The sequence below is a fragment of the Parus major genome, chromosome 2 (assembly GCF_001522545.3).
Source record: "Parus major isolate Abel chromosome 2, Parus_major1.1, whole genome shotgun sequence".
Taxonomy (NCBI): Eukaryota; Metazoa; Chordata; class Aves; order Passeriformes; family Paridae; genus Parus; species Parus major.
The window spans coordinates 136600459-136744637 of NC_031769.1; the positions used below are offsets into that span (position 1 = coordinate 136600459).

General features: G+C 39.6%; 2 protein-coding genes across 2 annotated transcripts; one reads left to right on the plus strand and one right to left on the minus strand.

Moving 5' to 3' along the window:
- Nucleotides 1-31271: 31271 nt before the first annotated feature.
- EIF3H (eukaryotic translation initiation factor 3 subunit H) lies at nucleotides 31272-116905 on the minus strand. Its single transcript, XM_015618294.3, has 8 exons — nucleotides 116756-116905; nucleotides 99420-99576; nucleotides 48323-48490; nucleotides 46721-46820; nucleotides 45185-45334; nucleotides 36932-37052; nucleotides 33521-33653; nucleotides 31272-31535 (listed from the first exon to the last, which is right to left on the minus strand). The coding sequence occupies exons 1-8, from the start codon at nucleotides 116873-116875 to the stop codon at nucleotides 31438-31440; spliced, it is 1047 nt and encodes a 348-aa protein (XP_015473780.1). The 5' UTR covers nucleotides 116876-116905; the 3' UTR covers nucleotides 31272-31437.
- Nucleotides 116906-131073: 14168 nt separating this feature from the next.
- UTP23 (UTP23 small subunit processome component) lies at nucleotides 131074-135173 on the plus strand. The gene is made up of 3 exons (XM_015620261.3): nucleotides 131074-131321; nucleotides 133321-133495; nucleotides 134394-135173. Exons 1-3 carry the CDS (start codon nucleotides 131134-131136, stop codon nucleotides 134778-134780), a joined length of 750 nt encoding a protein of 249 aa, XP_015475747.1. The 5' UTR covers nucleotides 131074-131133; the 3' UTR covers nucleotides 134781-135173.
- Nucleotides 135174-144179: the final 9006 nt, after the last annotated feature.

Below are 144179 nucleotides of genomic sequence, written 5' to 3' on the forward strand. Positions count from 1 at the left end.
GAGCTGTGGGTTGGAGAGGAAGGAGGGGAGGTTTGGGGAGACAAACACTGCATGGCAAGGAAGGAAGGCACTGGGACAAGCCTGCACATACATAAGCATCCCCCAGGGTGGGTGGCAAAGGCTGCCAGCAGGGCAGAACAACAAGTGGCCCTGGAGAAGCAGAGGTGGGTACGTGAGTGAGCAAGGAGGATGAACACAGGCCTTGCCAGGGAGCCAGCCCCATAAAGTATCCACAGCCCCAGGCCCACAATGCCTCCCTACATCAGTCCTCAAATAAACTGGGACACCACACCTTCAAGAAAAGATACAGCTATTTATAAGCATTCCAACTATGCCTTTGATGCTATTTCAAAACCTAAGATATAATTTAGGGTTGCCTTTTTTTCTCTCTTAAAAAAAAAAAAAAAAGAGAGAGAGAGAAAGAGAGAGAGAGAGAGAAAGAGAGAGAGAGAGAGAATCAGAAAATAGAGAAAAGAAATTTAAACCAAACATAACAGTCCTACCATCACATCTCACCACCAGTTTACAGGCCTACAGGTCAGCCCACTCAGTCCCTCAGCCCCTGCCTTCCTGGCAATCAGACTTTTTAATTCAATGATTTATTATGGAAATTTTACACAAATAAGTGTGCACTTTTTCCAAATAGGAATTTTGCATTTAACAGTTGCTAGGTGTACATCACCCATGCCACTTCAGGAAACCTAATAGATATCACCATTTTACAGATGGTAAAATTAAGACATCAACACACTAGACAACATATCAAGTTTGCCAAAGCAAGCCTATGTCAGAGATAAGGTGAGAGCATGACTGCTTCATTTTCTGTTCTGATGCTAAATGCCACACTTAACTTTTTTAATCTCTCTTACTTCAACCTGGCAACAGTTTTAAGTCTGACGGGAGAAATAAGATCTTCAAATTGAATGTCTCTCAGTGATCTCACTGTGACTCTTATTTTTTTTTACACCAAAATCCTGCCATAGATGGAGTTTTTTGTTTGTTCTTGACAACAGTGTAGCTTGTACAATGTCTTAATATTATCCAATGGGATATACCCATCTTTTTGGATACCTCTCTGTTGTATTACAAAGGTCATTAAGTACTTGCAAGATCCTAGCTTTAGAAGTGTCATTGATCAGGTCCATGCAATATTAGCCATGACAGAAGGTTTCTTTGGATAAAATAAGCAGGATTAATGCTGTTGCAAATGGGTCACCTCATCAGGACATCTTTTGCCTGCCCATATTTTGCACAGCTTGCAGTCAGACATGGTTGTGAAAATTCTCTGATGAGGTTTTGAAGGGGGAACAATCAGCTTGTAGGGGCTTCTTCTGGCCTGGCCTCCTCAAATGAGATGAGTTCAGCAATTCATTATCCTGAACACGCACATCAAATCTGATAAATTTTAGAAGGCGGCATTTTAACCATGGCTGTGACCTTTTTTGGTCCTGGCCTTGTGCCCATGATATCAGTCACATGCTATGAGAACAGCAGCTGGGTTTATCACAGCATACATTTTCTTCTATCTAATTACAGTCCTGAAGTCTAAATTATCTGCACAGCTTTGTTTGAAGTCTACAATGCCTGCTTTGAACATCCCTTAAACTTCCTGTTGGTCTTGCAAAATCTTTCTCTGATTGCTCTGTAAGGTTTCTCAAGGACCCACCATTCTGAGCAGGAACCAACAAAGGCAGTGTCTTCAGCTTCTGCAAGAGGCAGAGTCTATTCAGCAACAGTATGCCATGAGTATATTACAATATATTTATATCCTTTCACTCCAGAAGTGTAGTTTCAATTCCTCTCCTCCTTTAAGGCTACTTTATGCTGCTCAGGTGATAAAAAAAAAATGTTTTAAGGCATTAAAGCCCTTCTGCTAGGAAACATCATCCTTATAAAACAACTCGCCCATTGGCTTGGGAATGGTGTAATGACTCTGGCCCTCTCAAGCCAGTGACCCTGGAGGAAAGGAGGGAGATCAGTGGGAAGGACAGAGCAAGGACAGGGAAGGGGAAAGGCATGCATGGAAAGAACAGCACGCAGAGTATGAGGATGCCCTGACACAGCTCAAAGGATGCTGCTCCAGGGCATCCATCAGAGTGTGTTGATTTGGCACAGCCTGGTTTTTGGTAGCAGGGGAGGGCCACAAAAGTGGTTTCAAGAAGCTGCTAGAATCTTCCATCATATCCAACAGAGCCAATCTCTGATGGTTCTGAATATAGACATGCCAGTTAGAGAGGCAGGTAACGCCTCTGTGATGATGCATTTAAGAGGAAAATCAAAACTGTGAGCACAGGTTTTTTCCAGGGCCAGCCTGTGGCGATGTGCTGTGGCTGCCACCATCTCAACAAGGCCCACAGTGACCCTTGCCTGCCTGGCCCTTCCCAGTGCCCCAAGTGAAGAGGCATTAAATAACCCCAGGGCCACGGCAGCCACTGCCAGGGGGACGCCTGGCCAGCAGTGAAAACACGGCAAGTGACTCTTCAGTGAGGAACCTAAACAAGATCAGCCTCTGGGCACTGCAGGATCCCACAGGAATCTTTAAATTAGTGGAACTTGTTGGCATTGGTACTTACGAACAGCAGCTTTTCTTCTGGTCAGAGAAAAAAGAGGAAGTGGAGACATGAGAGGAAAAACAACATGGCAGCACCAAGGTCAGTGGAAAGAAAGAGGAGGAGGAGGAGGTGCTGCAAGTGTCAGAGCTGAGATTCCCCTGGTGATGACTATGGTGAAACAAACTGTCCCCTGTAATGCAGGAAGTCCGTGGGGGAAGCAGAAATCCACTCACAGCCTGTGGGAAAAATACACCAGAGCAGGTGGATGTCAGACAAAACTGTGATCCAGTAGGAGACCTGAACAGAGAGAGAGGGCCCTTGCTTCCAAACCAGAGCAGCCTATCCTTAAAAGACTGCACCCTATGGAAGAGTGACGCACACCACAGCAGTTCTAGGAAGGCTGTTTGCCCATGGAGGGACCCCACAGCATAGCAGAGAAAAGACTCTGAGCAAACAGAAGATCTCAAGTGATGAACTGGCCAAAACCCCCAAGATCTGTCTTCCTGCACTGTTGGTAGGAAGGAGGGAAGGCATGAGAGGGAAAAAAGGTGTTTTAAAGGCTCATTATACCTCTCATATCCTCCTTTGACTCTGTTAATAAGTTTACTTTATACCTTTAAATTTGAACCTTTTTTTCCCTTAGAGTGTTCTCTCCCAGTCCTCCTCTCAACTCTTGAGCCCTTTGTTAATTTTTTTTTTTCTTTTCCTTTCCTGTGCCCAGCTGAGAGCAAGAAAGGGGTGAGCAAATGACTTTTGTGAGTGTCTGGCATTTGGCCAGTGTCAAACCATGACACAGTGCAAGGGGAAATCCTGAAACCCTTGGAAATGCAGCCTTGCCTCCTGGCCTCACAGAGGGTATTTTATCTGTACCATACTCTTGGTTGGAACTCCATAAATACCTGTTGAGTTTAACATTTGTGATAGCCCAAGTGCATCACTGAAGACGTTATACTTAGCTGTGCAATATGGGGGTAGTTAAAAAAATATGCTGTGAACAGACTTTTCTTACACACCATTTTCAAAATGCCATAAGATTATTCACTTCATTTTAAATACATACTGTATTTGAAACCTGCTTAAATATATCTTTAACTGAAGACTGGACAAGTTCCAATAAAGTCATCTATATAGTTGAGTAAATTATACTCAATCTATGACCATATGTTATTTTATTAAATAAAAAACAACAAAAATTGTCATTGCCAAAGAGAAAAAGAAAATAGCTTCCCAGAAAACATGTATTTACTTAGTATTATGGCTGCAATACAAGTTAAGAGAAGCCAAGAGATTCAAAATCAAGGCTATCCTTTATGCTTTTACCCAGCAGCTATATGAGGTAAGAGTCAAGTGCCAGCCATAACTTGCATTTCTTGTCCAGCACTGGTTGATGTACCAATTTGTATATTATGGCAACAGGCTTCATCTGTTCTTTCAAACCCTTTCCTGCTTTTGCAGTGCCTACAATAAGCATCCAGAATTATCCTCTTCCTGACTTATCTTCCACCTTTTTTTAAGCCAGAGCTGCTGCAGCCCAGCTGTCCCTGAGAGGGTGCCATTGCAGAGTTGTGGGGCTTGGCCCTCCCGAGCCCTTTGGTGGTGGGGGCAGTACCTGACAGCCTGGCCCCAAACCCAAGGACTGACCCTCCTGGGAGAGGCAAAATCCCAGAGGCCTGAGGGATGGGGGGGTGGGATGGGGGCCAGTGGCTGGCTGAACCAAGGGGTCAGTGTGTCCTGGCACAGGGAGTGCCTCGAGCTCCTGAGTTCTGCAGGAACATGGTGCATATTTGTCCTGCAGCTTTGGCCAGCTCCAGACACCAGCTGCCTCCACCCAACCTCTCTGGACTCAGATCCCTGGACCCATCTGCCCTCTCAGGGTACACTCCAGGCCCTACAGGCACTAGTGTGAAGCTGATCCCTGCCCTGAGCAATGGTCAGATGGGCTTGTCCATACTCAGGGCAAGATCCAGCAGGAAAGAGAGCAATGTACCCTCCATAATTCAGAATCACCCAGGCGAAGCTCAGGATTTCACAGGTCCTGCCCAACCTTGTGATAAGGTGTCTAGAACCAAGAAGAGCTGAGTATCAGCCACAGAAGAAGTAGATGGTGAGCCTCAGTCCACAAACTCCACTACTATTTACTGTACAGGTTGCATTAAACTAAACACCTGAGCCACAGAAAAAGTCACCATCACATCAAGTTCGGTGCAGTCTCAGAACTGAGGGATGATCCCTTCTCTGACAAGCATATTGGAAGGATAACCTGACATTGTTCTTGCAGATGAGCTCTGTTCATTTCTCTGAACCAGTATCACAACACCCAAGCAAATAATTTCCTGATATATTTTCCAGAGTTCCCTTATCCTCAGTATTTGTCGTCACAGCAGCACACGGAGAGGAGAGAAGGATATGTGCAGAGGTGGGTGTGGGAGAGGGGTCCCCCACCAAGGGTTTGTAGGGTGATTGGCTTGCACTTGAATTCAGTGCATGCTGGCTGACAGGCTAGAAGACTAAAGGGTTGCATACCAAGTGGAATTAAGATGTGCTAGTTTTTCTAGCTCCCATAATTTTTAAAGAATGGAAAGAAAAAAAAAATTTCTCGTGGAATTAATCTATTTCTTATGCTCATTCCAGCTGTGATTAATTTACCCTCTGCTATTTCTTCCCTCTGATCGAGGAATGCTGTATCCTTACATTCATATTTCCCCTTAAAAACCCTGCGTTGAGCAGAGCTTTTCTTAATTGCTTTAATATGCAGCATTCTGGGATGGGAGAAGCTGATCCAGCGTGACACTTCTCCTTGTCCCCCAGCATCCCCACAGCCCTGCTCCTCACTGGGGTCCATCACCCACCCAGCAGCCCCTGCTCACTGCCTGCTGCCCACCAGGCTCTGCTGCAAACAGGCTCTGGCTGCAGCCCGCACTGCCCCATTTGACCCAACTCTGCACGTGCAGATAAGCAGCCACGTTATGTGCTTGACACAGTGACACCAAGCACCCTGCAGCAAAGCCAGAATATTTCCCTCCACCTGACTCACTTTCATTCATAGATTCAAAGGTGAGAGAGAGGCCTTTGGGTGGTCAGATGGAACCCGGCATCCTGGCAGGACTGCGCAGCCCTGATTTAGCAACCAACATGCCAGATGGACCAAGGGAACAGGGATGGGGCAACACCAAGCCAACAAGGCAAGGGGAGCACAAAAGGGAGAAACCAGGGAACAAGAGGGAGATTCAGAGGAGTTTGAGGTTTTGTGCATGTGTGTTTGTCTCGACCTGGCTGCAGCCGGTTTCCGTCTGAAGCGCCTCAGATAACCTGGGCTCTGCATTAGCTCTTGCATATCAGACAGGCTGATGACAGAGCATCCATGCTGCAGGCAGCCTAACACTTGCCACAAGCTCTAATGTCACAGAAAGACCTCTCTGCAGGCAGAACAAGAGCCTTTCACCATCAAGTATCCTTGGCTGGACCACTGACACCTGTACCTTAGCCCAGACCCAGAGCAGGAATGCATCTTCCACCACCTTCAGCTGCCGGCTCCTACTGACCCACCCTGCAGATGGGGTTGCAAGACTGTGAGAGTAGTGGCTACTTGAACCACAGCTTTGTATGTTCTTCAAGTGATTTTCCATGAGTTGTCCCAGTGGTTTCATTTTTCTTGTCCTTGAAACAGTATCCCATACCCCAGCCAAGGTGTTATTCTGTTCAGCAGGACAGGAGTGTCCAGGAGGGAGCTACAGACCTCTCCTGAGGATGAGCCACAGAGGGGTAATGTATCTAGATCCCTGAATATGATGACCAGACTGAATATAACGCAGCTCTTTGCCAAAATAACCACCCCATGTAGGCCACTCTCAAGTGTACAAGTCATTAGGTCTAACATATGTGGCAGAACTGCTCAGCAAACTAGGAATTACATAACAATTTATGGGGAATAGAATGCATATTCTATGCCAGAACTTCCTCCTCATGGAAATTTCTCTGTAGGTATTTCTCCCCAGCTCTGTCCCCCTGCTGAAGATGCCCTGACCATTATTCAGTCTTATGTGATGCCTCTTACTAAAAAAAATATTTTGTTTAAAAAAAGGCTGGATGTGGCACTCCGTGGTTTACTTGAGGTGTTACAGCTGAGTTGGACTTAATGATCTTGAAGGTCTCTTTCAACCCTGTGATTCTGTGATTCTGTGACTCTGTGATTACTAGGAGTCTGTGGAGACAGCTCCCTCTCTGAGGTGTTTAGGATTCATTGCTCCCCTCTTTGAAAGCCACTCCAGAAAAGCTTGGGACAGATCATGTAGCAGGAATTGTTTTTTCTTCTATTTTCCTATTTTGGCCTTTCCAGAGTCAGCTAAGCAACCATAAACAGACCAAACTCTTGGAAGGAAGGAAAAATAAAAGAGGCAGGCAAAATGATGATGTGAAGTTTTGCAGTGGGACTGGGAAGGTGACAAAGAGGTAAATTATCTGGCCTTTTACAGAGATGGTCAATGGTGATGTGTACATAACGCCCTGCCTTTGGCTTTGGAATGGCCAACAAGCAGCAGCCCAGTGTCTAAAGAAGGTGGCTGAATCCCCTGGATGCCAGGGAACACTGGCACCACCATGCCCACTAACAGGCCAACCTGGGGTTTCCTCCTCTTGTGGCCACAGGTATGCTTCACCACCGTCTGGCTGGCTGCTGCTATTTATTCCATGATTTTTCTAAAAATGTGATGTCCAGACTGTTGCCAACCTCCTTCTTTAATAAAAGTAACAACAGCAAGGTATTGAAAATCACGAGGCATTTAGAAATATACAGACTCCTTTATGGGTGAAATAATCTAATAGACAAGCTGTTGTTAATTTACAGCCTCAATTTTCAGACACACTTCTTGAGTCAAAAGTACTTCCTGCTCCATAATTCCTACAGGGACACAGGTGGCCCAAATTGCAGTATACATCTACTGTACATTAAAATGTATTTCGGACTTAGCTTAAACATTTTTGAAATCTCAAGTTTATGTCTAGACTATTTTAATCAGCTAAATGTCATAATAAGCCATATGTTGGGCTTGATAGGTTACATATACCAGCCCTGCTCATAAAGTATCAAAAGGTGTTTTTAAAAAGGAGTCTGTGTTTGTTTTACCAGGAAAATGGTGCTTTTAGTCAGTCGTATCAGACCTACTGGCAAAGTGCACAGGCTCTGACGTAACTACTGGGAAAGAGGGAGGCCAGGGTGGCCGCAGTGTGGGGAACAGAGATGGCTCAGTCCACCCCAGCAGCCCACGCCAGCTCTGCTGGCAGGGAGCCGCTCTCCTCCTGCCCGACGGCTTCACCCCGCGGAATGGCTGCAGGCACAGTCACCACGCACCCCGTGCCGGCTTCTCTTCCAGAACCATTCCTGGGCTGAAGGGGATGAATATTTTTTGCCAGACCCTTCCATGCAAGAGCAAAGAGTACCAGCCATATCCTGAGCTCCACTTTGCATCAGGTCTTACCTGTGTAGGGGGTGACTTGCCAGAGCAGAGCAGTGCTGGCAGGTTCTTTGGGTTACACTAGAGAAAGAGGGCTTTCACCAATAAAACTTTGCCATTACCAAATTAAATTAATTAAGCATAACTGCACAAAATCAACCATTCTTTCTCCAGAGATTTCAGTAGTATAAACCAGCAAAAATCAAAGTCTCTTTCCTGAGCATTGTTAAGCCAAAACACCCAGCTCGGGAAATGACCCGTGACCAAGGGATGCCTCATGCCAGAAGGATGGTTCCCCACCACGTAGGCTGAAAGGGATCCTCTGTTTGCTCTGAGCCACAGAGGGCCTATGGAACACAGACACGTAGCTTGGACTGGCTCCAGCAGCCAAGGATATACATGCACACAAATTCATCACACTGTCGTATGAGATTATTTCCTTATGAAAAGCTGGCTCCCTTCTGGATGCAGAAATTCCCCTTCAGCTTCCAGCCACTGCCACAGGGAGGTCTTGCAGCCCCAACTCAGGAACCCTGACCACCAGAAAGACTTGGTGGCTATGGGCCATGCCATGCTCAGTGTCCCCCCAGGGCAGTATGTCCATCCCCCTCATTCTACTCTCCTGACAGCCCTGGAACAGAAGACTTTTATTGGAAAAACCACATATGGCCCTAGGAGACATATTTGTGTGTGTCCCAGTGGATGAAATCCCAAGAGTTCTACATCTGGGCACTTGCTTCTGGAGGTTCCTCAGGGACTGAATATACATACAGGAGAGCTTAAAGAGTATTTTAATTATAGTCTTTCCTCAGGAAAAATAGTCCATTCAGTGCACAGAGATCCCCAGGGACAACACCTGAATTGTGACTAAAAGTAGAGTAACCCTTTGGTTACCCCATCATAGTTTTCCAGGGAATGAGCCATTTGAGATAATAGCTAGAGTGACCCACAAACTGTACATCAACCCCCCTCACACTAGCCCAATTCTTTGGTTCCTGGGTAATTTAGCCAGTCACTTTCCAGATGCAGTTATTCTTCCTCCTTTAAACAAGCCTCCAGGGCAGAGGATGAGAGAGAAGTTGTCACGCTCTCATTCTGCAAAGAAAGTGTACTTCCTCTGCAGAGTGTGAAATACAGTCCAGTGGGGTGAAACCATGAAGAAGCAGAGTGTGCCCAAGGTACCAGGTAAGAATACTGGCTTCTTTAAAAATATATTTTACTGTCAGTTTCTCCACCACAAAACATAAATCCTTACGTGATCCCTTTTTTCAGAGTCCCCCTGTTTGCCAGCAGTAAACATCTGAGAGCTGTTTTTATTCCCACAACAGTTTATTGCCATGCAAATACCATAATTTTCAGTCTCTACAAACAGAGAGAGATCGTCATCCACCCAGTTTGTTACTATACTTGCTGGGCAGAAGGATGTAGTAAAAGTCATGATTGCCCTTGATGTCCAAACTGGAATTCCAGTTTTTAACTCTTTCCCTGCCTCTGCAAGCTTAGGGTTTCACTGTGAAACATGGAAGGTTTCACAGGTTTTGCTGCAGTGTAGGTCTGCCCAGCATCTTCCAGTCTGTCTACGCCTGGACACGAGGAGTGAGCTTACTTGCTGCAGCAAGCAACCTTGGCACGTAGCACTGCAGGAAGGGACAAGGCCAGCTGGACTTAGGTGGCCTCTCAGGGTGTTATTGGTATAGAAGGATCAGCCCCTGTAAGAGAGGGCATGTGAGAAAATGTTGTAATTCTGCAACTTCTGGATGACTGATTCCTAATACGGGTGAACAGGAACCAAGAAAAGAAAGCAGGAAGCGACTAGGAATAAAATGGAAAGAGTAGACAGTATCAGCTGAGTCTTTTTTTCTCAGACATGTAGTTCAGCTAGGCTGGGGACATCTAGTTTTCTGTAGAAGGGAATGGTGATACCAGAGCACACATAAGGAATGGGATCTGCACTCATCAATAGAGAGGGTAAATTCTGTTGTTAAATCAGAGACACACTGAGTCTTGCTGTCACAGCTGCCAGGATTATGCATGAGCTTTCAGTCCCTCTACCTGATAATGCTCTTTCTTGCTTTAACAGTGTCACTGAGGCGATAGCTGATCCACGTAGGATCAATCCACTTAATTAAAGCTCCTCTAATGCTTAATACAATGGTTCTTCTAATTCCTTATATATTCATTATGGAAATGACATGCCTCCAGAGACTTCCAAAATGTCAGTCCTGGCTATATCCTTAATAAGGGCCTAGAAAGAGCTTCCCTGGGTCCAGACATGTAACTCACCCAGGCTTTTCTTTCTGTGGGAAGCAAATCTGGCTGTGTTGGAAGGGGACAAGCAGTGTCTCCTCTCACCTGGCTGAAGGGAAAACCAGGGCTATGAGGCACCTGCTCTTCCTGCCTAAAATCAACTCTACAGGGAAATCAAGCACTTGTTAAGGAGACCCAGATCCCATTAACAAGTACATCCATCTTTCCTGTCAATTTGATGCACCACTTTGTTCCCAGATGAAGGGACTTGAACACAGCTGTTACCTTGAAGGTCAAGCTCTGAGTTCAGTCTTGCACCTGAACAGGCAAAGGACACTTCTTGATGTGATCCTGCAATTATACTGAGACATCTCATCTAAACACTTTAGCACACTTTCTTGACATAAAACATTTTCATAAACACGTACATTTCTTTTATCATTGAAATGCTCTGTGTGGCTTGTTTGGGTTTTTTAAATCAAATCCTTTTGTAAGGTGTTCAAATTTTTAATCTATTTCTCATTAAAAGTTGTTGTTTTTTTTCCTAGAAGTAGCTTTGCTTTTATTTTTGAGGGTCTGTTGAGATTTCCTTTTTTAAACTTTCAACGAAGATGATATTTTTAACAAGCAGTAATTATAAAACACAATACCTGATATCTTCACAGACAGATGGATCACAAGAGAGTGTAACTGGAGGTGGGTAGGAAATTACACCCCTACTATTCACAGATGCCTCTGTTCCTTAGACAGAGACACTTCTTCTGATCCTTGAGAGCTCTTTAATCTAACAAGCACACAGGGAACAAAATATCCTCTTCTACACTGAATGTTGTTGACTACAGCTCTGTCAATCAGCACAACATTTCAATTAGGTTTCAGACAGTGGATTTTGACAAATCACTGTCTATTAGACCAAAGTTGCTGTTGGTACAAGTTGCTAAATGGTGTGATGCATTTTTCATTATTTATCCAGCCCCGAATCAAAGTATCTATCTTTCTAAAATATATGCCACAGTTTCACCATAAATTGTTGTGCTGGGAGCAGTTTTCATAGTACAAAATCTATGGCTTGTGCAACACTAGTCAAAATAGGAGTAAATTCGAAAGCAGCTTGGGACCACAAACAACAACAATTTTTTTGCTGAGTTTTATGTTTTTAAGTACCAAGGAAGGATACAAGGTTGCTAAGTCACTCAGGCATTTCTGAACATGCCTAAGTCTTGAGTAACCTCCAGTGTTTCTGTACCATTTCTATTTCCAGAAATAACCTGTTCAGTGCTATGATGAAAGGCTCACACCCACACAGAAGAGCACAGAGACACCAGGGGAGCCTCAGTCAGAGACATGAAACCCTGTCCCAGCTGCTCCAAGGCTGTCCCAGGAGAGCATCAGCCCAGGGGCAAGGAAAGAGCCAGGACCACGAGCCCACCGGGGCAAATCTCTGGGGTACTGCGTAGGACAGGACTGTCAGGAGGACAGGATTAGGTCATTTGTGCTCTGTTTGTGTATTTCTATCTGCTTTACTTGGTGTTACTTGCAGGCTGTGCACACAGGTGTGTGTCTGTGTGTGTGCACTCAGGAACCTGCTGGGAGCATGGGCTCAGTGTCACTGCTGGCTGGGCCTGAGGCTGTGGAGCTGCAGCAGCTTCCCCTCTACGGGGCTACTGGTTTTGGCAACTTGTAATACAAATCTTGTGGATATTTTCAGACAAAGCGTGAAATTAAGCATCCATAACTCTTCAATGAATTGTTAAATGTCAGATTGAAATAAAGCATGAGCTGCAATGGTCATTAATGGAAGAACCATGGGGAAAGTAAATAACAATATCAGATCCTCTTAATAAAGCCACAGTATCTCCATTCCATCTTATCATCCAGTTCTATCTTAAGCTCCTCTAGCACTGAAAAAGATAGACATGATATGGAACATGATGGAGGGAAAGCCACAAGGCAGGGAAGGGCACATCCTGGGAGGTCTGCTGGCTGTCAGCTGTCAGGGCAGAGGACAATTAGATCAATGTAATGTACATTTGTAAAAGTGTCCTGTCCAAGCAGATAAGCCTTACCAGGACCTGATGCCCTCCCAGGCTGCTGAACCCACTGACCCAGAGGCAATCAGGGAGGCAGCAGCATGGCCAGCAAGCAAGAAACATGCACGGAAAAACACAGCCACGCCCAGAGCAAATCAGATGCTGGTGTTTCTCCTGGTGTCTCCCCTATACCAACACCAAACACATCCAAGAAGAAGCAGTTATAAAAATATCATTCACAAAATTAGAAGACAAGGGGGAGGAGGAGGAGGAACAGAGGGAATTATTGACAACATCAGTCAGTCCAACAGACAGACACCCACACCACTGCCATCCCCCACCAGAAACTGGTTCCAGGTCTTTATTTGTTGGGTTGGTTAGTTGGTTGGCTTGCTTGTTTGTCTTGATAATAATACCCTGTGGGTTTCTTCTTTTTCACCTTTTGGTTTTCAGCTTTGAAGTTGAAAAACTCTCAAGCTTTTCTTCAATAAACTTAGAGCATTAGTTAGAAAATTGCCTTCTTCTAACACAAAAAGAAACCCAAGATTCTTCTCTGCTCACAGAAAATGATACTTAAAGAAAATCATCAAGAGCCACACAAGAAAATTGCTGCACCATTGTTTTTTCAATTGACTGCGGAAAGGAATATATTCCTACAGGGCAGGTGAGGAGGGCTCCCCTCTCATATGCTCCTTTGACCAAAAAATCCCAATTGCTCATCTGTGAGGGATGATTTAATTTTCCTTAGCTACGGGACAGGCAGGGTATGAGAAGAGTACAGAGGTCCAATGCTGTCTCTACCAAGTGCTGCAAGTCCTGCACTTGGCAGGGCAGAAAGATTTGCTCTTTGAGTAGATTTGCTGTTACTATTATGAGGAATGGGCTGCAAAGTGCCTGAGGCAAAACAGCAGGATGCCTCTATTTTAAGGAATGTGTGTGTACACTGAGTATATAAACCAGATCTGACATCCAAAGCGGCACCAAAATTAAAAGAAAATGAAAAGAATGCTATTTATGACTGAAAAGAAAAATCACTTTAAGATTAGGAACAAGCAAAAGAGAGCCGGCAAACTATATAATCCTGTTGCCTTGTCTCTTCCAGTGCTTTGAAACAGGAACAAAAACAGCCATGACATCGATGTTTAAAATGCAGCACATGCCCCAAATGTTTTTACAGTGGTTGCTCACAAGCAGGGTTAAGCTCTACTGCAGCACAGCTGATTTATCACTCAGCCAGTTGCCCACAGAACAGGATGTAAGTACTGGAGAGATCAAGTACTACAGACCATCAGCCACTCCTAAAAAACTGGCCTGAACAAACAGCTACTAAGTGGTAACCTGCTCAATAATTACCCCTTTAATATGCAGCAGGATTGATTTACCTTTTCTTTTTGGTAATCATATAATCACTCACCTTTCCTAGGTGGGAACCTTCAGCTCTGTTGCCCTGGGAACTGGGCAGGTGGGTACAGGAAGTGGGAACCTGTCCCTGCTACAGGATCAGCAGTGGTCACAGCCTGAAGCCATGAGCTGTGCATTAAATATTGGCACATGACATCTTCTTGAGGTGAAAGAAGCTTTTTCTTAGCATTTGCCCAAGACCTTGATTACAGGAATTAAGAAAGGGCAATGAGTAATGCCAGTCACTTCCCGTGCTGTGTCCCAGCCCTGCACTCTCCTGTCAGACACACAGTGCATCTGCCAACTCCTCCTCAGGGCAGGTTGGGATTTCCAGTTTAAGCTGTGACCACCAACTGCTGACCCCAGTGTGCATGGGCTGCCATTGATTTGACACAAGAGAAAACAAAAATCCCTAGAGAGACCCCAGAGCTGGGGTACAGGGCACAGCACACAGTCCCCTGCAGGGCAGTCATGCTGACCCGTCTCCTGACAGTTTCAACCATCCCTAGGAAGGAGCTTGGGTTCCCCGTGAAGCAGCAAGCTCAGCAAACTAAGACTTCACTGAACAGGCCTTGAAGTCCAGCTCCTGTGAAACTTTTTCTTCCAGTGGGCCAGAAGAGACCATTCAATTTCCAATTTCCTGCCTGCAGCTACTTTGAAGCTGGCCCATACAACTAAAGTGTATTTTTTTAATGTTAAATTAAAAAATTCCTACATTTAATACAGAAAAATTATTACAGATGCTGAAAGGTTTCTAACGTTTCATCTGAAATGCATACATTGGATTAAGCCCTTGGATGCAATGTCTGAATTAATGGACATCGTTGTAAAGAAATAATTGCTAAAGTTAAGTCTATATGAGAAAACCAGTGAAGGTGGATAATTGCAAAACAAGGCATGTAGGACGAGATAGGAACACAAATTCTACCTCAGCCACTTATCAATATCAAAGTACTTCAGACAGAAGTGATTATTTCAGGGAATATATGTAACAGCACATAAATCCTTCATCCATAGTGCCGCTGGTGCAGCCAAGTTCTTAACAGTCATCCAGCTCAGCACTGCTCTGTGGGGCCCATGGGCAATCCACAATCCATAAGGCACCAGAAGGTGGTCCGGGAACTGATTGCAGAAAAATAATTAAGAAACTAAACCAAAACACACACACAGCATCCCACACAGTTGGCAGGCGCTTATGTCAGTGCCTGCCTACAGGCACCGCTCACTCCCTGGCTGCTGGTGCTCAGATCAAAAAACCTTGTAGTTCCTTTGATTTTAAAAGGTTGAGAAATGCTCATGTAGCTCCTGTGAAATAGGGCAGAGCTCTGACTTGGGCTCCCAAAGCCTGAGTCTTCTCCCATTGAATCAGGAATGTGCCACCTCCTCCCCACTGCTCCTCCATCCCACAGAAACATCCAGCAGCATGTTCCCTGGCCAGTAACATGCACAATATGCCTCCCAAATTTACTCAAAGGTCTTACCCTGGTCCCAGCCCCGTGGTCCCAACCCCCTGTTGGTAGCATTGCAGGGGCAGGACCGGACCCACTGTGCCCAGGTGCTGGGTGGGCAGTGCCACCACTCCAGAAGTGATGTTGTTTCATCTGCCCTTGAGGAACCACCCCACCCATGATCCCCTGCCCGGGAGCATGACAAGGAATGCCTGACCCTGAAGAGTCTACAGAGCAATGGAGTCAAACCATAGCTACAACTGAGAGATGCAGTTCATCCAGTAGCTAAATAAAAGGTGAAAGGATCCCATTATTCATAAATTTGGCATTCCAACATCACCAAATGAAAACAAAGCTTGAAAAATAATAACATCCAGAAATATTTTCAGGTATGACAGACCCTGCAGTTTTTCATGACCCTGGAGGAATTATTGGGTATGTATATTTAGCTGGTTGATAGATTTTATTAGTAAAGCAGATTTCTCTGTTACAGAGTCTGTTCCAGTCTCCAACTATGAGTAAAAGAACATTGTTTCTCTCCAGTAAAGAAACAAGCATCTTATAACTGCCCAGATATAAGAAAAATGTAGTTCAGGGATTTTATTTTTTTTAATTACCCTGTATTTAAAGAATTACCAGCAAGCACCCTGTTTCTCTTGTTGGGAGCTAACATCAAAAAGTTGCCTGACAATTTTTCTAAGAGCCAAGAAAGTCAGCTAGTAAACATGTGGAGTTGTGTGGCCAAAGGTACATAAACTGGCTTCACATGGGACCAGCAGTAGATCAGATTGCATTGGGCAGAATGAAATAAAAAATCCCAGAAGTCTAGTTTCTTTGGAAATGTACCAAAACTGTCTAAGCATACCAACCTGGCACATCATATGTAAAAAAGTGACTATTTCCTAGTACAGTATATGGGGTGTTTTATAGAAGTCAAAAAATCAGAATGGCCTTAGTCTGACATCGTAAACACAATATACTGTAATGTCATTGAGAGACTACGTGTTACCTACTTGTCCCAAGATTAATGCTGAAATTGAGCACACAGATCTACCTACAGTTTCCCTCTGAGCACAGACATGCCTGAAAAATCTCTTTGACATACAACTTGGAAATAGTTACAATAACTATGTAATAGTAGAAACCACTTCTGTTTAATTCATATATATTATTTACATTGGCCCAGGGAGTTTACAGCACTGGGAAGCAACACTAAGGGAATGACACCTTCTTGTGCAGCAAATCTTCTTCTTATCTGCATCACAGCTACCCTCCTGCTTGCTGTGAGAGCGAGACTGTGTTTGGAGATACAGGTTGTTCTTTCTCCCCGGGTCCCTCCCAACCTGGGGCAGCACAGCAGGGACAGAGCCCACAGCCCCCGGAGCAGGGAAAGCAGGTCTGCAGTGAGGCAGCTCTCCAGCTTGGGCTGGCTTATCTGGTGCCATCCAAGAGGTAATTTTTTTCCCTTTTGTTCAAGACCAGGCCTGCAATGGCAAGTCTGTGTGTAAATGGGTTGCAGAAGATTAGCAGGTGTCTCTATGCAGTTGATAAGGTTTAGGTTTTCATGATAGTAACAGATGCAATTCTGCTGTGCTTCAGGTGCAGATGTAGGCTTGACAACAGGGAGGGAGTTATCATTGAAGCCCATGAGCCCAGTCACAAACTGCAATTCTGGAAGTTACTACATCCTTAATCTATTCATACTTAGCATTTAGATTAGATTATCTCTTTTAACAGACTGCACTGTGTCTTGGAGTCAGTGCTTCGTTCTTGCTGAATTAGAGATATTGTCTCCAATGTAACTTGGAGATCACCAGCAGCCTGGAGGCACAAATCACTTAGTTTTCAATAATGAGAAAAAATGGTAATTAAAAGATGTTGCAGAAAAAAAAATCTAACATAATTTTATGCAAATCAAGGTTTCTTTAAATGCAAACCAATATTTGTTAAGATTATTTTCTCAAATATAGCTTGTGAACCCCTAAAGGAAAGCACAATGACTTAATCTCTCATGTGAGATGCCAAGAGTGCTAGAGACATAAAATGTAAAATGAAACAACAGTTAGATTTGATGACATTTGCTCTAACTGCAGATACTAATCACCAGGTGTCCATAGGCATGCAGGAAATATAGCAAAAAAACGTGAGAAAGCACTAGGAAACCGATATGATCAACTGACTTGTAAACAGCACAGGACCTAAAGCTGGAAGTTTCTGCCCACAGTTCCTGCATGCCAGCTTTCAACACAACTTTATGTACCTCCATCCTAGTGAGGGCAAATCAGTCATGCTTGTAGCAAGACTGTCTCCCATACTTAATGGTTAATAGATTTGTGTGGTTACCCTTTTGGGTCCCTTCCAACCCAAAATATTCTGTGATTTTGAATCTAACAAAGGTGGCCTTCCTTGCAAAAGTAATGCATGCAATGAAGAGTCTAAATTCTATTTCTGATACTTGCTCCTAAAGTGCGAAGGTACTTCTGAAAATGGAGTCAGACACAAAGATTTACATGCTCTTCTTTTTGCCTTGTATGGTTATTAACTTGTAGCAATTAACTCGGCTGCGTTCCTGCCGGTGCCTCTCTTCTCAGCGAGCGTCAGTGGGTCTCACAGTTTGCTCTCCTCACTGCATTCCTCAGCTGCACCAGATGTCAGTCCCTTCCCTTCAGGAGGGTTAAAAGCTCATGCTCAGAAGGTCCACAGCCCTTTCTAGCCTCTCCATGTCTGTCTTGGCGTTTTTCTCCTTCTTCTGCCATGAACGGACAGAGCACAGAGGAGCTGAACCAAGTACAAGGTTTTTCAAGTTATCTGCTTGCTATTAGGTATCACTGTACAGCACTGAATTATTTATTCCAGCTTCCTAGGCAGGTGTGTGGCAAATTTCCATACAGCTTTAATGGGAATCAGATTGCCAACTTCAAACCCAAATTCTTCATCTGCACCACAGCATGACTGTGAAGTGTTGCTGAGCAAGGGCGGGGTAACAGCTATGTAGGAACAGACCGCAGTCACAGCTGGGAGAAGTATGTGGGTCTCACTTAATAAAACATGATAGAAAATATTTGTAGCTATTAAAAAATATCGACAAAGGCACGATACACTTCATGTAACCAACACGATTGTCTCACTAGGATGGGCACGTTCTGGATTTCAGAGTTTGATCATCAGTGGGGACTCACTCCACTTTCAGAGCACACGGGAGCAGACACACACCTGCTGGCAGACACAGGGGAGGGTGGCACAGCACAGCAAGGGCACTCCTTGCATGCAGACTTGCTTTATTCCCATTTCCAGGTGCAAATTCAGGGTTTTCAGAGTATCACATGCCCAGCATGAAGAGGCAGATCTCATCCATGTACAAAAAATATTGGACGAGCTGGGAAAAACAAGGTGGGGCCCTCACCCCCAGTGTGATCTCAGTGGAGGTACCAGGGGGATGTGCATTTGACTGACAGTGCGTGTGCACCTGAGCAGGTAACCCTGTGCCTCCACTGCAGCTGGCAGAGCTCAGGCCACAAACATCCCATCCAAAAGTGGGTGCCTTCATCTGGTCCCCTGACCATCACACACTTCACAGGGAAGCACCAGAGGACCAGGTCCAACACAGGCAGCAGAAGACAGCCGAGATGAACCACTCTGGGGCCAAGTGATACACAAGAGCTCTTGGTAGGTGGCAGCCTCTAGATCAAAGCCAGCTTGTGTGGTCTCATCAAAGGGCTTGTGCAGGCCAGCAAGCAGCAATCCAGGCGGCATTGCAGCCAGGATCTCAGTGGTACCAGTATTGCTGGATCTGCTCTGGGAATAGGTAGTGGGATGCTCCCTGGGTGGTGGCTCCCAGCAGTGCTTCCCCTGCCAAGTTGATTGCTAAATTTTTATCCTACCAACCTGCAATCAGGAGAGTTTCCTGAGGAACTATGGGATGCACTTTCTGCACAGCACTCTACAGACCTAGATGACCAAAAAAAACTCTAACCAAAGGCAAGAAACACCCCTTTCCCCAAAAGAACCAACAACATCCCCCCTCATTTCACAGGGAAAAAACAGAATGCCTTTATTTGTTCCCTGACAATGTCAAACATGATTCACTGTCAGATGTTACATTTTTACTGTCACTATTACATTGTGCTGATTTGGTCAAAAATAAAACCTCTTAAAAATTACAAAAAACTGCACAGCTTCTGGAACAAAAAAACAGATCTGAGCGGAAGAAGAAAAAGTTGGTACAAACTGATAATGTCTGAATTTGTTTCTTTTAATAGATAAATGTCTGTGATTATCACAAAAGGGGTAGAGCCAGCAGTTTGACTGAAGAGTCCTTGAGTGAAGGGTCCTCATGGTCTCCCTAGGCTTGCACAAATTGAATGACTGCACTGCTGGCATAGCTGCTTGCCTTGCCAGCAGGGTACCGAGGGATGGTTGGGAAATTATGGTCTCAGTTGTGGATGGGGAGAGGGAGAGCTGTGCCTGGATACTGGCCATGTTTGCAGTGCTAGCTTGAAACTGTGCCAAGGGTAGGCATGCCTTTATCACAGTGGAGCAGACAGAAGCATTCAGTACACCTGAAATCTAAGAGTTTTCATTTGAAACATCTCTAAGGGGGATTCAGTTGCTCAGGGCATCACACAGCCTTGGGTGAAGCACATACTTGGGAGCAACTTCTATCCTAATTATTCACTTAAATGAGTAAGAAAATAAAATGGAAATGGAAATGAATGTGTAAAAGAGTTCCATTTTGGTCATTGTTTTGAGTCACAACATGGAGTTCAATACTGCTGCTGTCTCATCTGGATCCACCTCCAAATAAGATGTTTCAAACCAGGAAAATTACACTTTCAAATTGACTCAGTGAGCTGAATATTGCAAATAGTGTGCAGCAGTGAAGGGGAAGCTCTGCAATGCTAGTAAAGCGAATTCTGAAAGAGACTCACAAACAGAAATGGCAGTCACTGGACAAGAGCAAGATGGTGCTGGGGGATGTGATGGGTTCAGGAGCCTTGGTGAAGCAGCTGAGCTCTGGTTTGCAGAATTAAGTGATGAGGACACATTCCAGTTCTTCAGAATGAAGTGTCATCTGTGAACTATATACCTGAGAAAAAATTTCCTGTTCTACCAAGTCCATTTCCACATAGCACTGGCCCACACTGACACCTACTCTCTCTTCCCAGGTCACCAGCATAGTCTCACCACTTGCAGAAAATTGCTCATCACTGGCTTCGGTCCACTCACGTTCATATTTATACCTAGTTTGAGCTGCCTCCAGGCAGAAATCTCCCCACTCAGTAATATGAAAACCCACCTTTGCATCTGCCCTAATGTCTCCCTTACACGTGGGCATTTGATCAAGTCAGTTGATTTGTTAAGGCAGGTAAATAGCTCTGTGTCTTCCTAGTTCCTTCCCTTTCCTCTCCCCCACCAAGACATTCCAAAATGATCCCCCCTTTGCTTACCTCTTAATGATCACCTTCCTACCTGTGTTTTTGAAACACATCCTGTTTTAAATCTGGCCCCAGATCCACTGCCCTCTGACATGCCAGGCTGGACAAAGAACAGGCACCCCATCCTCCCTGTAACCTCAGTGTCCTCCTGCCAAAACCACAACACTCATACAAATCCAAACCAAGAAACATGGACCTAAAGCAGGTTTTTCAACCCTTCCATGTCAGAAACAATGCATAGTCTTAATAGCCATTACTCTTGTTATATCCCCTTTGGAGAGTTCAGGTTTCACTCCATGTCCTTGGCAAACCAGTTGTGACAGGGCAACCTGTGATGTGCACTCAGATGATGAACTAGTCTTTCTCTGGTGACTGCTAGAGAAAGTCTTGGAGATGACAAAGCTTTTCATGACCAATGTGAATAAAATCATTCTTGCAAAAAAAATTTAGAAGTTAAAAGCAAAGGCTATTAGAACATAACTTTTTTTTTGCTATCCACAAATTGTGACGAGTCAGAAAAGGCCCTGTTATTCCTGAATATCTCACCCTTCAGTGATGAACAGGATTCAAAAAGACCACAAGAAAGCAGCAGACTAAGGTGGTACCTGCTTATCACAAGTGTCTCCTCCTGTGGGATTAGAGAAAACATCTCTGCCCAGCAGCCCAGGTGCCAAAAGCACAAGCCATCTGTTCACAAACCACCACACTTTAGTACATGGTCACACCTGAGCCTGCTCTTGTCATTTGGGGAAATCCATATTTTTATCCCACTAGTTGTGGACACTTGTTCTTCACTGAAGTTAGCCCTCCTTCTTCACCACAAGCTGCCCCTACTTTCACTGTCCCCTGCTCTCACCACCTGCAGGGAAGTATTGAGTAGTTTTATCACCAAAAGCAGTGGGTAACTGCACTGGGAAATGGCATAGCCTAGCAGCGTCTCCCAGCACTCATAAAGAGAAACAATGCAGGAATTGGTGAGGCCTAAAAGATTTTTAAAAAATAAATAGTTTCTCAGTAGCAGGGTCTCACAGGAGGTGGGTCTGGGCTTTTTTTTGCCATGTTGAGCAATAGCGATGGAGAAAAGTGAGTGGTCATGTCAGGGCATGGCGCAGAACAGGCAGTTATGATCTTGAGATGAGAAGATTTCATTCAAAGGGACAAATAAAGCAATGAATTAAGGTATCCTGGTGGCAAAAGGGCTATTACATGTGAAATAAACAACTTTAATGAGGTTGCAACCCTGGATTTATAGTCCCATCTTCATGTGCAGGACTTCAGGTGCACAGCTCCATTAGCACTAATGGGATGTGCACAATTAAAACCCCATACAACAAGATGAGACTGCTGCTTATCATGGCTATTAAAGTCAGCCACGAACAAGCTTCAAAGAGGTTCTCCCGTGTAGTTCAGCAGAGTGATCCAAAAGAGAGAAGCTCATTTGTAGCTGAGATGATCACTTTGCCAGGTGGGCAAGAATGAGCACTTACTGTGAATTCTCTGTATGGTGGATAGAATGGGCTGGATGCTACTTCTGCCCCTGGACATTTCAGATCTCCTCTGCCAGGAATAGGCTTCTGCTCTCCATAAATTGTCAGTAAAATGTTGGCTTCAGTCACCATCAACTCCTTCTTTCAAACTGGGGAGGAATTGGCACGGAGGATAACCTGGAACTTGGGGATAACCTGATTCCTTGGCACACTGCATGGCCACAGGCTGAGTGGCTCAGGTCACAGAAACAGGGTGTTCCTGAGGCTCCCAGCCTGAAGCACACAGAAAGGACTCCAGGCAGCTGGGCTACCACAGTCCAGTGAGGTGACTTATCTCAGGCAATGATTCATCCCTCTGAACTACTTGCTCCCAAAGATAGCTCTGGCACAGCAGATATTTAGCTCTGAAAAAAAAAGCTTCTGGGGATTCAAAATCAACATGACACAGCATTGAAGATACTCTAGATTTTCATGGGGACAAAAAAATTGCCTAACACATACAAAATACAGGACAAAATAGCTCAGTATTTTAAATCTGCAATTGTCTCACCTGTTCTCAGGAGCATTGCACATATTATACACCCGAGTGGCAATATGCCAGCTGAGACCCTGCTTGTTTACCTATTAAATAGTGCCACCACGCAGCCATCTCCAGTTTGAAAGGGCAGCAGTTTATATTATCAGTTTCTTAAAAAAAAACAAGGCAGATAATACACTCAGAATTGTTTTCTTACCAGAGAGAGGTAAAAGCTATTTCAATCTGAATAATGCCAAAGCATATCTGAGGGTAATGGAATAAGAGGCTGAAAGCAGAACTACAATGACAAAACATTAAATACCAATATGATTTTAGATACTATATTATGATCTCCCAAGAGTTGTAACTCTGCAGATATATGAAGCATTCAGAAAAATTGAATTGAACCCATCATCACACCATTATTTTTCTACAATATTAAAAATGTAATTTTACCAGAAGCCATGGGGAGTCCTATGATCTTAATACATTTAAGAGATTTTTACAAGCTAAAGTTGAAACTGACTGAATTTTCATACACATTCTTGTTCACACTTAAGTCTGGTCTGAAAGCTATTCTCCTTAGTTTTGGTCTGTAATGCCTATATTCTTACATTCTTAATACTCACAGATTTCAACAGTACAAAATTTTGACATCACCCCTGAAAAGTCCATGTTCACACAGAATCCAACAGTTTCACCATCAGCTTTAGTGGCAGCAGGCTTAAGCCTAGAAGTCTCAAATCTGATAGACATTAAAGAATGAGCAAATTTCCTGGTTAATCTAATTTAGCTAGCACAAGAACATTCTCTACAAGGCCAAGGATATTACTGGCAGCACAAGTAGCCACACTTATGAGGAAGCTACTTAACATTTTCCATTGTAATACTCTGCTTCAGGATAATTTTGAACAATTCAGGCTAAACATTCCTGATGTTAGCTGTCTGACTAATAGGATCTTTTTTGGGAAGTTTTAGCTCAAGGGATTCAGCTATTTCCAAGGCTGAGGTTACAGAAAAGGAAAAAAAAATTAAAAAGAGAAGGAAAACTAGAGTTTCATATAAAAGCTCTGGCACTTTCATAAGGGAAAAAAAAAGAGTTTTGATCTTAAAATTCAAAGAATGACCAAGGATGAAGGCTGACAAAGAGCACAGAGTATGGCTGAAAATAAGTAACATGATGATCTAATTACAGAATTAAGAAACACAAGAAATTAAAATCAGGTGCTAAGAAGAGGGGAGGCAGAACAACCTTATCTGACTGGTAGCATTACAAGACCAGGAAGGTTCATCACATCTATGCATTTTGGCCACACCAGGGCTTTGCTGTTCAGCAGGTAGCAAAGCAGCTCATTAACACCTCTCTGCTGTCAGGTACACACAGCAGGTGTGTATTGCATTGTGCTGCTGCTTTCCATTCTCTTGGCTCTCACAGAGAGTAACTGTGTTTCCAATACAGCCTCAAACACAGCTGGCATGGCAGTCTACACAAATTCATGCAGTAATTTCTGCTTTACTAGACTAAGGAAATCTGAGCCCTCAAGAGACAGGAAAAACCTGAATTGTCAGTGCAATCTTCATCCTGTTACTCAGTACACAACCTTTTAATAGCCTAATCATGTACTATTTTCTCCATAAGATGTAATAATCAGGCAATTATACTTAGATTCTCCAAATGATATCAAGGGCCTGCTGAGCATGGGCTGGATTGAGCACATGAAGTACTTTAAATGCATATGACAGACCACAGCATTTGCCTTAAGGAGCTTACACTCAGAAAATACAAAAGAGAGAATTGCTACTTATTGTACTGGAGGAATGCAGCACTGGGATTGAAGGACCTTCTCAGGGTGGTTATCTGGATCTACTGTATCCTGGTTTAGATAGGATTCTTGGGCTCACGCCTACAGTTGTGAATGAAGAAGCAGCTCATATGTTTCAAATCAAGAAGGGCTGCCCTCTACATAAATAAATTATTCACCCACGTCTATCAACAGCACTCCTGACACTCCAGCACCTTGAGTGGCACATTCACAGCTATGGCCTGGTGAGCCACAAGACATGGACATGCTTCTCTCCAGGAATCAGGGTTTCCTCCTTTGGGACTGATAAGCCCATGGCCCAGGTCCTCTTTCACTTCCTTCACTGAGTAATGTCCTTCTGTATTTTGTAGGAGAAAAGCAAAGTTTGGTTGTCCCAAGAGAGGAAGAAGCAGCAACTGCCTATGAATGGGATGAGAAATTTCAGATAGATGCCTGATTTGTACCACTTCTTTAAGATAGATGAAAAATACCATATATATACAAACATATACATATACATTCCTCTTCTAGAAATGCTATGATCTAATGAAAATTCTTATGATTTAAGAAATATTCACACCCACAAATTCTGAATTTTCTGCCAGCATATGTAATTTGTAGAAAAACACAAATAAGTCACTTGGCAACTGTGGAAGTGGTTTGGTCCTTGATTCAGAAACATCTTATGAATTACCTGATTTCCCTTCTACAGATAGAGAAAATTAAAATATCTGGGTATCCCCTCTAAGCAGAAATTTTTCCTTGCAGAGTGGGGATTAATTAAATACTCACAGAAGTCTTAAAAAAGAATCAATTTGCACATGGGAGCTCTATACTTCCAAATAGCTTGTTTGACCACACTCCATGTTAGCCAGCCCAGGGTGGATGCTGGTGGTCCCTGCGAACACAGGTCTGCACAGCCATCCCCCCCACACTCACTGCACTATGCACAGCTGGTGGTGCCAGCATTAATGAAGGATGATGCTGAGCTTTTCTAACGAGGCAGAGTTAACGCAGTCATGCAGTCTCTTAGCTCATCTGACACTTTCAAAACTCATTGGCCAAGTGCAGTGAAAAGAGAGAGCAGTGAGCTGAGCTGCCAAGGTCCTGATCAGACCTGCAGGACGCGCGGCCCCGAGGGCTGGACTCGCTCCGAAGTGAGAAACTCCTGGAGAGAGAACTGAACATCTAATGTGGCAGTTGTGTGTAGGAGTCATTGTGAACAGCTATTTGTGGCTGAACTAAGAAGACCAAAAAGCCACAAGAAACCAAGCCCATGACTGCTTCTGCTCACATATATAACTGTAGAAAATGCTCTTCTATGAACTGAAAGGGCTTTTCCCCCCCAATAGTACTAGAAACTTAGATGTCTTGGAGCATGACTTCAGGAGTCACGTTAAAAATTATTAACTTTAATATGACCTTGAAGTCCATGTAAAGAAGTTGTTAACATTGCTGAAACTTGTAATTGCTAATAATTTTGGAAACTATTTTCTTCGTAGCCAGTAACAACGGATTTGCCAGACTTCTGTGTTATGTTAAATGCTACAGCAATTAATATGATTATGTCTTTTTGCTTTTTTTTTTCTCAATGAAAAAATAAATAACTGTCTGTGTGGAAATCACACATTTGGTCCAAACCAGAAACTGTTCATGTGTTAAAATTCTTGCAAGACAGATTAGCCTTGATCTACTTACTTCTAAAATACATAAATTCGTCATTATTAGTCAAGATTTCCCTTTTAAGCACATTTATTACCACATCTTGAAAAAGGCAAGTCTATTGCAATTGGTGAGTTCCAGTTATATAATATGCTTTCCTGCCTTAGATGCAATCTGTGACCTAATAATTAAATTTGCTAACGTTAAAGAAGAAAAATGAAAGATTTGGGAACAAAAAAAAAAAAAAACTTAATCAGTTCTGTGACAGAGAAAACCTACTTAAGTGCTTTGTTTTCAAACATCAGGATACACAATCAAGCAAACACTGCACATGCTATGAAACCCCTCAATCTTTCAACCACATTTCAGCTTTCTAACCTGAGGGATATGGTTCTCCATCAGTTTCACCAAGAGATAAGGGATGAAATCACACACTGAATAATGAAAACATGACACATTTTTTTCATATAAAACTATATTTGTATTGGTCAAATCCAGGAGAGGAAAAAAAAAATCAAATTATTAATGTATCATATGACATTTAAGCAACATCACCCTCAGTAATGGAGAGAGACTGAATAAATCGATCGTTCAAACCAGAATGACAATCTTTGCTGCACATATTCCTTCATCTTACAAAGTTTGGAAGGCTTCAGCTGTGTTTCTGATGGATGACTACATTGCTACTCTTCCTTGTTTATTTTACTGACACTCTAATGCCTTTTAATATCATTGTAAAATGGATCTGGCCATTTTTCCTCACATATAAATGCTTGCTTTAATTGAATAAGACATTAACTTTTCTTTTATTAAGGAGCCTTTTGCTTTTCTCTCAGTAAGGAGCCTTTTGCAAAGCTGTTGTTTTTAGAGACATCCTCCACAGTTCTGCACTGTTCACTACTGCTCAGCATATGACAAGTTGCGTCAACAGCAATCTGTTCTGTCAATAAAAGATCAAAAATAAAACACAAGCCCAACTTTGTATAAACCTCCTTCCAGTAGTGAAGTCGACAGGAAAAGCTTCTGAACGAGTCCCTCTGGACTAGTCCAAAGAGCAGCACCACCAGCTCCTGAGCAGCACCAAGGCTTTAAGACCCCGAGCAGCTGAAGGGCAGGGGCATGAGAAAGTTGAATTTGGGACCATACCTCACACCTGAGCAACTCAAACCTCCACCATAAATGGAATGTTCAGATCACAGAATTTAAAGCATCATTCCAACTGCAGACAAAGCTTTCCAGAAGAATTCATGGAAAAGTAAATATAATGACAGAAGGCATGGGTTTTAGAGCAGCATGCTGGTTTTGCTTAAAAATCAACAAGCTGTGGGCAAAATCTGAAGAAAATTAAAAGGCAGCATAAAATTCAAGGGAAGAAATGCACATGGATGGAAAATCATGAGGGACGTATGTCTCACCCCAGGGCTGTCAAGCCGGATGAGAAGCAGTTCTACAAAGAGCAATTCAATTCCTCCTGCTGCACACAGTGCACATATTTTGACTGGGATATTATTTGCATCACCAGCTCCTAATGACATCTAACAGAGCACTCGGAGTCCTTTGGCTGCCAAGAGAGAGCCATTAAATAGTGCCAGCTTCTTGAAGATGTCTCAGATTGTCACCAGTGATTTGTTGTATCAGAGATCTGTCAGAAGGCAAAAACTTGAGCAATACAGACCAACAAGATGAATGCATGGGATCAGAAATTTGCAAAGGGTGAAGAGCATAAACACAAAGATGTCAAATGCTCTTTACAAGCGTTATTGGCTGCCAATGCCAATCCCATCGAGCATCCTTGCTAGCACCAAAGAGGACATCTGCAACCTCACTCGGACCTTCTCTACTCTGCCCCTTTGTGCACATGTTTACACCTGCATAAACACTACCCATCCTTACATGGCAGTTCCTTATACCCACACTGGTCAGCTATGCACACATGCCCAGACTTTGACAGGAAACACAGGAGTAGAATTATGCCTCCTAAATGTTTAAGTATTTGGGAAAACATCATGCAGAGCTGAAAAGAAAAAAAAGTACAAGATAACCTGTGAAGAAGCGGGGGACAACCCTGTGTTTCCTCCATGTGGGCAGTCAGCAGCAGAATGCTTTAGTTTAGATGGAGTCTGGTCCAACTTTGAGAACACCAAACATGTAAACAGTGATGTCACACTTGACATCAGTGATGTCAAGGCATGGCCACACCAAGTATGTTCAGATTACAGAAAAGCTCTCCCATTTAGTTTCATTTTCCTTAAATATTAATGTTAAGGACTAGATTCTGACAACAATTGTGGCAGTTAACCATATCTAAAGAATTATTTGTTTTTTTAGTTAAACCTATAGATGGTCCAAAGTTTAGCACCTTTTCCTATGGCCTGTCCTAAGGATAACTAATGTGCCAGTTCAACCAGACACATTTCAGACTGTTAGAAATGCTGAGATTGATCTGTTCCACTTTGCCTTGAGACCGAGTGGGAGCATGCAGCATTCATTGCTGTGACTACCTCAAATGACCAAAGCACAGACTTCCTGACTGCAATACCAAGTCACATCCACCCCACCCTTCACCAGCAAAGCCTTTTTGTCTACACATGACAAAGGCACTGGGAGATGGGCACAGCCCAAGTGCCAGTCATGGCACTGGGATCTGAGCTAGTGCTGCAGTTAAGGGAGATGGTGTTTCACATCCACCTGGGCTCAAATCATCAGTATAATTAGACATTTCACAAGTAGCAGTGGAACAGAGACAGTAAATCACAGCAACATCTCACCAGCTATACTGGTAAAGATCCTAATTATTAAACAACTAGAAGAAATGCTGTTCTTCTCCAGCATCAAAACCAAGTTAATTGTCCCCTTTTTTGTCCTTTCAGATGTCACTTTTGAAAGACTTGCACATCTATCTTGGAGAGCCTGTAAGATTCACACCAATTAGAGATGGATACCATAGTAACACTTTCTCTTACAAGGATTATAGTTCTGCAGAAATAATAATAATAAAAAAAAACTATTACAAGCCAGTAATCCCAACACAAACCTTCACAGTTAGAAACCTGACAGAAGAGACAACAGCTTGATGCAGACTGTGAGTGTAACTAGCAACCACAGAGCAGTTTTTCCCTTGTGTGCCATTTGGTCACCTGTGTGTGTTACCTGTGGACATGTAATTGAGAGAGAACCATACAGAGGCTATGCCTGCCTCTGCAATGGCTTGCTGACCAAAAAGAAGTTCTAACTTTTTTATATGCATTTCTTAAAGACACTATGTCACTACATACTCATCAGTACACAGAAAAGCCTTTCAGACAAGCAAGCATAAAAAACAGGTACTGCCACAATAATCAGAAACAGAAAAGACGTATCTCATGGTGAATGAGCTTACATCTCACATTAGGTAAAGAACAAGTAAAAACAAAGTTCTAGAAATACAGAGATCGTGGGTCAAGTCCACACTGATTCCAGTGTGAAGATACAGCTCCATCCCTATTAATCTCTAATTTCCACAGATGTCAACTCTCTTTTATTGACCAATAGCTTCAAGTGACTCCACCTCTTTTGCTTCCCAGAGAAGCTTCCTCTGATTATTTCCACCATGACAGAAGACCAAAGTGTAATTCAAAACAGAACACTTAAATCATCTCCCAAATCTACTTACACCCCACCTACTTTTTGTATCTTATTTCCCTGACACAGGTCTATGTCTTTAGAAGCCACAAATCTCTACTGAAGTCTTCCTTATTTCTTAATGGGCTTTAATTGACATTTAGCACATTCAATCTGGCTAAATTAAATCCAGTGAGCTTGTTAAACTTCAGCACAGAATATTACTGCCTTCTTTCTCCATTTACATCCTCAATCTCAAAGAACTAATTCAAAACACACAGGTTGTTTTTAACCTGTTCCAAGTATTTGTTTTGCTAACTTTGCAGACCTCCTAGTATGTATAATGTTACTGCTTCTTCCTTCCATACACAGGAAGTTAGAGTCAGTCTTCTAGTCTCAGTTATGCAGAAGATCATTTATTCTCTCTCAAATGTCTCAGCTTAATTATCTGCTCCTACTTCTGTTCTCTGGTGGTGCTACAGAAAAAAAGAAAATTTAAAGCAGTTTGAACATTTTTTGTATAGGAAATGAAACTCAAATCATGTGACACTAGCAGGATATTTCAGTGATCTTTGACTTCAGAGTTCACTGTATGAAAACTAACACAAAAAAAGGTGCCTAAGGTTTCCAAAGCAAAAGATCAGCCTGGCAATTTGACAGATATATGAGGGCTGAACAAAATTTGCATGCATATGTACATAAATATTGCAATCACTATGGTTTAGATTGGAAATAAGTACTCAGTATAAACCCTAGGTTTCACACACTTAGGACTTCCCAAAATATTCACCTTAGAGGCTGACATATTCCATGCTAGGTCCATATTTAGAGGATGTTATTTAAAAAGACCAAACCACACTCCTTCAGCCATTTTAGGCTCCTGGAATTCAAGACACAACGACGTGCAAGAGGAAAAAGACAAAATCACAACAGCAACACGTGTGAGCTGCCATGAACTAAATCTAAAACTTTCTTGTTAAAAGGATAAGTAGACCAAGTTCAGGAATAAAGACTCATCCACAAGACAAAGCTCGTGCAGAGAGGGATGCTGCTGTTTTGCACCGCACTGGCTGCTCCAGCTACTTCTGGGTTTTCTGTCATGAACAATTCAGTAGCATCACTGGATTGCACAGAATTGCTTAGATTGAAAAAGACCTTTAAGATCTCTTAAATCCAACCATTAACTGGTTTTCATTCCAGTTCTTGATTCCAGATTCTGATTTCAACCCAGTTGGTGGCAGCAAGGGGAAATGGGAACACAGCAAAATATGGTGGGGATCAGTCTCCACATCGCATTGGTTTTGTATGTTCTGAATGTGAACTCAAAGAAACATCTGGGATACAAAAGGACCACTGCACCAGACCTTCCAAACAGATTAAAGTAAAAATGAGCAACTGCCCCGAGTGTCTAGAGCATTGCAGTTGTAACTTCTCAACCAAAACTGGGAAATCTTGAATTTCTTTTCCAAGTCAGTTATACTGAATATTTGTAATATTTGTTTTTATTTCCAACTCCAAGTTAAATAAAACTTGTATTATTTGCTATGACTAAACATGAATAACTGCCAAACATTTATAAAACCTGAGTGACCACAGAAAATTCCAGTTCAATAGGGCCAACAAGCAAGAAAATACTAAAATATCATTAAAATGTGCCTTTATTTTTCTATTATAAGAGAATTCTACATAAACCAAGCTGATCTGTTTTACAAGACTTTCCTCCCAATATAATAAATTTTCAAGATGATCATGAACAGCGTAAAGCTGTAAATAACTCTTCTTGTTGAGGGCTACAGCAAAGTTTCTTCAGTTGTTGTAATCCTGGAGAGCCTGAGCCATGAAAAGCTTGCCCAGGTTCTGTGCATTGAACTCCTTAATATTCTGGCAGTAGGTATTAATTTGACCTGTCAAAAGGAAAGAGTAAACCCTTGTCAGTTTTGAAATTCAAGACACCCCAGAACATAATTTTTCAAAAACCAAATTTGTGTGAACCACTGAGGATTTATAGAGAAGCCACTAACTCTGCTCAACTACTCTACACTTAGGAATTTCACATTTTCAGGATGTCCAAATATATTTGGGAAGAAGAAGAAACTAAATTAGAAGAACAGGTAAACTGGTATGCTCAAAAAACCCCTTAATTTTCCAGCAATTCTACATACAATTTCTGAAAATACATATGACAATAATAAGAATAAGCAGTTATTCCTGCTGAACTGAAAGCTCAATGACATTAATTCTTCAACTGAGCTACTCTAAAAATTCTACAAAACTGAATTTCAGTTCTGTTCTTATGAATATTTCTCTACTAAAATATGTGTAAGAAATATTTTTCAGCAGCACACTGGAAATTGTACCATTCCTCTCTGACATTCTGCTAGCCTTTTTTTCTATCTAACATTTCACTTTATTTGCTATTTCAAAAGTCATCAGGGTATGAAGACTTGTCGGTGCTTTACAAATCAAACGTGCCCATCAAAACATTTTTATACTCTTACAGCTACAAGTTATTTCCCTTGTTAGCTAGGAATAGCAAAACATGAAGCCAGTTTAATCAAAATTAAGGCTGTTTAGAAGGCAAATAAACTCTTGATTTAATGCTCTACTTGAAAAGTTTTTAAATGCCTCAGAGACAAAGAGCTAAGTCTTATTCTTTATCCACAAACTTTACTTCATCTAAGTTGAAGTGGATGCTTTCAATTCTTCCCCCAACCATGGTAAAAGAATAAACAAAGTGCTTTGGCTGAAAACTGTCTTTTCTTTAAGTATAAGAGTTTTCAATTCCTTCTCTCCTAAGGGGTGATTCATCCTAAGCTTTCACTTTCACACACACACTCTTCCGTTGCATTTATAAGCTCTGCTAGAGCTGAATATTAAAATACTTTAATGCAGCTAGGAATCAGTAACTGCTAAAAACTATTAAAACAATAGGGTTTTCTAAAAGCCTCTGTAAAAAGTAATAAGTCAAGAACATTATTTCTTCTAAATAAAGCACGTATCAGTGTGAAGCTATTAAATATTAAAATAATCTCTTGGTCACTTCAAAATTCAGGTAATTCAAATCCACTTTTTTTTTTTTTTCATGTCAAAGCAATCTTTGATGTACAGTACATTACTAGGATTTTTAATTTTCTCTCAGTACAAAACATGGAAAAAGCCTGCTACAGTTAAACAATTTGCTTTCTCATGACATTTTCCAAACTTTTTTTACCTAGCAGGGCACTTAGGTTCTCTGTTGACACTGTGAGGTCCCAGGTGTTTTTACCCTCCCACGAGGCACAGGACAGGCACTGACAGTGGCTTTGCCAGCAGCCCACCCGTGAACTGAAGAAACTGGGGGTGGTATCTCTACCTATCTATGCCTTGTTCCCATTTTTATTTTCCTTTGCCTGGCAGTGCAAGAATATGGAGATAGTTTCCCTAAATCTTTGGACACATAAAACAAAGAAATTATCCCCACTCTATTTGAAATTAAAACTGTCTTAGCTGCTGCAACAACCAGTTCAAACCTAAAAATGCTATCAGTAACTTGGGGCTGCTGTCAACTGTTCTGAATCAGAAATTCCAGTCCAAACAGCTTATTCCTGAGTCCTGTCTGTACAGCTCCTGATCTTCTGGAGCTGAGGGAGGGGCTGGGGCATGAGTGAAGGGAGCAGTTACACCCATTGATACAGAAACCCTCCCCCATGGAGCATTTCTCCATCTCTGCATTAAAATCTCAAATTTAAAATATCAAGGATAGGTTTTGGAATGCTACCAAGCCAAAATATCACACCATAATGGCAAAGGCAATGAAAACTTAAAATGTTTTCAAAGGATACAACTGTACTTTTTCCCAAGCAGACATTCTTATGTTAAAAGGAAAGTCAAAAACACTGCTAAACATTACCTGCAATAAGGAGTGACTCCATTCTTGGAGGTGGTTGTGGTGGTTTAAAAAGCTTATTGATGTCCTCCTCAGGGAGAGGGGGCTCTCCTCGGCTTTGACGCTGTATATTTTCTTGCTGACGTCTTTGCTGATACTGAAAATAAAACAACAGAATCAAAATGCAGCAGGACTTACAAAGCTAAAAAAAAAATTCTTTTCAGATGTTTTCAACAAACCAGCAAGTATGTTTTAAAAACTACATTATTTAATGCAATTTGGGTTACTACAAACAATATAATACAATTCCCAGTTTAGTTCAATTCACTGGAAACAATGCATTCCCCATCCCACACACTGGCAACTTATTAAAGTGAGATAATGGAAAATCATATAGTACTGAGGTAGTGGGACTACCTTCTAAAATTTTTCAGAGATAAATACTGTATCTGATGGAAAGAATAGAGCATGGTTGATAAAGACCTCCAGTGCCCCACACAGTAGAGAAAAGCAAGGTTGGAATATGTAGGTATGAGAAGCCACCACCCTCAGATAGTTGCACAAACCAGAAATTCTCCCATTTTATGCAAGCTAAAGGTCAAAACAATATTAATGTGAAAGGGGAAGAGAACTTAATCAAATAAGGTATTTTAAGCCAAAAAATATTAACTCTTAACTGAGAACAAAGTGGTGGCTGAAACCAAGCACAATGGTTCATTTCTCCATTAATATGTTAGAACAGCAGCCTGTAAAAGTTTTTCTGCTATATGTTTAAAAAAACCCATTTGTTTTCCATACTGCTCTTTGCCACAGAGATTACTCAAATTTTAAAAAAAAATAAGACAAACACTTCTGCAGCTATCAGATAAATATTTGTTCTTGAGATGCTCATAAATTCAGAAACCATGTGAGATTTCATACTGTATGTAGCAGTGAGGATTTAGTAATAAAGTTTGTCTTCAAAGCCCTCCTATTCAACACAACAAAAAAGTCTTTAAAATGAGGAGACAAAGAGTACAGAGTGTTTTCTCTCACTTAAATGTATCTGTGATCCAATGAGTCTGAAAACAGTTCTTACTTGGTGGCACAATCTAATGAAGTAATTTTTTTCCAGTAGTAGTGACAAATACATGTTTTGGACAATGTTAAAAATAAAATCTGAAATGCCCATATTTGTATGTGAATTGCACGTAGTTTCTTCTTTCTTTGCATTACCCCATTCGCTTCTCAGCAGTCTGCCTATTATTCTTTATTGAAATGGCTTGCTCTTAATCACAATTGCTCCATTTTCAAAATGAAGTTACGACCACTAAGTATGCTGCAATGAGCCACTACTAAAGCAGCTATAGTTAGTAAAGAAATTAAGTGAGACACCATGGAACCTACTTTGCTCTGCTTTTCAAAATAAATAGATACCCTTGTTGTTAACAAAAACCTTTGAAGCAGATGCCATCTTTCTATTCAAATTAGGCAATAAAGGAAAAAAGAAAATTCTGAAGATATGCATGAAGCTTCTATGTCCTTGGGAATTCTACAGCCAGGACAGACCACTGATTCCCTAAAATGTTCCCTTTTCCAAGCTACTCTTTACATATGTGAAAAAAAAAATGCAATTTTGATTTTAAAACAGTGATGAAGCCTTTTACCTGAACGACAGATGCACTTTTCCATAATCGCTTTGTGTGGCAATACCTGCAACATTTTTTCTTAAATCTACCTGGCCCATTTTTCAGATGGCCAATACTGAATCTTACCATATCTCTCTCTGCTAGATAAAAGAGTTAAAATTTATTTTTCATGCAGGTTTCTCTTGAGTAAGTAAGTGATTTATAAACTTAGCACATTATGTGAATTCTGTTCACCAAAATCTCTCCAGGCTTTCAAATAGTTCTCACAGTGCTTTTTTCCAATTTACCACCATCCTCCTACAGTCAGATGGAGCACTGCTTTATCTGTGCAGGAAGAGCAAGGAAAGTAATACTGCCTCCAAATACCAGAATAGTTAAAGCTGGACGAGACCTCTGGAGGTCACCTTGTCCCACCCTTCTGCTGAAGCAGGGTCACCTAGTGCTGCTCGTCATACTCAAGATTCTCTAATTAAATGGATTTTAATTCTAATTCTCTAATGCTTTGGATTTTTAAGAGGCCATTTGGCACCAGAAATTGAAAGTCAGCATCACCCAATCAGCATCACTATTTATTGATACTAAGCAAGACTAAAATATCCTTTCCAATTAGAGAACAGTCCAACTTGTTCACAGTCCACTGGACTGTTTCTTTATTTCTAAATGCATGACTACATATGATGGTACTAAGACATGATTTGGAGCAAAACTTGTAGATTCACCTCTTTAATTTACTGAATCTCTTATTCCAGTGTCCATGGTGTATTTATAAATTATTTTGGTTTATCATAAATCACAAATTAATATGTAAAATAGCAAAGAAAGCTAAATCCATACCACATATCACTGAGTTCATTTGGTAGTTGCCCACTGACTAACCTATTTTATAAATCTTCTCATATTGGATTTGTGTGGCAAGATTTTGGTAGCAGAGGGGCTAAAGGGGAGGACTCTGTGAAAAGCTGCAAGAAGCTGCCCTCAAGTCCAATATGCCCAACAGCAGCAGACTCAGAGACCAACCCACCACTGGCCAAAGCCAAGCCCAGCAGTGGGAGTGGCAGCACCTCTGGGATAAAACATTTCAGATGGGGGGGGGGGAAAAGGGAAAAAATGCCAGCCAAGAGAGAGGAATGAGAGTATGTGAGAGAAACAGCCCTGCAGACACCAAGGTCAGTGAGAAGGAAGATTTCCCTGCAGCCTGTGGTGCAGAACATGGCGAGGGCAGCTGTGCTCCTGCAGCCCACAGAGCAGGGGAGGAATGTGAAGGGACCTATGTGTGAGGAGGAAGGAACAGCACAGATGTATGATGAACTGACCACAGCCCCTATTCCCCGTCCCCCTGCACTACTGAGGGGAAGAAGGAGACAACACTGGGACTGAAATTGAACTCAAAAAATAGGGATGGGTAAAGGGAAGGTGTTTTAAGATTTGGGTTCATTTCTCATCACTCTACCCTGATGTGATTGGTAATAAACTAATTGTCCTATGTCAAGCCTGTTTTGCTTGAGATGGTAATTGGTGAGTGATCCTGGCTTTAGATCAACCCATGAGACTTCCACATTTTTTTCTCCCACACCCAGCTGTGGAGAAGAGTGATAAACTGGCTTTCTGGGGCATTTGACACCCAGCCAAGGTCAACCTACCACACTGCTTAATTTTGTATTTTTGAAAGATCTTGCTTAGATCCCAATTCATCTGTCTTGGATAGCATAACCCCAAAAAAAAAAAAATTTTTGGAAAAAAAACTTTTGGTGGAAAAAGAAGTTTGTGGGGAAAAAAGTGCTCATCTAGCTTTCTCCATGTTACCTACCTGATGCTTCTGCTGCTGCTGCTTGCTTACATTCCTCAGGTAGGTATTGTATTTAACAATGTCTTGGCTCATCTCATCCACTCTGTCCATCAGCAGCTGCAGACTCTTCCCAAGGTGATTACTGAAAGAGGAAAAACATCCATGGAAGATTAAATTTACTACCAAAAACAAAGATTTAAAATTAAAAATTCATTCTGTCGCTTGACCTGTATTTCTGCACTAATGGCATCATTTGCAAATTTTTAAGTTCCTCAATACCTTTGTACATATATTTATTTGATGATATTTTACATGGAATCTTCTCCTCTAGCATCTTTGCCTCACTGCAAACATCAAGTGTTTTGGTCTTTCCAGGAACCTCACAGTAATGAAAAAACAATGGCTTGCATTAATTTACAGTTATTAGAGATGCTGGTAATACATCTAAAAGAAAAGGTCTGATGCTTTTGTGACATGAAACTCAAGCAACATTCCAGGAGATGTGCTCAAAGTGTTTGGCTTCAAATTATTTTTTAGAATTCACTGCCTGAATTTGGTTCTTCACAAATTTTTAATTATACCTCTGATAAATATTATTCTGAATAAGCACAGTTAAATATTCTTCAGATCTCCATCTCATTAACTAGTCTATCAAACCATGCCTGGAAGTTCAGCAGACATGGTTTGATCCTGGTTTGTTGAGAGGGAGTGCTGCATCCTGTCCAGCCAGCTCCACATTCCATACCATAGGCAACATGGAAGCAGCAGGCTGGGCGCGTCCAGTTCCAGTTATGCGATCTACTGCCTTGGCCAGACAAATGCAGTCTGTTAAACAACTTTTATTGTTACCATTTTTAGCAATGGAATCAGTATTTTGCAGGAATGTTCAACTTAAGGTATACCTTCCAAGTCAAAGTTTTGGAAGTTTTAAGGTCAGTGCTCATGAAGACATCCTCCTAAATTGTGTTTATAGAATAGAGCAGTGAAAGAAGAACACTTTCTGCTCTCTCTTGATCCCTTTGATCAGAAGCTGGTTTGTTGGTTCTGTTGTCCTACTTGGCTGAAGACCAAAGAAGAGAAAGAAACTCCATCTTTCTCTTCCTCAACTGAGGTTCACTAAATTCATGAGAGTTTCTTTCCATTTAGAAGTTTGTTGCACTTCAGTGTCAGAATCTCATCCTTCAATCACTGTTTCACCATGTTATCAGAGATTCTCCTTTCACAATGCTTTCCTATCATCCTACAGCCTATGGACTGGAGAAACAGGCAAAAAGTCAAAAGGGAGCCACACATGTAACACTATGCACATTCCTCTCTAAGTGTAAATTATTCCCCAAATCCATAGAACTCATAGCTGGAGACAGAAGCTGGTCATGCACTTAGGAATACCTGCAGTGAACAGAGCTGGAGGCACCCTTATCTCTGAGTGCAAGAACAGCTGTTTCTCTCACTGAGCTGCTCGCTGAACAAAGGTCTGCATCAGGAACTTCAGACCACAATTTATTTACAAGCCAGAGTGTTAAATCTCAGTTGCGTAAAGAGGCAGATGGTGAGGATTTCAGCTCTACAGCAGCAAGAAAGGCGCCACTATTATAATTATTTTTAAATTTCTTGGGGTTTTTTTTGGTTGAACATTTCAAGCACATGATATTTAGAACTATGGAATATTGCCATGGCCAGGGGCATATATGTTTTCAGTTTTTTATAGAGTTTATATTGTATGGAGTTAGTGTTAGAACTGGATATTATCAGAAATGCCTGTGTAGGTACACACTAATGGCTTTGTAAGGTATGTGCACAACAGAAAGAAATAATTATTTTACAGATAGTGTCCATGTGAAATATAGCTGGTTACAAAGAACAATTTTATGTGAATCTCTTTGGGACCAGCTTAGTACAACAGAGTACAGAAACAGAGAGTTATTGTCAGAAGTTGCAGTAACACAGTGTTTGCTCTCATTGCCAGGGCAACAAAAAACAGATAACTTAAACAGATGTGAACTGAGACATGAAGTGATAAGTATGCTGCAAATACAGGACCAGGCTTTTCCTCACTTCTCATATGGCTGATACCCTTTTTCACTCCATCTCTTTAAAAGATAGACAAACAGGAAGCAGTTAATAAAAATGTGTATGTATGATCTCTAAGCAAGTTTTATTCAGCTGAAGTTTATTCTGCTGATACTTAGAAACGTAGTTATTGCTCCAGCCCATAACACTCATCATACACTTAACTTTCCCAAGCGGTGCTTTAGACACCTCCATATGTTGTGCATTCCCTACAGGAGACCTCCAAGACCACACTGCCAGGTACCTAAATGCCCACTATGCATCAATACAATTAAAAAAAAATAAATATTTTTTTCTAAAAAATATATGTATATCTTTTAAAAAGTGGTGACAGTAAATGCTGCTTGCATCCTTATCCACACTCACTTCCCTGCAGGGCTCTGTGACTGTCAAGTGTAGACAATGTGGAGCTCAGCACTTGCATTTGTTGTTCTGAGGGGATCAGTAATAAAGAAACTGCAATTTCAATGGCTGCATTTCAGTCAGCAGATTCAGCAAAAGAGTCAATTAAATTGAGTTTAAATTCAAATTAGTGAGTAATGTAGACCAACAGAAACAGATCTATAAAGCAAAACAGCTGGTGCTGAGAAACCAATAGCCATGCTACATGTGTTTGGGGGGAATTCTTATCACTACTGACATGGTCCAGTGATCTGAAAGTGGCTGAGGCACAGTAATTATCCTCCCAAAGCCTCTTTTCAGTTTAGTTTCATCTGAAACAAATCAGGTCTGAGATCACACCATGGTGATGATCTGAGAGCACCCTTGAATTGAGCTAGAAGACAGCACCACATTAAGATAGCATCAGGAGACCACCACTCCTCTAGTACAGTGAATCTTCATGTAAGAAAACTATCAGCTTTCCTGCTAAGCATCACAAAGCCCCCCTCTCACATGGGGACTGTGTTCTTTTTTGTGAAGAAATATAAATAAAAGAGGGGGAAAAAACTAAAAATCAGAAAAAGTACCTGCTACGTGGATTCTTACACATCTAATTAAGACCAATGTGAGAGCACTCCTTCACCACACCTGTTACCAGAATCATGGACCAGTAAGGAGTGACCCATAGAACTTTTAGAAAATTATCATTTGAAACTTATTTGTGTAGCTTAGGTAGCATAATCAAAAAAGCCCCAAAATGACGAACACATACAAACTGCCAAAGTAAAACTGTCAAAGCCTCTTAACCTCATAAAACACACTAGAAACTGTAGTCTGGAAAGCAGTTTCTTTAGCTGTGCATTTTTTCTGTAACAGCCTTACATGTGATGGGGTATAATTGTTTACCCACAAGGGCAGGTATAAGATCAGTCAATTGCCAGATGGTTTAATTCTGATTCCTTGTTTAAAAATTAAAAAATCAAATACAAGGGTCAATTAATTCTGATGTTTCTGAGAAGTAGAAACTTGTGAGTAGAATAGCCTAATCTGCAGATAACACTGAGGGTCTTTCCTGTCTTGTTCTTTGTGCTGGCGAGCCTGCCTTTGGCAGTGATGCACACCAGCATCCACAGCAGAAAGCAACAACTATACCTTAACTGAACTCACAGCTCACTCACTGCACAAGGACATCCTCGTAGGGTACAGATCTGCCTATGAGACCTGAATGCAAACCTTCCTCTTCCCAAGGAAGTGCTCATACCACCAGAGCCTCCCTTTGCAGATTTATTTTATAAGGAGAGCAAAGGTCCAGTCCACTGTTGCCATCAAAGGCAGTTTAAGAGGTTCCAGCAGCAGCATCTCTCTGCCTCTCCCTCTCTGCCCAAAGGTTACAGCACTCTGAGCTGTATGGATTCAGCTGTTTGTGTGGGCACACTTCAAACACTTTCAGTGAAACAGTCTACTGTAAATGCAAAAACACCCCCTGTTGGGGTTTCCATATTTTATTTTTTTTTTCTTCTTTTGGGGAGGCAAAGGCTGGAAGGGAGGAGTGGGAGTCTGACTTCTTCCATCAGACTATTCCACAAAAGCTATTTGTACAGTCATGTTCTAAAACAGATGAGGAAATAAAAATCTTTGAGGGTAGGAGGGATGTAGAGACGAAATGAGGGTAGTGGGGAGAAACAAAGCAAGCAGCTGGGACTGGAACCTCCAACTGGCTCCAATTCTGTAGCATTCATAATGGGGAACTACACATGAAGCCCATATTTACTTCAGCATTTTTAATCAGCAAAGGACTCCAGACACACTTGCTAAAGGTCTGAAACACCCAAAATGAAGCTTCAAGTCAGACATCCAAGCTTTAAAGAGAAGCAGCAATTCCCATAGCTCACAGTGCCCATGTCCTGCTCACTAGTTTTGCCTTCTCTAGGCACAACTCCCAGGCCTCAGCTGGCACAGCCCGTGGACCCGTGTCCCTCTGTTCCTCTGAGACCCGAGTCACAGTGCTGAACCCAGGCACTGAATTTTGGGCTAGAACAATTCTGAAAGCTGGAGATGTGCAAAAAAGACAGCCCCCCTAAACTTGCCTACAATTGCCATAATTGGACCCCCTCACTTATTTAATTTTATTTTGCTTGTACCATGGCTAAGAAAGATGAGAACAAGAAACAGCAAGTGGAAGCATTAGAAAATGCTATATCTGCTGCTCATTTTTTCCACTTTCCATCAGCTCCACTGAGGCCCCTCTCAGCCACTGTTTTTTGGGAAAGGTGCCATCCTGTACAGAACTTTCCTCCTGGTGGGAACAGCTTTGGGTGGATTAGAGAAGTACTGCTGGGCAAAGCACATCTTTTTGATTAAAAATTTGTAAGGTATGTTCCCACCACTTAGCAGAACTTGTTTGCATCTCAGCATTTCAGCCTGAGTTCAACCTGTGCTGTTTAAGAGGATTTTGTTTGAACGAGATATGTAAGTCAAGAGTCTCGAATTCCATTTTGTTTCCTATTCTGACTTTGATGTGTGCCTTTGGGCAACACATTTACTCTCTCTCTCTCTCCATGTCAGGTTCCCCCACCTGCAAATTAGAGATTCTCATAATTATCTTAATAATCCGTTAAGCACATTGAGAGTTTTGAATAAGCAGTGAAATGTGTAAAGGTTAATATTGTTTTTAAAAGCCAAAGCAACTCTTCTTATGTTACCTCTGCAAAAATACTGCATCTGATGTTTGAAAAACATAACTGCCGAGTAGAAGTTAATGCAGTAAATGTTCAGCACATGTTTGCTTCTACTGACGCACACTATTAGAAAAATTGCTTGAGACAAATTGAGATATTATAGAACAACCCCATTATGAAGCTAGACCACAAAAAAGCTTTTTTTAATTTAAACTAGATCATCAATAGAATAACGAAGAGATGGATGAGAATGAGAAGCTTGGTTGTAATTATTTCTCTGAAGATCTGGAACATTATCTGACAGGATTTTAATTCTTGAGTCTGTATCAAAAGACTGGCAGTTCTCCAAGGTCTTCAAGACATTTTGGTCCTTAAGGGTAGCAGAATAACTGTTTGAGCAAAGACCTTTACTTGCTATTACTTGCCAGCCTTGTGCTAGTCTGCCTTCAACTTCTTTGCCTAGAGTACTTGAGTCAATTCACATTCCACAAGAGAAACACAACTTTATGTCCAAAAAAGTAAATTACTGTATACAATTATCACAAATATACTTCAAATGGAGAAAGATACTATAGTATAGTGCAAGCAAAGTACCTCAAATAGGTAGAGCTTTACACTCAGACAAGGCAGGTGGCTGAACATGTGAAAATCCTGATGAAGCAAACTCTCCAGAAGAGAGAGGAACTATGGGTAAATAATTTTTTTGCCAAAATCATTGCTTCAGAGAGTATAAAAGTTCAGGGATGCTCCTGAGGCACCAAAAAAGACCCCCAAAAGCCTAACAAATCTGAGACTCCAAAGAAATAAAACAACAACAATTAATACCCCCACAAAAAAACCAAAAAAAACCAAAAAAAACCAACTCACTAAAAACAAACAAAAAACAAATAACCAAAACAAACAAAAAGCAAAACAAACAATAAAATATATATACACAATCAAACAAAACAAGAAAAAACAAAGCCAAACCAAAAATGTAGCTTTGAAATTACTGTCAACAGCAAAGTTAAGTGAAGAAGATATGTACCAAAATTAAATGTTGTTATGTTAACGTCTGAAATGCTTTAGCCTAAACTGCTGAAAGAGAAAAATAAGGAAATGTGAAAATAAAACTCAAAAATATGAAGGTTTGAAATCCCTACTTCAGGTAATATATGCTTTGACAGAGTAACCATCGTAGTAGCTGAATTCAAGTAAAAACTAGCTAAATTCAGCAGGCAGTACAAGTCACCTAACCTTGAATAAAGCAGCATTAAAATGCTTTAATTTGCCACCTGCTTTGCCAGTTATATCAATATAAGATATCATTGAAAGTAATCTACATAATAACTAAAAGCAGCTATCAAATATTAAAAAAAGGACACATACAAAAACTTCCAAACAACCCACTGGAGTAATTTCCAAAACTTTCTCTCCTTCAAACCAAACTAAGCACCTAAAGGTCCTCAAAGAGACCAGGTGAACTTGAAAAATCTGCCAGGAAAGTCTGTTTTTAGTTTTGGGCTGGTATTTCTCTTGTTCACCTCTCATTCCCTTTACTGATATGAAGACCAACACAAAAGCCTGTCTTGCACCAGACATTTAATACCAAAACAGAAAGTAATTTGTACGGTTCTTATCTTTTATCTTGAGTCAGGAGAGTGGCACAGAACAGTTACTGTGTAAGACATAAAGCTGTGATTTGTGATATGTTCAAATTACTTTCCATTTCCAGAACTGTATTGTGTCACTAGCAGCAGCCCTTATTAGATCCAGGGTGCCACGTAGTTCCAGCCCTTTACACAGGGGAAAATCCAAAGAAACAACCGAGGGCAGTGCTGTCAGGTTACCTGGAAACCTTCTGTATCCTCAGTATGGTCTTCCTTTTCACCATAAAGTGATAGAGCTCACAAAGAATCAAATCACTGTCATCTCCTACATCCAGTGCTCACCCTAATGGGAAAAGCTTTGTGATCTTTGACAACGGAAAGAAAATGACTTACAGAACACCTGTAGGGTCCAGCAGACTGATGAGTACCTCAGCAAGAATTCTCCATTAATTCCAATGTGCAAAGTACCAACTTCACTGGACAGAATTATTGACTAAGTATTACTTGTGGCATGTGTAAATACCCCAGTAGAGTTCAACCCTATACCCGTTCTCTCGACCACTTTCTCTAAAAGCTATGAGATCCCTCAGAACATCCACATAAGGTCAAGTAGAGAAAGAGGAAAATTTCTGCTAACTCAGGCAACATAGGGACCACTAGAAATACAGATCCAGTAACTTTGGCCTTACATCATGGAGGAGGGAGAGGGAGCAGGACAAAGAAGGAAAAAGAAAAAAGGCAACTAGGATCAGAATCTTGACAGACAATACATTGATGTCAAAGTAAAGTGTTTTACCCAAAAAAACTATTAATGAATACAACCCAGGTTCAACATGCAACAAGATACTATATTATTTTGTGTACATTATTATTTTGATCAGACCAATAATAATCCAATTGTATTGTGCTGCATAAGATTTAAATACCACCAAGGTTTTTTTCATATTGCTAGAAGTCATGTCTACTTTGTTATCAAAAGTGTATTTTCAGGGTAAAGTGCCACCAGAAGAAGTTATTGTTAGACAAAGTTATGAGAAGATAATTTTAGAAACTCTTAAAACTATTTCTGACATCATGAATGCTGCTTGACAAGCAGTGACATTTTTGCCAGTTTCTCAGAGCCCTTATTATTTTATTTTCAAATTCATCCTGCTACCAAGTAAAAGAAATGCAATTTCTTTTTTATAAAAATAATTTATGTAATTACTTAAGGAATATTTAACAAAACCAATTTTTTAATAGATCTATTTGCCTGAATTTTCTGAGTGCCCATATTTTATTGAAGAAACACACTCTTCTGAAAAATTTATACATTTCAAGCACTGCATAAAGCATATGAGGCTTACAGACTGAATTTAGTCTGTGAATCTAATGCTACAGTTTTACCATGCAGTTTTTCCTTCAGCAAAAGAACATGAAGGGTAAAGTGTTAACCCCATTAAAAGTCAAGGCAAAGCTTCTATGGACCGTAATGAGACTGGGATTTCTCCCAAGGTGTTAAACTGTGGTTTGGGAAAGCGAATAAAAGCACATCCATTATTGTAACAAGTACTTACCTGCTAGCCAGACTGAGCAACTCATGTCTATCGGCTACTGCAGATTTCTTTTCCAGTTCCCACAACATCACATTGATCAGGTATGAATTCTTAATTACAATAGGCACTTCTTCAAACATGTTTTCATATGCAATATTTGCTTTTTTCAAGCTGTGAAAAAAGTTATGGAATATTTACTAATATAAACAGTAACTCTCTTACTCTCTTTGTTGAACTAGTGCTCCAACAAACAATAATATTGTAAAAATTCTTGATTTTCATAATTCCACAATTAAACAAGAGTCAAGTTTTGTTAAGAAAGCATTTGCATGGCAAAACCACACGTTTACAAAGACTAGGAAAAGCTGCTCCAGGAAAAAACTCCCGTAAGACAAGCAGCTGCCTTGCTTGTTAATAGATTACCTACGTGAAAAAGTCTCCAGCAAGAGACTGTACTGACAGGATTAACTCTGTCCCTTCCAAAATATTTTACTGATTTTCCTGCCATCAGTCTTTCTTAAAAAGGTCTGAAGCTAATTACCACATGATGCTGAAGTACCTTTAAATACCATTACTACAATGAAAAACATTTTCCCAATACCTGCATAATTAAAGATTTTATTGACCAAAATATTATTCACAAAATATTGTATCTTTTGGAATAATTAAATTCTGTAGTGAATATTAAAACATTAATTTCCAGTGTGTATCTTTTTACAATATACACATAAAAAAACGATTGCTATTGCTTCATAATAAAGTAAATAGACAGTAATATCTTTCATAAAATCTGGAGATAAAAGCATGATTTAGAAGTTTCTAAGGAAATAGAGCCTTTGCTACTTTATGAATACATATTGCATTTTGGAACAAAAACTTTTGCTTTTTGCCTCCACCCCCCTTTTTTTTTTGACTGATCAGAGATTTGTTTGTTCATCATTACAGTTTTAGACACCATGCAATGAAAAGAATACATTTTTCCCCCAACTCAAAAAAAGTGATTTCAACAAGTGTTTGTGCCTTTGCTATTGAACAGCAAGCAGCTGGAGGCAAAGGAAGCTAAGGCCTACAGACCTGGAACGAGTAGCTAATCTTTTGAAACAGATTTAGAAGTCTACTTTACTCCAGAAGATTGTGTCCATATGGGGAAGTTAATTTGGAGTAAATACACTGGGACAACTATTCCAGAATACCTGTTCTATTTTAATTCTGCAGAAAAATTAAAGAGCTTAAAGACAGATCAGTTATTTCCCTCCCTCCATTTCTTTTTCTTCTGTTTTTTGGCTCTGTTCCCACATACAGCTATCTTCCCCATGGTCCTTACAGGACGCCCACTGACAAGCCCTAAACCCCGTTCATGGAAATGCCCAGCTGGCCTTTCCCACCTTCTCAGCCCACTGTGCCACTGCACAATCATCACTGCCCACACAGGTTCTCCCCAGCACACACTGCTGCTACCTGAGCTTTTAAAACACAGCGTTCCATAACCCCAGGTACCATTCTGCATCCCAATAATTCAGCAAACCCTATGAGAAAACATCCTTTGAAGTTACTTACGCTTCTGGAGAGAAGTCTTTTTCTTTGCAAACTTCCATCAGTTTGGGAGTCAGCCTATATGCCTTCAGTGACAAAGACCCTTGGGCAGTCTTAATGGGATCTATTATTAAAAATGGAAGGAAACCTATTATTATGAAACCCAGACTGTCTTTTTCTTTTTAAATATCTGAATGACATAAACAGGAGGAAAATTACTAAGTAGCCTTAGTGATAGGAAAATTAAGACAACAAACACAAAAGAGACACTATAACAGAGGCAGTCCTATTGCACTGCTATGTAAAACACAACCAGCAATACACAGTGACACCAATTAGTAAGCTTAACTTGGAGAACTTGAGGGGAATCTTGATCCATTCTACTCATATTATTTCCCCATGAAAGGTCAAATTCACATTTCCTTTTCTTTATTAATTATCCATAGAACTTATGTAAAAGTGACCTCGTTTAAATAAAGATTCTTCCTTCCAATCATTTTGCAGTAAATTAAAATATTCATTAAACAACATTCTATATGATAAAAAAGTAATTTTAGAGTAGCAATAAGCTAATTCAGATTAAGCTGCCATGCTGCTTTGTGCATGACAATGTAACTGGTGTATACAAAGATTTGTTTTGCTTTGACATATACTCTGCTGAATTTAGGGGGAAATTTTCTAAACAAACTGTTACATTCCTTGGACAAAGAAGCTTAACACTTGCAGCACGATAACAGCTGAAGCATGCCAACAGGAGAATAAAAGCTGTGTTAACATTCATGTTGTCTGAAACTTAACACAGTAAAACTTTTAGCAATCGGTGATAAAATGAAAACCAAAATAGACTGAAACAAGTGGAAAATTCATCAAGGTCTGATGATGCAATGTTTCCAGCCAATATAAGTATACTTTAACAACTTGTTCTTTACTGTAATCCAATTGTTAACATACTGAAACAATTTTGGGGCAGCTCATAAGATTGATCGTATTCATTAGTATTTTTTCTGACAGATACTCAGGACGTTACATTTACTTCTCAGCTGGAAACTATATGCAAGTCTGCCAGATATGGCAAACTGTGAGTGTTTGGGGAGGGGGAGGCTATAAAGCTGTTAAATTGCCTACGGTTCTGATACAGCACAGAACATCTGGTCTGGAGAGCTTGAGGAAACACCATTAAATAGGCAGAAAAGAAAAAAATCTTTGTGCTAAGAAACAGTCCAGGTTTTGTATGCTTCTGTCAGAGGTATTAAAAAAACTTGGCAATTCGTGTGATGATTGGTCAGTCACGTACAGAGCCAGACACGCTAGCAAGCGGGGTTTGTTAGACATCTGGTCGGGTTCCACCAGCCCCTTCCACGAGGGAGGGGAGATGAAGGAATAAAAATGAAGCAGCTACTCCAGCATTCCAAAACGTACACATCAGGGCTCTGATAGCAAGAAAAATAAACAGAAAGAAGGAAACCCTGTCTAGACTTAGCTGCTGCTGAGGCTGCCGTAGACACAGGGTTGGTATTTACTCGAAAAGGCCTGCCAGGCTACTCTTACAGGCAAAAGACAGAATACAAAAATAGTAGTAATAATATTAAGAGGGGAAAAGAGTAATAAAGGAAACCTCATACTAACCGTAAATGAGAACTACAGACTCCTCAATTGCATGCTGGTAACTGAACTGGGAATCCAGGAGGGCACGGGTGACAAAAGAGCCATAGTATGTGGACTGGTACCAGCCAACGTGAAGATGATCAATGTTTACGTGGCGCAGGCTTCGCATCATTTCCATCTGGTATTGAACTGGATTAAATTAAAAGTATGTTTAAAAAGTAAACTTACATAATTGGTACTATTTAAAGAGAGAGATTGATATTAAATGAGTAAATTATATTTTATTTTCATTTTTGCAACTGCCTAGAAATTTGTTTATTCACTGGACTATCTTCATTAAAATCCAGAGTTTCCTCAGAGAATGAAAGTAAGACCAGACTGAGTAAGCAGACTTCTTTCAGCTGCAGTTCATTGCTAAAGTGATCAACGAACTGTTACACATCATTTACAGTGTGCATTACCTTCCTCATTCATAAAAAAAAATAATCTGATACTGGGTTTCATTAAGCAGTAACATCCTAACATTTAGTAACAAAGACTTATTGTGATTTAAGTTGCAATACTGTCTGAAATTAGGTAACTTTTGGAATCAAAAGGAGAATTATTTCATGAGTGTATGAAACTGGGTCTTTTTCACAACATAAACTACATTTTCAGTATCAGAGCTTGGGGAACCACCTATAGCTATTAGATAGTTTTGACTGCATTTTACTTTCAATTTTCAACATTGTTTATATTTTTAGGTGTATATAAATGCAAAGGATGCATGGATGTACATATTATTGGTTATAATACACATATATCTAAATACTGCAAGTTACCTTAAACATTAGGGAATGTATTTTTTGTAAGGCTTTTTACACCAACAGCTGTAATGTTTCATTGCACCAATACAAAAATCCTATTTCTATTAAATGCTTAATTCAAACAGATCATCTTCATGGAGCAGAGTTCTAGTTAGGAATATTTAACATAAATCCCATCAAACAGAACAACACACTTTATCACTTATCAGACCTTTTAAACAGACAGACACTATGCTGGTTAAATTTAAGGAAAGCGAAATCAGTGTGATTATCAGACGAACCAAGAGTCTGAGCCAACTCATAGGAAATCAAATGCAACAAAACCATACAGTCCTTAAGTTTTGCCTGCAGCTGCAAAAATTACAAAGATAACACACACACCCCCCATGCGTTCATTTTTGTTAATTTTTTTCAAGACTTCTACAGACGGAATTACAATATTCACTATAAAAGAAAGAAACACTAATTAATTAGCTGCAGAATGCGCTACATTTTCAGACCCCACTTCATATCCTTTCAAAAGGGGAAAAAAAATCCACACATATTATTTAAAGATATGAGTCGACATTCTTCAAGACTGGACAAATATTTTTCCAGCTTATCGCTCACTCTTGCAGCACAAACTACATTCTGCAGTCTTCTGGCCCTTCTCATTAAATTGCCATATCTGACTGACTGTATTTCTGAAGTAACCTACATACACTTACAGAAACCCTTGCAGACTTCTTCTATCAGTATATGCTGGTGATTGCATTCTATACCATTGTACCTTAACAGAAATGATTGAAATTTGTGTTTCATCCAGGGCACCATGATAATACAGCATCCTGAAACTAATACAGCAAAACCACCCAGGCTTTGCTCTGAAATGCCCTAACACAGGCAGTAAAGGAGAGGCCTGCTCAATATGCCTGTCTCTAAACCAAGGCAAATCTGGAGATGCCTCTACACTCTTCAGGGCAGCCTGCACAATTGATCAAACAGCTATTTCCAATATGGAAACCTTCCCTCCTGCCAGACCTAAGCAAGCTCATTGTACTACTTCCAGAAACAGAGGCCAGGCTGAAACTCCTTACCTAGAGCCCAATGCTTTTGCATCTCAGTGTTTGGCTCAAAAGCAAAGATCTGGTTTGTCAAAGAGGCTTAGTCCTTAAACTTGAAAAGTTTTTGTGGATTTTTTGGAAGTGAAGATGGTAAGTTTCTAAATTTTATAATTAAAACAAGAACACAAACCTCCTCCAAAACAAAATAAAAGACTCCTGCTGTAACCATGATTTTGAACTGAAAAGGTATATGGCCCAGTTATTAAATGTAGCTAGGAAAAACTCTTTTGGTTAAAAGAAGCGTTTCAAAGGTGTATCTGTGTGGAAAGCAAGAATGACTTGTTTCTCGCATGACTTGCTACAACATGCTAAAAAATGAAATTATAGTTAGATCCTTTGTAGCCAAATGAAGTCATTAAGAGGAAAAACTAGAAAGGATTTTCAAAAGCAGCTGAAACATATTTTATGATAATTAAATGAAATTAAATGAAATGTGGACTTTTAGATAGCTGAGCTAGACTGCTCCTTGCAGTGGCAATTCTGTTTTAAATGGTGGGCACTCTCAAAGTAGAGGCAGTAATGATGGGGAAAAGATACTTAGACATAGATTCCTATGAAATCATGTGGCTGATACATCCAGATAATTTCCCCCTTGAGAAGTGTAATATTCAAGAGCAGGAAAAACATCCAGATCCTTTACAAACTTGAATAAAGGCATATCATGCTCTCAAAAGTGTTGTTCTGAGAGCTAACTGGTAACCAAGTTCCAGGACAAGCTCTTTTCTTAAACACAGTACACCCAGCAACATGTAAGAGATGTAACACAACATAAGAGATACTGGCCAGAAGAAAAAGGACTCACAGAAAACCATCCAGATTTCATGTCAGCAATTCCTCCTCTCATGGCTGTTAGCAGTTAGATGATAATGAAGGCAATATTGGAAAAAATGTCCAAAAACCAATAAAGCATCAATAGCTAACATCTTTGCCTTGGGAAAACAACTGCAGAAATTAAAACATGATGCAGTCCCCACCAGGGAGAAATGGAAACTCTTTTAATCAAACATATATTTTATAACATGTATTAGTAGCTAGATAGCTCCAACAAGCTGCCAACTTGTACAAATGGGTAACAGTCCCCAAGCTGCTTTTGTTGATACCGTTACTGCTGTTTCTTTACATCGTTTTCCCAATCTGCACAACATCATCTTTTTACCCACAAGCTTAACACAGACTGAGCAAAAGCTCCCTCTTGCCTTCTATTTATTACTCAGTCTGCTGGCATTTGGGACACTTGTGAACTTTTTCTAATGAATTCACTCTTTCATGTCACAGTCCCTCCCAAGCCACTCTGCAAAGCTTAGACACTTAGTCCTAAGAGCACCCAGAACTGAGGTGAGCAAAGAAAAGGGCAGGGGAACAGCCAGACCAGGATGCTGCCCCCTGCTCCCTCACATTTAGACAGTGTACCTACATTTTAAAACAATCTATTTGTTCAGGGATGTCCTTATGATGAGGAAAGCCAACAGCCACACTTGCACTTCCCAGGGGTGCTGCTTGCACTGAGAATGTGCAACCTCCGTCTCCTGAGCCATCACCCCTCTCCTGAGCACCTTTCTGAAGTAATTTTTTTAACAAAGTACTCTCTTTTGTTATTATTAAAAAACACCCCCTCCTTCCTCTAAAATGGCAGGTTTTTGTTTGTTTGTGAACAAATGCAGGGGAGAATTAAGAAAGCTAGAAAGCATTACTATAATTTGTCTAAAGCAAACAAAGTGCAAAATTGTACAATATGGGTGATTCACTTGAAAGTAACTGACTTGTGTGAATTTCTATTACCAAAATGCCTTGGCTGAAAAATCTTGACAGTAGTTTATTTGTTTTAATAAATATTGTAAAGTATTTTTAAAAATACTAGATTAACATAAAGAAATTTTCCTTTTCTAGAAAGTACTGCTAATATTAGAAACTTCATCTGGGCTTTAACACATGGGAGATATATACCCTATCTTACCAAAAAAAACCAAACAAACAAAAAAAAAAAAAACCCCAAAAACAAAAAAAACAAAAAACAAGCAAACCACCGAAGAAAACCACGCCAAAAAAAAAAAAAAACAAAACCAAAAAACACCCAAAACAACAAAAAAGAACCCCAAACATATAACAACCAAACCTTGAACAAACAAACAAAATGTATCAGATACAAGACCAAGAACTGAGCCCTGATGTAGTGGCCCATTCAACACTTTCAACAATTGACAATTCAATCATGTTCTCTATACCTTAAAATATCTGGTCAATAATTTCACTACTGGAAAACCTAATTTCAGAATAGGTCAAAACAGCTGAAGCAATGAAAAAAGGTCCATCATTATTCTAAAATGCAAACAAATCTAAAACCCTGGAGTTCAAAAACAACTGGTAAATTATGCAAGTTTATTTATTACTGAATTGTTTTTTTACTAAGAAAAATTCATTAGAATTCACCTCTCAGAGGATCACATATGCATGTGCATGTTGCTGAAATTCAGGCCTTAAACAGTTATTGTTACCATCAGAAGAAATGCCTTTCAGCCTGGCCACGTTCCGACTATCAGTAAATAGTGCGACATGTGAAACCCTGATCAATGGCAGCCTGGAGGCAATACATTTGATTACACCTTACTTGCTCAAGGCCTTAATTTCCAAAAGATAATCTGAGACACCTTAAGAAATTTGATTTTAAGAGTAGCAATCCACATGCTTCCTAAAAAGCCATACCCCATTGAAGTAGAAGGACTTTGTAGCAGTGTTAGGTGCCATACACTGACTGGTTTTCTGCTGCTCCCAACTTGCTGCAGTGGACCCTGGGCAAAAGATACAGACCACTAACTGAGCTACAAACCACTAACGTCTGTGTAGCCTTTAGTCTGCCATTCACAACTGTTTATCTCAACCTGCATTTCCCAAATTTGTCCTTTAACTGTGCTCAAAGAGCAAAAGTTGCATTTGCCTTCAGGAGAGCAGGTCACTGGTTCAAGAACAAAGTGGGACTTTACTGCTCCCTCACCTTCTACAGCTTCCTCCCAAAGACTGTCTCAGAATGAATCCGAGGATGAATAGTGTCCTTGAAGAATGCTGAGCACCCAGAAGACAGATGAACTAATACTACCTAAAATTTACTCAAGACTTGGTATACTGTCCAAGGGACACAGAAGTCCATCAGAAGAGACAGCATCCAGTTTTTGTGCTAACATGTCTCTGAATTTAACTGGTAACATGAATATGGCAAATTTTGGTTAATCTGGTCAAAATATACTGGAAAAGAGCTAAAATGTTCCTTTTATAGCACCACTATTAATGTGGATAGTATTTTTAACGCAATAATTTATCTGTTTTGAAGTCCTACCATGTGGTAGCATGTGTACTAAACAAGTGCTATACACTTCACAGCACAAAAAATTTGGGTTTTTCTATACATATTAACTTTGCCAAACCACATGTATGCTTCAGACAGTATCTTCAATGACTAAACCAAGTTAGCAGATGCTAGTTCAAGGAACCAGCGTATGCATTTGAAAAGAAGGAAAATTGATTTATTTAATTTAATTTAGCACAGAGAATTATGGAGACAACAATTTGGTTCCCTCCACACAATCTCAATTAATTGTCTAAAAAACTATGAATCACAATAACTGCATCTATTGATAACAATTCCAATTGTGAAGATACAAATAAAAGGAATACCACAACCAACTTATTATGGTTAAAAAATACAACTAAAAAGAATGAGCAAAGAGAAACAAGAATTCAGAATTAATTCCAGCAACGGCAATGTTTCATTTGAAAAAGCCTTCAGATGCTGTTGAAATATATTTCTCTGTCTAAAGTGTGCAGCACATATGCATACAAATATTTACAGATTTTTATCTATATCCAACCACCTCACACACATACACTTCTCCCAAGGCAAATGCACAAGCTCAGTAACTCAACAATTCTCCTATTCATGAAGAAAAAAAAAAAATTACAAGTAAATATTGCCTTCCTCAATAATATTAATTTCCTCCTCTGAAATATCAAGTCAGGGTTACAAAACAGTGCTCTATTTTATGCACTTTTGCTATACTGGGCTGAAAGCACCTGACCTCCTCTAAACATGAAAGCTAAGCAGACCAGGGTCTGTAGGTAGCTGGATGGGAAAAAATTCACGTGAAAATAGGCAAAAGTCCAAGAGTCATAGTCGTAAGAGGACAAAACCAAAAGCAAGTCAAAAGACTTAATTCAACCCCATTTTAACTGCTAAATTAAGAATGAAAAAAAGGGGCAGAAGATATCTGGCCATTTTTTTTATTTTTTTTTTTAAGGAATTTTGTGTTCTAATGAGCTAGCATTAACTGTGGCAGAAAAGTGAACATTCACAAATCTGCATTTTCTGTATAGGTTAGGAGATAAATTGACAACAAATCTTTAGGAATCCCCTCCATCTATGCCACCAACATTACCTACTTTAGTAAGAGCAAGCCAAATCCCTTTTGAGTGAATGCTTATTAGAGCAACTGAGGCTTTGCTAGTGCCTTCATGTTTTTTAAAACTAAAAGGCCCTTCATTTTACGAGAAAGAAAGAGAGAAACAGAAGAGGGAAAAACTCCTAAGTAGCAATTCATTATGTATGCTCAGTAAACTCATTCATTTTTAACCTTGATCACAACTCAATGTTAGTTTTATGACAGCCCTGTGTGATATTAACTGCGCTCAACAGAAAAAAGTACAGGACACCCAGAGGAGATATCACAATCAGTAGGTGAACAGTGAAAAGTAACAGAACATAATAAAAATAAAAAAACATGTGGAGGGCTTCTGTCAGGAGATACTTACCCAAGTGTAAGCCTGTATCTCCAGACTGTTAGCTATTACCAGTTTATCCAGCAGTTGCCAGAGCACAGGCTGCACCAGAGCTGATGACCACAGCCCTGGTATTAGGGACAGGGATACCTGTCCTGGGATCCAGGACACCGCAGCACAGCCAGCAGTGACTGCCCATCACCTTGCTACTTTACTGAGTAAAATGTGCTACCCGTGGGCTAGCACAAGGACACAGCTCCTGGCAAAGCAGGGCAGAGTAGGAAAGGGCAGCTCTGTCACTGGGAGGAGTAAAGGATGAGGACAAGTTTTGAGAACAAATTAATAAGACAAGGAATGGGGAGCACAGGGATGTGCGTGACAGGACAAGGGGAAAGTAGCAAATGGAAGCACACCACTTCCTGCACATGTGCTGGCACTTGCCCAGAGTTTTCTGACAGTGGGTTTGGGGCTCTGGTCTAAGCACACAACCACTGAATTAGGAAGCAATAAAAGCCATCAACCTATTACAGCATTTAATCAACACACGAGCAAACACTCAGATAAGCCTTTGGACAAGCTAAATTCCACTGACCACACAATTCTCTGCACAACTCCAAATGATGGGAACTTGTTCTGCTTTTAAATAAATACACCCAAGCCTCAAGACAACTCGAAATAAGATGGGTAGGACTGTCAAGGTAACTTGCAAAATTATCTTCTAATGTGTCCAACATTATTCCAAAGGATAAAAGCATTCTAATACTTTCAGAAATATTAAAATACTGAATGTTCAAAAAGCATTTTAAATTCAGAAATCCATTTTAAACTAGCATCTTGAAATTAAAGTTAAAATCAAGCAATATAATTCAACTATTTTGTTGGCAATGATTATCAAGAAGAAATAGTCAAAAGAAAAAGCAACGTATTTGAAGGCTTTCTCCCATATCTTTGGAGTATTTTTTTCATATTTATCTAGAAAGATCCATCTTCACAGTATCTTACAAATGCTCACCAATTAATCCTCCATCTCCTCCTACATGGCAGGTAAATAACATTCTTGTCTAAGCATCTATTTGGCTTACTACACTACTATTTCTGCATTGACTGAAGACAAATTTGATATGACATCGAAATCTTTATCATGAGAAAAAGTTTCAGTCAGCCTACACTGTCATGACAGCAGTAAATTGTACTACTACAAATGCCATCTGTGCAGCCTAAATCTTACTCTCCTCGCAAGAAAGCAGGAAGATGATATCTTATTTCCTAATAAACATCACATGCCTAATGAAAGCATGAACTGTTTTCTATTAGGAGTGTATTCCCATAAACTTTAGCACCTTGAAGCCTTTACTTATACCTATTTTGTCCAGCGTTGTTCTAGCTGCTAACATGCAAAGTAGGATTAAAGGCATGAAAAGGAATCATCATGGTTAAAAAATACTGCGTTACAGTAACCTCATAGCCAACAAAGCACATCCTTTAATGTGGCTTTTTAAAGTTTGCTAAGATATCCTAAACTTTAACAGCCATTGATTTTTGCTTGTTTACTCTAGTGAACAGGTGTAAGCTCTTTCTTTACAAAACATCAACATATTCTTTACAATATATCTACCTTAAGATGTAAGTTTCAAAGCAATTAAGCACACAATAACACAAAAATGTTTGGTGAAACTAATTCCTTTCCTACATAAATGTCAATCAGATTAATGTATTTTTTATTAATTTTTATATTACATAAATACTCAGAGAGGTTATTCAATTACCTGGAAAAATTTGGAAATGGTTTAAGATTAATGAATTACACAGTCACTTATACTTTTTTAATGTAACACAGATTTTCATACTCAGTTTGAAAGCAGAAAAGGAACAGAATGAAATGGAAACAACTCAAAAATCCCTGCATTTTGAAAATCAGTCATTTCATACAGCATGTATCACAAGAAAGTCAGTCTCATTTTGTTAATAAATTTTCCGTAAGTGAAGAAAAATTATGACTTCACATAAGGGGCTTGGGAGCTTTTAAATTCCTCATCTCCCCCGGAAACACAGAAAAAAAAATATTCTCCTTTGTAAAGCTTCAAAATTTGTGTATTTTCTACCAATCACTGCATTTGCATTGCTGAAATTCAAAGGGCAGTGAGAAGTGGAAGGACATCTTACACAGCTTATTTAAAGTTGAAATACTCATCTTGTTTTACCAGATCACAATGAAGCAAGTGGTTTTCTGATGGCTTGGTATTAAATATCCACAAGTCTGTTTTCAAGAATTTCTCACACTGTTCTTAAGTTTCAAGCTCACAAAACATGATCTGAACACTGAAGTACACACAGCCCCCATACAGCAATTTTCCTGAATTGTCTTTATAGCAATTCATTGCTACCACCTATTTCTTCAATTGAAAGTTACACCAGCTATTTTTCCATGACCTCCATCATGTAGGGATAACACTACTAGACACTCAGCAGAGAGAATCAATGAAGTTCTAATTTTTGGCAAAACAGAACATGGTAGCCACACCCATAAACTCATCCCTTAAATCAAAATTACATAAGTATTTTATTAAAAAATAAAAGGATGCTGTATCTTCAGCACTACCCTTACTGCTCCTTCCACTGGGGGTCTACTGTGAAGGGCAAGACCTCCCCGTGCACCGGGAAGGCTTGAAACAGCATCTATTGCTTCTTTCAGGATGCAGAAGGATACAGCCCCCAAAATTCACACTAGTTTTACAAAGCCTACCAGTTTTATCTAGTCCAAGTGCTGTTACTTGCTGAGCACACAGCTATGAAATGCCACATTAACTTCTCTCTTTTCAGTAAGAATAGCACTTAACTACCACTCCTCATTTAACACAGCAACTAGGAGCTTTGTCTAATACCTAGATGAACACAATGTCACAAGGATGTTTCAGCACATCTCTTACAACACTCTTAGAACCCCACTTACATCTCCAAGTAACACATTCCATTGAATAGTCCACGACAAACTGAGACATCCCATCTGACCAGCTTAGAGAGCAACGACTAAGCTGAAAGCTCTAACCAAGGGCAGCTTCTCTTGCATCTCTGCTGTAGGACCATCTACAAGCGCTCCTCATGGCTGTCAGCCAGGTCTTCAAGCCATGAGCAACACAACTTAAATTCACACGAGGTACAAGTAAGTCAGAATTCAAGCCAAGCCCTTCCTCATCTGACAGATGACAACAGTATCTCTTCACTACAAGATCCGGGGTCAGACATTTGCTTTGCCAAGCACTGACTTCGAGATAAAATAAGTCAGGTCCTGTTGCTTGCAATTCTGCCACAACAGAAATCTTTGCCCTTTAGCTTGCAGGCAGATTAGAGTGACAGGTTTCCTTCTGGTTCAGTTCTTGACCTAATGATTGCTACTACACAGCACACACACATATTCAATCAACACCACTTATTATCACAAGGCAACTCCTCAAAAGAGAGGGAAATCTCGGCTTTTATTATCCAAACTCTGAACCAGAAGATTCTTAACATGCAGGCTTACAAAAAGGTAAGTAAACAACACCTCCACCTTACGATTTCTCTAGATGAAGTGAAAGGTTTGCACTGCACATGTGGAGGCCATGGATCCGTACAAACGTGATACCAAATAAGAGCCAGAACTGAGCGTATCAAACAACTCCATTTCTTGAGGGGCACACATTACAACACTATTTTTTTGTAGCATATTGGCTACCAAGAGCTGTTTGAAATTATCTTAAGGATAGTTTTAAGTTTGTGAAACAACATGAAGGAAACTGATTTTAGATGAGCTCAAAAGTAGAAGACACTGATCAACATTTTCTAGGGAGCTTGAGGAAAAGCATTCAATTTTGGATGAAGAGAAGTACTAGTGGTTTAAACCTTGTGAAAACATTTGCACAAAAGACTCCTAAATTACTGCAATTAGATCACAAGACATTTTCAGTTTTTTTATTAAGTCTTCCCTGCCAACCAACAGTCACAGCGCAGTTATTTTGGAAGCTGTTGACTGCTCCAAGAAACAACAGATTAAATCAAACTCTGATAGAGGTAGTCCCTTCCTGCATGTGAAAATCAGCCTCCTTTGCTCCCTAAATATTACATTATGTCCATATAATATTATTTCAATATGACTGTTGATAGCATTAGCAGGGTATTGGAGATGCAAGAAGTTACACAGTGGCCATGTATGCTATCAGGCAGCAAGAGCTTACAGTGAGACATGACATTCTGATCAGAAATTCATCATCCAGAAATGATGGCATCAAATTTTCAACACACCTCATCCCACACAGCTAAGCAACAATGTTAGAAGAAAGACAATGTGTTAAGAACTTGGGAGCTAATCAATTGAGGAAGTATGTTATGCTTCATTAGGTGAAACCTTGTTTTGATGCCAATCCCAAAACAGAAATGTTCAAGAGCATCACTAATACATCGTTGTACTGCTTCCTTACACGACTGCTACCACAGCAGCTATTCATTAATTAGCATGAGCAATATTTAATTAGTGAAAGAGTATTAAAGTACTTAAGGTTTTAAAAGTGTACAGTTTCAGGCATAACAGCACAGACTTCTAAAGAACTCCAATATGATGCTTTAATACAGACTTAGCAACTTACAACACGGGTGCCATAGAGAGGCAGCAGGCAGCTTTGAAAGGCTGAGTGGCAGCTACCAAGCCACTTTGACACAAGAACCATCAAAGTTAGGGTGACACACACCAGTCTTTTATTAACACACAGTATTGCAGTACCTAAACAACCTAAAAGACAATGGATCAGTTTTCAGAGGCTTTCTATACAGATGTGAAAAAAAGTAAAATCCTGGTACACCTGAGTGGCATTTCAGCTGGTCAAGACAGAGCCAGATTAACTGTGCATTAACATTCTCCAAATACCCAAGCTATTTCTATACCAGACTGCCAACCTTGTCTTGGACAACCTGCATGGTTAGCATGTCCCGTTTTCTTCCCCAGGAAATCTGATGCATCAGCATCACATATTGCCTCCTTCATTTTCAGTTATGTGTGTATATATGTACACATATACATGTACAGATGTGAGCTGAGTGGAAGAAGAGAGAGGGATAAAGAATACATACACACACACATATATATGTGTGTGTGTATGTATATATAATATATTATATATATATATGCGTGTGTGTATATATAATATATTATATGTATATATTTATATATAATATATATAGAAAAAGTAAGGTAAAGGCAACTTCTCAACAACAAAGACACAAAAGGCTGACAGCATTTGTCTCCAGTATTACAAAGTTCATTTCAATCCTTAACCCCATTCCTCCCACATCCTCCCAGAAAATTTTCAGCTTATAATTTCTCACCATTGCCCAGCTAATATGATGGTTAGGGAAAAATCAGGCCAAGGAAACTCAGAAATTTCCATTTTACTGAGCGTTAGTGCTGCAGTAAGGAACTACAATACCGTGCAGCATCTGCTCAATCGCATCGTTGGTATTACTCAGTTGCGTCCTAAAGCCCAAGTTAACATTAGTAATGCCTGCATCAGTATCACCTCTTCAATGCCTCCTCAAAGAAACAATGAATCCAGGCAGATTCAGAAAGTCTATTCCATAGCCCAGCAAGAGGAACAATAAAAACAGGAGTGGTTAGATATCTGAGGTACAAGACAGTCATGCCTTCGCAGGAGCAGCTCTTGGCACATAATAACTTGAGATTGTGTGCCATGTTCCAATGCAAAGATATAAAATAATTTAAACAAAACTAAAACCCACAACAGTTTAAGAATATTTAATTTAGAAAATAAAGCTCAGTGCTTTTAGATCAAGCTACACAGACAGAGACAAGATTAATTCCTCCTCTTTCTAGGGCTTGTAACATCATATAGCAGGATTTTGCAAGCCGAAGCTAATATTTCAGCAACATAGTACTTGCAACTTTTATATCTAAGTGTGGCTTGTTCTTTTAAAGTAGCCAAGAACTGAACTCACACCCTGTTTGAACAGGCAGAAAAAGTGCTCTGTGCCAAGAAGGAAGTTATAAACTTAAAGATGGTTTTTTAACATGGGAAACAAGTTGGGAAGCAGAGGGGCAGATTCACTTCCACCAGTTCTTTAATGAGCAAGAGAAAAAAAGCACAGTACATCAGAGCTGGAGGCAGTAGGCTGCAGTTCCACTGCTTGCCCAGCTGAAGGACTCCCTGATGGGGGCTGGCCAAGTCAATTCTTTCCACGCCCGCTTGTTCTCTGGAGATGATAAACCCTTGGGACAGCATTCACCATTTACTCTGAGCAAAGCCTCAAAGCAAAACAGTTTCATTTGAGGAAGGGATGAATCATCAAATCACTTGGTGGTACCTATTTTTCACTGACTGCCAAAATGCCTTTGTAACAACATAATGTTTACAAATTCAAATTATAGTTGGAGGGGGGAAAAAAGAATACAAGATTAATACTACCCAAACAGATTTCTGAAAAAAGCCACAAAGATGATGAGCCCTGCAGGGTTGTGATCAGCTGCACAAAGGCCATCCAAATGCCAGTCACTATTTGTAAGCCCAAGGGATAAATACTGGGTCCAATAATCTTCTGTCACCTTCATTAATGACCTGGATGGTGGGACAGAGTGCACCCTCAGCTAGTTTGCCATGATAAAAACAAGGAGAAGGTTTGTGCTGACTTCCAGGGTGACTTAGGCGGGAAAAAAGTTCAGCAAAGGCAAATGCAACATCCTGTTCCCAGGGAGGAAGAGCCCCAGCACATGCTGGGGCAGACTGGGTGGAAAGAAACTCAGCAGAAAAAGCACTGGGGGTCCTGGAGGGATGTTCAGTTGAGCCATCAATGGACCCTTGCAGCACTGTAGTTCTTGGGCATTAGGAAAAGCATTCCCAGCAAGTCAAAGAAGGTGAACCTTCCCTCTGCTCAGCCCTTGCAAGACACATCTGGGGTGCTGTGTCCAGTTCTGGGCTCCTCAGTAAGAGACATGGACCTACTGCAGAGGGTTCAGGGACACACCACAAAGATGGGTGCATTTGTCATTCAAGGACAGGCTGAGAGAGCTGTAGAAGACTCAGAGGGATCTTATCCATGTGCATGAAGACTTTGGAAATTCAACTTGAATATATGACAAAATAGCTTATTTGTTTGTTTGCCTTCAAACTCTGAAGGGCAAACTTCACAAACAGGCTGTCAAGAGAAGCTGTCGAGCCTCCATCCTTGGAGACAGTTAAAACTCATGTGTGCAACTTGTTCTAGCTGCACTGCTTTGAGCAGGAGGATTGAACCAGAGACCTCTAGACATTCCAAGCTCAGCAATTCAATGATTCTATGACTGGAAAAGATGGCTTCGTGAATTAGAATACAGTAAAGAAAAATGAAAAAAGAAATGCTAAACATTCATTTCAGTCACATAAAACATTATTGGTCTTTTTTTGTTGTTTTTTAAGGGGCCAAGATCACAAAGTTCTGTTAATTGCTAAAATAAAAATATCACAATCTAAGTAAACCAGGTTTGGCTTGAGAAAAATATAGGTTACTAGAAACAAGCAGCCATAGTGTGACATCTAACTGAAGGAGATTTTTTGTGTTTCAAAAGCATTTATTTTCATTCTACATTCATCTTTTTGTTAGTTATTGAAAACGTTAAAAGCAATTATACAGAGCACTATACAATTCTCAAAGGATTCAGCCTAAATACTTTTTCAAATGCAAACAAGACATGAGTAACAATAGGTGCAAAATCTTTGGTTAGCAGCCACAGACTATATTTATTTTAGACACTCTCACTGAATGTCAAAAATGTAACAGAAATTGTTTCAAAAAAATTAACATGGGTAAGCCAGTCTGAAAATATTTTGTTACACAAACTGTGCTTAGATTTGCATCTGCAGTTCAATATGGTAAGCAAATATAAAAATACAGAACTGTCAAAGGACAAAAAGGAAACAAAGCCAAGGACTGAATAACACTGAACTGCAATGTCAAGAGGACTTGAGAATTCATTTTGTTCAACAGAGAAACATGGCAGAAAGAAATGCTAATTAAAAAGAATCTTAGTACACTGACCATGATGTCCTATTTTTAAAGTTGCATTTAAATTTTAAAAAAAAGAAACAAAAAGAAGTTTCAAGCATCAAGAGCAAATTCAGTAAATTCTCTTTAATATAACAGAACTACATCTAAATGGGCTGCTGAAGACTCCTTCTCTGCAAGATATTACAAAAAATGCTATTTCCTGAAGCATTTCACTGAAAAAAATAAAAACTTCCATTTGCCACAGTTATACATTTATACCAGAAAACAGTTCAAAATAATACAAATTCAGCAAGAGGAACAGTGACAACTTTGAGGTATCTGTTAAGGTAACAATTCAGTAAGAATAAGTTCAATTTATGCTTACTTAATTATTTTAAATTTCCCAATGTATTTTATTTTTATGTATAACAGTCACAGTATCAGGTCCCAGCAGGAAATCTGCAAACTTTGTAAGAAGTTTACTCTGCCTTAGAAGAAAGATGTTTATAACATTCTCAAGAGTCTCTAAACAACTACTTAGAAACCTGTGATTTGTGTTTTAAACACCTCCTCCATATTTTATCATTAGAATACTCAAGGGGACTGAGAAAAAAAATCCTTCTTTCTGTGGGAAGACAGAGTTAGCAATGCTTATTAGAGAGCTTTAATGTATCCACACAGACACAGAGGTTGTGCTGTATGTGCACAAAGCCCTAGCTGCAAAATACCAACCAAATCATGTATTGTTGGTAGCATAATTCAACTGCCCAATACATTCAGTTACTGATCAGCTAAAAGCCTAATACACTTTTTTATACAAATAATCTTTCTTCAATTCTTACACTTAAGGACTTCAGGAGCCTTGAAACCATGTCCCACTCCTTCAGCAAGTGGAAGAGAAGATTCCACACAAAAAAATGTCCTTGACAAAGTCCTGAGAGCTAGAACCATTTGACAAATTGACAACTGCACTACTGAAACTTCTCTGCAGGAGAGCTGAATTCACAATGATTTTACAAATCCAGACCTCCAGCCAGGACTCAGCACAACCCAGTCCATGGTGAACTATCCCATTTCTGCAATGGACAACCACTCCGGAAAAATGTCCAGGCAACAGCCTAAATGAGCTATATGATCACCCCAACACAACTGAAACTTTGCCACTCCACTATAGTCCTTTAAAGGAGAAGAAGGCCACCATCTTCTCCTCTCATCTCTAGCCAAAAGGCCATGTGGCCATCCAAGTCTATTCTCACAGCCTCATATCTTCGGTATTACTTTTGGAAGCATGAAGAGGATCAGGAATACTACCCTGGACTTAAAGACATGCTAATTAGCTTTTTAAACAGACCTCCAAATTATGTTTTGGAGAGCAACTGCTGGTCACAATGAACTGGCCCTGCTAGCCAAATTGTTGGTTTAAAAGATTATAAACTCACACAATACTATCCTGATAGAGCTTTTCTGTGTAAGTATTTGTAGCTGTTAGAAGGACGCTATGCAATTAAGTCCCAAAGGGAAAAGACATTTGCACGGCTACAAAGGAGACCTCCACAAACAAAGAATATGTATACAGAAAAGTCTTTGTTAAGACCTATTCCATATTACACAAGAGTTCACAAACTCTTGATCCAAGTGTTTTTAAAATTACTCTCTCTTTTACTCCTTTTTCAAGGATAAGAGCAGTAAAGAATTTGCTTTCCAATGATGCATTTGAAGTGCAAGAATTGCACTTGATCTTTGCTTCACTTCTTGACATCTAGCGTTTTTGCTTCAGGACTCCACTGTAATACTCAGACCTACTGAAAAGTCAGTTTTAAGAGTATACTTGGTTCCTACTTACCTTCTAGTTGAAGCTAACAATTCACTCTGTTTTTTGTTAAGTGTGCAAATGGGGTATTTCTTTTTCATAGAACTGATACAGTGATGAAAAAAAAACATAGGAGGCAGAGACAGTCCCTGACAGGTCCTCACACTATTAAATGTGTTTAATGAACAAAATTCACTAAACATACGTAAACATTTCACTTGCTGTCCTCTACAATTTTCCCTGGTAAAACTTTCCAAAACATGGGTTTGCTATACTAATTACACCTAAGATTCACAATTATTATTGAAATTAATGAGGCTTCTTCATCCAAAAGACTATTTTATGCTGTGAACAAATTCTAGCAGTAAATATATAAGATATCAAATCACATAAACTATTAATAAATAAACAAGTAGACAATAAGCATACAATAACACACAAAATCTGCTCTGTTTAGGGTCACATTATCTTTACAAGCAAGCTTAGTCTAAATCAGATTGGATCATTATACAAAATTATAAAATATCTTGCTGAAATACAATCTAAAAGAAAAATATGCTTAATATGAGACATTACAATGATCCTTCAAGTTATAAAAGGTTTCCTTTATCTCCAAATATTCATAACATGCTTAAAATATATTCTGAATTTTATGTCTCACAGTGTTTGACATAAAAAACAAACCAGAAGGTTGCCCTAAAGATAAATGAAACATCTGGTGAAACATGTAATAAGCTTCAGGCTCACATCTGCTACTGAAGTTAGTATTCCCGCACCATAGCTACAAGCTCTATGCAAAGCTCTACAAGAATAACTGAGAACAGGGAGGATTATAGGGAACACATTCTTCAATCTAAATTGATATTTCCTCTTCCATCTGAATCAACATTATGCTTCCATATGTATGCACTAATGCCTAGTGCTAACCCTCAGTGGAAAATAATTTCTGAAAGTAAAGTTATCTCATTTAAAACCTATCCTATTATTTTATATCATAAGAGGTTTTAGGCAGTTTTAAACATATGCAACCATTTATCTAGGCATATTTATATACATAAATATATAGATAAAACTGGATATGTGCATATATATATACAGTTTCACTAGTTTTAGAGTGCAAGCAAACTTACTTCAATTAATTCACCCATATGTCATTACATTTGACAAAACTTATTGGCAAAATAACAAAGAGTAGACAGAAGAAGGCACAGTTACTGCAATTATATAAAAGTGAAACCCTATGTATTTTCAAGCAGTAACTGATAAAACTCAATGTAAGATATTTCCTAAGGAACAAACCATGTGTAACTCACATTCCTGTTTCTATAAGGAGATTACTCAATATTTATCTTGTTTTACCCATTCAAGCGCAAACTTTCAATTTCTTCCATAAACAATGACAGCAAAATGTTTACATTTAATGCCAACACAAATTGCTTTGTATTTGTGACGTTTTAAAAAGACCCTTTTGTGCCATGGAGAGTTTAGAAAAAGGCAGATATCTGCACAGCAGGGAAAAAACGCACTTATTTTTTGCAACAGCTGTGAAATATCAGTCCTCCAGAGAAACCAAAATCAACGGCAAACTGGGAAGTGTTTAGGAAATAAAATGTTTCCATCACCTCATACTATCATTCACTTCCATTAGTACTGACGAAAGAGAGACCAGATTTTATACAGTTATAAATGGTAGGAACATTACAGGCAGTGGAAACAGAACTGATCACTAAACAACATTGGTTACCAACAAAATTGGTCGCTAAACAATTCTAACATCAAACCTGGGACAAAAAAGCATAAATATTCAAGTGAGCATCTGGTTAGTCAGAAGATGAAGAAGTGACATCCATATCCAAGCTTATTTTTCTTGGATAAAAATTACATCGTAGAATTGAAAGTGATTAAGATGTTTAATCAGAGGAACATGGAAACTTTTTAAAAAAATAGATTACATGGTAACACAAACTGTGCTGCAGGAAACTCCTCAGAACAGGGCCTTTTTCTCCCACTTAAATTTGCAAAAATGCATTTATTTATAATAATCAAAGAAGTTTTATATATATTTAGTGCAAGACATGAGAGAAAAACAGGGAAGAGATAATAAATGTAACGTGATCACCTAGGGAACAGAAATTAAGGACTGGCCACAGAAAATGTGAACAGGTCAGTAGTGTCACGATATAAATCATACACAATACCAAGAATCTATCATGCAGAAAAAGAATTGCAATACTAAGCATACCAAATTATTAGATGTTGTGTCCTGCTCCTTGAAACCCTGCAGAAAAGGGATAAAAGGTTGCAGGAGAAAAACGGACCAAGAACGATTGCTTCTGACACAAGGAGAACCAAGGCATGGAGAAGGCACTTGCATTTGTTCAGATTTAAGAAAAAACAAGCAATTCCCAGCCTCTGTTCCAAATAACTGTTGCAAATAATCCACCTTGCAATATAACTTTGGAATACTCTGAAGACAAGCACGATGCAAAAGTTTTCCAGAATTCAAAGCAGCTATAGTGAAAAAAACCCACCCTATATCCCCCCAAAAAAACAAACCAACACAAACAACCAAAATGTTAATCTGATGCAGAGAGACCTATGAAGCTTCCATGGTAGGGGTCTAGAAATCTTTATCTGTTTACACTGCCTTCTACATAACAGAGCAGTTTGGATGAATCTCTAGTATCATCTAAATGCTCAAGTAACCTGTCTTTGTGATCTCAGAATTAGTTCTTCCCCTAATGCAGTCATGGCAACTGCTTAGCTTTTTTACAGAATTCAACAAGTGTATAGCTGTGACACAGGTAATACTTTGCTCAGGCTTTTTTCAGAATTACTCTATCTGACATTACCTGCATATATAGCTAAGAATAAAACAAGTCACCACAATAATGTTTACAGCTCTAGGTAATTTTATGATAAAATAAACTCTGCTGGGTTAACAGACAACAAGGTAAATAAGCTGGGAACAAAAAATTAGATTGTTTCATGTCACACTCAATCCTTTACCCTCAACTGCTGCTGAAATGGGTGGTCCAGACCCAATCCTCTTCTTCTTCCAGCTACATGAGCTTCATCAATTTTCTGGATTCACTCTCCAGCAGATCAATAAGCTGATCTGATTTGCTCTATGGCCATGCAAGCCATAATGCTGTACAAGACAGGAATAGGCAGCCAAATGCACAGAGGAACAGTTGGGACTGCTCCTATGCCTCGGCTGATAGATTAAATCACATGTTATTATGAAAGTTCAGGTGCAGAGAACAAATCACTCCTTCTAGAATGAACAGCACTGTAACTAGAACTACCTAATCAATTTTATTTTTTTTTTTCCTATTCATCATTTAAAAAACCTGTCCTAAAAATATCAAAGAAGGAATAAATTACATGTTACAGTTAATTTACTATTCTTGAAGCTAACCAACTTAATCAATACACTGTTGCTTTCAGGCCACAATACAAAAGCCTTGGTTAGCTAAGATTTGCTTTGTCGGGGTGCTTAAATTACAAAATTTAAGAGCCAAGAACATTTAAATTAAACTCTACCTACAAAGGTTCTCCTGTAGTAATGACCATTTGCTTCAGAAATGCAGAGCAATGAAATGGTCTGCTCCCAGCAACAAGTGCCCCAACAAGAGCTGTACCAGATTAGGAAAAACACCAGCAAGACACTTAATATTTAAATCATTTAAAGTCATCCAGAACTTACAGAATTGATCAAATAATATATATGTACAGCCTTACTTTATTTCTTACATTTAAGAAACTGAAAAAATAATGTAAAACTAAAAGCAAGGGCCCTGTGTCATTAACTGGAAACTTTAATTCACTGAATTTACAGCTTGAAGGACAAATACATAGTCAGAGTGCCTTGCATACCGAGACAGGATTTATGCAGCAAATTACTATAAAGGAGCATCAGAATTCCAAAACACAAATCTTCTCTTAACAAAAAAAAAAAGTAAACAAATAAACAAAACCAACCACAAAACCACACACTTCTGTGTGGATAGCTGTCTGAAGAGCAAGCATTTGCTCTGTCATCTAAAACAAACATTTGAGGGGGCACCATGCATCAATACAAAAAGTATTCCAATGATTAGAGATACAAACTGGTTTGAAACAGAAAAATATGCAATAGAAGAGTGAACTAATAGCCAAGATCTTCAGGCTGCTGGTGTTAGAACTCCTGATTTGAGTATTTTTACATAAAATTAAATTAGGAAATAAGTTTCTGTAAAGTTCTATCACCAAGCAGAGTTGCAGGACTAAAAAACACTGACATATCTTTAAGTTATTCCGCAATCTTCTCTCTCTCCTGCAGCGTGTGCTAATCACTATCCCCATCCATACACATCTGTGATGCTATTGGCAAGTAGGAATAAGATCAAGTTATGCAGACAAAATAATGGTACATATTGTATTTCAATCTATGACCAATTAACAACTACATGAAATAAGTCAAGACAGGAACTATCAAAGAAAGTGTCTTCCTCTCTGTATAATGCTATGCAGACAAGATGAATCACAAAAAACATCATTCAAGTTCCAACTGTGAATTGGAACAGAAGAATGAACAAAAGAATGAAAGAACGAAAGCAAGCAAGAAGATATTTCTATTCTTGGTAGACTGGCAAAATAGCAGAGTAACTAAAAGGCTTGAAGCATGTGTTTAATTTTACAGCAAATGCAGGATCAAGCCCCCAAATTGAGTTTGATCCTTCAGACTGGATCACAACAGCATGTTCCCACAGCACCACTTAACACCTCCATACCCTTTCTAGGCAAGTGACACACTTGGGCATCTTCCTCTTCAATGAGCGCCACTTCACCAGCTCAGGCTTTATACAACCCACTGTATCACCTTCTACCCATTTAGCAAAACCTCTCAACTTCCTCTCTGAGAAGGACAGCTGATAAAAACTAGCCAGTATATTTTCTTTACACTAGCCAGTGTATTTTCTTCTTATTATTCCCAGCTGCCTTTCTTTCCTTAGTTTGACATTCCCTACAGCTCATTTTCTTTTTAATTCAAACAATCTTTACTTTGCATAGAAAATCCCACCTTAAAACACATCTGGTTTTTTGATACGTAAAGCTCACTAAATATACTGCTCAAATCTGGAGATCCTCTCAAGTTGCTTCCTAGATATACTTTTATAATAAGTCAATGGCAACTTAAAACACAGCCATTCCTATGTACAGGATCCACAAAGCGACAAATGCACAATCCAGTCTCTTGGTATCTTCTTGTTTGAAAATCATTATAGCTGTCCTTCCTCTAGCTTTGACTAGTATACTGATAATTTCTCCATATCAATTCACAAAGCAAATACAGATAGTTCTCCTATTCAACTGGCTTAATACACTAATAAAGAAGGATGGAGGGGAAAGTAAAAGCTGTTGTTATTACAACAAATAAAAGTTTAATCTCTCTATTTTTAAGCTTTTGTCTACCTTTCCGTTTTCTGCATGTAAATAATCATTCAGTACTAAAGGTTCATTTCCATTTTGGTATTCTCACACTTCCCATCATCTTTTGGCATTATTTCAGCTACATTTTTTACAAAAAGCACAAACACTGCCAACTTTGCTTATGAAGAGTTGTCCAAAACCAGCTGCAAATCATTCTCGCTTTTCTTTGTGGAACTACTCCTCTGTCAGGATGCTTGAGAAAGTTTGATAAAAATCTATTAATTTATCAGATCTATTTTAATCCCAACACTCAAGTTGCTAACACTTCCAAGCAAGGGAACATGGCACTAGGTGTATTACACAAATCAACATGACCACATTTTGGTTTACAGGTACCTTGACAGAAATAAGGAACTGTACAGCAACCCCTCTGGGGCCACTATTCTAGTGCTGGTTTTACCTGCTACACCATCAGATGGATGCTGCAGCAAGAAGGACTTTGCTAGAAACTGGAGAACCCATTTACAACTTCTGAGTCACTTAAATACAATTTATAGGAAAAGACTGGGTTCCATGAAAAATTAGTAGGTAGCTTACAAATTACTCTAAAAATCCTCTGAGATACCCAACTTCTAGGCACATAAAAAACCAGTGGAGAAAACATGCTTGTGTTTAAACAGAGACAGTTCATTAAAGTGAATACTTGAAATGCTGAGGTACTGTAAGAATCCAAACACCAGAATGATTTTTAAAAACCTGTTTCAGCATATACTTAAAAACAAAACAAACTAAACACTCAGGGATACAGGCCACTCCATCTCACCAGAACACTGAGCACAATTACAGTTTAAAATGTGCTTAAACAAAGAATCCATGAGAGGTTTTGCAAAAAATCAGACTGTATCAGCTAAAGCACAGGAAAAACTTGATTAAAAGCATGTACCTTATTGTAAAACAAATGTGTTACCCGAAAGTTTATACATTGAAAGTAGTTCCTGTGTCTAGTAAAATGGAAGATATCTCACCTTATCATCTCTGTACTTGCATACTTCTGTGAGGGTGTAACATAGTATTGCCTTATAAACTTGGAATGAAAAGCTATCCTCTCCTTCAGTACATACTTTCAACATTTAACAGGTTGAAACATTTAACATATTTGGGTTTTACCATTTGTTGCTTAATGCTGATCACTGCTGTGCTTTTTTTATGGCCAGATTACAGGTACCTTCTCATCCTAGGGTGAAATGTCAATTGAGATTTTCCCTGCCACCAAATTAGCTACACTCTGAGAGAGAGAGAGAGAGAGAGAGAGAGAGAGAGAGAGAGAGAGAGAGAGAGAGAGCAAATTTACCATTTTATAAATGCAAAGTAAGCCTAGGAAGATTTGTTCCAATAGAATAAATTTGGCCTTTGAGATATTGTTAAGGGACATTCCCAATCTTCTACCCCATTGTTCCTCCACCTTTGTAAATCACTCCCTTTGTCTTCAATAGCCCACACTTCAACAGCAGCTACCAAGAAACTCAAAAAATTAGAACCATAAAAATGTGCATGTTATCTTCATGTTATTTTAAATAGCCCAAAAAGGCATCTGAGAAACAGTAGGATTCCTTGTGCCCGCAGTGTTAGGTGCTAGGTATGACTAGATGATGGTCAACTCAATTTGTCATTGTCCTTTTCCTCAATTAGGTGAGACTAGTGAAATTTTCAGAACTGGTAGCTGGCTTATTTTAAAGAAATGCTTAAAAATCCCACTTTAATCTGCCCATTGCATGGAACAGTGAAGCTACCAGACCTCATCTTTTGTGGAATTGTATAAAAAAGTAACTGAAAATATGCTGGGTTTGTTTGGATTTTTTCCCATTGGTAATAATTGATTTACACAAATTACACAGGGAAAAAAAAATTAGGAGTCATTAATTAATTATACTTAGGAAAACAACATGTTAAAATATTTCTAAAGATTTTCTTTTCCCCCCTTTTCAGTAACACAGTAAGAACCACAAGCTTTATTTATTTTGGAATTACTTACAATCCACTTTTCTCTAGCTGGTTATAATATTGTCCAGTCTTCTAGCAGACGTGAAGTATTCTTTTTTCAATAACAAATTACACAATCTATTAGCAAGTCAGCTATTTCTCTTTCTTTTTCAACTACCATGAAGGCCATCCAGCTATAGTAATTTACTGAAATGTATTTTCTTTTCACTTCTACATAAAACAATATACCTACAATAAGCAGCAGACAGAGCAGACTTCAAATACTGTGACTCTTGTAACTGTTCAGGTCTTGTTCCCCAATTGGTTTTACAATGACACATTAAAAAAATCTCAAAGAAAATTTTTAGAAGGCATGTTTCTGTTGGGAAGGAGGAAAAGCACTATTTGCATGCCCAGTTTTCAGATAAATTATGTTTAAAATAAAATTCTAGCCTGAAACACCAGAATACTAGTAAGTATGGTGTGCCAAAAACGTATACTACCATCTGACAGCACCTCAAACAGATTCTAGTCATTAACTTCATATGTGTCCTGAAGTGACAATATTTTGTATAAATAGCTCACTTGCTTAAGAAAATAATCTTGTTTTCTTGACTATGTTTGAAGCAAACATTGTTCCTGGTATGCAGACAGATCACCTTCCAAATATCTAAAGAGTACACTAAGTTTTTGTAATATGTACTTTATATGTGGTTTTTGTGAAATACTGTCTACCAAGATGGAATACACAACCATAAAGTACTTCTAGTAATTTTTAAAAAGCATACAAAGCATGTTCCTCTGACAAAAAGGGAGCAGTCTGATATGGTTTGGCCCTTCACATGAAGATCTACCTAAAGCTTGAGCAATTATACATTTCATATTCAGTTCCTTCATTTTTAGAACAGGAAAGCCATGGTTTCATATGTAGAGGATTAAGTTCATTAAAGTCAGAGGAAAGAAAACTGTGTTTTGAACAGAAGACACAAACTGAAATAGAAATTACTATTAAAAAAGAAACCACCACATGTTCTGGAACAGATACCCACATTTTCATTTTGTAGTGTTACCAGATTAGGTGGCACAAGGCAAAGGTTACTATCCTCTTTTCATACAAAACACAGCTTATTATCAATTTATGGTGAAATACATTCTTTGCTGTCACATGTTCAGCAATTGTGTGTTTGGGAGCCATAGAAAAGCCTACATGAAACGTCATATCTGCATTTCTGGCATGACTAAGGGAACATATATTAGGTTTCCATATGGAAGTTCTCTCTTAGGTTAACAGCAGGAGTTATTTTAAAAAATTACACATTTCCCTCAGTGTCAAAAACTTACAGGCCTCAGGGTCTCTTGTGGAGGTAAAATAAGCACTTAGCACACAGTTCATCAAATTTCCCAAATGCTGGTTTTTATGCATTGAATCAAATCCCTTGATTTTTACAATGCAGAAAATAAATTTACCCATTTTAGCCTTATCTTTACAGAAAGAGCCTATACTAAAAAAACACAACACCCTGCCTTTTAACTTCTATTTCCCATCACCAGTTCACTCCCAGTGACACAGAATTACAACTCCCACTGCAGTAAATACACTGTTTCTTCATGTATAAACTCTCTTCTCTCTCCCTTCACTCTTAGCCAATGTAGTGCCCATACTTCTTTCCATTGCCCCTGCTGCTTAAGTTCTGCCTGTTTACTTACGCAACTCTCACTGAGTAAATACAAAATTAGTAAACTACCATCTTATAAACATAAAAGTGGTACACTATCATCTGCTGCATTTCTCACTGATATGTATTTTGCCAATCCTTCTTTTCCTAATTACCTCTGGGGACTACAGCTAATTCATCTACTTTGTCTCAAAAAACACCATAAAGACATTCCTTTCCCAGTTAAAACTGCAAGTAAACATTACCTCATAGTCCATTTACTACAAAGAATTAGTAACCCACTTGGGCTTTTTCAAGTCCCAGGATGTAACTGGCACATCTCTATTCCTCAGCAGAATGGAACTATAATACTTTTTCACTGTTATGATATCAATTAATTACTGCATAGTTTCCATTATACAGAATCTTATGACATCCATTACATTTGTAAAAAATTACTTATTATCAACAAATATAAGGACATTTACTTTTAAAGAAACAGCAAAGTTTCTTAAATAATGAAAATGTATTAATTTTTAAAATATAAATTAATAAAATGTAATCTTCAATATTGAGCTGCAGTGAGATTACTGGTGTTTCAGTCTTCTTGGGAGTAAAGTCTAATTAACTTGCACTAAAAGTAGTCAATTCAATTTAAAAAATAAAAATAAAAATAAAATCTCTTCCTTCAGGGCTGAATCATTAAATGCTAAAAACTCCATTTCCAGCCCACTGTGAAGGGAAACAGTAAATAGGTGTTTCAAATAGGTCAGATGGATTATTTTCTGTAAAGACAATAACACTGCATGTAAGAGCTATGTTTTCTTGGGCATTATTATTTTACAAACTGTTTTGTAGAAGAGGCAAACAAAACAAATGTATCTTTCAATGAAACACCAAGCTTTTAAAAGAAGTCTCTTCATATTTCTGGGGTTTTCTGCATATTCTAAAAGTAATTGTGTAAAGCAACTGGGAGACCCTTCTACTTAGCAGGATGCCAATTTAAAAGAAGGAAACAACATGTTCTTTTGCCAGATTCCAAATCAACTTGATGTCCATGCCAGGAACAAAGAACCACCATGCTCTGAGATAACAATTTAATAAAATTTGTGGCATCCGAAGTAGCAATCTTTACCTCAGCATGATATTCACAGGAATCATATTTAATAAAATGGCCCCAATAAAAGTTAATCAAAAGTGTTTAAATGTATTGGCAATAAAACAAATTTTATGGCAGCAGTGTCAGTTCTCTTCTGTGTGACAAATGAACTGAGCACTGAAAATGGGTGATGCATCAGTACCATTTCAACAACGAAAAACGCGTGCAAGTCTGGCAGGAGAGAAACTCCATGCAGAAAGTGCACAGAAATGAGGAGAACACACAGAACACCACAGATTTTGTACTACACAGAAGAGAAAAACAACCAAAGGGGTTTGCCTTTCTTCAGGACGATCCTGATTTTACCTAGGCTACAGCAACAGGTACTCCATTAATGTCTGCTCTTTAATTACTTGCCAAATGCAGAACAAGTACCAAACACTAGAAAAGCCAAGGTTGTAAAGTTTGCAGGTATTCTTACAGGAGACGAATTCTGCTCCACTCTCCACCGTGCCAGTTTGAACACTTACCAGTATGAACCTCTGAAATTTGTAACATATGAACTGTGACTCAAATTAACTTTCTTGGGAGTTGGATGATGAATTAGACTGAGTTGGTTAATGTTACATGTATACACACATTACAGCAGTTTCAAAGAAACATTTTCCACAGCAGAGGGGATGGAACTAGGTGATCTTTAAGGTCCTTTTCAATCTATTCTGTAATTCTACAATTTTTGAAAACAGCATTAGAAGCTGGACTTGGCTTAAAACCTCTCAACTTGTCATTTGAACTTAAAACTGTTAAATTCTTTTCACAGGCAACAAGCAACAGGACAAGAGGAAATGGCCTCAAGCTGTGTCACAGAAGGTTCAGGTTCGACATCAGGAAGAATTTGTTCACTGAAAGGGTAGTCAGGCATTGGAATAGGCTTATCAGGAAAGTGGCAGTCACCATCCCTGGAAGCGTTCAAGGATTGCCTGGATGTGGGACTACAGGCCATGGTGTTCAGTAAAAGGCTGGACTCAATATCTTAGAGGTCTTCTCCAACCTTAATGATTCTAAGTTTTCTGCCTGGAAACAATCCTTTACCCTTCTCATCATAGCAATCGACTTGTGCCACATAAAAAGTTTCTAAGATTGTCTTCTGTAACAAAGACAAGCTTTGTACATCTGTTTCAAAATATTTATCTTTAAGAAACTAGTTAAATTATGTTCAGTCTTATTTTAAGGAAGAAATACTGTATGGCCTTCCTAAATTCAACAGAATGACTAAATGTGATGCAGATCAGAAAAAAAAGACAAACAGCAGGTTTGAGGTAAAAAAAGTAAGTAAAAAAAAATTTCATCTATCTTGCATACTTCATCTTATGATTTTGCCTTGCAGCATGAGATGCACTGTGGCCTATTAAGAAGTAGGAAAAAAAAACACCAACTTCATCTTGTGAGTCAAAGAGCTGAAATTAAAGATTAAAACCAATTACCAGTTCTGTCAAGTCCACAGTACCTTAGGAGAAAATCCTATTTTTTCTTTTTTATTCTTTTTCTTCTATAAAACTGAGGTCAAAATATGTATCCTGCTTACTGAGCACATGACTATTACCATCTTTTTCTCACTACCTTTGACTGTCCAGTGTCTTAAAACCAAAAGGAAGTCGCTACTAATAATTGATACACAAAATATGGAAATCGTGTTTCATTATGTGGGGAGGTATGTATACAGTGTACATTTTGCATCCTTGCACACTTCAAATCAGAATATGCAGTCATAGTGCAAAAAAAAATTCTGAAGTACTTCTCTACCTTAAGAATTACTACTTTGAGTCACCTGTCTGAAGATAGCTTTTCACATATACTACTACAAAGGATGCAGCCTGTAGCACTGTTTCCCCTAAAAAACAAATTTTGATTTCATATACCTCTTTAACCAATTACCTGAGGTGTCCTTTCCCAGGACATACTTAACTTCTACATACTTCTGTTTTCCTAACCAGTATGGACAAGCAGGAATTTTACAGAAACATGGTTAAAACAATAAAAAAATAGCTCAGGCTATTTTATTCATAACATGAATAAAAAAAGACCAATAAGAAAAAACTAACTGGAAGTTTATTTTGCGTAATAGAATGGTGTGTCCATACACTGAAAGAGAAATACAATTTTATTTAATGCTCATAAATTCTAACAGAGACAAAGCCGTGCCTTCATGGGAGCATTGTTACTTTTTAGTTTGCCCAGAATTGCCCAACCACCACCAGCAAAATACATACATATTTAGCTTCAAGCACGGCAACTCAGGCACTACAGGATTACTGGTTTATGATTTCTCAAAGTGACAAGAACAAAAGGGAACATATGAAGAATGTATTTTGACACCTGCATTTTGAGAAGAGTGGGAAGGAAGTCAAGACTTCAACTATTTCCATGGTAAAACTCTGCTCTTCAGCATTTAAAAGAGACAGACAATTTGCAGTGCTTATAACTCATTTAAAAGAACTTCATCTGTTTTTCCAACAGCTGCCACCTGTAAGACCACAGTTCAAAGGACCACAGGGAAAAAAAGCACAGGAAAGGAACTCACACACCTGAAGAGCTGGAGGAACAAAAGAAGCAAGAATCAGTTTTTGCCTTTTGTATAGGGAAATTAAGTGTTGTGATGCTAGACATTCCAAAATTAGCATGAGATGAACTTCAAACATTTCTGCCACAACTACCCAGACATCCCAAGGAAGTTACTTCAATTCTTCTATGCATCAGCTTCTTTAACTGTAAACTAGTGATAGTTTTTACCTCACAGAGAGGTTATGAGGCAATTAACTGATCATAAAGCACACCAAGATCGTCAAATGAAAGGTGCTATGCAAGTGCAGGGTATTAATCTCACACTCCAGGTACAAATCATTCTCTTATCCCACCTTCTACCTAGTGTTGGCAGCTTTACAACCATTAAAACTCTCTGCTACATATGCTGGCTCGGTTCCCTGCAGCAGACATCTTAGACACAGTGCACTTTTGTGGTTCAGCTACCTACACTTTCCTACATAAAACAGGGCATTTGGTTCAAGACATCTGCAGCTTCAGGTACACTGCCCAAACACACAGCCTGCATGCTGGATACAGACTGTGTTTTTGGCTGCAGTACTACAAGATCCATGAAACTCCTGTCAGCTGCATGTAACATATGTTGCTAGATACCATCTAATGAGCATATAAGCTGAAACGTAGAAGCAGCAAAAGGACCACCAGCCACCCTTATAAATTTAAGTTTTAATTGCATTTTTAGAAACATGCATTGGTTCTATTACCAGTTAGAATGCTTACACTTCATTCATCATAATGTCATTTAAATAATATATTAGATGGAGAGTTCCTTCTAAATTAATAAAACCATTTTAAGTTTGGAACAGGCAGTAACATAAACACTGTAAAAATTCACACTCAAGATCACCAGTGATACAGATATAGCAGAGGTAGCAAAAAGGACAGTGCAGCAAGGAGACAGTGCTTTTATCAGCCTGGTCTGCAAGTCAGAAGATCAAGTAGAAAAAGGTTTCACAAGCAGGAAGTGCAGAGGAAAAAGAGCAGCAGTGCAAGCAAGGGCAGATCTGTTCTATGTTAACAGGACAAGCTAGGGGAAGGAAAGAAAAAGATCAAGGCAGGAGACAGGAGAACTATAAATCAAATATAACCCTCATGCCATAATATGGGCAGGGAATGGGACAGACTTTAAAAAGAGGCGACAGTACAAATTGATTTACCACTGAGTGATATTACATATAAAAATATGGAATGAGACGCCAAACACTTTAGAAAGCTAAAGAAAATACAGCATTTGCAAGTTTCCAGATAGAACAGAAGAGCAGTTTTGGAGTCTGCATGTGTGGATGACATGATGACAACAAAGCCATTTCAAAGATAGCCTGGGACACTACGAAGGAAATGCAAAACAAACTATAATGATGATCAAAGTTACACAGCACTGGCTAAATCCACTTTAGTGTTGCATCCACTGTAGCTGCAAGTTATGATTTACTAGTATAAACAAAATCTTTTTTTTTTTCCCTTCCACAGCTCAGAAGTGCTTTGCAGTTCCTCAAGGCTGAAAACAACATCCCTTTCCATTCTTTTCTTTCAAGTCTCTTTTGAGTAATTTTCACTTTGCACAGAGCCAATAGCAATAGCATTTTACAGATGTACAGTGCACTATACACCTCTCTTCTATACAGAGACAAAAAGAAGTACACATATACCTTTACACAAGTTCTGACAAGAGGAAAGCATTCTGGGGAGAAAAATATCAACAGGACTTCTACACAGTTAATAATTTTTACATTAATATACTACTGATGTGTTTAAAAACTCCTTATCAAGTATGTTCTTTGCTATATTAATGTATATGTTCATGCTATATTAATTCTCTACCTACATAACAAAAAGCAGGGGGACCAGGTCTTAAATTGTAAGAGTTCGAGTGTATATATAGACAAAACATATTTAGCATTAGTAAATAAATTTAGTGAGACTTCTAGTTAGTCATCCATGTCGACAATTCTTTTATTGCTTTTAGCCACAACTTGATAAAATGAGAATGGTGACCAGAAGGTATATTATTTTACCACTTGATAGAATATGCTGAGTTGGGAGGGACCAACAAGGATCATCCAGTCCAACTCCTGACCATGCACAGCACATCATCAAGAGCCCCACCATGGGCCTCATCAGAGTATCATCCAAACACTTCTCAAACTCTGTCAGTGCTGTCACCACTTCTCTGGGGAGTCTGTTCTGGTGCCCACACACCCTCTAGATGAACAATTTTTTTCCTGATATCCAACCTAAGCCTCCCCTGACACAACATCAGGCTGTTCCTTCGGGTCCTATTATTGGTCACCAAAGAAAAGAGATCAAGATCTGGCCCTCCTCTTCCCCTCATGAGGAACTTGTGGCCTGCAATGAAGTCTCTCTTCCGTTTCCTCCAAGCTAAGTGATCTCATCTGCTCCTCATATGGCTCCCCCTCAAAGCCCTTCAATACTTTCTTCACCCTCGTTTGGGAACTATTTCTCTAATAGTTTAGTATCTTTATCATATTTTGTCACCCAGAAGTACATGCAAGACTTGAGGCGAGGCCACCCCAGTGCAGAGCAGAGCAGGACAATCCCCTCTCTTGCCCAGCTGGTGATGCTCGATGTCCCTCTGGACATTTTTGCCCTCCTGGCTGCCAGGGCACTGCTGGCTCGTGGTCATCCTTCCATCGACCTGGACGCCCAAGTCCCTTTCCATGGCACTGCTCTCCAGCCTCTCATTCCCCAGTCTTCCTGTACGTTCATGGATGTCCCATGCCAGGTGAAGAATCCCTTACTGAACTTCATATTGTTTGGGATTGCTCACTCCTCTGATTTCTCCAGGTCTCTCTGCAGGACCTCCCTGCCTTCAAGGGAGTCAACAGCTCCTCCCAGTTTTGTACCATGGGCAAACTTGCTCAGTGTCCCTTGCAGTCCTGTGTCCAAGTCATGTATGAAGATGCTGAACAGCACAGAGCCCAAGATGATGCCCTGCAGAACCCCACAAGTGACAGGTTGCCAGTCTGATGTCGCTTCATCACCTATAACCCTTTGTGCCTGGCCCATCAGCCAGTTGCTCACCCATCCCATGATGTGTTTATCCAGCTGTGTGCTGGACATTTTGAACAGAAGGATCCTCTGAGAGACAGGAAACCAGAAGCTTTACTGGAATCCAAAAAGATTACATCATCTGGCTTCCCTTAATCCACTAGGTGGGTTACCTTGCGAAAGGAAATCAGGTTTGATATCAGGACTTTCCTTTCATGAAGCCATGCTGGATGTGACCTATGATTAGGTCTTTCGGGTGTTTTTCAATACCTTTCAGAATAACATTTTCCTTAATTTTGCCAGGCACTGAAATGGCACCGAGAGGCCTGTAGCTTCTGGGCTCCTCCTTGAAAACTGGGATAATGTTAGCCACCTTTCCAGTTAGCTGGGATGTCTCTGGATTCCCAAGACAGCTCAAAAATCAAGAGAGGTTCAGCAATGACATCAGCCAGGTCCTTGGGAATCTTTGGATGAATCTCACCAGGCCCTACAGATTTGTAGGGATACAGCTGGAGCAAAGCCTGCAGTTTCGGGGTCAACTAAGAGTTGATCATTCCCTCAGTCATGATCCTCCAGCCCAGGGCACCCTTTGGAGCCTCCTCAGTGTTGAAGACACAAGCAAAGAATACATTAAACAGCTCTGCCGTGTGTCTGTCCCTGTTTGTGAGGTGACCATCCTCACCCTGTAACAGGACAATTTTATTTCTACACTGCCTTTTGCCACTAACAGATTTTAAAAACTCTTCTAATTGTGCCCCACAGCTCTGCCCAGCTTCAACTCTAACTGAGCTTTGGCCACACAAATTCTCTCCTTACAGAAGCAAGCAGCATCTTTGCATTCTTCTGATGTGCTTCCAGTGGGTATGCACCTTCCTTTTTTACCTTATTTCCAAGAGAAGATGCCTTCTGTCTCCCCTGGCTGATTTCCAACATTTGAGAATTGCCTGCTCCTGTGCCCTTAGGAGGTGATGTTTAAAATGTGACCAGCAGTGATAGACCCCAGCACCTGCAAATACATTTTCCCAGGGGACTCACTAATTCCCTGAGCAGCCTGAAGTCTGTTCTCCTCATGTCCAGAGCTGGGGTTTTGTTGGCACTTTTCCTCCTGTCAACAGAGATTTTAAACTTTATCACTTTGTGGTCAAATGTGGCCAAGACAGCCACCAATCTCCACTTTGCTCATGAGATCCACTCTGTTGACAAGCAGCAAATCAAGGAGGGAGTCTCTCAGTCACTCCCTTATGGCCTCTTCCATAAAGCTGTCATCCAGGTTTTTTAGGAATCTTCTGGCACAGGCTGTACCAGCTGTGTGATGCTCTCAGTTAATTTCTGGCAAGTTAAAGCCCTCCATAAGGACAGAGGCAGTTGACTTGGAAGTGTCCCTTAGTCCCCCAAAGAAAAAATTAATCATCATCATCACCCTGGTTGAGAGTCCTATAGCAGACTCCTGCAATGACATCTACATTATCTGTTTGCCCCTTGATTCTCACAGGGACTCTCAACTGTGCCATTGCCAACTGTGAGCTCCACACATTTGAACCTTTCTATTATGTACTATGGCAACCCCTAGCCTCTCCTGTCCTGCCTGTCATTCCTGAAGAGCCTGTAACCATCCAACAGAGCACTCCAGACACAGGACTTATCCCATCAGGTTTCACTTATACCAGTAATGTCAAATTTCTGGGACTGGGACAAAGCCTGAAACTCTTCTTCTTTGTTCTTCACGTTGTATATATTAGCGTAGAAACATTTAGGGTGTAGCCATAGACAACACTTGGTACAGCAGATTCAGGGATCCCCCCCTTCCTCAAGTTTCGGCACACAGTCCAATCATTCATTGCTGGCAAGCCCCATTTGTTCCTTTCTCCCTTCCAAGCCAGCTTAAAGTTCTAACAATGAGCCTTGTTAGCTCCTGTGCTAGAGCTCTTTTTCCCCTTTGAGATAGATGCATCCTGTCAGGTGTTGGACTGGGTGTCAAGTAGATCATCCTACAGCCAAAAATCCCAACATTTTCGCACTGACACCAACCTCAGAGTCACACATAGACCTGATGGATCTCCCTATTCCTATCAATATTATTCCTTGTTACTAGAAGAATCAAGGAAATCACTACCCGTGCTGCTGATCCTTCTACCAATCGCCCCAGGGTCCTGAAGTCTTTCAATTGCCCTCAGACTTCTCTATTATTTCGTCACACCAGCTTGAATAACCAAGTGGAAAGTAATCACAGGGCTTTATTAGACTGGAAAGTTTTCCAGTAATGTCCCTTACCCAAGCCCCTGGGAGACAGCAGACTTCCTTGTGAGTAGTGTCAGCTCAGCACATTGGGCCCTTTGCTCTCCATAGAAGGGAGTCTCCTATTGCAACTACCCCACTTCTGTTAACAGAGGAGGTCGTGATACAGGATGGAGGTGGTGTTGCTTTAGGAGGCCCACTCTCCTGGAAAGACCTTTGCTCACCTCATCCGTTGTCTGGCTTTGTAGTTCCAAAGCCTCACACCTTTGCAGAAGGTGCCAGTCCTACTTGTCAAATTCCAAGGAGGAACCTTCCTCCTGCTATGTGCAGTGACCTGTTTCCAGTCTGCATTGTGAACAGACCCTTGACTAACAGTCCTTTAACTAATTACCCTGCAGGGTTCTGAATCCACCTGCTTTTCCTCTACAATGAAGGTTTAAGACTCCCGAGAGTCTTGAGACTATAGTGTCTCTGAAAAGAACCGGTCAATCTCTTGCTCCTTTGCTGAAATACCATGTAGCCTTCACTTCCTCTTGTAGCTCCTTCACCGGGTGGTGATACAGCTCTTAAACCACAGCACACCTTCTGCGAAAGAACTGTTGGTCCCAGCCTTGGGGAGAGGTATCAGGCGCTCCCAGCAACCTGTGACCTGGAGAGCTGCAGTAACAGCAACTGTTAGCTGTAATTCAAAAACACAGGGATAGGTCTTTACCTGAGCCAAGGATCTCCAATACCATAATAAAACCAAAAAAGTCTGCTTGAGCTGAAGGTCCAGAACATTAGTAACACCTTTTCTAAAAATCACCTATCAAAAAATGCACTCTTAGAAGTGATAACCACTATTTTTATCCAAATTTACAATAAACAAATAATTTTATCAATATATATGTGTTTCCACACCTAAAACATACATATTTGGCTGAAAGAAGTATGGTGGAAGTAACTTAATGAGTTAATGGGGATTGGGAATGCACATTAATATTTTTGATACTTGAATATAAAATCTGACCACTAACATTTGCTTCTTTTTGCCAATACCTTTTTAACATTAAGTAGAGTGCCACATTTGAGACCCGATCCAGACAGAAATAAATTCATCAATGAGAGAGAGCCAAAAGTCTCTTAAACACACAGGCTAGGTCCAGGTAACCCCAGGCAGTGACCATCTGTCCCCATTTATATAGCACTTCCCAGTTCACACCTGTACAAGCAAGGGCTTGGCTACAGATCTGGCTGGAGCTGCTGCTGGCGTAAGGCGCGCGAGCAGGACCCCAGCCCGGAGCAGCATCAGGTACACACAGCTGGGCACAGAGGAGTGACAGCACTTCAGTCCACCGAGCCAGGCCAGCACCTCCTGTGGACACTTCATCTTTGAAAGTGAGTAAAAACATAGTGACACAATGATGAGAACTTCTGAAGCAAGGAAAAACATGTGAATGCATGTGCATGGCCTGAAAATACAGACCTACTGCCACTTCAACTGCGATTGTAGCACTTCCTTGAATGCAAAAAAGAAAAATCAGTGACCAAAGTCATTAAAAAATTTATCTTAATTATTAAGTATTATTTGTTCTGAAAGAGAAAATGCAGACTAATGAAACAGTTACCTGCACATATTTAAAGGATTTTAATATTAACACTATAATTGCTAAAAAATATCAAGAAAAAAACAGATTTTCCAATATATATGGAAGCTTTAACTTTTGCATGCAATTTGGAAACAGAAAAAAAAAAAACAACACCAATATCAGACATTTAAAAATAGGGAGGATTTCCTCTATTTACCCCAAATTTTCCCTATTTCCTATTAAAATTACCTGTTCTTATTTTATAAAGTAGTAGATCTTAAAAGACATTTGGGCATTAGACATTCACATCAACTACTTTCCTTTAAGTTAGAAAGGAAAAAATCACAACACATAAGACTGAGTAAAATGCCAAATAATTAAAAGTAAAATATTATTTCTTCTTTATACTACTCTGACATACTTGAACTACAACAGTTGAGATGTCTTCATGCAAATTTTGGGTTTCCATTTCATAACTGTGCATATTTCCAATGAAATCAAACCACCTTCACATCAGCCCCTGTACAAATGAAGACTTCCACATATAGGAGGAGAGTGTATGGAAAATATTACTAAACTAGTTGATCAAATTACAGTAGTTGAAATGCATCAGTTTCAGTAATTTAAAAGTCTCTTTCAAATTCTGGATAAATAGGATATCAAAATCATAGGGACAGAGCTAAAAGTCATCTGATAGCCGTTTCCTCCCATTATACACTGTTTGCAGCAAACATCTGGCTAATGTATCCTTCACGACCTCCCCGAACTTCCACACAACCTGCCCTACTATACCACTACTCTTACGGTGTTTCTCCTTATGATTCACCCTTAATTTAAGTTAAACCCGCTGCTGCTTCTTACAAACATCTGGAACACAGGAAAAAAACTTGGGCAAAACCACTTTCCTTTGCAGAGGTTAAATCAAATGGCCCTTCACCCTCTCAACACTGAAGAAACCAAAAGCACACAACAGAAACAATCCTAATTAAGAACTACCATCACCATTACTATAAAACACTAGCTGTTACGTACTAGCTGTAACACTGAAAAAGGGGGGAAGGCAGGGGAGAAGGAATTTTCAGCAGCAGATAACTCAGCAAGAAAAGCAGTGTTGTCTGAAGCTCAATAATATGCTCAAGTATCCGTGACCAAACCAATACCAACATACTACCAGATGAGCAGCTCTCCTACCTCTGACAATCAGCAAAGCCTCAAAGAGCTATAACCTATGCGACCTGTATATAGTGATGGCTTTATTTATTATCTGCAGAACTCTATCAAAATTTTATCAATAGAAAAAATAAAAACAGATCTTTCCCCTATTCAAGTTATTAAATTGGATCAGATTTTATTAATTTATTAGCAAGAGTGAGCAGGATCAGAGGCTGGACCCAAGTGCTCCTTCTTTTGTGTTAAATTGCCATTTAAATGCAAGAAGAAAAAGCAAAGGGAAATCTTAAGGAGCATGTCTGCATTGTAAGAAGGGCTGTGGTAGGAACCCTAGGCTGGACCTGGAGGCAGTAGAAGTGCATTGTAGAGCTGTGCACTAGGCCTACAGCCATGCCTCCTTGCGACACCAGCTCCGGAGGGACACCACTGCACCACACCAGCACACACATGGCCTTACTGACATCTGCCCTGATCCCCCATCCAAGATGACAGCACCCCATTCCATGCAAACTCCTCTGTCTGCTGCCAGCAAGCCTCAGTTATTACCACTCTCCCCATGGCATGATGTGTCCCACATCTGCTGAAAGTCATCTACTGCCCTTTCACATTACAGATCTTGTTAAACAGGTGCTTTTGTTCCCAGGTTGAACTAGCATCTCTCCCATACCAGCTCCCCATGTGAGTACTGTCTTGATTTTTGCAATTCTTCTTTGTGTTGTGTCAGATTAAAATCTAAATCACAGTGATGACAAGGAACATTGATGTTGTAAACAGACACCTCTTTAAAAAAAGTTGTGATCAAAGCATCGAGTAGCCCAATAAAACCCAGGTGGTTCTAGCTTATCATATGCTGTACTCATTATTTCAAGTGTCCCATTTACTAGATTTCCAGGTGTCAACAAAAGGTTTGTGCCAGGTCTTTCATTACTGGATCTGTTTATATATCTGGTGCCTTTTGATAAGAAGGTCTAATATTAAAAAAAAAAAAAAAAAAAATATTAAAAAAAAAAAAAAAAAGTTAAAAAAATACCCATTTTAAAAACAGGCATTTTGCCACAGTTGGCAAAACCACATAAACCAGTCTGTCTTTGTATTATTCTCCATCTACACAAAGCTTAGCTAATTACAGAGGAATACCAAATGACTCATGTTTGCCATAGTTTTCTGTGGGCCAATATATTTACCCAAAAAAGTCCAAAAAGTTTTTACATTTTTTGTTAACTTTAAGAGACTTAATCTGCAAGTTTCATATAAAAACAGTCAAAATTTTTAATTACTTATGGATGTTGTTACCTTTAAAATTACTATAAGCTCTGACAGCAAGCAAGCAAAGAGAAAAAAAGCTGCTTTGACATTTATTCTTCATTTAACTTTGGGCTTTATGTGTCTGAATATATCAATTAATTTTTCACTTGAAACATCATTACAAGAAATATGCCTTGGAATATTTGGTCAGGTATCATACAATGGAGCACTGTGAATAGCAGGAACCCTTTTTTCCAATGTCATTTAAAAAAGTAAAACCAAGAGCTCAAATTTCTACATTTGAGGATAGAGGGATGTTTTGTTTTTAATTCTACACTATTCCATCAAAGTAAAATTTTACAAGGCGCTTCCTCATCCCTCACCATGTTATTCATCATTTAAAGGAGTATCTTGCTTCCCCTCCAAGCACATTATTTTCTGACCCACTATTTTAATTTATTTTTGTACAAAAGAGACAAAATTTTTGCATGGAAATTGGGTTTAGAGGTCTAGCATTTCTAAAATGCCATGGCATTTAACCTTCCAAACCCCCACTTGCCTTTCGCTTACAACTGAAATTTCAGTTTCCAAATTAGTCAGGTAGAGATGCCAACAATATTCTACTGAAAGCCATTAAGAACTGGACACCTAAACTCCTGTGCTGTTTCTAAAATGTTTGAGCAAGTATGTGTTTGTATAATGTTCAGGACACCCAGAGCCAGCTGACGCCTCTGGGCATGAGCACAGTAAAGCATAAATCAGGTCACGCTTCCTAGTTTGAGAGCTACACAGCTTTCAGGGTGGAAGCACTAACCTCATTCCAATTTACATCTAAACATTTCTTACTCCCACTCCTTATTCCATCTCCTCAGCATTCCTCATATCTTCGACACTTGGTGCCTATTGGAAACCATCACTGCCTCCACGTCTAGTAAACTGACCAATCCCAAACCCATCCTCAACTGTCCTTTCCTCTACACTTCCATCAGTAACACACCACCAAATTAATTTGACACTGAACTAATCGAAAAAGAAAGCACGTGGCAGAATGAAACTATACATTAAAAAACATATGTATATATATATGTATACATATATATGTTTGCAGGCAGACATTTCAATTAACATTTTTTGAGTTTGCAATTATTTATTCTGAGGAGAACTGTCATATTTGGTGTAGTTCCTGAACAGCTGGTGTTGCACCCTTGTCTCTCTTATACATGATGGGAGGTATGTAACTACATATGACAGCAACATATCAAGTCTAGACAAATCATTCTCCGTAGAACTGAAATAACAAAAGCGAAAATTCTGCCCTTGTATCTTTTACTCCTTGTAGGACTGAGGACAATGTTTCTCAGCTACACGAACCACTAGGCTCAGGGGACGAAGACCTTCAGAATTTCCTGAGTAACAAAGACCTCCATTTTTACAAATGCCTGCTGTTCCATTATATGAGAAAGGCTTTTGAGCCTCAGTGTGTACCAGGAGTGGCACCCAGTGTCCAAACTGCATCCTTACAACAGCGTCTTCAGTTCCCTTCTCAGTCTTCCCTTGTTCCTTCCTCCCAGGCTGCAGTTACAGAAAATCAGCAGCTCTCTGCTTAAACTGTACATATACCCTAAGTAGTTTACTTACACTTTTTGCCAAACTGTTTAAATCAACTGTGCATAGATGAATGAAATTTTCAACTATTCAATGTGGAGAACAACTATTAAGTTTAATAAAATACTTCAATTAAGCCATACAAATTTAAACTCCGAATGAAATCAACATTTGCGTAGACTATGGGCTTTCAACTACACTTAACAACTGACTTCACAGTCCCAGGCTGATTTATTCTCGATCATTGTCACTGCTTTAATAGTCCAAACCAGTCTTCCTAAACATGTTTTGATAGAACAGAAGTAAAAATCACTAAAAGAATTGGGAAAAAAACCCAAAACAAAACAACAGAGCAACAACAAACAATTTTCATGTTTTGCAGCTATGCGGGATTTTAAAGATCATCTACTGTGCTTGGCTAAAACAACTGAGTAAAAATGTGAGTAACAAATGTACAAAATAAAATTGTTTCGTTCTTCCCAAAACTGATCAAAGGGCTAACTTAGAAACATGATTCAACACCTGGAGTAAGTTATAAAGAAAGCTTCCCCCAAATTGCTTCAAAAGTTACGATTTCTAGCTTTGTTTTCTTTCACTATCACAGAGTGGCAGAAAACAGATCAAGATAAAACAATTATAACAGTTATCCTAAAGCATTAAACAGCTATTATTCTATCTGTAAATAAGCGCACAGCATGGAGCAATGGAGCAATACAAATTGGTAAAAAGGAAAAGAAGAAAGAATAGGAAAAAAAAAAAAAAAAGAGCGAAGAAGATAGGGAAAGGGAAAAAAAAAAGTATTTCCATTTACATATGAAAATCAATACCCCTTTCATGTGGTCACAGTTTTCCTGTTTCACTAATACCAAAACTTAACCCCCACCATAACATCTCTCCCCTCAAACAATGAAGCACAGCACTATCTGCCTCACATGTGCAAGCTACAAGAACATTACATGCACCTCCTCAGGACTCAAATGCCTTGCAGCTAAGTGAAATTCTGAGTTCATTAAAACCTAAAAGATTAGATCTCAGCTCTGCTGCAAATATCTCTAAAGAAGCTTTTGTTCCTCAACCAAAGACAAAAACTGGTACAATTTAATAGTTTATTGAGAACTTCAAAATACCGATGTTCAGTGTCTGTAGTTCCTCCCTTACCCTTCCGATTTCTCTGCTGCATAACAGAACACTATAAAATCTGCAATTCACACCACGTGGATCAGGTTTTTATAAATAAATATATAGATATACACACACACAGATACTGAGTAACATGTTAAAATCCTTGAATTACTTCCCTGGTAAGATTTATTTTGTTTCAACGAGACTTCAACTTGCAAAAACACGCACACATTGCACAGCAAATATATCTCTTGTTAGGTGCCTAATATGGCCAAGGAAACCATTTTGATTATTCTGTGCCCGCTTATGCATTGTCCTACAAAACAATAAGATAGAACAGCAAGAAACTAGCAATTAAGAGGGTCTAAATGCACATCGGGAATCACTAAAATCCACGCTACCCTAGTCAGGAACAATATGACTGATGAATAGGCTATATTATATTAGGATTGTTAGCAAGTGTTAAAAAATTATCCTTAGCAGATGTCCCTTATGACCTAAATATATCACACAAAGAACATGCCTGTCTTGTTTTCTAAAAAAGTTTTAAGAAATCTCTCCAATTTTATTACTGACTAGAGCTTCATAAGTCTGCATGTTGGCTATAAATATGTAGAGAGGAATTATCACACTAAACTTACAAAAACATATAAATATTTTACTGTAAACAACTTATTTTCATGTCTATTTTTCTATTGCATGAATTTATGCTGTACTGAAGCACGTAATCCAGTAAAAGAAATCAAACTGTATTCAGCACAGTCAAACAAAAGACAAGCTGCATACTACAGCAACTTAACCATAAACCCACCATAAACCAAAACAGAGTAAACTTCTTCAGTTAGATGGGTGAGAGCCTTATCTGCAATAAATACATTTTGTGGATGCAGTCAACACAGAATTGTATAAATTTAAGCTACTATACACTATTACATGTGCAACTATGTACACCCTGTTCATCTTCACTACAGCTTTAAAGAAGTATTTACTTTCTTAAATTTTGCTGATATTAAGATTCTATATATATATATATACCTTTAAACTACAGAGAGAAGCAAGATTTGCTCAGTTTGAGCTTTCTCAGTTTCTCCATATATTTTTCACCGCACCACTGGATCTCACAATACATATTAATCATAAACAACTAATGCTAAAATAAAGATACAAATGTAAACTCTACTAAGGATTTTTCTCTTTTGTATCAAAGACTAGTATTTTTCTCGAACATCTTTAAAGTTCTGTAATTTTTATGAAAAAAAAAATATTTTATCTCTTTAGCTCCACTGCTGCAATGGGTTTCCCGCCAGTAAAATGGATTTAGAATCTGTTCCTCATGTATTTAATTCCAAATTCAGACCTGAACCTTGAGCCAGCTTCTTGTCTCTGCCTTTCTATCAATAAAATAAATGTGAACAAAAGAGGTGCTACTTAGGTTTCATATGTACCATACCTTGAGTATGGAATATTTTCTAAGAGAATAATGCTACCTAATTTTTCCACATTATGCAGTTGATAAATCCATAAAACATTATTGAACAAAAAATAAGAATGAAAATTATTTTTCATAATTTGCTGCTACTATTCATTTCAATCAGTTTCTATTACCTTTCACACAGATGTATTGATTTGAACTGTTTTTCAATAGAACTATAGGTATTTCCTTAATTTTAGCTCTCAGAAAAAAAAAAAAATAGGGGATTTGTTCATTTTGCTGCACTTTCCTTCAGCTCCCTCAAGTTTATTACAGCATTCTTTGGGAAAGGAAATGGCTAAATACTTGCATTAGCAAAAAAGGAAAAGAGGGGGAATGGAAAGAGGTAATAAGAAGGTGTTAAAAGAACTCTCTTCCTCTTGGTCCAATCCCACTGGGAAAAGAACAGATGAGCAGAGTCCAAGTGTATGGCAAAGGCTGAGGGGAACCACAAGGTCCACAAATAACTGGTCCCTTAAGAAAGGACATGCTACAGACTGAAGCAAGACATGCAAAAATCAGAGAGTGTGATCCAGGCAGCCCAAGTGAAAACAGCCACTGCACCACATTGTCCAGGACCGAGGAATAATAATCAAGGATGACGAAGTTGAAAGATTTTAGCAGAACTGACAGTGCTGTCTTCACAAGGTTTGGGCTTCCTTCTGGATGAAGCTTTAGTTCCTCCAAACACAGAGGTTGACACAAGAGCAGATATTAAGTATGTGTACAGATATATATATATAAACACACACGCACTTTCATTATTTAATTGGTTCTCTGCTTCTGTGGTCTTTTATGTCTTTAGTCAAAGTTGAGCTGATTATATTAGCACCAAAAAAATTAAACTCAGAATGGCTCATTTGTAATGTTTTACCAAAACTGAAGGTAAAAAACCTGGGCTTTCATATTGCTGACCATATAAAAATGGATGAGTTTGTGCAAGCCTTGCAAAATTATATGAAAAAATCCATATAACAAACTAAATTATTGTATATCATGATTTTAAATAAAGAATATAGCTAAGATAGAACACAAGCTATGAAGTAAAAACTCCTGGCTTCAAGATGAAATCCTCCATATAATGAAATGTTTAAATGCATAGCTGAGTTGGATACAATCTCCCAGCTCATTCTAATGCTGCTAAAAAATGGCTATATACATCTAACTACCTAGCTCTTAAAACAGACGCTTCTCTAACTTCATTTCAGGCTAAGTAAGTGAATACTCTTAAACACAATTTTCAGTAAAGTACAGCATGGAAGTTTATTAAGTATTATAATAATATTCCTGCAATTGCAAATTGTGGAAAAAAAAATCCAACAACCTATGATAGATTTTTAGGCTAGGCTTTCCTGTTTAAAATTGCTCAAGGAAAAATGGCATTAAATATGTTTTCTTAAAAAAAAAAAAAAAAAAAAAGACTAACAGCTAGTAGAACATCTTGCATTTTAAATCAAATTACACTAACTTCTTTTGCAGCAAAATTTCAATGGAACCTGATTTAAATAAAACTTTAATATGCATGGTACTTTAAAGAGCAAAATTATTTCTCTTTTTTGATACAAAATTAGATGTTGAACAGAAGGATTAACCTACTGCTTTAAAGCATTGCCCCTACAGTAAAAATCAACTTGAAAATCCAGAAATGCAGTAAACAAAGCATTTCAGGCAGTTTGTCCGATACTGTAAGAAAAGAAATAGCTGATACGCAATTTTTAAATCTGCACAGTCCAGTAGTATAAATCCCCTTAAATGAGCCAAGGAGTTCCATCACAAGTGCTGCCTCCTCTTTCTTAGTTACGCGTGGTAGAACTGGGAAGCAAAGAAGCAAGCCCGCAGCAGAAGCAAGCTCCTGTCCTGCTTTTAGGATACACACATGATAGTCTGAATCAAATTCTCCCCATCTACACTGAGCCTTAGAGCACGCAGCACATTTTGGCTGATTTAAGAACCGAAAAAACACGGAGTCAGGACAGTCAATGCAGTTTGTAACATATTTTCTGAATTCATTTAGTGTAAAAGATTACATGCACCGTATCAGATGAAGGTACCGTGTACCCCTGGCTGCCGCAGGCCCCGGGGCTCCCGGCCGGGAGCGCAGCGCGGGCCGGGGCCGTGCGCTGGCCACGGGCGCCCCCTGACGGCAGCTGCGCCCAGCGCCGCGGCCACGGCGGGGACACAAGAGGGGACATCCGGGGGACACACAGGAGGGACACACAGGAGGGACACACGCGGGCACGGGGGACACATGGGGGACACACGCGGGCACGGGGGACACACGCGGGCACGGGGGGGCGGACCAAAGGAGCGGGCACGGGGTGGCGGGGGACGACAGCCGGACAATTCACTTGCCTCGGGCAAGACAATTAATAGCACTGTTTCTTAGCACTTGTGATAACAAATCCATCCTTTGGCATACACTGCCGCATCTGACAGACACCCAAGGCATCCACACAGCCCGCACCCGGCAAAGCAGCCTTTCTTACACATTAAAGACAAAAACCTCCAGTCATTACAGGTAAGTCTGTACAGTATGAAAACCTAGGCAAAACATTCAGCAGCCTGCACGCCTGCTACTCCACTGAACCATCACAATTACACAAACCACGCCAATATCAGCTTCCTTTCAGGAAACAAATCAAGGGCTTGCACTATGGACAGGTAGAGTACAAAATAATTCAGGTGTGATTAGCAGTTTTATTAAAGAACCTTGTGAATATGTCTTATTAGATGACAATTAAGCACATAACAACATCTTTGTGCATCAGTATATTGCAATATCAGTTCTGGCAATCCACAAAACAAGTATCGAAGATAAGATGAGATTATTCTGAGTGCTTAACAACTGACCATCCATTCTCTGTCAGAATCATCTGAATTCCTTAAATAAATTAAATCTTATTGAGCCCGTGGACTATTTCACACATTCATTCACCCAATAAAAACGAAAAAAAAAAAAATCAAAAAAAAATTTTAAATTCTATATAGTTTCTTACATAAGAGAACAAGGTGTAACTTCATAAATGCATGGACAAACCTGACAGGCTTTCACCAGCACTCAGTTGTTTTTGAAAAGTCAACATATATACAGCACGGCTTTCTTCCTAAATTACAACTGGCCTTACAAAAAACACAGATGAGGAATTCAGATGAACGGACTACAACTGGAACCAGAACCAAGGCTGTGATTCAGGAGCTTTTGGGTCATTCTCTTCCTGTACTTACTGAAATAATACTCAAATTTCATATAACCTGATTTCTTTATTTCATAAACATTCCATTTTCTTACAGTAAAAGACAACAGACATGAGCTACAGCTGTAATACCTGAAGAGAATAAACCTATACAAACAAACAAACAAAAACAAAAAAAGAAGCAAAAATTGCATCTACCTATTCAGAACATAGTTACAGTCACTGCATGTTCAAGGTCTGTCATGCAACAATACAAGAGAAATACAAGATGATAAATACAATGATAAAACCTTTGATTTAAAATGGGAATAAAACAAGAAAAACTGACAAAATCTAGGCTGGACAGAAGCCTTTACAGAAAGGAGATGAACCAACACTGCTTGAGGGCTGTGATTTAATGACACCAGGACTTCTATACCAATTGCTAGCAAAAGAAATCAACCCTCAGAGAGTCCATTTGGACCCTATTGCAACAAGGCTTATGAAAGGTCTAGAAAATATGTCTTAAGGGAACAGCTGATAGACCTGTGTTTGCTCAGTCTTGAGCAGAGAAGGCTCAGGAGAGACCTCATCATGCTCTACAACCATCTGAAAGAGGGGTGTAGTGCAGGGGAGGCCAGTCTATGCTGCCGTGTCTGCAGTGAGAGGACCAGGGAAACAGCCTTAAACTGAGACAGGGGAGATGCAGATTAGGTGTTAGAAATTTTTTTTTTCCAGTGTTAGGGCTGTCAGGCGCTAGAATACATTGCCCAGGGAGGTGGCAGAGTCACCAGCCCTGGAGGTGTTTAAGAGGTATCTAGATCTGGTCCTGAGTGATGTGTTTCAGGTGTTACAGTGGTAGTACTGGGCAATGGTTGGACTTGATGATCTTGTAATTTTCTTTCAGCCTTGATGATTCTGTCATTCTGCCTGAAGCCCTCTGCTTCTGCAAGGACCACAAGTCACAGGTGAGCGAATGGGCAGCACTGCAGGTAAGGCTCAGCAGCTCAAACTGCTGCTGCCCCTGGCCAAATAAAACCCTGAATAACCACTATTTATGAGCTATGATACCTGTCCACATGCAGCTGCACCTATTTGAGGCTAAAAAATAGTGTGTTTGTGGAAATGTTGCACTTTGTTATTTCTAGTTGTTACTGAATGACTACAAAACTAAATTCAACCTAAGGCACAGAAAACCAAAGGTAATAGAATGTTTAATCACTTAGCTGACTTCTAACCTGGAAACCAAAATGAATCTCTCGACTAACAAAGTAAAAATCATGTTGGAGGATAGGGAGAGAAGGCATCAGCTTTCCTGCTGAAGCATTTCAGAGGGAATCTAATAAAAGAAGAAAAAGTTACAACCATATAGAACTTATTTTGATGTATAATTATTTAACTGTCTCAAAGTTCCGACTGGCATGTTTACCACAGGACTTTATTTATTATCTTAGCTTTGTAACTAAGTTACTAAAATACATCAGACTGAAATAAATCTGTTTCAAAATAATGTCTCACAACATACTGAATGACAAGAGGTATACTTCATTTTTAACTGTTGGATTTCTAAGAAGGAAATATAAATTTCCTTTAAATGGGGAAAAAAAGTTACTCAGTGTAAAGGACCAAAGATAAAATCAATAAAGTGCAAAGGATTAAACTTAACATGTTGCTTAGAAATAAGATTTATAGACATGAAAAATACATTTATTCATCAGGAAGAACATATAGTAAGATAAATTTTTAATAAACCTTAGCTGAAAGACAGCAAAACTATGCTCAGACAATGGCTTGGAAGTACCCTAAAGTGAAAGCGCTTCACAGAAAACTACCCTCAGTAAGACAAGCTGGAACACTGCATCATTTCACAGAAGCCAAAAATCCTTACAGCACAAAATCTGATTTTCTCTAAACAAGACCTGAATCTGTGGGGTGGAGGACATGGGGAAGGGGAGGCAGGTGGCACAGAAATAAGGGCTGTATGTGTATATCACTGAAAGTATCTTCATGAAATTAAACATCAATGCTTTGAAAAGTTAAGTCAATGCCTATGAGGATTTAAGTGCACCAGCAATAAGGAAACAATTATGTGAAAAGCAAATGCCTAACCAAAAGCCTGAAGTGCAGCCCTAAAATATTGAACATTCACATTGAAGCATCTTTTGCAGGCAACTCAACAACAATTCTGCAATTTTCCTCCATTAGGTCACACATCATCAACTAAACTTCACCTACAGATTTCTAACAGAGCTGGGTTGAACCCTCTCACCCCCACTAAAAATCTCATGCTACAGCAGGCTAACCTAAGTGTTTAAGACTTAACTGACAAGAAATCTTACCCAAAAAATCGCACTTTGCAAAAAGAATCACAGGAAGACAGCATTGCAGGAGAAACTTTCTGAGATGAAAAACACCTGTGGAATCATACGTGGTGGACAGCCCACCCAGATTTGCAATAAGAATTACTTGAAGCTAAAAAAAACCTCTCATATTTTCTGTAGTTTCATAAATAGTCCAATTCAAGCTGTATTAAAAAATGTTCTTGCACTAAAAGAACAAATTCAGATAGGTTTTTTAAAAAAAATAATTTTTAAGGAATTCTGTAAGTGCAGATAGTCAAAATTTGGTATTATCTTAGGCATTAGCAGCAAGAAACAAAATGGCACCATAACAAAAGCGTAACTACGCATACCTGAAGAAATAGTTGTTGTAAGCAAGTTTAAATACATGTTTATCAAACTGATTCTTAAATGTCATGCATACCTATTTCAAGTTCAATTTAAGGATATTTTCATAGCACTCTCAAAAATGTGTTTTATATTAGATCTGCACAGCTTAAAAGAGGAAAACATTCACGTAAATGTGTCTCGCCAATTACCCAACAGTTTATTTGTTCAAATATCACCCACTTGTACAAAAGCTCAAATTCTCTTAACAACAATCACCTCAAGACCACTAAGGCCTCCATAAGGAAGAAGACGGTGCAACATCATGCTGACAAAAGAGCACAATGTTAAGTATTATTCTGTGTAATAGCAGCACTGAAGTGCCAAGACCCTTATATTTTCCCTCCATATCTATGGTCCTGTATTAGTGCAAATATATAAAGCCAGATAAGGTACTGAAGTAACACACAAATCTTAGGAGGAAGGAGGTGCCTTGTTTTCTTTGGTTTTTAGCAGCATGAATTTTAACATTCTGGCACATAACAAGAGATTTCTCTACTTGAATTATCTGCATATAGAAGAAAAAAGAATCTTTTGAAGATCTGGCAGGATGCTTGCATAGGGAAACACAGCTCCAGGGAAAACAAACAGTGGGCATTTATAAAACATTACTGTTTTTCACACTGGCAAAGCAGAAGACAACTCTGAGGAGTCTAGAAAGATCCAAAGGCTCAAGCTAGCAACCTCAACAGCCATTTTGTTTAGGTTTTCATCTTCCCTAAATTCTACCACATAGGTTAAAGAGCTCAACAGACCCACACTAAGGGAATGCCAAATGCACATGAGCACCTTGCATTTCCTAAATGGTTCAGTCTATTTAACTGTATTTCACTGAGAAGAATAATCCCTGAATCAACATCTCTGTGATCCAGGTAGTACAGGCTAGGGGAGATGGAAACCAACATGAAATTCTCCTGAAATGGCTTACAGGGTTCAGCATAGGCAAGCTCCCCTGATCTGGCTGTAGATTCCCCACCACTGCCAGAGGCAGCATCAGCCTCACTGCCACCAGCTCACTTCCCACTCTGGCTAGAGCTTGCTCTGCTTTCTCTGCTCACAGCATGGGAACAGAAAGTTGAAAAGTTAAGGGGGTCCAGGTGAGGGAAGCTTTCCCTTTGGGCCTTACTTAATGCCAGGATTATTGCCTACTTGCTAGAAAAGGGAAAGAGAAAGACTTGTACCAAAAATCACTTTCCTGGAATGAAGTTTCTCCCAAACATGAACAGTTGAGCCCTGCATACCAGATCACAGGCTTACAGCTCAGCACATGAGCTATCCTACAGTGAGCTGAATCCATCTCTGACACTGAGAAATTAATTTCAATACTTGCTCTCCTATCAGCTACATGGAAATAATTCAGCCATTTTCTACAGAAAAAAATGAAGCATGGGGTTCAATTAAGAATTTAGATTAGGTCAATCCTTTGAAGAGCTCCAGAAGAGAAGGAATCTTTAAAACATTTTTTAGGCTTTAGTAAAATATAGTTCTGACTCAAGCACTGTGTTATTGTAGGACAATTAAGATTCCTTTTTGTTTTGCACTCTTTTTTCTTTGAGCTAACTGTGAAATCCCACAAAGAAAGCAATAAACGGCTACAAAACCCTACCAAGTTGCAAAGAATTCTTAAAATTATCTATGCTATAAAAAGCAGGGTCCAGGATTCTTTTCTTGTTAGTTAAAATATTAATTTAATAATACCTAAACTCATTATAAGCAAGAAAAAGCAGTTTATACTTACAGATTAAGTGTTCTTACTCAAACTCAATTATCAAAACAGAATCAACTGCAACTACATTGACTATATTGCCTCTTCAGTTACTCTTGAAGTTAAACTGACTCTTTATGCCCTAATAAAGTTCTTCTACTAGTATCATTAAATACACACACTCATAATATCAAGATTAGAATTGTAAGCCTTTTAAGTTTGCTTTATAAATTTGATGTCATTCTGTGCCAAGCCAGTCATACTAACTTACAGTGTCGGTAACAAAATACTAGGAGCAGCAAAAAAAACTGAGACAAAAACCAATCATGCTACATTCTAACTCACTTGGAAAGCAAAATGATCACCCAGACTCCAAGTTAGCCAAAGCCTTTTAAACTTAAAAAGCTCTGCTCTCCCGGCTTTCAATGAGTACTTAACACATACAAGTAAATCCACAGAGAGGCAATCTATGTGCCAAGCTCCATTCAGATGTGTATGTATGCATACACAGCATATGTATGTATGCACACACATACACACAGCTATTTCCATAAAATGCTTTAAAGTGATTGTAATTACAGACAGAAAACTAATGTAACCTCCCATGTGGACAGTCTCATCCTAAAATAAGTGTCCATATAATACAGTATTCACCCATTCTAACCTCCCTTATACAGACAAGCTTTAAGTTGCATACTCAGGATGGCACTCCAATTGAACTGTTGATATCTCAAGCCACACTAAAACAATCTAAGTATATACAAGCTTCCACTCACTGTGAGGGAAAAAAGGCCTTTCTAGCCCATACAGATTTTCTTTTTAGCCTAAGTTTTACAAAACTGTAACTATTACCTTCATCGAAGTCTGCATCATCTTCTGTATGCTGAGGGAAAGGGAAGCAATTTGTGATTTCAAGTCTGTCATCCACCACAAGACCCAGCAGCACTCCTTGGACCACTTCATTCCCCTGTCCTTCTTCTTGGTAATGTTTGATGATCTTTAAAACAACCTAGAACACAAAACAATAAAATCATAACATGCAATGCATTACTTTTGTCCTCAAGCTATGTATCTGGAATTTTAAATTTGTTGGAAGGATTAGAGCTGCAAACCAAGTGAGCTATTGGCTTAAGCACCAGGAATTTTAATACTGGTAGAGGAACAGAAAGTCATCCTAATATTAAAGGGAAAAAAACAAGACCATTAAATGAACCATCAAAATGCAGTTCTAAACCAATCTTCTGAAACATCATTCTAAAATGAAATATTGATCATTTTTACTTTAGCTTGTTGCGTTAACTGTGAGCTTTTAACAGCATCTTGCAGGCCCAGTAAGCCCCCTCTTGAGGGAAACGGTGCACAAGAAACTAAGAAAACATCTTGAAAAACTATGCAGAAACTGGTAGGAATTTTAAAGGTGCAGATCACATCAAATTTCAACTGCATTTATCTTCCAAAGCACAGCTCACTGCTGTTTTACTTCAGATGATAGTTCAAGTTTTACTTCAGATGATAGTTTAAGTTGCATAATGTGAATGGTATGTCATAGGGTATTTAAGAAAAATCAATGATAAAAGAAAAAAATGCATAAATTGCTCATAATATTTTTAACAACATAATTCCCATTTCCTTCCTTAATTCTGAACTCTACAATAAATAATTCTCATGAGATGATACTGCAAATTGGAACAGTATGAACAAAACCCCTCAAAAATAGTCAGTTATTTGCTAGCAACACTTCATACTTAAATAACATTTTATACTCAACAACAATAACTACAATAAGGTAAGACACTAATCACAAACATTGACTTAAAAGAACTTACGCTTTGTCCAGTGTAAGAGAGGTTTATTTTACTAAACCCTAATCCATCCATTCAAAATTCAACAGAAAATGCCTGATGATTATGTTTTCATTAAAGCAATGCTATTTTAACATCTGCTGGCAAACAGACTAGTTGAGTAGATTTCAGCTCAACTGCCCTTAGAACAGACTTTAAACAAGTACTGGCTTCTAGTGAACATTCTACAGGGGAGGGCAGAAAAAAAAAGGAGGTTAAGCTCATACTTACACATCAGGAACATATGTTTGTCCCTAACTTTCTCCTTTGTGATTAGCAGATGTCACTTTTTGTAAAACACCATTACTGTATTAAAGTACAATACAGGTTAAATGAAAGAAAAAGGAGACTAAAATAGAAATTATTTACAGATACAGTGCTTTCTTGCCTTCTTGAGCTTCATAAACACAGCCTACTTGAAGACAGGGCAGAGAGGGTAAAATTGAAAAGAAATACCTATTTCCAACTAAGTTGGATTTAAGTATCAAACTGAACTAACACCCACTGATTCCTTGTTTATTTGCAGTATCATTCACTTGTGCTTCCTCTTGCATCTCGATATACTTGCATAGAAGCTTCTCAGTCATAGGTAGAAAACATTTCACTCCAATACACATTCACATCTGTCACTCAAGTCCTTTGCAGGCACACCCTTTTTATCCAATTTGTTAAATCTCTACAGAGCAGAGACACAAAGAGATAGTTTGGCTATATGCATCTCATTTAATGGGAAAACAGCAAGGAAATGAAGATCAGTGGGCAGTGAAGCAGTAATTAATGCTGATGGAAGCAGTAAAGCAACCATCAGTTTGAGATCACCTGGATGTAGAAGATGAATGCTCCACAGTCAACAAATAACTAATATTCAACTTGCATTTAGTGTAAAGCTAAAGTTTATCATATATCTTCCCTGTCTTCCACAGTCAAGAAACCCATAACTATCCTGTCTGATTACAGCAGAGAGCTCTCTGCCTACTATAGAACTTCTCAGCATCTTTACAGTCTTGTAAGCTTCACCTTTTCCAGTATTTTTCTCATTTTCTCTTGAGCTCTCTACGCACACTGACTGTCCCTGTTAATGTGAGTATTGTTTGTCTGTTTGATTTCATTCCAGGAGCATTTGTGATACGATGCCAATTTGCTGCAGCATTTCTGATGATAATTGCTCACAGAAAGCAGCCACAAATGAAACAAGCATGGGCTGTCACAGAGTATCAATGATTTTTCAGAGAAAGAAAACTAGGAGTTCAAAGCTCTGAAGTATCAACTAAAAACCCCAACACACAATGAAGTAATTACACAAGCCTGCACTTTTCGATCTCCAGCCTGAAGACCAGAGCAGACATCACCCAGGGAGACAGAGACCCCAGGGATTTAAGCCTACCTGCAACATTACTTACCAACAGAATCTGACAAAGGGAGCAGAGAAGTTCATGAACTCAATACTCCAAATTTCACAACCATTAGGACACTGCAGAAGTTTGTGTTTACAACTGCACTGGAAAATACATCAGCTACCGAAATCACTTAGAAAAAGATGCATCCAATGACACAGGATTCCCGTTTTCATTTTCTTCTTTGTTCTGGACAGTTTTATAACCTACCACCAAAATACTGCCATATGACCAAGAAGGAAATGTGCTCTGAAACCTGTTTCAGTACTAAAAATAGATCTTCAGGTGGTAAAGCAGGACTATTTCTCTAGTAAAAACATCAGCTACAACACTAAAAAGGTCATTTCCATTTGTTTGCCAGTCTAGATACAGCAGGAAGAGTTGACCAATACACAAACACCAAGGCCATGACATTTCTGACTGAATGTGCAGACCAGGACTTCATACTGAATAAACCACATATACCCAAGAAAAATGAGCACTCATTATCTAGGTAACTTGTTATCTAGACACTTCCTAAAAGAAAAAGATGTTATGTTTGTAAAGCAATCAGAACAGAATTAAAGTAGTTATACTGGTCTGAAAATAAATGTAAAAAGTGTTAATATAAATAATGTAAGTTTAAAACAGCACTTTGAGAAATACCAATTTCTCCAAATAACACTTAAAAAAAATCCCAAAGAAATCTAAATGAACACCAGTATAACAATCTTTCAGTCAATGCTGATTCGCTTGCCAAACACCATTTATAATTCCCATCCAACTCCCTAATAGGAGATATTGCCCTTTATACAAGCTACGATTGTTTTTAAATATCTGTAGATCCTTCACTGCAATGCCATAGCTACACAGAATCACAGTACCCACATCAAACCACATTTCAACTGCTACTGTTATTTAAGTAATGCAGCTGGCCAGCCAGGAAAGGTTATGTTCTTTAGGAGAAAATGTATCAAGTAACAAAAAAATCCTCAGATTTCTAAACTCTAGTACCCTGAACACAAGTCAATAATTAGTATATCATGATTTAGTATATCAGCAGGTAAGAAATAATCAGGTACAAAGTGACTCTTTAGAAAAGGATACACAAGTAACTTCTAAATAAAACTCAAGAGTCCCCCAGACTTGTAAACTTAGTGTTCAAAATACCAAAGTAATTTAATCACTTGGAGTAGCCACTTGTCAGATTTTAATGACCATTAATCCTCAATTAAAAAAAAAAAAAAAAAAAAAAAACACCACCAAAACCTTGCAGTTCTGCAGTGCTCCTAATCTCCAAATCTTCAAAGCGCTGCTCAGACATTAAGAATGAAGTCATACTAAAAAAAAGAAAAAAAAAGAAAAAAAAAAAAAGCCATTCTGAAACTATTAACAAAATCAAAGATACATATTTTAACTTCATAATGCCAAATTTTAAATTGGGCTACATTCTGACATCACAGTTGTTAATTTCAAAAGTTTGTACCTCACCACAGAAATACGTGTAACATAAACCCGCAGCTGAAGTATTGTGAGCCTTTGGAGGGTTCTGTGAAGATCTCACTGTAGGGACATGAATATACCAAGATGCACATTTCTGCATTTATGTAAAGAGAAACAACAGCAAATCAAAACACTGAGGATTCATTTATGGCAGTGATCCGGAGAGCTGAATGTCACCACATTGAAAAGAGATTTCCAGTACCTGTGCCATGTCTTACACATGTGAAATCAAACAAGAGAGAGCTTCTGTTAGCCCACTGGCTACATGATGTAGCACACTCATCTACAGTCTTCAATTAAGTATTTATATCTTTTTAAATGCTTAACATTTTTTGCCACCCAAGAAAGCTTTGTGGTCACAACCACTAGCACCAACTGCCAGCATCTGGGGAAGAGAATGGGGAGAGTCTCAACATCTCTGTGTTATGTAGCTGCTTTCAGCAGTCATGTGGAAGGTGCCACAACACTCACATCCTCTCAGTACTTAACACTACTGCAATGCTGGTCAATATTTAGCTTGGCAAAAGGGTCTTGAAAGCTATGACTGCTAATAATGCGTGATACATTTTGAATACATCCATATCACATATGTAGCCTTCTCCATACAAATTCTTAAAACTCAAGACCATGAACTTTTATATTTGAGTGTTTCAGGACGAGCAATTTTACTTAAACTCCTAGCATAAACCAAATTCAACAGAGAACTGATAATGCAGCTTTGTAAATGGATAGATCACAATGTCAGTCATTACTAACAATGACTAGGTAATTGTGTTAACTTCAAAGATGCCTAGAATCAACATCTTGATACACATAAAATGCATAAATGTCACCTCTGGATAATGAATTGAACTGTTTAGCAATTAATATCCACATGAAGACATAACACATTTCACTCTAATTTAGTGCCAACGTCTCCTTCCTCAGGTAACCCTACACCAAAAGCAAATATACAAGTGGTGTTGTGCTGAAACAACCAATTAACAACAAACAAAATGAAATTTAATTAAACAGTTCTGAAATCTTCAAGTAAGCATGGAATGGCTTTGTTTTTAAACAAAGACATGGAAAAAAATACAAAAAACCTAGATATCATGAAACATGAGCAATGTTAACATTTTAATAGTTCCAGATGAGGTTTTTACACACTACAGATAAGTGCTTATCCTACACTTACAAAAGACAAGTCCTGGAAGCTGACCAAGCAAAAACTTGCCTTAAGCTGATTTGTCTCCTGGCTATAGTACCACTTGATAAGACAAAAACAGAAACTCTCAACTTTCCTGCCAGGAGAAAAGGAACACTGAAGTAAATTAAAGATATCATTGCAACGATTAAGAGTAAGAAAACATATGTCTATACACATGACGCATTCCTCCAGATGATTAATGAGACAGATGTTTACAGAAACATAAATTCCATCTTAATCAGTGCAGTCCACAGAAATGGGTTTTAGAAAGCACTGTGACAGACAACATGTCAGAAGCACAAAATCAACAGGTTGATATCCTGGTCTCACAGCTGTTGGCTATGAACCTTTATGGCACAATACTTGCCACCACATGAAGTCATGGCATGAGCTCAGCACCAAGCTGAGTTGTGTGGTTGACAGTCCTGAAGGACAGGATGCCACCCAGAGGGACCTGGACAAGATTGAGAAGTAGGCCATGAGAACCACATCAGGTTTAATAAGAGCAAGAACAAGGTGCTGCATCTGGGTCAGGGCAACCCCCAATACCAACACAGGCTGGGGGAGGAACAGGTGGACAGCAGCCGTACCCAGAAGGACTTGGGGTGCTGCTGTATGTGAGGTTGGACACGAGCTGGCAATGCGCACTCACAGGCCAGAAAGCCAAGTGTGTCCTGGGCCGCATCCAAAGCAGTGTGGGCAGCATGTCAAGCAGGTGATTATGCCCCTTCTACTCCACTCCCATGAGATCCCAGCTGCAGTGCTGTGTCCAGCTCTGGAGTCCTCAATGCAGGAAGGCCATGGACCTGTTGGAGTGAATCCAAAGGAGGCCACCTCTGATCAGAGAGATGGAATACCTCTCCTATGAAGATGAGCTGAGAGATTTGGGCTTGTTCAGCCTGGAAAAGAAGGCTTTGGGGTGACCTGACTGTGGCCTTCCAGCACCCAAAGGGAGCCTACAGGGACAATGGAGAGGATTTATTGTATTGCATGTAGTGACAGGTCAAGGGGGAATGGCTTCAAACTCAAAGAAAGTGGTACTAGATCAGATATTAGAAAAAAATCCTTAAATGTGAGGGTGGTAAGGCACTGGCACAGGGTGCCCAGAGAAGTTGTGGATGCCCCATCCCTGAAGGTGTTTAAGGCCTATTCAAGGATGGATGGAACTCGGAGCAACCTGGTCTTGTGAAAGTTGTCCTCGCCAATGACAAGGGAGTGGGAACTAAATGATTCTTAAGGTCCCTTCCAACTCAAACCATCCTATGAAACAGAAGATTAGAGGTGAAACTGAATTTTACATGCTATACTAATGTCAAGAAATATGACAATATCTACTGATAAACACAGAATTCACTTAAATGCATATTCCAGCTTATTTGCAGAGATCTTTGAATTTTTTCTAGATTCTATTACTGAACAGGACTGCATTTTTGACCATTCCTGACATGATGGATGTCTATACATTTTTTCTTTTCTTCTTCTACTTAACTTTAGAATAAAGGCTCTTAGAGCTGTCAGACCAATTTTATCTCAGGAGAAGTAAAGGAAAATAATTTTAAAAACAGTTTTCCATTAAGACCTTCAACATCTTAAAGTAATTGATTTGGCAGATATCTTCAGTCATAAGTATGTTTGGTGGCCAAAAAAAAAAAAAAAAATAATTTAATTCCATGAGAAATAATCAACAAGATATTTAATCTAAACATTCTGTTGAAAAACCTAAGGCCAAGACTGAGTAGACTTTAAAAGCAAGGTAGCTTCAGAAAAATGTTGTTTTGAACAGCAACTTCAGAAATAACAAGCCTTAGCCCTCACTGTTTTATCTAGTAAGTGTAGCAGTCATCCTTTGGACAGAAGACCTCAAACGCCCCGCAATAATTTACCTTTATCTTGACTTGCTAGAGCCTAAACACCAACACTTATAAAGTCTTTTTGTAAATACAGTTCTTGGAATAGTAAGCATACATTTATGTCACTCAACAGCTAATTCAACACCAGATGTTAAAATCTTATTTTTGAACTTGACAGAAATTTGGGGCTTAAAAACAATAATTATACAGGAAGCATAACAGAATGATGCATGCCATTTCATCCCATCTCCAACGGGTGTACATATCAAAATATCCTTTTGACAAGAGCAGAAGCTTCTTGGAGTTGAGCCTAAATTCACGAACAATGAACAGCATGTATTGATCTGAGGTGGTCCTCAAGCAGAGGATGCTACATACATTTTCACATTAAAGTTATAACTTATAGGAGTCTGTCAATTTTGTCTCATACACCAAGCCATTCTGGAAATCCATGTTAAATTGAATGGAAAGTAGTCTATCTTGAACTATGGGGGGAATGATGTTACATGCGTCTGTACTATATTAATATTTTTGAGTATTAGGAAGCATATGACAAGCATCCAAAGCTTTCTGTTCCCTAGGTGTCTCATTACATCCCTTGGTACCAAACATAACACTTGCTTAGTTTGTAAACATCAAGACTTCAGATGACTTAACTGCAAGAAGGAACTTCAGTAATCTTTCTACTCCACAATATGTACCTGAGGCTAAAGAAAACTACTGAAATCGTAACAGATTATCAATTTAACAAGTCTTTTCCGTCACTACTGCTTGGTTTAGGAACCATTTTCTCCTGTAATTATAGGAATCTATATGGTTTTCCAGATTACCTCTTGCTCATAGCCATCTCACTTTCCTTCAGCATTTGGTTGGGGTTTTTTTCCAACAGGACAAAGAAAGCAGTAATATCCATATGCAGCAATAAGCCAGATATAAGATCCCTTGTCACTTTATCTCAGTAAGTGGCTGACTCAAAGCACAATATTAAGCCAGTGACAGGCCAAGAAGCATTTTATCACTTCTTGAACATTAACTGCTTATGTGCAGTGTTTGGGGCATGGCTGAAAAAGCTGTACCTTCCTTACCCTAGAGCTTAGTCTAGAAAAAGTAGACATTGAGTTCATTTTTCACTTTCTGAACACTTTTGCATAGATAATGTGTAGATCAGCAGCATGTCAACACAAACCAACAGCAAAGCTTCAACCACCACCAAAAATGCCCAACAGAAAGTACTTCTGAAGTACCTGCTCTTTCAGTTGCTTTATTCCTCTTTTAAAGAACTACTTCCAAACTGCTGAGATTCAAGAGCTCTAGAATCTCCCTAAAAGCAAGAGGAAAAACCATTCTAACAAGATGGGGGCCTCCCTACAGCAACACAGCCTGGCTGCACCTTTCAACAGCCCGCACTTCCAGCCAAGGTGGTTGTGCCCCCAGTGGAAGCCCAGATTCCTACAGACACTGCCAAGTGATTGACACACACACTATTCACTCACTGGAAGCAAGCTCAGCTGCTGCAAACATGGGTGAGCTGCCCACTCATGCTATTACTGGGATACTTTCAAAGTCACAAAGATTTTTAAAAAAATATCATAGTCTATAAAAAAAAGCTAATTCAAATTACAAAAATCACTGATTTCATGTAAAATCAGACGCAGAACATGAAAGAGACCATTTCTCAACACCTAGAACTAAAACTGGTTAATATCCAAAATGGAAAAGACAAACTCAGACAAGACTCCACAGGTAGGTGGAGTTCAGACTGAAGAACTGAAATAGTACAGACACCAAGCCTGCTTCTACACAAGTACAACATTAGAAGGGAAGATTACTGGGTTTTGGCTAGAGGCATGTTGGGTTTTCATAGACTGTGGTTTTCCTTGACTCTGCCAGGAATTTACATTCATCAGCTAGTATCTTGTAGGTACCGTGAAATATCTGTTTAAGTCATTTATTTACTCATGTCCAAGTGAGCTGCTTGTTCTTGCAAAAGGAAGCAGTTAAACACAAACTGCAGTACATCAAAAGAAACACTAATTAAACAGTGGAGAAAAGCAAAGGTTATTAAAACACAGAAAAATACAGAATGTTAGTCAAGGTGTGTGTTACCAAATAGATCAATCTCTTCTTCATTTTTGTCCCCCTACAGTTGAGTTTTACAGCAGTTCAGATTAACAACCATCTGCAGGGTTAATCACAGACCATTAGCACACTTTAATATTGCCTCAATGCAAGCAAAAATGCACCATTACACATGTGTATTGAAACTCCCCATTGCTGTGTTTACCACACTGGTAAAATACAGTTCTCTGCAATACAAAGTTTCAGAACACATTTCACAATACATGGATTCATGCACATTTCCATAGAAACCATCAAGGCCAGGGGCACTGCAGAATCACTTCCTTATAGAAACACTTTGGTAAAACAGCCTCAGGACCTCAACTGTGTGAGTGGCAGGGCATTAGATGTTATTAGCACACTGTCAGGAGGCAGTGATAGGGATGTAATGAGATTAACATCCAAAATTTTGCTGGTTGCAAGAGGGATGGAGCATTTCCCCAGGACTACTTACTATATTATTTCTTCTATTTCCCAGATCTTACTGAACACAAAACTTTTGAAAACATTCAGTATTTCAGGCAGTTTTTTCAAATTGCCAATATAATTCATATTTATTATTTTTAATGAATTCAATATTGAGCCATCATTTCAAGAATGAAAGCTGATGAATATACTCCTTCAGAGCACAACATATGGAAATTATATAGAAGTGGTAGAGACAGGCACAGTTTCAACATTTTCTGCTCAGAACATCAGAGCTTTACATTTATACTTCAACATACAGTTGATACATATGTTCTGTGTATTAGTGAATCACCATTGCTTCAAATTCGTGGCGCTCACCAAGCGAGGAGTGTATTCCAAGTTCAAGGTTTTCTTCAGCATCAACTTCTAGCAACTTCCTATAAAAAATTTTAAATTGACAGCCAAAAGCAGCAGTAGCAATTTTATTTAACAGCCTATTCTTTAATCAGATTGTGCCAGACTGCTACCATTTTGAAGCTAAAGAAAAACGGCAATACAGTTAGCCTTATCTATTTGACCTTCAAAAATTAGCGAAGTAAGGCAGACTTAGATTGGGAGAAGGGAATGGGGGCTCATCTGAAACTACTGATCTTTTCCAAAAAACATACCCTGCACAACGAAACTGGAATATGCTATTTAAGGGTGTGTCTTTAAAGCATGCCTTCCATATGCATTCAACAGATGCTTCCAAGGAACCAGTAAAGTCCCTACCGGACATGACTTCCATATCATTTTAATAATTTATAACTTTTTGCACAACAATTTTTTCCACATTGAAACACTCAGCCTTTCTGGCAAACACTTGGCTATATGCTAAGGGGCTGCAACAGAGACAGATCCTCCTAGTAACAGCTAGTACAATCCAGAGAATCAAGCCTGCATGGAGTCTCAGTTTTCCTGCTGACTTAAAAGTATAAAATTGAGAAGAAAAAAAAAAGCCCGAACCATGAACGACAGTTATTGCTTCAGCTTTCCCACTTTTTCAACAGAGACTTGCCTTTGTATCGTCATCTGAACACTGCCACATGAAAATCACTTCCAGAAGAGTTCCATTTCTAATAACAGCTACTGTGACAATGAGATTAAAAACAATCATTCTAATTTTATCACTGAAAGTGCCAATGGGGAAGGTAGTATAGCTTTCAAATGGCTTCCAAGGAGTGATGACAGCTGCCGTAAATATCCTATGTCTCATCTAAAGTTTAAAGACCTTTAAAACTATTAATTCTTTTTGCATTGCTAATAATATAATAGTAAAAACCCTAAGATCTAAGTGCTCAAAACTCAGCCCTACATTGACAAACCATTTTGTCAGACTGCATACTTTTCTCAGGTATGCACAAAAAAATCCCCAAATATTAGTAAGTGATTTACACCTCCAAGTTCCTAAACACTAAGAATTTGTAAAACAGGAAGGGGTATGCACACTGCTTCTTGGACAGATTTGGGCTCCAAAGAATAGGAAGGATGTGCAGCAAATACACTGCAAAGTAGAATACAATGTGTAAGCAGAACAATGGCAGAAACCAACAAGTCTTACATGCTGAAAGCAACATCCTAACACTCACTTTCCAGAAAAAAACCCAAATATTTACAAAAGAGAATTAGTCTGTTATTGCAGGCATAAAGCAAAATTCAGGCATATCTTCAAACTCCAGTGAGTAAATAAGCCTCTCTATTAACTTTAAAATTTGATTAAACCAAAAGAGATTATCAGAATGCTTATCTGGAATAAACATCCATATACAAGTCATTCAAAAATATTCCAACACTGATGCTGAAGTAATTTTGCATATGCACATTACAAAAGACATTATCAAAGTTAAGCTCTATTGTCTTGGTTTTACATTATTGAATAATCATACAAAATACTAACAAGAATATTTATTATACAAGCCTGAATTTTTTCCATGTGGTACATTAACAATTTATTTACTTTCCATTAAGCTGATATGATTCTCATATGTGGCAACCTAATTAAACTCCTACACACAGTTGGTAAAGCTGGTATCACATCTCTGGAATCCTAATGCTGCTGGAAGATTAAAAATAATATTAAAGAAAAGTATGCTCAAAACTGAGAAGGTATTTTGAACATGGGTGTAGTCTAAGTACAGAAAAACAACACCCAAAGTAACCATACCCAAAAAGTATTTCTAACAAAGAAAGATTAATGATGAAATATTACAACAACAATAAGACTATGTGTATAGATTCATGTATAAGAAGATACATTCAAAGAGTAGGGGTAAAAAAAAAAAGTTGGCTGCTCTTTCAAGGCCTTTCATATGACCTATAAAATTTATTTAAAAGGTGAAAGAAAAAGTCCTAAGACTGAATAGGGTGTAGGACTTGTTCATTTCATACACACCACCAAGGGCCTTTCAGAATCTGTACCTGCTGGGTTTCTCCCTAGGGCCTGCAGTTCTGTGTACATTTCCCTCACCTACACCACACTGAACATCAGCTGCAAACCTCTCTTACAACACATTGAAAACCAAAGGAGAACATTTGACAATGTTCAGTGTGCAAGCAGACATAATGCACTGCCTCAGCAACAAAGCCATCACCGGTAACCTCCCAACACACAGAGTCAAAGCTAACGCCAACCAGGACAAAAAAGAATGACTATTATCAGCTGCATTTTAGATGCAACACTTTCATCACTAAAAGGTAGGAATTTATTCAAAAGGTATCTGGTAAAAATACTCTTGTATTTTTATTTCTCTCAGTATTAACACACCCAAATAGGAATCACAAGAGCACGATCTCCTGTTTTCACAGGAGCTTTGAATACACAATTACCACAATAATAGTTCAATATGCACATAAGAGGGACAAAAAATCTTTTAAAAGAACTTTAACTGCTAATGACAGCAGTGTAAAGGGCAACACATTATTTCTCTTTGCATGCAGGAAAAAAAAAATAAAATAAAAGCCTGTTTTAAAGTAAGATTTTCTCCTTAAAGTTTTGAAGGGTAATGCTGCTCAACACATTTAAGCCACCTCCACATTTAGATTAACTCCTTTTGTCAGCACGCTAGTTTCACGGTATGAAGCGATACCAGATGTTGCAGCTCTAAATGCCTCACTAGGGTACACTTACCAGGACACTTAGGAGATGCTGAGTGCACCACTGCACTCTTACAAATAATTTAAAGTTTGTGCTCTGTTAGCACATATCCACTGCTATCCACTGACAAAACACACTGAAATTTGCATTCTCAGACCATCATGATATAGGTACCTTACCCACTGCAGTTCAAGAAATTTCAAGCCTGAAAATAGTTATATTCCAAGGAGGCTCCTGCCCTTTCAACTTACCAGCACACATTAATGCTTTCTCTTCTGAATTTAAGCACAAATTATATGTCAGAAGTTCACTTCTGGGTTAGATTCATGCAACTCATTGTTAACACATGAAGATTAATAGAATATAAAACAAAGCTCTTCTGTCTTCTCCATGGTTCAAAGTATTCATGAATACATCAAACCAGTATTCAATTCAAACACAACTCTCAAAGCCAGCATAATGTGATCTAATATTTTAAAGAAACAGGTCAAGGAAAAGTCAGCAAGATTAAACTTCAACTTCAAATTCCATTTTAACTCCTTTGGAAGACATACAAAATACAACACTGCCTGAAGGACATTATTTCGTAAAATACTACTCTACACTCTGCAACGTCAAGAAACTCTACAAATAATAGCAGGCAGAACCCACCACTGTGCATTCTTGCAAACTCTTCAGAAAGAGTAAAGAGGGGAAAAAAAAAAAAAAACCCACAAGAAATGCTAGAAAAAACACAATATTAGGCACAACTTAAGAAATGTCAGAGATTTCAGCCAGTTCAATAAAAGGCTTCACCAGTACTACAAAATTACTCAAACACTATGGAAATTGATTGTTTTCTTTCAAGAGTGTCAGAAGTTGCCATTTTAAAAAGTGCTTACACAAACATATGCAAGTCTTAGAAACTGATTTTCAGTTACCATGGTACCTTCTTCCATTCACTGTGATCAAACATACCATCCAGAAGGGCTCCTCCCTATGAACTGAGGATACAGCCCAATGTATCCAACCCCTTTAAGGTAAAAATGGATGGTAATAAAAAAACAAGGCACAAGCAACTTAAAGATCATAATTATGAATAGAGTAACTACTGAAAAAGAATTCAATAACAATGTGAGGGTTTTTTAAAAATGCAGACCCATATTCTTATCTGTGATTTTGTAAATAAATAAATAAATAAATAATACATACATATATATGTACTTACCATAGATAAGAATACAAAGCACTAGGCATATTACAACATCACCAAATCAGGGATGGTGTAATGAAGCTTAAAGTAACAGTCTTTGATTAAAACAGTCCTATCTGACACAAGAGAATGTGGCACTATAGCCACACTGCTGATGGTGGTGCACAAATGCAGACAAGGCCTACAACTTTCAACCATCTTCTTGACATATTTATGTTTTGGCCAATGTATGTTTGTATTTACTATAAACAAACTTACAAAAATATCTTAAGGTTTAGTGGCAATTCGTTACTAGTATTAAGGCTTTTGCACATCAGCAGATATGAAGATATAAGAATATAAACCTTCTGAGAAGCCTACATAACTTTTGCTACTTTCTACAATGCATAAAAATTTTGAGCAATGGACAGTAAGTGTAAAAAGAAATCCTATGCAGTGTTTAAGTAAAAAAGGAACCATCATTCCCATTAATTAAATGATACAAGCAATGCACATATTAGTGCTTTAGCATCAGTCAGGATCTAGTTATATATGCAAAAGCCATGCATAAGCAAACCTTTTTCAGTCAGCTAACACTGTTCCTCAGAACCATTCCTGGGTGTGTAATTTTTTGAATGTGTAAATAAATGCAAGGGTAAGATTTAAAAAGAAAAAGTAATTTGGAGTTTAAGAATTTAGTTAGATGAATTTAGTTACTTTTACCTTCCTTCCTAGAATAACCTCACGCAGATTTGCGGAGAACACAACACCTTCCCAGTAAAACCATATTTCCTTGTAACTAGTCAGAAGCCAAATTAATAAGAACATTTATCTGGCCTAGCAGCACACTTGCCTTGCTAAGAGCTCCCGATCTCCCATCCCAGAGCTGTTATTTTCCAGAAGAAAGTTTCCATATATCCATCACCTGCATGTTAGTGGTCTGACACAACCCACAATCCACCACATGGAATATCTGGTTTTGGACATTAGTTCAGTTTCCGAATAATTCAGACTTAGATTCTCACATTGCAAAAATGCTACTTACCCTATCAGATCTTATGCCTTTGAATGATACACCAGTTCACTTCTGCCTTCACAGTTTTCTGTGTTGTCTGATATCACTACTGAAATAATGAAAAATGCATAAATATGCCAAGGAAGTCCTCCACAAGTATAATTTTAGACAGTTAGTAGGGTTAGAAGCTTCCCTAGGGAAGCTTTTTAGAGAAGTCTCTAAGATTTGATGGAAATCTAGCATCTTCCATTAACCTAAAAATCATTCAAAGGAATAACTGTTTATGTTCTAAAATCCATCAGCTTATAGTTTGAAATTTATTGCACCTTACTGAAATTAAAGACTATAATACCAGTGAACCAAATCTGATTAATTTCAGCAGCAGAATTACAAAAAATGTGGATCCCATTGAGGAATTTCTAGAATACAACAAACCTGAGTCCATCAACACCTCTTGCATTAAAATAAAAAAAAAAAGTGTAAACAAATTATGGCATTGCTGTACAATTATTTCTGACAGCTTGCAATAATCACAGCATCAGAGAATTGCTTAAGTTGGAAAAGATCTCTAAGATCATCAAGTCCCACCATCAACCCAACCCCAGCACAGTATTCACCATGAAACCACGTCTTTAAGTGCCACGTCTCCGTGTTTCTTTAAATGCTTTTGAGGAATGGTGATTCCACTACCCTGGGCTGCCTGTTCCACTATTTAACCACTCTTTCAATACAGAATTTTTTCCTAAAATCCAATTTAAACCTCCCCTGTACCAACATGAGGCAATTTCCTCTTGTCCTATGACTTGTTACCTTGGAGAAGTGACTGACCCTCACTTTGCTACACCTTCCCCTCAGAGGGTTGTAGAGATGGATAAGGGCCTCCTTTTCTCCCGGCTAAACACACCCAGCTTCCTCAGCTGCTCCTCATCAGACCTGTGCTCCAGACTCTTCCCCAGCTCCACTGCCCTTCTCTGGAGGTGCTCCAGCACCTCAATGATTTTCTTGTAGCAAAGAGCCCAAAACTGAACAGAGGATTTGAGGTGCAGCCTCACCAGTGCTGAGTACATGAGGACAATCACTGCCCTGCACCTGCTGGCCATCCTGTTCCTGATCCTGGCCCAGATGCCATTGGTCTTTTTGGACCACACTGGCTCATGTTTGGTTGCTGTCAACCAGCACCCCCAGGTTCCTTCCCATCAGTCACTCTTTTCCCAGCCTGTAAACACAAGCTTTCTTTGGGCTACTTGACTGCAGAAAACATGATGGAATCTCTATTCAAATTTCTACAACAGGAAACAAAGACAATAAGATGCAATACAGGGCATTTAATCTGATCTTTTTGTCTGAATGGACAAAAACAAATACATGAACTCTTACATCTCACCTAAAGGAAAAATCATATTTTATAATGTGCTTCTGGAGGATTATCAGGTCCACTCCGTTGACCTGAATCAACAGCAGCTCACAAAGCAGATTATATGCCTGACAGAGAAAACCCAGAGCAAAATAAATAAAATTTAACAGTTATTATCAAAGTGTATGGCACCAGCCTGCAGCAGGAACAGTCTGCTAGTCACTGCTGGGTTTTTAGGAACATTTCACAACTGGTCAGTTTTCACCACTCCTTGAAAATGTTCCATGCACCAAAGCCACAGGCACACAGATAGTTGGACAGAACCGGGCAGAATAAATTTAATTCAAATTTTCTCTTTCACAAGACGTACTATATATAAATAAATTATTCTTCCTCTTCACAAATATTTACTATACTGTACATCCCCAGGATAAGAGCTAAGGACTACCACTAATAATACCAAGCAGGGTTCAAAGCTTGTCTCAAAACTATGATCTTTCTCACAACCAGAGTACCAACTCCTTCACACTTCAGCCATAGTGTTCTGTTGAAACTCGGCAAAGATAATGAAGAAACAATGTTTCAATTCTTAAGAAGTAAATTTTTTCCTCTGTATCATTAATAGTATTACCAACTCTCTAAGACTTCAACACAGAAAGATCCAGCAGCAAAGCCAATAACCAATTTTAGTAGATGCTTTTCCACTTTAGGCCTTCATGGATTGTCTGTATTAGGATGGTTCTGTTCTCTGCTAAGTCCCTTTATTTTTCATTAAGCAACGCAGGAGGTCCTGACAGCCCTGACAGAGAAGGGAAAAAGCACAACAGGCAAAGAAAAAACCCACCGTGCTTGTCAATTCTTACAGCTACGGAATTTTCTGGGTATCTGGTGTGAGCATGAGGTGTGAAAGCTGAAAATAGCAACTCCGGGAACAGGGACGGCGCAACTGAAAGATGAAATGGGACATTTAAAGACAACTCGCTCTGCCCTGGCCCGGCCTTTGCTTACACAGAACAGGAGCCGTTCCCCTCACCAGGGACGAGCAAGGGGTGCCTGGCCGTAGCCGGGAAGCTGGGCCAGGGTCCGATGCCGTTCTTGCCCCTCGGGAAGCGCCGGTCCCAGCAGGACACGAGGCTCCGCCGCGGCGCCGCCCCACGGACGGGACCCGCCGGCGGCTCCACGCGGCCACCCCGCCCACCCCCCGCCCGCGGAAGTCCCGGGCCCTGTGCTCACCAGCCCGTCGATCTGCACTTGCTTGACGGCCGAGTCTCCCGCGGCGGCGGCTTTGCCTTTGCCCTTAGCGGCACCGAAGCCGCCACCGGCAGCGGCCGAGCCTTCCTTGCGCGACGCCATCGCTGCCCCCGCACGGCCGGAAAGGGAAACGCGTAACACCGGAAGTGGCAGCGCGGCCGGGGCGGTGCGCGGCCAAAAGGCCCCGGGCGGAGCGCGGCGAGGTGCGCGCGGGGCCCGGCGTTGCGGCGGTGCCGCCTCAGGGCTTCGCGCTGGGCCTGGCTCGGGCCCGCGTGTGCCTGCAGAGACGGTGCCTTGTGCCCTGTGCCTTGTGCCCTGTGCCTTTTACCGTGTGCCCCGTGCCTTGTGTCCTGTGCCTTGTGCCCTGCCCCTGTGCCTTGTCCCAGCTCATCCAGCATGGGATGGGCCAAGACAGCCTTCCCAGACAGCCTTCCCTGCCAGCCTTCCTCTCCACAGAATCACAGAATCATGTACATTGGAAAAAACCTCCAAGATCATCGAGTCCAACCTGTGACCCAACACCACCTTGTCACCTACATCATGGCACTAAGTGCCATGTCCAGGCATTTCTTGAACACTTCCATCGATGATGCTCCCTGGGAAGCCTGTTCCAGTGTTTAATCACTTTTTTGGTGAAGAAATTCTACCTGATGTGGACAACCTAAACCTCCCCTGGTACAGCTTGAGGCCGTGTCCCCTGTTCCTGTCATCCTGTCGCTATCTGCCTGCTACAACCTCCATCTGGCTACAACCTTCTTTGGTTCCAAAATGAGGAATATGTAAAAAAATTTTTTAAGAAAATGTTCTTTGACATTTGATCTTTGTATACCTTCAACCCTAATCAACAAGAAAGGAGACTTAAATCTGTGAATTAGGTAGCAGCTAACAAGATCTAAGTGATGTTCAGGCATTAGAAAAAAGAAATGCTTGTTGCCTTGTTAAGATTTAGTGCTGGATATGCTTCAATGTTCTCAGACCTGGGGGGAGGTTAACAAAGACCTTGGGAAGAAGGATGTGCCACTGACAGTGGACACAAAGAATGCAGAATTTATAGGCCACAAGGACATTTGGCAGAACCCACAAGACAAGGAACTAATAAGGACAACTCAGCAATGGTGCTGAATCAGCTCTTGTGGGGTAAAAGGTAATTCCAGCAGTGGAAAATTAGGACTCAAGAAATCCAGCAACTCAAAGGAAAAAAAAAGACTTAGCATGCAGATTACTTAACATGAGAAGCAAGAGAATCATTAATAATAAATAAAAGAATTAATAATAATAAAAGAATATTAATTAATACGAGAACTTCTCAACTCTGTGTGGATTAGACTCTTGCATACCAGCTGAAAGAACCTGACTGAAGAACATCTTCAGGGAGATGTAGAGAGCAGTAAGCCCCGCCTTGAGCCTCCTTTTCCCCAGGCCAAACACGCCCAGCTCTCTCAGCTGCTCTTCATCAGACTTATTCTCCAAACTCTTCCCCAGCTCCATTGCCCATCTCTAGATTTGCTCCAGCCCCTTAATGTCCTTCTTGTCTTCTTGAGGGGCCTAAAACTGAGCACAGGATTTGAGGTGCAGCCTCACCAGTGCCAACTGGAGGGGAAAGCTCACTGCCCTGGTCCAGGTGCCACTTGGCCCCTGGCAAACCATTTCTGACAGCCAAGGAACCTCCATCTGCACATTTCTGTGCCATTTCGGGCAGTTCTGATGCCACAGTGACATGAATTCCCAGCCCTGTTACTGGGCCAGCCCTGGGCTGCAGCGGGCCTCCCCAGCATGGTTGAGGAGACTGTGGTCTTGAGGGAGGATTTACACCTAATAAACCTACAAGTGTTAAAGGAGATGTACTTCTAATAGATTTGAAAACTTTGTGTATTATCTTTACAAAAAGCAAACTGCTGTGGAGTGACATGAATATCCGTCATGAGCATGAATAACAAGGCAGCAGTGCAAAATCTTAACATTACTCAAAACCCTGAACTATCAACTTCTCATGCAATTCTCACGAAAGAGTTTGTGTTGCATTAAAACAGTTGGTTTTGCTTTGCTGCTCTATTTTGTTCAAGGTAGGGGTTTTTTTTGGTTTTTTTTATTTTAAATTTAATTTCAAACTCTACTCTTCAAATTCCTTCTGAAAAATGCAATGGGCTGTGAAAGGCAGCCCTACCAAACCCCCCAAATCTGTTCCTGCACTATGCCAAATATGTGACTTCATAAAAATTTATGTTTTCAACAATGTAGTTAACAGTAATTTCTAATCAAGAGTGAGGAATGTATTTATCAACACCAGTATTAAAACATATCTGTATTTTCCTGCAGACACAGACCAAACATTTGCCTGTTCCTACAAAACTATTCTAACATCACTTAGAATAGTCCCTATCAGTTGCTTGCATTGGTGTTGGAACAAATTCAAGCAAAGAATCTAGTATAATAATCATCCCAGTGAGACAAAAATGCCACTGATATCACTGACTAGAACCGCATTGTCTCTAACAATCCAGACACCCAGCTCTGCTAAGGACACTCTTACTAGATATCTAAAGCAGGGTATGATGAATCCCACTTTACATTTTCCACTGGAAAAATAATTCTTAAATGGAGATTGAAGGGGAAGTTCAGAATTGCAGCATCACTGAGGTCAAATACACCTTGTGCCCCAAAGAGATTGAAGCGCATGTACAGTGGGATTAGAGGGCTTTTCTACTAGCGGTTTGTAGAGAGGCTGATGCAATAATAACCCTGAGCTCCAGGGCAGTGTGCTGTGGCCAGCAATCATAGCCATCATGTAGGTGTTGAATATTTGAGTCCTGCCTTTAGGTTTCCATGACTGAAGGCTGCACTCCCACTGGCATTGCCTTTTGAAGTTCTTTTCAAGAATTAAGTTGTTTATTATTTCACTTAGCTGTTACCTTAGCACGAATATCCAGTTTTAATTTACAATATCATAGAATTATAGAATATGCTGAGTTGGAAGGAACACATCAGGATCATCAAGTCCAGCTGCTGGCCCTGCACAGCACTCACACCATGTGCATGAGAGTGTTGTCCTAATGCCTCTTGAACTCTGTCAGGTTTCATGCTGTGACCACTTCCCTGGGGGGCTGTTCCAGTGCCTAACCACCCTTTGGGTAAAGAATCTTTTCCTGATATCCAACCTAAGCTTCCCCTGACTCAGCTTCATGCTGATTCCTCAAGTGCTGTCACTGGTCATGAGGGTGAAGAGATTTGTACCTGCCCCTCCGCTTCCCCTCCTGAGGAAGTTGTAAACTGTGATGAGCTCTCTCCTCACTCTCCTCCAGGCTGTACAGACCAAGTGTTCTCAGCTGCTCCTCGTACAGCATCTCCTCAAGGCCCTTCGTCACCTTGGTTGCCCTCCTTCGGATGCTCTTTAGTGGTTTAATATCTTTTTTATATTGTGGTGATCAAAATTGCCCCTAGGAGTCAAGGTGAGGCCACCCCAGAGCAGAGCAGAGCTGGACAATCCCCTCCCTTGCCCAGCTGGCCATGCTGGGCCTGATGCCCCCCAGGATGCCAGGATAGCCCTCCTGGCTGCCAGGGCACTGCCGGCTCATGTTCAGCTTGACATCAACCTCTAAGTCCCTTTCCATGGCACTGCTCTCCAGCCTCTCATTCTCCTGTCAATACACAGCCAGAGTTGTCCTGTCCCAGGTGCAGAATCTGGTACTTGCCCTTGTTAAGCTAAATCTGATCAAATAGTTCTAATTAAAGAAAACGAAGAGTAGGAAGCAGTACCATGGTAATACAGTGATTTTCAACTCCCATCCATGGTCAGCTGGAGGTCTGTGGATGTGATACACTTCAAAGATGTTGTTGAAGTGTATTTAAATAGAAAAACATACTTTCTGACAGTAAATGCACAGTGCTTTACCACTGACAAATTCTTAGGGATCTGAAAAAGAATGAAAACTCCTGGGATAATACAAATGTGTACTATCCTGGCCCATGAAGTTTTTGAACAGAAAGTCAATGTAATGTTTAAAAAAACCAACAACAACAAACAAAGCAAAAACAAACAAACAAACCAAACCAAAAACCCAACCAACCAACAACCAAAAAAAACCCAAACAGCACCCAAAAAAAAGAAAAAAAAAACACAAAACAAACAACAAAAACCACAATCTGAAAAAACCCCACCAAAAAAACCCCAACAAATAGCTACAGAACAGAACATCACCATGTTCACAGATATTCCTATGGGCACCTAAAATATCCTTATTTAAGGGACTGGCATATGGCTCACTATTTAATGCAACTGCCAGAATAATTGAGTCAATTTTGTTAATTATGATTAACATGAAAAATGAAAAACAAATATTAACTTTCTACTTTAAAAAACTCACAAAATCACTGGGGCAAAAGGCCATAAAAATTTTCACTGTTGAAAATTCTGAATTCTTGAAAAGGAGGCCATGAAAAGGATGTCAGTGTGAAGAATTTAGAAACGTTGCCCAAGCTACTCAGGAAAACCACAAAACAGAAGACTTTCATCACAAAATACTTTAGAAAATTCAAGTAGTGCACAATTTCCATTAATCATTTTTAAATTATACTCTAAATCAAAAGACAGCTGGAACCAACCAAAACCCTTTAATTCCCCAGTTCTGTTTAAGTTAAAACCTTGGTGAAACTGAGATGTGTCATATCCCCCAAAGCACCTCTGCACCATATCAGGGCTATGAGCAGAACTAGAGTTGCTAAATAGAAATTATCTGATTAGGGTTCAAAGATATAATCCCTTCCAAATCATCAGACTGACTTTACCTTAAGGGCTAAACCAACTTGAGTTTCATTTGTGTATGCTGCAGGCTAAGACCATGCACCAGAGATGGGCTAGCCTGCAATGACTTGTTACCACTTAGTAAATAGGTCATGTCTGAATGCTGTGTTTTTCTTCCCTGCCCTTTCAGCAATTCCAAGTATTTCTGAGCATAATGAATACTTTAATTTCATTATCACAAAGTGTAGAGGAATAGGGAAGAATCACTTAGGATACACAGAGCAGTCTGTACTTGCACTGAAACATAACAACACCCAAATACAAACTTGCACAAATGACTAGAGTTGCCTAAACCAACATTAATTATGTTAAAAAAATAAATGTTTCCAGTAAAATAATCTCCAAAACTCAGTGGCAAAAGATTCTCCTAACACAAACTTAAAATTGCCTTGTAATATCTTGCAGTTTACAGAAGTTTCAAGTTCAGAAAATCTCGGTATTCTGAAAGAGGTGATATATTCAGGCTCAAGCTTTCAAGCATGGGGAAACACAGGCTTGTGGTACATCTCTATATGAATACATTGGTGACCTTTTTCAGTGTGCCACAAAGGAATGTTCCTATGCTGCCTCAGCAGACCAGTGCACTGCTTATGAATGAAGTAAGAATTTAACATCTTTTCCTGTATAAAGTAAGGCTTGTATTTGGGCAGAGTGTAGTGATTTTAAGGCTGTACTTAATCCTCACATTCAAGTATAAAGCTATTCTACATAACTCTATGCTTGGCATGGCTTCTTTTCCTTTTGAAATCCCTTTCTTATTCACAGGATCCCTTTTGATAGGAACCTCTCCTTTACATGCCACTCTCATACCCCTTTGGGAGAGAGAAAATCCTAATGACAAGAGGTCCCTCTGTGCAGTGGTTTGACCCTGACCAACAGCCAAACACCTACCCAGCTCTCATCCCCCAGCACAAGGGAAAAGAAGGATGGCAAGAACACCAGTGAATAACATTTCTGAACCCATGGAACAGACAAGATCTCTTAAATGCTCATTCTTTTCTTTCCTTTGTTTCCCCCAAAAAATATGTAACAGGGACCCTCATGTCTCACCAGCAGATTCAGTTTTGGTAGGTGTAACAATATAGAACCTATAACAGCAGTTATGTTCAGCAGCATTGTCTGCCACGTGCAGAGCAAGTCCAAATTCCAACTCCAGCCTCAGGAAGCAGCCTTGTATATAAGCCTTGTGTAATTTAGGAGTTTCAGCTATTGTGTCCTGCTGACCACAGCAATTTAAGACTCAAAGAAATAAAATATCCCCAGGCATACCAACCCATGTTAAGGTAGGTTCTCCTTGATAAATGAGGCAGCACTTCATTCTGAATTTGTTCAGACATCACTTATCACCAGCTGCAACTCACTGAAGTCAGGACCTCTGCACACTTATTTCTACAGCATGTACAACATTCTGTTTCACTGATAAATAATCACCTTCTCAAGTGTCAGGTATTCATCTAATGTTTACTACTTTCCACAGAGGAGCAAAATGGGAAAAATTAAGACTGGGCTACATAAATGCATGGGCATTTTGTGCAGGTGGATTTTTAATTACTATTATTTCTTATGAGGCTAGTTGTGATTTTAGAAGTTAATGATACCACTGCTAAGGTGTATTCCACATTTTTTTTCTAATTTTCTTCAAGACAATCAAAATGTAAGGAATTTGTTTTATTGTTGTTTTGTTGTTTTTTTTTTTTAATTTGAAGTAGGAAATGGAAAGTAATAAGGGGCAGGAGTGATAGAAAAATGGTAAAAATGGGAGCTGCAACAGCACAGAAACCCCCAGGGACAAACATCAAATGCAATAAGGAACAATGGGACCAAAATATAAACCTGGAAAATGCAATTTCTCTTCTGTAAGAATGGGGGTTTCAGAAGCCATGAAAGGTTTCAGCCATGCTATTACACAGGCAACCTTTTAGCACTTACTGGAGTAAAAGTATAGGCCTTATATTTAAAAAAATGGAAGTAACATAATGAGATATTTCTGCATGCAAAGGAAATACTAAAAAATGTAAGTTCTTTCCTTGGGAAAGTTTGGGGTTTTTTCATCACTCAACCTTTTTTCTCTCTGCTTTTTGCAGTAGATGTTTTACAATAAGTGTTTTTAGTTATCTTCTATTCTTCTAACTTCTATGTTTCAGGTGTTGATAGCTATTTTTTATTATTAATGTACAGCATCTCAAACCCATTAGCATACAACTAACAGGAACAAAAAAAATCACAAAGGAATTAACGATAAAATTGCTTAATTGAAAATGCATTTGATAAAAAAAACTCAGACATTTTAAATGCTAATTTTGGCCTGTAAAACAAAGACAAGGTATTTCACACAGTTACCTTATGTTTATAAGGAGGGCTAGACTCTTTCTAGAATATCAAATTAGAAAGTTATTCAGGTGCAGGGATCATGTATGATTTATTACTGAACTGTAAAAATTCCACTTCTCTGTTCCCAATAAACTGATTTCTCCCTGAAATCAATAAAAAGGTGAAAAGATACATATAGTATCTCAGGCAACTGAATTGAGTTCTCTGTTGAGCAATAAGTCGCTCAACTCAACTCAACTCAACTCAACTCAAAAGCTGAGATCAGAATTTTGGCCATAAGTTAATTTCTTGTTGGGGGTAGGCTTCCTACATGATTTTTCTTTTGATGTCAATTTGTTCAGCCTTCCCTTCATAATCAATTTATTAATCAATCAGTTAATTGAGCTTTCTGATTCTTGATGACACACAAGCCATCCCATGATGAATAAAACAACCTTCTCTAAAGAGAACTGAGGAAATGGAAATAAACATACCAAAAATCCAAAATGTTTTATGTCTTCTGAGTTTTCTGTCATCTCCAAGGTAAAACCATGTAGGTGTTTAAGAGAACTAAAACAGATTTATATTTACTTTGTATCAGATATAGTAAAAGGGGGAGAGGGATGTTCTGCTCAAAACAAAGCAATAGGCACAATAGGAGATGAGGTGTAAAGCATCACTCTGTTCTTCCCCTCTACCTACCTTGCACATCAGGTATAGGATAGTCAGGTTTGGCAGGGTATCTTCCTCTCTCCTGTGTTCTTCACAACTCACAATGTGAAGTTACAATTCCAGTCCTGGGTACTCCATTAAAACTTCCCATTTTTCCACGATATGGTACTTTTACATCCTTCAAGGGCTTCTACAAGTGAGTACAGAGCAAGCAATACTTCAGTATGTTACACATGGTGCAGATTGGCAGCTAACTGGTGCAGATCTTGAGGAACAGTGCACAAAGGGAAGGCTGTTCCAAAACAATGTCCTTGTGTGTCCTTACAAGAGCATGAAAACAGTTATTTAACATGTACATCTTAAAGAGCTGCATCAACCAAAAAGGCTGCATAAACTAAATTATGTGCACCAGAGACGTGTATCTTTTCAGAAAGTTTAGTTACATTGAATAAGATCTGATTCTGTTCATTTTTTCTGTGGATTTAACTCAAGGCCAAAAAAGAGAGCAAAGCTGGTTTAACATTTGAGGAACTGTCAAGAATCCCACTGGTTATTTTCATCCCTGTAATTTCTTTCAGCTGTAGTATTACAGCACGTGCCACAGCGAGATCCCAGAGAGCGACCAGTATTCTTGGGACATGGAGCACACTGTAAAAAATGCTGCCAAAAGGATTGGTTCTCGTTTGGCAATCCAACAACTGATTTATCAAGCACAGCCTTGAATAGGTGCAGGGACAAGAACCAAAGATTTGGATATGGGCACAGGGTTAAAAGAGGGGCAAAAGGCTCAGATCTGAGGGTTGAGGTCCAATAGGGACAAGGGAAAATGTTGCAGGGGAGCAGATAAGGGTTGAGAGAACCAAGGGGATAACGGGGGTAGAATTGTCACACTGTATTAGGAACGGCGGAGACACAACACAGATTCTCTTAGCTTTGGCTGCAAAAGAGAGCAAGTTTTATTCTTCCAGATCTTCTTTTATAGACAGTTCCAAGAAGGTCCGAAAAGGTAAAACTCATTGGTCATTAAACCAACACATCACCATCATTGGACAATCAGGAACACCACCCCTTGACTGTTTCTTGCAAGCAAACAACAAGGATCCAAACAACACCTGCAAAGATTGTTTTCCTTCTCTAAGGACTGTTTGGAGTCTTCGTTATGATTTCTCAGGCCAGAGTGAGAACTAGTTTCGCACAGGCTCAAGCTAATGCCTGAAGCCTAAAAATCCCTTATTGGACCATTGTCAGTTCCCATATGGACTAGTGTGGCAAAACAGAGCCAATGGGAGAAGGAAGCAAAGGGAAGGAAAAACATTCTATGAAGGTACATGAATGGTAAACAGGGGCTGAACAAGGGTGACATCAGTCCCCACAAACTACCAGAACCCAAAAGGCACCAACTTGTGGCTGAAGAAGGCCCATGGGAGGGAGGCCTTTTCTTATTCTATTCTGGAAGGGTGTCTTGCCCCTTTTGTCCCTGCCCTCCAGGGTTGAGACATATTGGTAACAGGCCCCTGGGCCTCCACATTCTAGTAGGAAAGGTAAAGTTTCCTGCAAAATCTTTGTTCTCCAGAGCATTCTCAAAATACGTACTACTATAAGCAGTCACTTAAAACCTGCATTGATATTCTCTGTATTTTATTTCTTACCCTTGTGAAACTAAATATGCTGATCTCCACATTAAGTGTGTGCTTCCTATGATACACAATTTAAAGGATAGTTAATGTGGGACATACAGTGATGGGCCATTATGGTATCTAAGCCAGAAATAATTTTCTAGCTATGGTAACAGTAGAGCCAGAAAAGCAGAAGGCTTGGTCATACAAAAAATTCTCATCTGCTGAAAAACAGATACTGTAAAAGAAGAATGCACATAATGAAGACTAAAATTCAAAGCTCAATACCAGCCCCAAGGCAATGAAAGGAAGGGCCATCAATGAATAATATACATTTTGACAAATACAATTTAACAGAAAATGCATGTGGATCTTCTTCCATGGCCTATGCATACCTCAGAAAAATTAATAAAAAATACACCTAGGAAAATATTTTCAGATACACTCCAACAATGTTTTATGGTCTGTGTTTACTACAGTTCGTTGTTTTTTTTAGTGTTGAAATTGAAAACCTTATCCTTTTCTCTTTTTTTGTAAATCAGTTCATTTTTCATATTTAAACATGGTGCTAAGTACCACTGCAGATAAACCAGTCAGCACATTTGCCCAAAGCAACACATGCAGATTAAAAAGATCTGACACAGGACAACTTGGGGAGAATCCGAACCTATTTTCTCAACAAGCTACAAGCATTTGACAAGTGCCAGCTATTAAGGGAAATCCTTGTTACTAGGCCTACATCAAAGCTCCTTTGATAATGAACAGCTTTCACTTCAAGTAATCCATGTCACAGCAATTTTGTTATTTAATTCTACTACTGCATTACCTAGCACTCAAAACCAGAGATGAACTTATTTATGCCAAGAGATAGTATGCTCTGCAGAGAGCTAATTTTCTGCTGGAGCACATTTTGTGCAGTGTGCCTGGTGAAGCCCAGCTTCCTGTGATGCCTCGCTCAGCACTGCATAGGCTTGGGAAGCTAAGGGTGGAGATCTCCTCCCACTTTGGATACAGAGAAAGAAGATCTCCTTCTTCAGTGATACCTTTTTTCATAAGTAGTGTCTATTTACATACAAGGTATTAATATTTTTAATAATAAAGACACGAGAACTGTTTTGTCAGATCAGAACTGTACCCAGAAACCTATATCCTGTTTGGCAGCAGACAAGGAATTTTATTTCAGAAAAATAAGTTCATCATTTCAAATTTGGTTTCCTGTCTTTAGACAAAGCAAGTCAGATTAATAAGGTAATGTTAAAACAGCCTCCACATTCCTCCTCAGGCTCACTTCTGCAATGACACTGCTGGTAAACAGCTACTGAAGATGCAAGTGGTTTGTTAGTTCTTCAATAAAATGCACACATTAAAAAAAAAAAAAAAAAAAAAAAATCAGAAAAAAGAAAAAAACACCCCAAAACCGTAGAACATTCAAAACCCCAGACTCAAAAAATTTTAGTGGTGCAGCCAGATAACTGATGAAACTTCTTAATTAAAAATACATTGGCTAGAAACTTCTGAAACATAACCTTCCCCTGAGCTTTATGACAAGCTTTGCTGTGCTACTGACAGTCTTTGTAAGGGCACGTGAAATACAAAAGCATTTGGTTCACTGCATTTGTTCAGTATAAAAGACAACAAGAAGGCAAGTGAGCTATGAAACAAACACAGGTAAACAAAATTTGCTGAATATGTAGGTGGTAACAAAGACAGGAGTGGGGAGTAGAAGCCTTGAGGCCATTAAAGGAGCTGCCTAGGAAGACACCCTGAAGAGGGTCTGTCTGAGCTCTGTCTCTGGTAAGAAAGGGAACACATGATTATCCACAAGTACCACAAGATATTTGAGGGGGTGTATAGGACTGAGCAAAATTTCTTATGGGATATGAGCAAGAGTCTGCAAAATTTTCTATGGTATGGTCACAGAATTGGCCAAAGGCAGGGAATGGGAGGATTTAGGAAGACACATGGGAAAATGAGGTGTAAAGGGACTTACATGTAAGCTGGCAGCATTCAGTACATTTGTCTTACTGAATTCTCTACCTGATCACAGCAACTAGTCTTATCTTTTCATGAAGCTTGTTTCTAACTTTTCTTTCACCCCTTAATATCCTGCCCCAGTGAATTTAATCCTGTGGATGTGTAATCTGTTATCAGATTTAAACTGGACTAGCCAGTGAGCAGGAGACACACGTACATGGACAGGAGTGCCAGGGTCCAGGCATGGGCATTAGATGGACTGAAGGGCCTGCCATGGGCATTTGTGAGTGAGGATGTTCTGGTGAGTACAAGGAGTGAGGGTGATCATCTGGGCATTTTGGTCCTGTTCAGCTGTGGAAGCAGGACTTCACTCTCTAAACTTGCATTATGTGTCACTTCTGGTAGAGTTCTGTGTGCTGTGGTAGTCTGACTGGCTGGCTCTGTTAGTGTCCTCTCTGTGTGCCATGCTTGTCCAGGACACATGGGAGCACAAGAATCTGCTGGGTCCAGAGAGTTTACGTGCATGGATTTCAGCAGCCAGAAGCAACAAACCCCAGGTACCAAAGATGTATGGATTCAACACCTCTCATAAGATCCATAGGCTTATTTTTTAAAAAAAATCTGCTTTACGATGGCTCATAGGAATAGTAAAAGAATTGAACTTAGAAGGAATATGGTAAATTTTAGTTTATGCAAAATATTGTCAAAATGTGAAAGAAAATACTGAAAGAACTGTACTTCTCTGTACTCCTATAGCAGTCTTATAGACATAATTTTTAATATTTTAAATTTATTAAAAATAAATTTTAAAATAACTGCATAAATGTGAAATACCATTTATGTAATTGTACTGAAAGCAATTTATTATCCAATTAATGCCATCTTCTGACCAATTAAGAAGGACAAATCTGTGAAGAAGGAGGTGCTGTGTTTTGCCTGCTAGCCAGACTTCTGAACATATTCCACTACACCAACTGCATTACAACTTGTCTGTCATGATACTATTTACCAGGGGAACATTATTTCATCACGATGGTATTTAACACCCTACTCTGGATTATATCTTGCTTTGTATTTAGTTCAAAAACTAGTTCAAGCTTTTATTTACTTGTTTTTCAATTTTATCTCCATTCTGTAATAGCAGCTGTTATAACTGGAGATTCCCCATTCTAGCTGCAAGGTGTTGAAAGTGTTCTTAATATGGAATAACTGCTTGTCTTTGAGCAGTTACTTAGTTGTCATCGCACACACAGAGAACGCAAAAAGATCAAGCAAAAACCTACTTGAAGAAAAAATATTTTCTCTAGTAAGTTTTTACTTTGGAATTTGAAAAACAATCTTTGTTTTTGTCTAACATCTTCAATAATGCAACTGTGCAGTTACACAGGAGAACTGGATCATCATGGCATTATGGAAACATATCAGCTACAGGAATGAAGTTTAATGAAGACTTTTATATAAAAGACTCTGTTTAATAATGAATTCAACATGTCATTTAGCTCATAATAAGGCATATATCCATGTATGTCCATGATACAGGAGCACACACAACTGTACCCCAAAGACAGCTGGAAAGAAGGATTTAATGGCAGAAAAATACTGTCAACAGTACAACTGGATCAATGGAAAATACTCTCAATCACCTGTTCTTTGCACTTTTTATCCTAAGTGCTTTAAAATATTTTTCCATGTAAATATTTGAATTTCTAGAATAAAATCAAATTCTTTATTTTTCACTTTCTGTTGACTAACTTGCTTGCTTGGAAGCACTTATTTTCCCTATTTGCTAGTAAAAAGGCCAATATGACAGCTGGGTACTTGCTTAAATGACCTTAAAGAAGCCTGACCGATGATTACAAACTGGTAGGTGCTTGCCATGGTTTTGCTTGCAATACAGTTGTCCCAGGCAGAAAGATGTCTCCTGTGGAACCTGCATAGCAAGACAGATGTCTTCAATTATCCTTTTGATGGTGTTAAGGTGTCACATCGTCTTGCCTGCCTAAAACAGGGGCATTAAGTTTGATTTCTTAATGCCAGACGTCCGGTGTGCTCATGCTTTGTGTTGGACAGGGAGGAGTTTCTGCTGTATGTAACAGCTGTATCACCAGACTGCAACACAATTAAATTGTCTTGGAAAAAAATAAATTAAAATGTAGAATATGTGCTTTTAAACTTTGGTTTTGTGAGCATTGAACTTAGACTGATGTAGACAATACAGGCAAACAAAATAAACAGGCACTGACTAAGCCTTCGTAAGTATTCTGAAGCCTTCCAGGTAACAAGTGTCAGGATGAGAGAATATAGTGTTAATCTGCACCTGGAGAGGTTTAGATTGGACATTAGGTGAAATTTCATAACAGAAAGGGCAATTAGACATTGGAATGGACTGCCGAGGGAGGCGGTGGAATTGCTGTCTCTGGGGTGCTTAAGAGTGAACATGGCACTCAGTGTCAAGGTCAGGTTGACAAAGTGATGTTGGGTCCTCAGTTGGACTCGATGACCTCAGAGAGCTTTTCCAAACGAACTGATTCTGTCATTCTGTATGCTGATGTGTGATTAAACTACAGTCTTTGCGACAGCAATTGTAATTTTATCAGCACAGTGAAAGAGCAAAAAAAAACACCTGCATTTCTGATCTTAGCAAACGGCAGGAGCCAGCACAGCACCGCATAACAAGGGGCAATCAACCAGCCCTGCGGTTACCTGCGTACAGGGCTCCACGGGCAGGTGGGACCCTCTGGGGACGGGACACGGCCCCGGCCGGTCCCGGCTCTCCGGGGGAGGCCCCGGCGCTGCCCCGGCCGGTCCCGGCTCTCCGGGGGAGGCCCCGCTCGGTCCCGGCTCTCCGGGGTAGGCCCCGGCGCTGCCCCGCCCGGTCCCGGCTCTCCGGGGGAGGCCCCGCTCGGTCCCGGCTCTCCGGAGAGGCCCCGCCCGGGCCTGGCGCAGCTTCCGGGGCAGCCGCGGCCGTTCCGAGCGGCGGCGCGGGCGCCATGGGGGTGACGAGACAGAAACACGCTAAGAAGATCATGGGCTTCTACAAGCACAACTTCCAGTTCCGAGAGCCCTTCCAGGTGCTGCTGGATGGCACCTTCTGCCAGGCCGCGCTTCGCAACAAGATCCAGATCCGGGAGCAGCTGCCCGGGTACCTGGACGGCGCCACGCAGCTCTGCACCACGCGGTACGGCGGGGAGCGCTCCGGCCTGCCGGGGCCGCGGGAGGAGGTGGCGCTGGGGGCTGAGGGCAGCTTGCAGGAGGCTGGGAGCACCCCTCTGCCCAGCTGCCTTTCGGAAACCGGCACGAACTGCGGGGCCAGCGGGAACCCCACTGTGTGAGGGAGGGCCTGGTGGGTCTCTTCCCACCAGCAGCGTCTGCTTGGAGCAGTGGTAACAGCAGGGGCAAGCTGAGATCTCCTGGGCCTGGAGGGAGTTCCTGCCTGGCTGGAGATGCAGCCTGCCAGTGCCGAGTTGTTTCCAAAGCAGCTGTTGGCAAGGGAGGACAAGGATGGCTTAGACAAAGACATGAAGTTGCCTCCAAGTTGCCTTTGCTATTACTTATGTATGTTGTATATATTGAAATACAAAAATACAGTTAGATTGTATATCTGCAATAACAGAATAGCCAACTGCCCACTATGGAGGCAAGTAGTGAAAATACCAGGAAGATGTATACCCCAGGCTCAAAAAACACACTGAGCCGCCTTGCACAGCGTATCTAACTGGCCTGCACTTCCAAACAGTATAAAGTATTGCCATATCCTTAGCTGTGAAAGGCTTGGAAATAGCTTTCCTGTCATGTTGAAATGTCACTTCTTGATTCTTTTGTCAGCAATATCTGTTAGTCATTTTAACCAGCTTTCACTAAGGCCAGCTGAATGGACGTGTTTTCTCTGCTGTCAGAACACTGAGTTGCTGAGACAGCACCTCAATGTTATAAAAAGAGCCTGGCAGGGGAAATGAGTTGGCTCGCTGTGACCCCCCAGGCTGGGTCTCACTAGTGGGGTAGGGGTGGAGAATCCCCTCCCTCACCTTGCTGCCTGCACTGCTTTTGATGAAGCCCAGGACACAGTTTGCTTTCATATTGCCAGCTCACGTTGAGCTTCTTGACCACCAACACACTTCCCAGGTCATTCTTGTCAGGGCTGCTCTCAATCCTTTCTCTTCCTAGTATTTGTGCTTGGGTTGCACTTACTCATACATAGGACCTTGCCCTTGGCATTGCTGAACTTCATAAGGATTACACAAACCCCTCTGAAGCCTCACCAGGCCTCTCTGGATGGCATCTTTTCCCTCCAGTGTCAACAGCATCACACAGCTTGATGTCGATGGCAAACTTGCTGAGGGTGCACTGGATCCCACTGTCCATGCCACTGACACAAATGTTAAAGAGATCCCAATACCAGCCCTGGAGGAACAGCACTTGTCACTGGTTTCCACTTGGACATTCAGCTGTTACTGGAGGTGCAACCCTCCAGTCAGTCCATATCCACCAAGTGATCCATCTGTCATATCCATGCCTCCAATGTAAAGAACAGGATGTTGTATGGAACACTGTCAAAAGCTTTGCATAAGTCCAGTTGGGTGACATCTGTTGTTCTTCCTTATCACAGAAGGCCACCATATTTTTCATGATTTCACCTTAATGAGACCACGTTGGCTGTCACCAGTCAACTCCTTGTTTTCCTCATGCCTTAAATACTTTCAGTAGTATCCACTCCAAAATCTTGCCAGCCACAGATGTGAGACTGACTGGCCTGTTGTTCCACAGATACTTTATTTCCATTTTAAAAAATAAATTAAATTTTAAAGTTTTATAATAAGTTAATTTAAAAATAAATTTTAAAAATAATTTTATTTGTTAAGTAGTAGTTCATATGCTCAGCTGTATCTGAACATAAATTTAAGGATTCTGTATTGTCACTGATGTGAATTATTTTTAAGTCATTTCATACATCTTAATTTTATTACTAGTTAATCATGTTTGCAACCAAGGAAACCTTGCTGATGTCTTCAGATGGGCTGTTGCTTTTGGAGTTCTGTGTCCCATTTACAAATTATAGGGCCTGAACAATTGGGCGTTGCTCCTAAGTAACTCACATAAGCCTTTTGCTGTTGTAAAAGCCTTTTTGTAAAAAATACAAGTTTTTTTGTTTAAAACTTACTGTCTTTCTTGGTTTTCAGATGTGTTATAAAAGAACTTGAATCACTGGGGAAAGCACTGTATGGAGCAAAATTAATTGCCCAGAGATTTCATGTTCGAAACTGTTCTCACCATAAGAATCCTGTGAGTGGTTCAACCTGTTTACTTTCCATGATTGAAGATGGCAACCCTCATCACTTCTTTATTGCTACACAGGTAAAAGCTCATGGGGAATAGCTCCATTTCTTTTGAAGTGATGCTTTGATACCTAAGGTTAAAGAAGCCTACAGTAACCTCGATTATGACGTTCTAAAATAGTTTGTGGGAATTAATCACATAAAACGTTACTTGCTCTTTACTGTATTTCCTAATTATGAAGCAGGCTATCTTTTCTCTTACTTGAACAAATAGATTTTTTTTTTATTTTGTAATGATATTGCTTAATTTAGCTTAAAAATGTGAAAGACATACTGACTACCTATTGATATGTAAAAAACAACTTGTGAATGTTGATTTGCATATTGTGCATGTGTGCAACTGAGCTGCTTAGCACAGTAGTCTGAAAAAATTAAATGTTAATATCCATATAACTAAAATTTTTAGAAATTTTGAACTAAAGAATAAATAACTATACAAATAAAAAAGATAATTCTTTTCTTTGGCTTGTTATTGGGACTGCATGTATAAATTATATACAGTATATACAAAGCAGTTTATAGTAGAATTCTTTATAGTTACAAGTTACAAGTGTTTAAAAGTGATTTGTTACAGGAGTTTAAAAGTGATTTGTTACAGAAAAAATTATGTTGCTTCATGTGGTGTGGTGGTCTGCATACAAATGAATTGGGATTTTTTCCTCAAAAAATGTATTCATGCAAATACATGCAGGTAAAGAGGAAATGTTGGTAAATTTTGCATCAGAAGTACAGCTAATCAGGAGAGAAATTGAAATTTAGTTGCTCTGAAAGGCACTGCCATGTCTATCTGCTAGATTAAGTTTCTTATCTTTTTCATAATGTAATTTATCTTCATAGTTTTGTATTAAACGTAGGTGCATTTGAATTGCAAATACCATTTAATCTGAAAATATTGACTTAAGTATTTAATTTTGCAGGACCAGGACTTATCAAACAAAGTGAAAAAGAAGCCTGGCATTCCTCTTCTCTTTATTATTCAGAACACTATGGTGCTGGACAAACCTTCTCCTAAATCTTTGGCATTTGTTCAAAAGTTGCAGACAAATCAGCTTGTTCCAGAGTACCAAAAACAAAGTATTGTGGAGCTTAAAGAAAAAGAAGGACTAGTAAAGCAAGAAGGTGAAAGGAGAAGAAAACGCAAAAGGGCAGGCGGCCCAAATCCTCTCAGCTGTCTGAAGAAGAAAAAGAAGAAAACACAGGAGGGTCAGGAGCCTTCTGCTGAAAAGAAGAAAAGAAGGAAAAGAAAACGAAATAGAGTTAAAGCAGAAGCCATGCAGCCAGTGCAGAAAAATGAAGGAGAATAAGCCCATCTTTGTAGACAACACAGAACTTGAACATTGTTTGAACTTTGGGAAAAAAAAGCGATTAGTATGCAGTCATATGAAATTGAGTTGTTAATATTAAAATTTATTTTTATGAGGTGGTACTGATTATTACTGTATCTCAGTATTTGCAAATTATTGTCCTAATAATTTATTCTGTTATTTAGTATTGGGTTTGTGACAAAATATTTATGAACCCTTATATTTCACTATTCTCTCCAGCATCATGTTTTGTGTTAAAATTCACATGCTGTGTAGCATTTTTTTAGAAATGCTTCTTGGCTTCCCTATGGATTTTGGTGGGATATTAGACTTCTTTCTAAGTCAAGGTTTCTAATATTAATAAAACTAATTTTTACAACTGGCCTAAAATAACACAATAGCTTATTTATCTCTGTTTGAATACAAAAGTTAACTCTTGCAGAAAGACCATATGCCCTTAAAAGCCCTTCCAGCCTAAATTTTTCTGTGTATACCATGTGAACCAATATGGCTCTTGGTGTAGATCGTTATTTATTTAGAAAATTCCAGAGGGTGTGCAATTGTTTTGATATTCCTGACATTATAAGGGCATCTCTAGTCTTCCCTATTTCACCTGTAGTTTATTCTTTCTTTTTCATAGTAAAAATGCAGCTTTAAAATGCTGAATAAAAGCACTGGTAGCACTAAAGCTTCTCCGTATAGCTGAGCTGTGCAGGACTCCTGGAATACAAGCAGCTGAGGGTGATGGGGCTCAGGCCCTGATGATTGTTCTGCAGTTCTGTAAGGTAGGAGCAGAACACAAATGGGTTGGAGAAGAGGTTTGTGGTTTAACCCTGGCTGGCAACTCAGCCCCATGGAGCCATTCACTGAGCTTCCCCTGCATTGGGGTGGAGATAATCAGAAGGGTGAAGTAAGAATTCATGGGTTAAGATAAAGACAGTTTAATAAGGAAAGTAAAAGCCATGCAAAGCATGCAAAACTCAAGCAAAGCAAAACAAGCAATGCAGAAAAAGGAATTAATTCACAGCTTCCCATGGACAGGCACCCCCAGGAAAGCAGAGCTCCGTCAGTAATGGTGACTTGGGAAGACAAACGGCACTCCAAATGTCCTCCCACCTTTCCCAGGTTTATATGCTGAGCGTCATGCTGTATGCTATGGAATATTTTGTGTCAGTTGGGATCAGCTGCCCTGGTTGTGTCCCCTCCCAGTTTCTTGTCCCCCTGCCTACTTGTCGGTGGGGTGAAAAGCAGAAAATGCCTTGGGCCTGTGTAAGCACTGCTCAGATATAATGAAAACATCCCAACACTTAAGCATAAATCCAAAAACACAGCTACTGTGAAGAAAATAACTTCCCAAGCCTAAAGCAGCACAAAGAGAGTTTCCAAAATGGTTTAAAATAACTGATTTTCTATGATAACTATTGCTTCCTATGCCTCCTTAAATGCTAGGCGACATTAGTCTGAAGTGAGTGACTGAAAATGACAATAGAGAGATGTGTGGCATAGCACGTGCTGTGGCATCAATGTACTCTCACGGTGTTCCCAGTCATCTCTTCCCAGATTTTTAACTTTTCTCAGTGCATTTCTTCTTAACTGAGATGTTTGTAAAAGGAAAGTTTTCTGCTTCTTGACCTACGTGGATTTAAGCTGTGTGTTCTAAACAATTCTTCAGCCTGTGTATCATGCACTTGCAAAGTAGTTCTTGTGCACTGTCTGCACATATTCTTGAATGTCTGCAATACATAGCTATAATGTATGACTCTTTGTGTTGGCTTTTCAAATTATATAGGCAGTTGTTTCACAGAGTTTGAGAAGCCAGCTCGAGAGATGGGAGTTGGCCAGTTTTAGCAGACGGTGGGGTGATGTCTGCAGGGTGTTCCCTCTGGCCAGCACAGGGAGGTGCATGGTGCGCTCTGTGCTTGCACCATGGGACACTGCTGCTGCAGCCCCAGCACAGCTGTCAGGAGAGACTGCGCCTGCATTGTTCTGAGAGACCATAAGCATCTTTGGAACAGACTGTGAGACACAGAAGCAGGGAAGAAGGGTGCTATAGTCAAGATGAAAGCTTTAATTGAAATTTAAAACAGTTAGGCTCATTGTGGTGGTGTTCCCACTTTGATTGCTGAAGTGAGTCCTGAGGAGAAATGTAGTAACTCCTAGAAATACCTTCATGAAGCATATATTTTTTTGATGCATTTTACCTTTCTCAAGCTGTCATAGTCCTATACCTTCACTTCTTTGGGCACAGTCCCATATTAATGTAGTTTTGCTTCCCATTCCTCCATAAATACTGCTTACATTTCTTTCCCCCTCCCAAAACCCACCCACAGACATCACTGCTGTAAGTAAAGCTTGGAGCAGACAGCAGAGTTGGCTCACCATCCAAATCTCAATCTGAGTCAAAAGTATATTAAAACCCAGTAACTTTACTCAAAATATTGTTTTTAAAAACAGAGCAGAAAACACCCTAATTATTTACAGTAGTCATTTTCAATGTCATTGAAACACAAAGCTTAAATACACCTTTTTTTTAAAGACCGTAAACAGACAGAAACATAATTTCTGTAAAAAATAGAGAATATTTTAAGTCCTCTAATGACTCCCAGCTTAAGGAATTTAAAAGAGCATTTATCTATCATGGTGCTGCCATTGGGAAGAACTGGAATATGAAGGGAGTGAGCTCTTAAGAGAAAAACTGTAAAATTTATCTGCTGCATACCTGCAACTGTCCTTCTGTGTGGTAATTTGTCCGTGAGCTCTGGGAGAGAGCTCCAGGCAACAAGCAGAGGCAATCAGACCATGTATTTTACCACTCTGGCATTTGAAAGAGAAGCCCGCCTAGTTTCCAAGTGAAGCAAGTCGTGCAGGCCAAAGCTGCCTGGCTGTGTTTGCTGTTCAGTCAGAAGCCCTGGGAGCAGCCGGGAGCACGGAGCCCAGCTGGCAGGGCTGGCTCTGCCCGGGCTGGCTCTGCCCGGGCTGGGCTCTCACAGCTCACACCGCTGTGCTGCCAGCGAGCGGCCCTGCAGCTGCTCTAGGGCTGCGCTGCCTCTGCCTGCCAGCTTCCGTGAGGTTTAGCTGGCCCAGGCTGTGACCCTTGGCAAGTCCCTCTAGGAATTCAGCAGTGTGAATCTCTAGGAGCATCCCTAGGCCTGTGAGAAACACCACTGTGGGAGTACCCACAGAGCCAGCTCTGCTGTCATAGGTGTTCTCTCCATGTACTGCCCAAAAAGCCATTGCCTTATTTATCAATAAAAAGTCTGGAGTTGTGGCCACAACTCTGCTATAGATAAGGTTCCCAATATAACTTTGCCCATGAAGTTTAGGATTGTTTTGCTTTAGGGTGTTACAGGGACTGGTTTCAGTTTTGAAACTACAGAAGCCAGAGGTAAATCAAAAGGAGCTTGACCGAAAACTTCTTTGAGGCTATTGATTTCCTCTTTTCTCAGACAGTATAAAAATATACCCCAAATCCTAAGGCAGCACCTCACTAAATCTCTTTTTTTTTTTTTTTTTTAAAAAAAAAAAAGGACAAGGAAATAACCAGTGTTGTACAATACACATGCAGAGTAATAGAGGAAGAAAACAATAATACATCAGCCATAGTCTGCAGGGCATTAATGCTGAATTTCAGATGGAGTCTCATCTACAAGCAGCAGAAGATATTTACCTAGACTGCCTGCCAATTCAATTGGCTGGATTTATATGTTAGTGTGATGCAGTACTGTACAATAAATCACTCCCTGGACATCTGTTAATGACACTAAATAGATGAGTTAATTAGAAGCTTCTGGAACCTGGGATATTTATGAATCATTAAAGTAAATATGAATATGGTATGGCTTGAGGAATAAATACATTCTGGTGGTGAAAGGAAAATAGGATGTCCAGATCAGTCCTGCTCATTTGTTTTCAGCTACACTGATACAATGTGAATGACTTCTCCATCAGCTTTATAGTGCTCCTGGAGTTTCTTGAACATGTTCTGTCAAATACAAGATGAAGAACGTTGGAACAATACCATTATTTATATTCACTGCATCTTTCATATAGAAGTTTCACAAACAGCTACTGTATATTTCATACCTCTGTGTGGGCGTAATATCTCACACAGGGAGCAGCCAGAGATACAGGAATGAACAAATAAGAGCCCCAGCAGGTGTTATCATTTACAATTTAAGGGAGAAAAATTGCACTGTTCTGAGAGAGAATGACAGAAAGCAAAAGTTTTTGTACCCAGAGAGTCAGGAGTGAGAGAGAGACTGCACCTTGTGATTTAGGAATGGTCTAACTAATGCTGGGAAAGGGGCTTGTGATGTATTTCTGGTAATTATTATGTCTGTGCACTCCAAGCCCCAGATTTGTCTCAGAGAGCTCAGCTGTCTGCACACAGAGGCAGTCATTTTGTAAAAGTTGCTACAGCTTGTTATAGAAGAGACTGCCTGGGCTCCCTAGGGGGGCTTTGTTTTCTGATTTCTTCTCCTGCGGTTGAGAGGGAGAGCATGCAGCTGTGCTTTGTGTATGGATACAGGGAAACAATGAAGCTGTTAACAAGGGTCCAATTAAAAACAACCCAGAGCAGAGAGCTGGAAGAAAAAAGACAATATATTAGTCACTGAGATTTAATGAAACCAAGAAAGAGAGAAAAAAATATATATGAGGGTTTCATGGTGTTAACTGGAAGAATGAATTGGTCAGCAGTGAGAGGTGAACCAGAAATGGCTCAGCAGTCAAGAAGAGTAGGGAACAGAATAATAAACCACAAACAAGTGTTTTTAAAAACATTTAATTGCATTAAGAAAAACTCATTACCCTTTGTGGCTCAGTTTCTACCTTTTCAAAACAGCAACCTGAATTGACTAAACTGCTCACAGATCCTGTGCTGATAGCCCAAGAAGTCCTGCATAATGTCAGTCTCATGCCACCAAACACTTTGTGTCTTTATGGTTTTTCAATATCACCCACTTTGCAGCACTGCAGGTTTGCAGCCAAATCATTCTGCTGTAGAGTTTGCCTGACCTTGCGAGTGGCTCACTGCCCAGCACACAGATGTTACATCCAGGAGCAACCCTACTCATGCTGTTACTGATAGGGTTAATTGCTCCTGAGGGTACTCACAGCAATACTCTGGGATAGCCAGCCAGCAGTCCTGGCATGGTATAGGTTCTTTGTAAAATCTAATCTCCTTCCAAGAACGCAGTAGGGGACCTCAAAAGTTTCTTGTTGCAGTCTTGACTTCTAGTTGATCCAGAATGATCCTGTTGCCATGTTAATTCCTCTGGGGCCAAAGATGCTACTGGTTTGACTCTTCAGGGTGGATACTCTTTCAGACTGTCTTGGAGAAACACAGGAAAATTTTCACTCTGAACTGGCAGCCACTTCAACAGGCAGGTTTTCAGAAAAAAAATAAGAGAACACTTTTCTAGAATTTCTGGCTCCCTCTTTCCACCCTGACCTCTCTTTCAGCTCCAAAGAATACAAGCAGGGCTGTTCAGGGATGGTCCAAAAATCTGTCTCAGCCAGCATCATGCCTTCAATAGTGGCTGAATGTTGTTTTCAGGAATAGACTGAAAATTGACGAAATATCTTTTTGGTGCTTCCCCAAATGACTTTCCAACATTCTGACAACTTATTAGGGAGTTCCTGACCCAAGAAAAATATTTTGTTTTTAACAGCAGACAATGAATTTCTTTTTCACTAATTTGTTCAATCTCTCCTTCAAACCATGTAAACTTTAAACCTCTAATGTTCTGTCACAAAGAGTTGCATAACTTGAACACATCTTACGAAAAATACTTTCATGTGTCAGTTAAGGATCTACTGCCTACCAGCTGGCCATTATATTGGGTAAAAGTTTAACCAATCATTCCTTAGTCACCCTTTCCATGCCACTTGTGACTGAATAGACATCTGTGATATTTTCCCTCATTCATCTCTTTTCCAAGTTGAAATGTCTTCTGCATCACAAACAGCAGTACCTAAAAGGAAAGCAGATTTCAGCTTAGTCAGGCACACTTGAGAAAACCAGAGTCTCTGCCTTGTGATGGATGTTCTTCAAGGAAGAGTGTGGACAGGAAGCGTCTTGTGAGAAAAGATGCAGGACAGGAACTCTGCATTCAGCTCTTTGTTTGTCACAGACTCTATGGGTGCCTGAGCTGAATTCCACTGCCCTTGAACATATCTGGGCTTCTTACCTGTGGAATGATGGTGTATGTGCTTCTCTGAGTTCCCAAGCTCTCTAGAGACTGGCATCACTAGCATTCACTACTCAACTGGCTACTGTGCTTACACAGTTCTAAGAGCCCAGTCTTCACCCAATACACAATAAATCCTAAATATAACTCAGCTGCACACTAGGCTTAGGATTGTATCCCTGTACCCTAAAATTAAGATATAAATGATAATTTGAATAATGTATAATCATAGAACAGCCCAGGTTAGAAGGGATCTTGAAAGATCATTTGGTACAACCATTCACAGAACAGGGAGCCTAAGTGAGATTATCTAGCACTTTGTTCAATGATGTCTAAAAAAGCTCCAGTAATGGGGAACTCCACCCCATCCCTGGGGAGGCTGTTTCACTGAATGATTGCTCTTTGTGTAAAAAGTGTCTTTTTTATGTTGATATGAAAGCTTTGCCGGTGCCACTTGTTCATGATGCCCCTGTGGCTCTTTGTGAAGAGGCAGTCACCTCTTGTAGTCACCCTTTAAACACAGTGATGACCTCTCCATAAGCCTTCTCCAGGGAAAAAAGATGTAACTCTTTCAGTCTTCCCTCACAAAGCAGGTTCTGCAGCTCTCTGATAATCCTCATGGCCCCTCTTTGGACCCTCCCCAATCTGCTTGCATCATTCTTGAATTGTGGGAGCCAGAACAAGATATACTACTCCAAGTGCAGCCTGACAAGCACTGTGGGATGGTAAAATCCCTATCACTGCAAGTTGAGCCCCTGCAGATGCAGCCTACAATCCAATTTAGCTTTGTGGCTGCAGCCACACACAGCTGACTCGCAGTCAGTTTGTCATCCCCCCCAGACCCCCAGGTCCCTTTCGGAGATGCTGCTCCCCAGGCACAGATCCTGGCCTGTTCTGGGCTCTTTGGTTATGTTGTCCCAGGTGCAGGACCTTGCACTTACTCAGCTTCATCCACTTCTTGCTTGCTTGCTCTCTCAGCCTGCCCAGGTGAAACGTCTCCCCCTCTGATGTGCCCCCTCACCATCTAGTTTGGTGTCATCACTAAACTTGTTGAGGCTGCTTTCAGTCCCATCATTCAGATCATTTATGAAGATGATCGGCATCATGAGGGGGCAGTGTCAATACCTGGGAGATCCATGACTTGCCATGACTTTTCAAATATTACAGACAGTGGCCTTGCACAAGTAGCTAATTTCCCTGCCATGTTCAGCAACAGTTCTGTGTCTTACCTGTGATTCTGCTTATTGGTCATGTGTCTGAAGACCCATCATTGTTCTTGACATCTCTGTCTAATTTCAGATCTAGAAGAGCCTTAGCTTTCTTGACTACCTCTTTGCATGCCCTACCATGGTTCCTGTAGTCCTCAAAGGCTACATAGCTGAATTTCCATAGCCAGAATCTTCACCCAAGTCCCGTGTTTGTATTTTTATTCCATTTGTAGGCCTTGCATGTCATTATCCATAATGACTTTTCAGAATATGAGTTGCCTGCTCATATTAGATTTTTTTATTAATTAAATTGATATTTAAAAAAAAAAAAAGTTTTCCCTCATCATTAGAATGCCCACAGAACAGCAGTGTTTCTTTTTTCTTTGTGTAGTAAAGTCAGATTTATTGTTGCCCTAAACACAAACACCACCACTGGTGTCAAGCTTGAGTCAGAGATAAATTTTCACAACGATTGGTGCTATCAGAACCCAGGCAGGATTGCCAAGCTTCTGAGAAGAAGATAGTAAAATTAAAATGGGGATATGGCACTCATACAAATCACTGCATTATGCTAGATAGTGGAATTTTCTTCTATCTAACTGGCTTTTTGTAATTTCTGCGGTACTTGTTTTCAAGTCTGTATTTATTTCTTAATGATAGTGAGAGCTAGAACATTGTTATTACATATGCTTGACAATATAAAAATGGTAGACAATTCAGTTATGTAGAATATATGAGGGCTTTTGAATTTATTAGATTTTTACTTGGTCTCTGTGTATAATGGACTAGGAAAAGGTAAGAAATAAGGCTGTATAATTAACCTGAAAAAAAATCTTGGTTCCTCCCCCCACTCTTTCCTTTTCAACTAATGAGATTTTTTTTAGGGTTGTTGTTGTTATTTATAACTTATTTAATTATGTGCTTAAGAATAATTTTGATGGGCACTTGCCAGTTTACTAATATTCACTGCCCACTACCTGATGGTGTCACAAACACACCATCTGTTCACTTGTGCCTTCCAGAACACTCTGAAGTAGCTAGCTGATTCAAGCTGCAGGTGGGAGGATTGCTCAAAATACATAATTACCAAACTTAAAAATAACAAAACTGGTTTTCATGTATACTTTTATAAATCACGTTTGATTAAGGCTTTCTCAACCACGCTCCAGTTATACACAAGCTTATTTCCACCACAAACATATCTGATAGCATTATGCTGAAGAAGAAGGCTAATTCCCTGCTTTCACATTTTTTTTCTGAAGGACTTCTCAGCATGTTTTTTTTCCAGGCCAAAATTGTATATCCCAGTCCCTGGACACATTTCTCTTGACATGGAGCTCACCTGCCTAGTGATAAGCACCACTTCTTTTCTATATTTGAGTGTGTCCCATCTTGGCTCATCTTTCTACCAGATTGTGAATGGGAGACTGGATCTCAAAGGCGGGAGCCCTCATGCAGGACAGTGCTTGAGGCTCGGCTGTTTTTTGTGCCCTTCCCTTTGGTTACTAATGAATTAATCCCTGTTAGAACATGTTCAAAGCAGAAATCTAAGCAGGTTACAGTAATAATAACAACAATATTCTATCAAAAGGGAAAATAAAGCAATATTCTTGACAGTGGATACCTCTACAGGCTTTTACTTCAATTCTCTGAAACAGCCACTGTTATTTATGTGAATTGAGATTAATTTCTGTGCCATTATCAAATGTAGCCCTTGAGGAATTAATTGCATGTGTATCTCATATTGAAGTCCTATTTACATGATCAAGCAATCTGGAACAGATAAGCCCCTTCTTGGGAAACCTCTGCCTTTGCCTCAGACAGGTTATGCCCCCCGGGACTCAGGAGCTCACTAAAGCACCATTTGTAATGCAGCGTGACAAATCCCGGAGCCAGGGCGATAATCTCTGCAAACTCTGTACAAACAGTCCCTGCGCCTCAGCAAAAGTGATTAATGGGCTCTGCGGAATCAGCATACGGCCCTCTGCATTAATTACTTG

Excerpts from the sequence above, each read along its gene's own strand:
- EIF3H (XM_015618294.3), bottom strand. The coding sequence starts at position 116,875 with ATGGCGTCGCGCAAGGAAGGCTCGGCCGCTGCCGGTGGCGGCTTCGGT. Across the intron at positions 99,577-116,755 it reads AAGTGCAGATCGACGGGCTG|GTTGTTTTAAAGATCATCAA; the intron begins GTGAGCACAGGG and ends TTTGTGTTCTAG. Across the intron at positions 45,335-46,720 it reads AAAGACTTCTCTCCAGAAGC|CTTGAAAAAAGCAAATATTG; the intron begins GTAAGTAACTTC and ends CTTTTTTCACAG.
- UTP23 (XM_015620261.3), top strand. The coding sequence starts at position 131,134 with ATGGGGGTGACGAGACAGAAACACGCTAAGAAGATCATGGGCTTCTAC. Across the intron at positions 131,322-133,320 it reads ACGCAGCTCTGCACCACGCG|ATGTGTTATAAAAGAACTTG; the intron begins GTACGGCGGGGA and ends CTTGGTTTTCAG. Across the intron at positions 133,496-134,393 it reads ACTTCTTTATTGCTACACAG|GACCAGGACTTATCAAACAA; the intron begins GTAAAAGCTCAT and ends TTAATTTTGCAG.